This window comes from Ochotona curzoniae, unplaced genomic scaffold (assembly GCF_017591425.1).
Source record: "Ochotona curzoniae isolate NIBS_2020 unplaced genomic scaffold, NIBS_Ocur_1.0 contig_2321, whole genome shotgun sequence".
NCBI classification, from domain to species: domain Eukaryota; kingdom Metazoa; phylum Chordata; class Mammalia; order Lagomorpha; family Ochotonidae; genus Ochotona; species Ochotona curzoniae.
Window position 1 is genome coordinate 5,800,753 of NW_024465421.1, and position 137,623 is coordinate 5,938,375.

The window sequence follows — 137,623 nt, forward strand, 5'->3', positions numbered from 1 at the left end:
GTGGGTGGCCGAGGTTCAAGTCCTGGGCCTGCCATTGACTACTTTCCAGGGTGCAGGGAGCTGGTTTGGAAGTGGAACGCCTGGAATTTGAACTGGTACTCTGATACGGATTCCAGAAGCATCATAATATTGCTCCCCCCCCCACGCTCCTTGCCCTCCCACACACACATCTTAAATACATTAAAAATCATGTGTGACGTGTGAAAATACTTAAGTGAATTGTGGTTTGTAGAACATAGTGCCAACTGTTGAAAATCATGTTTACGTAACATATGTACGTGCCATTACATTAAAATGATAACCTCATACAGAAGATGCAGGGAGGTGTTTGCAGGACCATGGATGCCTGATTGATGACACATGCGGCTGGGAGTTCTTCAAGAAGCCAAGCTGTGGACTGAGCACACCAAGTCCACAGCAGAGAGCAAGTGCAGGCTGGTCCCTTTGAGGTGGCCCAGCCGTAACCTCAGCCTTGGGTGTACTCTCTCAGTTCTGCATGCCTAGCTTGAGGCTTTGCCCTTGGACTTGCATGTTGGCAGCAAGTGCTGAGTACTGCCACACCCTTACCCATAACATCACACTAAGAGAAGGACTGAACTGCTTTATCCTGGCGCTGTCTGGGTCATGCACAGCATTCCCTCTCACACCTGTGCCCCTGTGATACTGCTTAGCCAGGGGGCTTGCCCGCTTGAGTATTTAGTGTTTCTCACCCATGCAGTAGGAAAGGGTTGGTTGACGCCAAGCCAGGGTAGTAGAGCCCTCTCACTTGGCTTTCTGAGCTTGGTGTGGGGCAGTCACAGGCTGCTGGCACAGACTTCGTCCTAGGGTCCCGGGCACTTTTGCCCTGCTCAGCCTCATAGGCACACTGATGGCGCCTCCCTCTTGGTGCAGCTCTGGCTCTGTCACATCCCTCTTGTTTTTTTCTTTTCTAGAAAGAAAAGTGCAAATCAAACAACTCAGCCGCCCGAGAACCTAATGGCTTTCCCTCCGATACCTCTGCCAATTCCTCCCTCCTCCTCGAATTCCAAGGTGAGTTGCCGCCTTCCATTTTCCCTGCAGGAAACAGGTGACATAGCTGAGGGGACCCTGAGTTATGTGTTGTGTGTGTCAGCTGCATGGCTGCTTGCTAGAGTCCAGCTCCACCTGAGTTCGGAACTCGCGAAGGGTGCGTGGATGAGGCGCAAAGAGGAAAGAAAGACGGACCACTAGGATTTCATGATCATAATGGACAATGCATGAAAGCTGTCCGCTTTATTTATACAAAATCAGTCAAACTCTGGCTCAGACTTTTTACGTCATGGTCAAGTGAGTGTTTCTAAGGATAATTCTGCCATTTGTTTTACCTAAAAACAGTAGAAGTTCCTGCTACAATTCTTATCCTACAACTCAATCTTGTATCACAAAGAAAAGGGGAACCTAAAGACTGAGGAAAGAATGAAACCCTAAATAAGGGTCCTTTGATTAGTATAAGGTCAGTGGGGACAGCCAGGACAGTAGGAATAATAGAAGGCCCTTTTGCAAGACATTATTGACATTAACCTCCAAGCTCACATTGAGTAAAGGGCCAACCTCACAGTAGCAAACAATGCCTGGATGGATTAGAGTTCTTCCGCAGGATGGTCCAGTGTCCATGCAAAAGAAGGTGGAGCTGCATTCAGGTGGTTGTAGAAACACTGCCAAATATCGGGAAGTTCCTTGCGGCCCTGCCTGCAATGGAACAATACCCTTCACACCTTCGTGTCCCCCACATCCACTGCACGGACCCCAACAGCTGCTGCTATGTTGGTGTTCCGCTGGGCACTCAGGGCTGTTGGCATGGCACTCCCATGCACCTGCTGTCTGATGGGTCAGGTGCTCGGCTGAGACTCAGAAAGGAGGAGTCCGCTCCAGGGCCAGACTGCTCTGCGTGAGGTCCTGGCTTTCTGGATCCGAAGTGCTTTTCTTCAAACTGAGTATTGGGTAATGATGCCTTAGAGTAGCTGCCCAAGTCCACTGTTTACTTCCTTCTGGGGCCAGGAAGGCAGCTGGAATTGCTGCTCCACCTCCCAGACAGCGGCTGTTCCTGCAGCATGTCACCTGTGCCCTTCTGTCAGCCTGTGCTCATGCACCGGACTGTTACTGCCAGCCATGGGTGAAGACATTGCCCACGCAGCACATGCTGCTTGCTGGACATAGACTGGGTGAGCCCAGCCTGCAGGTCTACCCTCTGCACTGTCCTCCCAGACTGCCAAGGACACTGCCCTGTCAGAGGAGCGTATGAGCGAGTGAGGGCTGCCCTGTAGCCATGTGCAGGGGACAGGTAATCCAGTGATCTTAAAGCCCCAGGAGATGTGAGGCCCTGTTTCCACTGCGTGGTCACCATCCCATCCTCTTTGTTCAGTAATGAACGCAACCTGAATGCGGGTGTGTGTTGTGTGTCACACTGGGCAGTCAAGGAGCATGCCTGCACAGGGTGCGTGAGCAGATGTGTGGAATGATGGGTCAGGTGTGCATGGGGTATGGCAGGTCCGGCAGGTGCTTGGAGGGGCTGAGCCAGAATGTCTCCGGGACCACTGGAATGAGAGAAGGCCCTGCATGCTAGTACACGGATGAGGGGGCAGGTGGAGAGGCCAATGACCAGGACAGACAAGCTTTGTATGTTGTGATGGGGCCCTCGAGCCTGGCCCGAGGGGCAGTGGCATGTGAGGCTTATCGTGGGAAGGGTTTGGGGCGAAGTGGCATGGAGGCAGAGCAGAAAGGAGCCATACAGAAGGCCGACTCCTCAGTGCAGCAGCCTGAGCTAGGGCAGGAGGAGAAGGGGCCGTGAGTGTTGGAGTGTCCTAGCTGCACACTGCACCCCTGGTGGTGACAGGCTGCAGGGGGCAGCGAGGGAGGCGGGGCCTGCTGTGTGCCTAGCTTGGGTGGTGGTGTGAGACCTTCAGACAGAGCTGGCGCACTTGTGGCAGTCTGCATGGAAAAGCCTGAGCCAACTGCCCACAAATCCCACCAGCCAGCCTGCAGTACCCAGAGGAGTGTCAGGCACAGGTGTCATTTTCTGGAAGGAAGCTTGGGAGGTGCTGGCCAGAGGCGTATGCCCTTCCCCTGGGCACTGATAGACACCAAGTCCAGGCTGTAATTGCTAGGTGAGAAAGGAGGGGGTGAAGGGCATACCCCAAGCTTCCTCAAGTATGCACAGTGCAAAAATGTAAAGGTGGCAGCTGCTTCTCTGCCTAGGCAGTGCACTGTGAGATAGAGTTTGGATAAATTGGCTGGGAGCCTGCAGCCCGTCTGCAGGGGGTGGTGCCTTTCTAGGGGGTGGGTGGCAGTGCTGAGGGACCCGTGGGGGTGCAGGCTGTCACTCAAGCCGTGAGGCAGAGACGCACTGCCTTGGCTGTGCTTGGTTTCAGATGAGAACAGCAACCAGAGCTCTGTGTCGGACGTCTACCAGCTCAAGGTGGACAGCAGTACCAACTCGAGCCCCAGCCCCCAGCAGAGCGAGTCCCTGAGCCCAGCACACACCTCCGACTTCCGCACAGATGACTCCCAGCCCCCCACGCTGGGCCAGGAGATACTCGAGGGTGAGTTGTGGGGCCTCTTCACGTTTATCCTCAGAAGAAGAGATTGAGGGGTACACCCCACAGCAGCATCATTGGAGAACAGCTTGGCATAGTTATTTATTTATATATTTTTTAAATTTGAAAAGCAGAGAAGAGCCAGTGTTGTGGCACAGTGGATTAGGCCATTGCTTGTGATGCCAGCATCTCATATTACAATGCCAGTTTGAGTCCTGGCTACTCTACGTCACATCCAGCTCCCTGCTGATGCACTTGGGAAAGCAGCAGAGAACGGCCCAACTGCTTGGGTTCCTGCACCCACATGGGAGACCTGGCAGAAGCTCCTGGCTCCTGGCTTTGTTCTTGCCCAGCCCTGGCCCTTGAGCCTTTATGGGGAGTGAACGAGCAAATGGAAGATCTTTTTTTCTTTTGCCCTCCATGTGTCATTCTTCCTTTCAAATAAATAGAATAAATCCTTACATAAAACAAAGCAAAACAGGCATCTTCCATCCACTGGTTCACCTCCCAAATGCCCACAGAGTACCTGGGGCTGGGCCAGGCAGAAGGCAGGGATCAGGAACTCTGTCGAGGCCTCCCTTGGGCCTGGTGCTGGCAGAGAGCGTTTGTGTTCGCAGAGAGCAGAGCTGGGACTTGAATTCAGGCTCTGTGCCATGGTATGCAGGCACTGTCTTCACCATGGCACCAGGCACCCAGTCCCCACCTGTGGGGTGTCGAGGGAGGAGTGACTTCACCTTTTCATGAAGTAGAGAGGGACCAGGCACAGTGGGCAGAGCTTTGCATATTAGAAGCCTCAGATGATGCTGTCTGAAGCCCCTAGAGACTGTCACTGCCAGCCCCACATTACAGAGGCGGAGGCTGCCAAGGCTTAGCGGCAAGTCCAGGACTCCAACCTGGTACCCAGTGCAGCTGATGTCCCTGTCTGGGTCCCTCAGCCTCAGCAGTCAGCTGATTGCCCAGGTACATGGGCACAGGCATAGGGCATGGTCAGCTGTGGTTCGCTTCCTCCCTGCCTCACTGCATCTACTCTCGTGGCAGCCCTCTCCAAAACTGAGGGGCTCAAGTGACAGTTGTGATGCATGGCCTGGAAAGCAACAAGACAAGCAGCTGTGGCAGATCCAGAGTTTTGCTGACCTGGCTGCCCCCCACCCCAATGTGCAGAGCCTCCTGGAATCTAGCCTTCTTTTCCCCCTAGACTCTGGCCCTGCCAGGCCCACTCCCCCGACCAACCTCTCCACAGAACTTTGAGCAGGGTATCGGAGTGTGAGCCTCCTGCCCAGGCCTGAGCTTGTTGCCTTTCAGAGCCCTCTCTGCCGGCCTCGGAGGTCGCCGATGAGCCGCCCACCCTCACCAAGGAGGAGCCTGTGCCCCTGGAGATACAGGTGAGCAGCTGCCGGGGCATCATGGTTTCTCTGACAGAAAGCAGGGGCTCTGCTTCTGTGGAGCCATGGTTCAGCAACTCCCCATCCCGGTGTGTGCTGTTGGGGGTGCTGGCCGGGAGGTGGAGGGGTGCAGCTGGGGCCTGTCATCCACTGCTGTGACTGCTCCTAGGTGGCTGAGGAGGAGGAAGACGCGAGTGCCCCGCCTCTGAAGCGCTTCTGTGTGGACCAGCCTGCAGTGCCACAGACAGCGTCTGAGAGCTAGCAGCGCCTGGCGCTCTCCATCTGCATCCAGCCCCTGCCTCTATTTATTGCGTTCTGGCTCTAGCCATGCCGTGTTGCTGGGGTCGAGGGCAAGTGTGGGGGTGCAGAGCCTGCACGTAGGGAAGCGTCCAGCCTGAAAGCCAAACAAGGACTCGGGTCACTGCATCACCTTCCTGTTCCTGGCACCTGCTTGCTGGGCCACTGAGCGGAAGAGTGCTCCTGTCCACTTTCCCAGGCTTTCTGTCACCCCCTGGGGCAAGACCTCTGGACAGAGCTGTTGGTGTGTCCGAGAGAGAGAGAGAGAGAGAGAGAGAGAGAGAGAGAGAGACAGAAAGAGAGACGAGAGAGACAGAGACAGAGAGAGAGATGGGAGGGCCCCTGCAGGGGTACTTGAAAGGATAAAGTGGCCAGTGGGACTGTGCCACAGGCTGTGGGCCCTGTAGGCTGCTGTTGGGAGGGACTGCGTGGGGCTGTGGAGGATGGGGAAGATGAAAGGCCATCCCTGCTCTGCTGGGCGTCTCTGCCCCCACTGAGGTGGGTTCCCATTGCTGAGGGTGCCCTGTGCCCTGCCCCTAACAGGCACACATGCCCGCAGCTCCCTGCCCACCTGTACATGCCATTCCTGCCTCCTGCCAGACACTCTGCCTCAGCCAGAATTCAGGGTTCTGACATCAGCACCCATTCTTCCCAGTACTCCTGCTCAGACTTTCTAGAAAGTTCCCTCTTATTTGAAATCTGCATGTCCAGTTGAACTTTGCGATTTATTTTTGGTCTCAAAGAAGTTTAAGAAAATGGAAATGGACAACAGCGAGTGAAGACATATTTTAGCACTGGATAGAATATTTTTAAAATTAAACTATTTGAAATACGTCTCCTTGGTGTCTGAGTGGCTCATTGTAGAAGGCTAAGGGGGTGGGGCTGGGACTGCTGGGGCATAGCCACCCTGCCTGTGGTCTCCCACGACAGGTGCCTTGACGTTATCCTGTGCTTCAAATTCTATTTCTGTCCCTTTGCATTGAAGGCAGCCAGTGCATGTCTCCCACAAGCTGGCTCACTCCCCAAATGGGAGAAGCGGCCGGAGCAGAGCCTAGCCAAAGCCAGGAACCTCGTCTGAGTCTCCCACGTGGGTACAGGTTCCCAAGGCTTTGAGCCATCCTTGACTGCTTTTCCTGGCCATTAGCGAGGAGCAAGATGGGAAGTATAGCAGCCAGGACATGAGCCAGCACCAATATGGGATCCCTGTGCTGCAAAGTGGAGGATTAACTAATTGAACCATCACGTGGGCCCTGAGTGTTTTTTCTTAAAAAAATTGAACACCTTCTATTAAGTGACTGTCACAGATCCTACAGTTATATGTACTGTAAGAGAAATGTACTTTAAACACGGGCAAGTGTTGAAAGCATAGTAAGAGGCCATAAATGAAATTCCTGGGCAGGGGAGGGGTTTGGGGCTGTGGTTAAGTCACTCTTTGGGGCACCTGCATCAAGAATGCCTGGATCAGGTCCTGCTCCTCTGCTCGAGAAGGCCAGCTTCGTGCTGGTGCTCCCTGGAGGCAGCAGATGAAGCTCACGTGCTTGGGTTTCTGTCACCGAACGGGAGACACAGTGGTACTCCTGGCTTTGGCCTGAACCAGCCCTGGCTGTCGCAGGCATTTAAGGAGTGCGCCGACAGCTACAAGGTCTCTCCTCCTGCCGCCGCCTCTGTGTGTCATTCTGCCTTTCAACAAATAAACACAACATTAACATTTTAAGGGAACAATACCAACGAGCTCACATAACTAAATGTACCCGTGGATTGTGGTTGAGCATTCAGGGGAAAGAGCTGAAGGTTCTAGGTGGGATGCGCCTTATCCAGTTGAGCCTTATCCTAGGGCTGGAAGGGTCAGAGAGAGAAGCCAGACTCACACTGAGGAGCATGGTAGTGCAGCACAGGAGGCTGCTGCCCGCGATGCCAGCATCCTGTATGAGTATCAGAGTATTGCTACTTAAGTCCTTGGCTGCTCCGCTATTTTTTTTTTTTTTAAGATTTATTTACTTTATTAGAAAGTGAGATTTACAGAGAGGAGAGAAAGCTCTTCTGTCCACTGGTTCACTCCCCAAATGGCTGCAACGGCCAGAGCTGAGCTAGGTTGAAGCCAGAAGTCTGGAGCATCTTCTGGGTCTCTCACACGGGTGCAGGGTCCCAAGGCTTTGGACTTTCCTCGACTGCTTTCCCGGGCCACAGGCAGGGAGCTGGATGGGAAGTGGGACAGCTGGGACAAGAACTGGCACCTTTATGGGGTCCCGGCACTTACAAGACAAGGATTTAGCCATTAGGCTATTGTGCCAGACTTAGTTGTTCCACTTCGGATCCAGTTCCCTGCTAATGGGTCTGGGAAAGTAGCAGTAGATGGTGCAAGTACCTGGGCCCCTGCCACCACATGGGAGACCTGGTTCTATGGTGGCTAATTGTGTGTGTGTGTTGTGTGTGTATGTGCTGGTTCACTTCCCAAGTAGCTGCAACAGCTAGAGTTGAGCTAATCCAGACCCAGGAGCCAGGAACATCTTCTGGGTCTCTCCCACATAGGTGCAGGGTCCCAAGGTGTTGAACCATCCTGGATTGCTTTCCAGGCTACAAAGCAAGGAGCTGGAAGGGAAGTGGAATAGCTGGGATACGGACCTGTGCCTATATTGGATCGGGGGAGTGCAAGGCAAGCACTTTAGCCACTAGGCTACAGTGTTGGGTCCAGGATGCAACTTTGCATTGTTATTTATTTGAAAGGCAGAGACAGGGGCAAAGATAAAGTGACCATCTGCTTGTTCACTTCTCCAAATGCACACATAGGATGGTGGGGGCTAAACCAGGCTGAAATCAGGAGCCAGGAACTCAATCCAGGTCCCCACTGTGGGAGGGACATGGATAACAGCTGTCCCCACTGCCTTCACTCACAGGAAGTTAGAATTAAGAACTGCTTATCTTTCCTCACTGAAGTCTCCACAAAGCCCAATGCCTATCCAAGCACAAGATTTTGACATCTTGGCCCTGGCTCTCCTTCACTCTGTAAATCTGCCTTTCTAATAAATATAAATAAATCTTAAAAAAAGGGGGGGGGAGGGAGGAGGACAGCATATTTGGACTCTGTGCTTGCGTGGGAGACCTGGAAAAAGCTCCAGGCTCCTGGCTTCGGATTGGCTCAGCTCTGGCTGTCGCGGCTGCTTGGGGAGTGAACCACTGCATAGATCTTCCTCTCTGTGTCACCTACTTTTGGATATCTGCCTTTCCAATAAAAATAAATAAATCTTTTTTAGAAAAGCTACATTCTGTGTTAATTAGCCTCACTGCTAGTGGGGTGTTTTATTCATTTGAACCATGGAAGTGGAGGCCATTTGCCCAGTAAATCATATTCTAGTTTGTTTTTTTCCCCTATTGTAAGACAGAAACTTATTTTTCACAGCTTGATGGGGCTAGTGCTATGGCTTAATTGGCTAATCGTCTACCTGTAGGTGCCAGCATCTCATGCGGCCACTGGCTTGTGTCCCGGTTGCTCCACTTACCATCCAGCTCCCTGCTTGTGACCTGAGAAAGCAATGGAGGATGGTTTAAATCCTTGGGACCCTGAACCCACATGGAAGACCTGGAAGAGTCCTGGCTTTGGATCAACTCAGCTCTGGAGCCATGTAGGGAGGGAATCGGTGCATGGAATATTTCCATTTCTCTCTCTCTGCTAATCTTTCAAATAAAAATAATAGTTTGAAAAAATATGTAGTATTAAAAAACACATCGCTTCTCGGCCTTTTGGCTAAGACCAAGTGTAAAAAACACATGGATTTCATTTTTTTTGCACCGAAATAAATTTTTTAAAGATTTATTTACTTTTGTCAGAAAGTCAGATATACAGAGAGGAGAGACAGAAAAGAAGATCTTCCGTCCAATGGTTCACTCCCCAAGTGGCAGCAGTGATCAGAACTAAGCCAACCCGAAGCCAGGAGCTTCTTCCGGGTCTCCCACACAGGTGCAGGGTGCCAAGGCTTTGGGCTGTCCTCGACTGCTTTCCCAGGCCACAAGCAGGGAGCACCGGATGGGAAGCGGGGCTGCTGGGATTAGAACCAGCACCCATATGGAATCCTGGGTGTGAAACGTGAGGACTTTAGCCACTAGGCTACTGTGCTGGGCCCCCAAAATAATAATAATTGATTTAAAAAGTAATGTTCATTTACTTGAAAGGCAGAGTGCTGGCTCACTCCCCAGATGTCAACAGGCAACGCTGAGCCAGACTGAGGCCAGGAGCCAGGAACATCATGGGTCTTCCATGAGCCTTGCAGAGGCCTAAGCACTTGAGCCATCACCTGGTGCTTCCCCGCATGTGTAAGTGTGGAGCTGGATGGGAAGCAGAACAGCTGGCGCCTGAGCTGCCACTCTGCAGTGGGATGTTGGCATCTCAGGGTGTGGCATTAACACTGTGCTCCCCTTTCCTTCTCCCCCCAGGCTTATCTTTGAAAAAAAAATACAAAAGCTTGCCACTGCTAGAACTCAGCCAGGCTGAAAACTCCCTCAGGGTCTCCCATGTGAGTGGCAGGGCCCCAAGCATCTGGGCCATCTGCTGGCTGCCTTCCCTGAGCATTAGCAGGGAGCAAGATGAGAAGTGGAATAGCTGGGACTCGAACTGGTGTCATGATGGGATGGCCTGTGTCCCAAGTTCCTTATGGTGTCCTGAAGGTAACCACCTGCATCTAGAAAGTTCCTTCCTCATTTTTCCATTTGGGCAACTCTTCCACGGTGACCTCCAATGCCACTTCCCATGAGAGAAGGCTTGTTTCCATTTCTCTCGAAATACCTTCCTTCCTGCAAGGTCTTACCCAGAGGCTTCCTAGAGATGGTATCCATCTTGGAACTTATCGGCCTTTAGGGTGGGAGTGGCCTTTCCCTGAAGGGAGAGGAAGAGGAGACAGGCAGCTGCAGGCTTTATTCAGCAACACCTTACATTGTAGCCCAGGGACCTGAGAAAGGCTAAGGGCCATGGACACGTGGGGTCTCAGTTTTGCAGTGTGGTGTTTTCCGATTCACTAGAGAGAGCGCCCATCTGCTACTTCTTTCTCCTAATGCTCCTTCTTCCATCCTTCCCGCTGCCAGGGGAGTTGGGAGATAGGAACTCCACCCCAGGGCCTTTGGGTGTCGCAAACCCCAGCTTCCTCTCAGACCTGGAGGATGTCGCAGGCACCTCTCCGCACCCGTCCAGGCGCGGATGGCGCTGCTTCCCGACGGCGCACTTTGTAAAGCTCTCCTCATTAACAGCTGAGATGATGTTTAAATTTTTCTTCAGGGCACTGTGTTGTGTCTTACTTTCCCGTTACAGGTCCGTGAGCTGCACCCAGCACGCAGGAACGCCTAGAGGAGGGCGCTTAACAGGATGACCAGATTCACCCTCAATCTCATGCAACCCCCTTAACGTATTTTTCTTTTTCCTTCAAGCAGGTTTTCTGTGCCTGATGCTTTCCAGGAAGCCCTTGGAACGCGCATCCCGAGCAAGTTAACTTTTGGGAAGGGGGTGCGATGGGAAAGGTGGGGCGGGCGGGTAGGAAGCAAGGCTGAAAGGGTTCAAGTTCTCCTTCGGCAGCACGTCCTGGGGTCACTTCTCACCAGCTCCCTCCTGGAAGCCCAGCCCCACTCGCCCGCACCCTTTCATCCCCGTCCCCCCCACCCCGCACGCCGGGCGTGGCCGAGCGCAGCGCCTTTAAGAAGGGGCGGAGCGCCCAGTGGAAAGACAAAGCCCCTGGCCGCGCGCTGCCCCTCCCCCTCCCGCCCGGGCGCCCCACTCGGACAGCGGTGCCCGGATGTCGGTGTCGCCCGTTAGTGACAGATGGCGCAGTTGTGTGTGTGAGGCGCTGCCCCCGGGAGTTCTCGGCCTTTCGGTTCCCAGTCGTCGGCCCGACTTTGCGCTCGGCCCTCTCCCTCCCCGTTCCCCCCCGACGCCCGCCTGTCACCGGCGGCTTACATAACGTGACCTTTCACCTCTTCAGACTGCCCTCCAAGTGCGCCGCAACCCAACTCGACGCGGCCGAGGGGGCGGGCCCCCGGCGGAGAGCGGCAGCCGCGCCGGACCAATAGCAGGCGAGCGCCGCGCAGCTCTCCGCCTATTGGAGCATTCGGCAGCGGCGCCACAGGGGAGCAAGTTAGTGTGCGCGCCGGCTCGGCGGGAGGGGAGGAGGGGAATCTCCCGCCATTTTTCAATAATTTCCTTCCCGGTGCCGCTCAGAGGAAGGGAGTCGTGACTGCCGTCCGCCGCGGTGGTGGGGGAGGTGGAGCCGAAGGGTGCCTGGGAGACGCCGCCGCCGCCGCCGCGGTGTGCGTGAGGGGGAGTGCGGGGAGCTCGTGCGGCCCTTGGCGTGGCGCTCCATGGCTGTCGCGCGGACGCGCCGAGCCCTGAGGGAGCCTTGAGTTCGCGCCGCCCTCTCACCCCTCCCTTCCCCCCTTTCGCCGCCTCCCGGGGACCCAAGCGCTCGTTCCGGGCCGTGCTGGGCCGCTGCGGGCCGGCCGAGAGCCGCGCCATCCCCGTCGCCCGCCTTCCCCGCCGCCGCCGCCGCGATGGCGCCGCTCCTGGGCCGCAAGCCCTTTCCGCTGGTGAAGCCGCTGCCTGGAGAGGAGCCGCTCTTCACCATCCCGCATACTCAGGAGGCCTTCCGCACGCGAGAGTATCCTTCCACAGCCGCACGCCGGCCCAGATCGCTCGTGGGCTGGGGGGTCGGGCGGGGGGCCCGCGCCTGGGGAGGGTGGATGGCTTGGGGTGGGGGTGGAGGGACAGCTGTCAGCGCGTCCGGCCGCCCGCCGAAACGGGGGGCCCGCGCGCCCTCCTCCATCCTTTCCGCCACCCCCACCCCCAAAGCCGCGCACTTTATCGGCGGGGCCTTCGCGGTGGAGGAGCGTGCTTTGCCCCCCATCAGCTCCCCAAGTTGGCCCAGGTTGCCGGGGGAGGAGAGCAGGGATTCTTGGGCTTTTCTCTCTCTCGCTTTTTGATTTAAATTAAACCGGCAAGTTAAGTTTTGGAAATTGGTCTCCCCCCCCCATCCCCCGGCCTCCCGCGCGCGGCCTCGTGATCGCGCCTGCGAACCTCAAGTCCGGGTTTGGCGTTGTCTTGCGGGGCGCGCCTGGGATGGCTTTCTTGCTCCTGAGTGGACTTTAGGCCCCGGGGATGGATGAACTGACAGAGCTGGGAGACTTAGAAAGCCAGAGCTAGCCGAGAAAAGGAGGGAAGAAAAAAAAAAACCAAAAAACCGCCATGCGAGGACCGGGGGGACTTCCTTCCTGGCGCTTACACAGGTTGGAAATTTGAGGGGGGGAGATAAATATACATGTGTATATATTTTTCCAATAGTGAGACGCAGGTACAAGTTGCGGGTTCAGTTTTGGGGAACCTTGAGGCCGATGGCTTTTCTTAGGAAGCATCCTTTCCACTCGTTCTTTGAGATTTGGGGGGCAGGTGCAATCTGTTCGGTTACTTTATTTTAATGGATTGCCAGATGATATTTCATTGATTTTTTTTTTTTTTTTTTTTTTTTGGTGATGCTTGTGTGTGAACGTGCATTTCTGAATCAGGCCTACAGCAAGCCTGGAGAGCCGAGGCTGGGTGTCAGGGGCAGCACAGTGAAAGGACTTGGTTTTTCGCTGTGCTGTGGGCTTGCTGGCCTTACTGTGGCCCATGAGCGATTTGCTTTCCTCTCCTGGGTGGCCAGAATGCACTTGTAGTTGATTTCAACCTTGTGGTCTAAAAGATGGATATTTAGATGTTGCTTTTTCTTGTTGGGTCCGGGGTTTTGGAAGGTTCTAGAGAAGCCTTTAGCGTCACTAAATACAGCCTCCTTCTAAAAGAATCTTTGCTTTTTTTTAAAATCCCAGAACAGAGCAAAAACACACGCGTCCTTTTCAGGTGACGCTGATTCAGTTAGCTATTGTTTTGAGTGGCTGATGGGCCACACATCAGCATGATTAGATGTGAATATGTTTCGGGTCTGGTTGTAGTGGGTGTGAGAAGGGAGACGGGGAGAGGGGACGGGCCCCGAGTCTGGAGTAGACACTAAGCAGGCCGGGAATGGCCCTGGGTCACAGACGCGTCACTGGCATCCCAGGCTGTTCTCTGTCGTTTAATGAAAAGATCACAGTTGGCACCTGAAGCCAGAGGCATTTGAAGTAATACATGTGCAGTAAGTAGTCTTCATTTTTCTTTTCCCATGCCAGCAGTTAAAACCTGTGCAGTCAGGTCATTCTTAAACAGTGTTAGGTACTGGTTTAGAAACTCGGGGGAGATGGGGGAACGGGGCGATTGCACCCTTGGGAATGTGTAAGGGGAAGCACTGGGAGGGTGGTTTCTAAACAATTGCGCTGTCTGGTTGGCATATTTCTTTTATTAGGCTATTAGTGGTTTCATAGAGGAAAACAGGCTGGTAATAGCTGCATGTAAAGTATTACTCTCGGTTCTCATTTATATTTGTAATTATGTCTTAAACAGAATTTGATACTTGAATTTTCTCTGCATACCCACCTTTTGGTTGCACGTGTGCTCTGTGGCAAAGTTGTCTGCTATTTTATTGAATTACATCTGTGAGCTGTTAACCATTCTTGAAGGTGTACTGTACATTTTCATTAAACTTTGGTGCAGTTGGTGAATAACACATTTGATGCCGGGGTTAGAGGGATGGTGATGTGGATTATTCTGGAGCTTTGATTTGTAGCATATTACTCTTGCTAGGCTAGTACCTAGCAAGACACTGGATCTACCTTGCAAAGCATTAACTTGATTAGTCTTTTTTTTAAGCTTGAGTTCTTTATTTGAAGGGGAGAGTGACATAGAAGGGCGAGAGGAAGGGATACCAATATCGCTATCCTCCATTCGCTGCTTCGCTCCCCAAATAGCTGCGACAGCTGGGCACTCCATATGGGTCTTCCACAGAGGTGGCAGGGGCCTAGGTACTTTGGCTGTCCTCCGTTGCTTTCCCAGGCACATATACAGGGAGCTGCATCTGAAGCAGTGCCTGGGACTCGAACCGGTGCTTCCTTAGGGGCTGCTAGCATCACAGGCAGCAGCTCAGCTTGATGTGCTACAGTGCTGGCCGGAGCCTGCCACAGTGAGGTGTACTGTCTGCGTGGGTTAGAGGCGGTGGCTGAAGTTGTAGGCAGTATGTGCTGAGAGTTCCGGGTGCCTCTGCTGTGCTAGTTCCTAAGGCTTAGAAGCTGTAAGTTTTGACCTTGGTAGTGGAATTCCAGGAGGAATGATCGTTGTGGTGATGTGCTCTGTAGCTCTCCTGGCCCCGGACAGGTGTACCTGGATGTGTCCAGCCAGCCACAGATTAAGTTGTGGCTGCCAGGCAGGATTTTATTGGCTGAGATTTACTGTTGACTTGAATAATTTAGTGTCAGTTCAACACATGACACCAGGTTAGATTTACCTTTAACCTAACAACAGGTTCTGGTCCAAAGAGAGAAAATAGGGTGTAAGGCAGCTGCAGGGTTGGCTCAGTTGTCTTCTCTCTTGTCCCTTTTGTAGCTGTCCTGCTCCGGGCCACCGTACCTTTCAGGTTACCAAGGAGTGTACTTAACGTACAGATCCTGTGGGGCTGAAGAGAACCAGTCAGCAGCCTGGTAGGGTAAGAAGGTCGCTCTTGAACTCCGAAAGAAGCGGGTGCATAATGAGGTGGTCCAGGGCTTGACAATATCTTATCACGAATAGGTTACACAACCTTTAGAGAATTGATTTGACATTTTGCCTGCAATTATATGTGCAGCAGTTGCTGGAATGAGAAAACCTCCCTGGCATTTGCTCAGGGTAGTCATTGAGAATGACGGACTTATTTTGGGTAACCTTAAATCTGAAATAGGATTTAGAAGTGGCTGATTTCAATACTTTTTGGACGGGCTGTTTTCCCTCTTTGATTTTTCTCACTTTCTCATAGCATGAGCAGGATCAGCTAAGCTAAGTCAAGACATCCTATTGTGAAGGGTTATTTTAGGAGTTTGTCTTAGGCTCTTGGAATTATCTAATTTGACTAGTAAGCGTAATAATTTGAGTTAGTATTGTCAGGGAATATTCTGAAGTGTTTACACTGCTATCCAATCAAAATGTAAACCATGCAGGATTTATAATTTTCTTGGCCCAGTGCGGTAGCATAATGGTTAAAGTCCTTGCCTTGCATGCTCTGGGATTCCATATGGGTGCTGATTTAATCCCAGTGGCCCCACTTCCCATCCAGCTTCCTGCTTGTGGCCTGGGAAAGCAGTTGAGGACGGCCCATGAGACTCTACACCGTGTGGGGGACCTGGGAGAGGCTCCAGGCTCCTGGCTTGGCATTAGCGTGGTTCCGACCTTTGCAACCCCTGGAGGAGTGAATCAGTGGACAGATCTTTCTCTCTGCCTCTCCTCTCTGTATATCTGCCTTTCCAATAAAAATAAATCTTTAAAAAAATTGTTTTAAATTTTCTAACAGCTACATTGATTGAGAAAAGGCAAGTCGTAGGCACACATTTATTGAGTGGTTAAGATGCTGCTGGATGTACCCGAATGTCTTAGCAAAGTGCCTGGATCTAAGTCCTGCCTCTGCCCCGAGTCCAGCTTCCTGCTGGAGGGGGGCACTCTGGAGGCCCACGGAGGTGGCCGTCTGCAAGGAGGACCTGGGTCAGTCCTCCCGGCTTCAGCCTGTTCGGCCTGTTGCAGCCCTGACAGCTGGTAGGCACCTGAGGTGGGCATGGAAGATCCCGCTCTCATGCTTGCTCTCTCTGTGTTTTTTTCTCATAAAATGTATTAAAAAGAAATTTTAAAAATTACTAGGTGAGGAAGAAACAGTGTATTTTTTTTTTCTTTTTAAAAGATTTATTTATTTTCATTGGAAAGGCGGGTATACAGAGAGAAGGAGAGAGAGGAAGATCTTCTGTCCGATGGTTCACTCCCCAAGCGGCCGCAATGGCTGGAGCTGAGCCATTCTGTAGCCAGGAGCCAGGAGCTCTTCCAGGTCTCCCACATGGGTGCAGGGTCCCAAGGCTTTTAAAGCTTCTTCCTGGAAGCAGCAAATGTCACATTTTGACCCTTGGTCAGAGCAAGCCACAAGGCACGTAGGCAGAGGTGGGAACTCGGTGGAGGAAGCAGGTGGTTGGGAATAGACTCCTCTCCAGGGCCTGTAAGATAGGGGAGGTTGTGAGATGGAGAACAGAGGACTATATTCTCGGCCAACAAGGTGTAATGAGTGTGGCTTGGAAGGCTCAGAGTTGGCAAGAACGTCACAGAGCTGCAGCGAAGACGTGGGAATGGGGATGGCTTTGCCTGGTGGTGAGCGACACCAAGGAAGGAGCCATCAGGCAGGTCCCCATGGCTTAGGCCCACTGGGCTGGTGTGAGGGCTTTTAGCATGCAGATCTACCAGTGAAGTTCATGGCAGTAAGTGAAATGACTCAGCAGAATGGACTTCCAGAGGAGAGGGGCGACCCACCTTGGGGAGGAGGAGGGACTGTTTGAACAGTCATAATCAAGCAATACAGATCGGTACTTTTTTTTTTTTTTTTTAAAGATTTATTTTTATTATTTTTTCATTGGAAAGGCGGATATACAGAGAGGAGAGACAGAGAGGAAGATCTTCCGTCCGATGATTCACTCCCCAAGTGAGCGCAACGGGCCGATACTATGCCGATCCGAAGCCAGGAGCCTCTTCCGGGTCTCCCACGCGGGTGCAGGGTCCCAAAGCTTTGGGCCGTCCTCGACTGCTTTCCCAGGCCACAGGCAGGGAGCTGGAAGGGAAGCGGGGCTGCCGGGATTAGAACCGGCGCCCATATGGGATCCCGGGCGTGCTAGGCGAGGACTTAGCCACTTGCGCCACCGCGCCGGGCCCGATCGGTACTTTTTATAAGGCATATTTAAGATTGATTAATTTGAAAGGCAGGGTGACGGAGAGAGGGAGATGCAGCTGTTCGTTTGCTGGTGTACTCCCCAAGTGCCTGCAGTAGCTGGCCCCGGGCCAGGCTAACGTTGGGACCCTGGGTGACCAAGAGCCAAACACTTGGCTCCTCAGTCAACTGCGTCCCAGGGTGCAGTGGCAGGAGTCACCAGCGCTGCCCTCGGGGCTCCAATCGGGTGACAGTGCCTCCCCTTTAAATGTAGTTGTTGTTTAATAGTTTTTAAATTTTTTTCTTTTTAAAATAATTTTGCATGTCACAGGAAATTAAATTCAAGCAAATGTCTTGGTTGGTGACATTTTGGAAGACAGAGTTGAGAGAGAGAGAGAGAGAACTTGGTTCGCTTCCTAAATGGCTGCAACAGCTGGGACTGGCCCAGTCTGAAGCCAGGGCCAAGAACTTCATCTGGGTCTCCACGGGGTGTGGGGGTCCAAGCACTTGGACCATCTTCTGCTGCTGTCTCAGGCCGCTAGCAGGGAACTGGATGGGAAGTGGAGCAGCTGGGACACAAACTCGCTTCTATAGGGTGCTGACATCACATGCAGTTACTTAACGTTCTACTTAACTGTCACAGTTACAGAGGGAGGGAGAACTTTCATGGTTTGTTTCACTCCCCAAATACTTGCAGCAGCCCAGGACGCAGTCCATGAAGGTGATAGAAAGCCAAATAGGTGAGGCAGCAGCACTGTCCCCCAGAGGGTGCCCTGGCAGGGTACTGGAATCAAGGACGAAGCCCTCTCGAACAGAGAGAGTTAACCACTAAGCTGCCCGCCCATCCCTTCAGTGTCTTAAATATAGCTGAATGATGTTCCCCAGCATTTTGCAAATTGCAGGTCGAGCCACTTACTGATTCTTCCTCTGTTGCTGCTTTACCCTTTTCCTCCTTCTCTGGGGCAGAGGGAGAAAGCAGGTCTCTTGGAGACTGACAGTACCCCTCTGAAAGTCGCACCATACTTCCTTGTCTGAGGGTATAGGGTATGTGAGTTTCAATGACTGGGTTTACAGAACTTTCCATGGAAGTGTAGCTTGTGGATCCTACTGATGGTGATACCTGTTTAGTCACTTGCGTGTTGAGTCATCTCTGGTGAGGGGAAAACAGGGTGGAGGCACTGTGGGGTGCTTGAGCTGCGGCCTGAAGCGTTGTGATTACCATTGGGGTTGCTCCTGTTGTTGCCTTTTTACTGATCATACCTCTGAAAGAGCAATAATCTCCATATTAAAAAATGAATACTTTAAAAAGTTTGTTTCTAGGCTGAGTTACATTACATGGAGGAGACACAGAGAGTCCCAGATGACAATAATGACTGCAGCTAAGCTGTCCAAAGCCAGGAGCTTCTTCCAGATCTCCTTTGTGGGCTGCAGGAGCCCAAGGACCTGGGCCATCCTCTGCTGCTTTCTCAGGCTATATGCAGGGAGCTGGATAGGCAGTGGAGCCACTAGGGCTAGAATCGGTGCCCGTATAGGATGCTGGCACCACAGGTGAGTGTTAGCCTGATAAACCCAGAGCCAGCCCCAACTGAATAGTCGTTGGGAGATAATATTACAGAGGGAGCTGTTTGTTGATTTTTTTGTTTGTTTTTAGGGTTCGTTCATTTGAAAGAGTTTCAGAGAAGGGGAGAGATTTTCAATCCACTGGCTGAATCCCCAGATGGCACAATGACCAGGCCCAATCTTAGGAGTCAGGAGCTTCACCTGTGTCTCTGACAGAGGTCACTGGGGGGCCAAGCACTGGGGCCATTTCCCACTACTTCTCCCAGGCCACTATCAGGGAGTTGGATTGGACATGGAGCAGCTGGGACACAGATAGGTGCCCATATGGGATGCTGGCGCTGCAGGCAGCAGCTTTGCTCACTGCAGCCGCAATGGTGGCTCCAGGGCCTGTTTTAAGTGCGAGTACTTCCTCTATAAAACCTGTCCCTTGGAAAGTGGAGGGATTGGCAGCTGATTCTCTAGCTATAGTGTCAGTTTATCTTGTTGCACAGCATCTGTTGCTATATGCGCGAAAATAAATTGTCATTTGAATTTGAATGTGCCTGGCTGGTAGTGAATTCCAGTTGGGATAGAGTAGACAGTTGCCAAATAACTAGCTTACATGAAGCTCTTTCCCCATGCCTCATGAAAAATGAGCAGCTAGCAGTGATCTGTGAATGGTGATCCTTCTGGAGACAATAGCAAACTAGGCGACACAAGGGCTGGTTGGCTCTGGCTTTCCATTGTTCTCCCTGCCCGCCAAAGATGACCCGGGGAGTTGGGCCCTGTCACCAGGTGGGAAACTAGGATGGAGTTCTGGGCTTCTGACTTTGGTCTGGCTGGGGTCCTCACTGTGCGGGCATTTAGGGGCGAACCAGTAGATGGAAGATTTTCCAATATTTATTTTTATTGGAAAGGCAGAGTTACAGAGGGAAGGAGAGAGATCTTCCATCCACTGGCTCACTCTCCAGGTGACCACAGTGGCTGGAGTTGGGTTGAATCTGAAGCCAGGAGCCTTCTCAGTCTCTCAAGTGCACGTAGGGGCCCAAGTAGTAGAGCCATCCTCTGCTGCTTTTCCCAGGCCATAAGCAGGGAGCTGGATCAGAAGTGGAGCAACTCAGCTTGAACTGCTGCCCATATGGGAATGCCAGCACTGCATGTAGAGACTTAGTGTGCTGTACCACCACACTGCCCTCCCCCCCAATTTTAAACAATCAAACAAAAGCCCAACTGTAAATGCATCAAAAATATCTTTTAATCCTAAAAAGCAACATGTGTTTCCAGACAGGCTGGGAGACTGTAGGTGATCGTTGGTATATGTGTAACGTCATTCAGACTGTCCGTGGGCCTGTGGACATTCATCTCACTGTGTCCTGTGATGATTCAGTTGACCAACTATTTGGGTTGTGTGGCAGTTCCACTGACCTGAAATTTTTATTTCTTATGACTTGTGCTTTGTTTTGCCTTTATTTTTTCCCTACAATGTTTTTGTTCTTTTGTGAAGCAAAACTTTGTGGCGAACTGAGGAAATCACATTTGTACTAAAATAGATACTAGTGTTTTAGCTGTAAAATGTGACAGAATTCTTTTTATTGTTCTTTAATTGGCTTACTTTGCTCTTGCTGTTTGAAAGTCAACTCCATTTTTCTTTTCCTCCTTCATGTTACGAAAGGGCACTGGGCGTTTTTCCCTGATGCTTCGGTTTTTTATGGCTCTGGGTTGGTTGTCGCAGTTGAACGTTGTTTTCCTAAGCCACTGCCCACAGAGAATATGAAGCCCGCCTGGAAAGGTACAGTGAGCGCATCTGGACGTGCAAGAGCACCGGCAGCAGCCAGCTGACGCACAAGGAGGCCTGGGAGGAGGAGCAGGAAGTGGCCGAGCTGTAAGGAACGGCTGCCCATGGGGTTTTACGGGATGCACAGTGCTTTCAGGGTGCTTTGGCCTACAGCAAAGTGTTTGTACTGAGTGTTTAGTTGTGTGTGTGCTTTTTTTTTTTTTTTTTGTTTAGATTTACTTATTTATTTGAAAGGCAGAGTTAGAGAGGGAGAGAGAGACAGGTTGATTTTCCATCCCTTCACTCCCCAAATGGCTGCACCTGTCAGGGCTGAGCCCTACTGAGCCCAAAAGCCTAGAGTTGATTCTCGAATGCAGGTGCAGGGATCCAGGACTTGGGCCATCCTTTGCTGCTTTCCCAGGCCACAAGCAGAGAGCTGGATTGGAGGTGGAGCAGTGAGAAATTTCTCATTTGTTGGTTTACTCCCCATTTGGCTGCAACCACTGGAGCTGAGCCTGTCCGAAGTCAAGAGTTTCTTCCAGGTCTCTCATGTGGGTGCAGAGACCCAAGGACATGAACCTTCCTCTGCTGCTTTCCCAGGCACATTAGCAGGGAGCTGGTTGGAAAGTGGAGCAATCGTAGGATTTGCTTGCTATACCACCATGCCAGCCCTGACTATATAGCTTTTAATCTTTTTTATTTCGTCATTTGTTGCCCTGTAGACATTTGCTAAGGAAAGATTTCTGTTTTGATAGCAGTAGTTCTCTAGAAAGGGAGGTCTGAGAGAGCACCTTTGACCTAGTGATGAAGAGGTTGCTGGGACACCTGCCTCTGCAGAGGACCTGGGGTCAAGTGTGGGCTCTACTGATGGGCCTGCTGCAAGGGCACGCACGAAGGAGACTTGGATTGAGTTCCTGGTTCCCAGCTTCTGCCCAGTCCCACCCCTCTTCTTGTAGGCATTTGGGGAGTGAATTTATTCTCTGCCTCACAAATAAAATAAATTTTTTTTTTTTTTAAAGGTATGTTTGTGCTGACATGAATTAGATCTCTGAATAGCTTTTGCTGTGTTTCCTTGGTAACTGATGATGTGTGTGTTTAGTTTGAAGGAGGAATTCCCTACCTGGTATGAGAAGCTTGTCCTGGAAATGGTTCACCATAACACAGCCTCTTTAGAGAAGCTAGTGGACTCTGCTTGGCTGGAGATCATGACCAAATACGCCGTGGGAGAGGAGTGTGACTTTGAGGTAAGTGCCGGAGGACAGAATGTATCTTTATGTGTGGAAAAGGCTGTTATGTTTGGAGTGTGCTTAAATATTCTAAAACGTACATTTTAGAGCTTCTAATTAATGCGAATGCTAAGTGCCATGAAAACTGCTATACTAGGTACTAGTGGATCCGTACTTTCTCTGAGGTTTTGATAGTTTTATTATCTTGAAAATTTTAAAATTTCCAAATATGTTCAGTCTGTGTCTTCACTCTGTTTGTGAGAGATTTGACAATTTGCTTTTTCTACTTAATTAAAAAAATGTTTTTCCAACCCAAATAGTTAAAAGGCTAGCTATTATAAAAGGGGTCCTCTTGGGGCTGACATTATGGTGTCGCAGGTAAAGCTGCTCCTGTGGGCGCCCGTTCACATCCCTGCTGCTCCATTGCCGATCCAGGGCCCTGCCAACAGCGTGGGGAAAGCAGCGCTTGGGCCTCTGCAGCTCTGTGGGAGACTGGGTGAAGCTCTCCTAGCTGGTGAGGCCATGTATGGAGTGAACCAGCACTCTTAAGTCTGATTTTCAGATAAATGAATGAATGAATACCTACCTAAATATATCTATTTAAGTGATACTTGTATGTTTTGAAACCTGAAAGTCAGATTTAGGCAGCAGGGCTCTGTGTTAGATGTCTCTGGGCTGGCTCCTGGACTTGGTGCAGCATCTGCACAGAAACCTCAGGGGTGGCCGACAGGAGCCAGCCTCTCGCAGCTTGCTGAGGCTCAGCAGCTTGCTGAGGCTCACGTGTATCTGTCAGGTGCTGTTGGCTGTGTGTAGTGGTAGACTGCATAGTGGCCAGCTCTGGTCTGATGTATTTAATGGGAATAAAGTTACTGAGAGAGCTTCTGAAAGCACATCCTTGGGTCATGCCCTGGGAATCCGGGAGCTGTGGGACAGGGCCTGAAACGGCGGCGTTCTAAGAAGTTGCCACTGGTGAGAGTGCCCTTGTGTTGGGGGCTGCACTTGGAGTAGCACTGGCTTAAATAATGTGGTCATTTAGTTCTCTGACGTAATGCATCTTGGAAGTGGGCAGCTCTGTGTTGGAATAGAGCCGAGTGAACAGTCAGGGACCTAGGCTGTCCTGTCCCTCTGGTCCTTTCAGTGTACTGTGTGTCAGGCCTTAGCTTCTCTGCTTCTTGATGGAGGACAGCATCAGACATAAAGCCCACCTTTGGCTTTATGCGTGGCTGGTCAGGCTGTGGCTTACATAGCAACACTGAGCTGCAGAGGTACTGAGAAAGTCAGTGTATTTGCCTTTTCTTCTGAAGAGGCTGGCAGGAGAGATGAGGAAGGGAGGGCAGGCATGACTCAGATAGACTGCTCACCTGTGTGACCTACAGCAGCTGGGAGGTGATGAGACCAGAATCAAGCTTTCAACTCCATGTCTGTCCGGCTCTACTCTTCATTCTTTTTGTTGTTTCACTAATTGACTCTGACTGCCTATTGAGGTAATGTCTGGCATCACCAGTGAGTTTTAACTGTAAACTTCATGCCATTCAGTGTCCTGGCACACTTTTGTGGTATCATTGACTTGAGTGCTGGAAAGGGACTGTTGACAGCAGCCTGATCAGGGTCAAGGAAGACCTTGCAAGGCAGTGTTAGGTGCCTCCTAGCCATCAGTGTTTGGGAGGCTTGGCTGTCCTGAACCTCAAAGCAGCAAGGGGAGGCAGTGAAGAGTGGGCACAGCTGTGGGGCAGTGCTGGGCAAGACCCAACCTGTAAGGGAGGCATTCTGGGAAGTAAGCTGTCCAGATCAGTTCTATGTATGAAGGGTGGAGAGTGGGGATGGAAGGGCTGCAAGGTGGAGGAAGGAATGTTCGAACAAAAGGAAGCAGCCTTTGGGAGGTGGATATCCTTGTAAACAAGAAAAGCTGTCTAAACTCGTGTGCAATCTAGGAAATTGAATGAAAACCATAGTGAAGCAGTCTTGTACCAGTCAGATTAACACATAAGAAAGTGCCACATTTCGATAAAAATGTAGAATTGCTGGTTCAGTGCAATAAATAGCACAATAAACTGCCGAATAGAATGCACGTATCATTTGGCTTAGAATTTTATTTCTGAGAATTTGCCTCTTAAATTTTGCCTCAGGGGAATTGTGTGAGAATATTTGCAGCAATATTGTTCATAGTGATCTAAAAGGAGCATAAGTCAAGTATCCATTGGCAGTTGAGGTTGGATAAAAAATACTTGAGGCATGGGGTACTCTACAACAGGAAAAATAAATTTAGAATAGTAAATTGCAGAACATGGCATAATACTGTTTATAGAAGGATCCTAACAGCAAAACTAAGTAACTGAGAATAGTAGTTTGCCTGGGGGAGAGAGGCTTGCAGGGAAGCCCGTGGAGGTTCCTGGTAGTCAGTATTTTAACTGCATGGTGTGTAGGCAAACCAGGCGAGCACACCAGAGCCAAGTGTGAGGACCTCCATGGTGAGGCTTCTTAGGGGGTTCCCCAGCTAGACCTCTGGGCTCGATCTCTGACCTCAGGATCCGACCCCAAAGCACATGTTTCAGAACTGGACCGCCTTGGTTGCTGACTCCATGCCCGAGTGGAGCGCATACCCAGGAGAACACGAAAGTCAAACAGCCAGCTCATCTAAGCCGGCAGAGGACTTCGAGTACCTCTTCAAATGATGAAAGAAAGGAGGGTTGAATAACACTCCAAACCAGGCTTTCCAGCAAGCACCTGGGCCTGTGAACACTGAGACATGAGCTGCCAGCACGCCTTAGAATTTCTCACCTCTGGTGCGAAAAAGCTAGCAACTTCTCAGAACAATCAAGCTCGTTGGGGTGTTTAAGGTGACAGTTTCCGTCCCAGGCACTAAGTGGTGCATTTTTTTTTTTAATTTTATTTTTTTAATTTTAAGTGGTGCATTCTTCTCCCGTCCTGATCCTCCATCCTAATTGGAGGCCCACATAGGTTTGCAGCCTTTTCACCTTGTAGCACATATTATAATAAGATTAAAAAATTTTAAAAGACTTCAAAAAATTTTGGGGGTAGCACATGCTACCACCTACAAGAGAGCCATTGGCATACTTACTATGCCCCCACAGGACTCTGGGAACTGCTTTGCCTAAGGCTGGTGGAAGGGACAGGAGGAGCTGCACTCTTGCGCTAGTAGTACACACTCAAGAGAAGGAGGCGGGATGGATCTGAAGCAGGGGTCTACAGAGGGCTGATCTAAGTATAGAATGAAGCTGGGGCTTTTACGGGCTAGGCCAACGCACCTCTGGCACATGGAAGTGCCAGAACAGGAGGTTGGTAAGGGTTCTGAGGGGCCCCAGACCGTGGGCAGTGAGTGTAACAAGTGCTGGGACTGGGGCAGCTCTCGTGGGGGCCGCTGTGGGTTTTCTCTACTACGCCACAGCACCCATTGGTACATATAAGAGCCAGGGCAGGGGATGGTCCCAGTAGTGGTTCTTAGGGTTAGGGTTAGGGTTAGGCCACAACACCTGCATTAGAGCTGGGGTTGGGGGGAGATCTGCTAGGGATTGTTAGGGATCTCCCAGCATGCACAAGCCCTCACCAGCATGCATGAAAGCCAGGTCTAGAGGTAGGTTAGGCTGGGCCAGGTTGCAGTACCTGTGGAGGCATATGAGAGCTGGGTTTGGGGGAGGGCCATGTCAAGCTGCAGCACCTGCAGTAGTTGAGAGCTAGGATGGAGGGGAGGACAGGCTTGGTAGAAGCTCCAAGGGGGCTCTAACTAGGCAGCAGCATTTGCTAGTACATGAGACAACTGGGTTTGGGGACAAGGCTGGTGTGGATTCTTAGAGGGGTCTTCCAGATTAGGCTACAGCAGCTGCCCGGCCTGGAGCAGGTCATGCCATTGTACCTGGTAGCGTGCACAAGAGCCAGCTCTGTGGATTGGGCTGGTAGAGGTACTGCATCTGCTGAGACTCACAGGAATTGGGGTTGGGAGCATGCTGCGCCTGCACTTGCTGAAACAGGACTGGGCATTAGTGGGGTCGGGTGCACAAGGCCAAGCTACTACTCACACAGGTACTCATGAAAGCCGTATACGAGGGGGTCTTCCACACTGGGACCAACCCCCAACCTCAGGGAATGTCATGTAGACCAACTTGCTTAGTCCTACGCAAAGGTAAACAACATACTCAAATACCCATTAGAGACAGGGTGGCCAGCTCCTCCAGTCCAGCAGAATGACTAAAAGAGGACAAGGGGTCGGATTAAACACACTGTAGATCAGGTTCTCCAGCAAGTATCTAAGCCAGTAGATGTACTGAGATAGACATGGACAGCCAACAGGTGTTAGAAGTAATTTCTTATCTCTTCAGTGTGAAGCCAAGAACATCTCAGAGCAGTAGAAACCACTCAGTTAACACCCTCAGGACATTCTCCACACATCCTTGGGACAACATCAGGCGCTGTGTTTGTCACCTGGAGCTGATGTAATCTGGCACTTTCCTTCCCGCCCAAAACGCAGCCACAGGAGGGAAAGTGGAGACTTTTCTCTCAGAGACTGCAAGCGTCTCTGATTCCCTCACCTTTGTAAGAAACATGAAAAACGACAATCATAGCAAATACATGCTTTTATAATTAAAAACCAGGGTTTTTTTTTTTTTCTTTTGAATCTTTAAAGTTTTTTATATAGGCTGGATATGTGTTCTTCATCAGATACATGCTTCTGCAGACCAGTCTCTCAGTCTATGACCTGTGTTTCTGAGAGTGATTTCTAAAGAGCAATTTTTAGGTTTTTTGTTTTTAATTTTTGATGCTATTTACATAGTTGACAAAGGATGCAGGCACATGAGGACCACTGATTAGGGTGGGGGTTGAGGCATGGGGGAAGGTGGGTGGGACAAATATTTCCAGTTTTCCTTGTGTCCTATTTGGGGGTCAGTGAGAGAGACAGAAGGGTCTGCTTCCAGCTGCCAGACTATGTCAGTATTTGAGGATGGGGCATGTCTAATTGATGTCATCTTAGAAACCTAAGTGTGGAGAAGAATGTTCTGAGAGTGTTGCCTGAATGGTTTCAATAGTTCCAAGACGCTGTTGTTTTCATTGCTCCAAGGTTGACAAAATCCTGACAGTCTACCCCAGTGCATCCACTCACCGAGACACTGCTGCCAAAGCTCAGCCAGCAGTGTTGTCCAACCTGTTTTTCTCTCCATCGTCTGACATGCCACTCGGCGTCCTCTGCAGACGAATTGGCCATCTTGTCCCCCGAATGTGCCTGGGCATGCCATCCACTGCACAGGTTCAAATTACATGAAACCCAACCCAAAAGAGGACACAGATGACCTCCTCTTCTCAGTAACAAAGAAAAAGTAGCTAGTGAGAATATAGAAAACATGGGCCCAACACAGTTGTCTAGTGGCTAAAGTCCTCACCTTGCGTGCGCGCTGGGATCCCATATGGGCGTTGGTTTGTGCCCTGTGGCCCTGCTTCCAATCCAGCTCCTTGCTTGTGACCCGGGAAAGCAGTGCAGGACAGCCCAAAGTCTTGGGACCCTGCACCCGCTTGTGGGAGACCCAGAAGAGGCTCCTGGCTCCAGATTGACAGCTTTGGCTGTTACAGCCATTTACGGAGTGAATCAAGCAGATGGAAAATCTTCCTCTTTCCCTGTCCTCTTCTTTGTATATCTGACTTTGCAATAAAAATAAATAAATCTTTAAAAAAGGAGTATAGAAAATATGATCTCAGTGCAGTAGTCTAGTTGCCAAAGTCCTTGCCTTGCGTACACTGGGATCCCATATTGGCCCCACTTTGTGTCCTGGCAGCTCCATTTCCCATCCAGTTCCCTGCTGTGGCCTGGGAAAGCAGTGGAGGACAGCCCAAACCTTGGGACTGTTGTGGGGTAGGCAGCCAGTTCAGGTTCATGAGGTTGGAAGCCACACCCCTACTACCACTTAGGTGTTCCCTCACGCTCCCCTATCCTCACCCAGGACCTGAGAGGGGACGATATGGCATTGCTTTGTAACCATTCCCCTTGCAAGCCCCCATAAAGACTCATGATAGGGAGGGGCTCGCTCTCGATCCTGTGCTTCCATTGCTCTGGCACGCTGGCTCTCGGCCACCCCCCCAACCCCCAGTACCTAGTTGCTCTCTGGCTGTCTGCAGACTCCGAGGACAGTATCCCTTGAGCATGGCATCTGTGTGTCTGTATTGCTCACCCTCTGTTCACTGTTTGGGCGGACAGTAAATATAGCAATGCTAAGATGCTTTGTATTTCTAATTTATGTACTTTAAAGAGTTCCAGGGGAGGTGAGGCCTGAATAATGGAATGTGGGCAGAGAAGCCAGGAAAAGGTGACATGTTTGCAGCTTTGTAAGTGTGCTCAGGCTGTCTGCTGTATGTCTGTTAAGATGACTTATGTTGTTGGGGAAGCTGGGACACAGGTCTTCAGCTTAATAGATGGACGACAGGGTAATGACGTTTTGTTCATCTTGGGGTTTTGATTGACTGGATTGCTACATGGACTTGTAATTTGCTGTTTCAAGTGGGCCCTATTATCACAAAGCTTGGTTAATAAAGACAGAGGAGGCTCCTGGCTTCAGATCATCCCTGTTCCAGCCATTACGGCCACTTGAGGAGTGAACCAGCAGATGGAGGACCTTTCTCTCTCTATCTCTTCTATCTGCATACCTGACTTTGCAATATAAACAAATAACTCCAAGGAAAAAAAAAGATGCCCATTGTTTTTTTGGTTTTTTTTCATGGACTCTTAATTGCTTTTCTATTTCAAGGACAGTAGAAATACAGCATAGTCAGATTGATTGATCATAGGAATTTGAGATCAGTTACTTTTCTGAGTCAGTGTTGGTGACTTTATTTTTTTATTATCTCTGATTTTCTCTCACATCCTTTGTAGGTGGGGAAGGAGAAAATGCTCAAGGTGAAGATTGTGAAGATTCATCCTTTGGAGAAAGTGGATGACGAGGCTGCAGAGAAGAAATCTGATGGGGCTTGTGATTCTCCATCAAGTGACAAAGAAAATTCCAGTCAGATTGCTCAGGACCACCCGAAGAAGGAGGCAGTAGTGAAAGAGGATGAAGGAAGGAGAGAGAGTATTAGTATGTATAGCGTTGGCTTTCCTTAGTGAGTCATGGGCTCCTAGTGCGTCGTGCATGGATCTCTTAGCGCTCTGGCAGCTAAATGTGTAATAGACTTGGTTTTTTTCCATTTATGATTCAGAAAAGAACCAAAATATTGACAAAGTGAATCAAGGCTTCAGTTTCCTAAACAATGAAGAACATAGTAAGTTGCTTTATCTAGTTGCTTGGAAATCTGTTCATTCCTACCTACTTGAGATGGCACAGCTTGCTTTCCCTTCACTCTTTCTGTTGATAACACACATGTATGTGGAGGGACGTGGTGAACATCAGGTAGCGAATTTCTGTGACCTCTGCTGCTGGCCTGGCAGCACTTCGGTCCTGTCTTTCCTGACTATAAACCAAGTGTCAAGGTGGGCGCCCCTGGAGATTCTGTCATGATTGCCAGTTGAAGAATTGGGGATATACTCAGTCTCTGAAGCCTTCAAGGTTTTTTTGTTTTGTTTTGTTTTGTTTTTGTTGTTTGTTTTTTTTAATGATTGATTTGGGGCGGGCTGGGATAGAGAGATTCTACAGAGATGAGAAGGGGATGTGGGTCTTCCATGTGTTGGCCCACTTCCTAAATGGCCACTACGGCCTATGCTGAGCCCATCAGGAGCTGAAGCCTTTGATTCTAACAGTTGTGTAATTGAGTGTGGACTGGATTCCTTTGTGGCTATATGAATTGTGTGGTACCTACTGATCACTCTTCCGATCAGTGTTGCAGGGAATCAACTGATTTTACCTTGTTACTGAACTGTTGACAGAATTTGGATATGGATGTTGTATCGTCTTCCTGCCTGCATCCTCTGTTTTGTATCTCTGTAGACACTTTGGGCATGTGCAGGTGGCTTTTGAGTGACTCCGCCTTAGGAGGACATCTCTGGATGGTCATTGTAGCTGACCCCTTGTTGCTAAATTTGAGTTTGTTTTATGGTCTGATTTATGAATCCTGACATCTATATTTTCGCTCTTGTTTTTGTTATTTAGGCTTTATGGGTCTTACTAGTTAATTCTTTGTGGTTGATGAAAGGTTTTTTTTTTTTTTTAAGATTTATTTATTTTTATTGGAAAGTGAGATATACAGAGAGGAGAGTCAGAGAGGAAGAGCTTCCATCCAATGATTCACTCCGCAAGTGGCAGCAGTGGCTAGAGCTGAGCCATTCCGGAGCCAGGAGCCAGGAACTTCTTTCTGGATCTCCCACATGGGTGCAGGGTCCCAAGGCCTTGGGCCATCCTTCACTGCTTTCCCAGGCCACAAACAGGGAGCTGGATGGGACGTGGGGCTGTCAGGGTTAGAACTGGCGCTCATATGGGATCCTGGCACATTCAAGGCAAGACTTCAGCTGCTAGGCCATCACTCTGGGCCCTCCGTGACATATTCTTAATGTTTCCTGGAGAAGAATAAACTGAACCAAGTCTCATTTTCTAAAAAAAAAAAAATAATGTAGAGAGTCCTGCATTGTTTCTCATTCATTCAAATCAAGATTCTTGGGAATACTAATATTTCTCATTGACCATTGTTTTATTGCTTATACTATTGTGGTCTTACTTCAGCATCTTCACTCTGAAATAGTTCCTAATGTAGTTACAGATGATCTCTACATCTTTTTTTTCCTTTTTGTATGCATTTATTTGAAAGAGTAGCAAAGGCCTGGCGCAGTGGCCTAGCGATTCAAATCCTTGTTTTGCACACACTGTGGTTCCATATGGGTGCTAGATTTAATCCTGGCAACCCTGCTTCCCATCCAGCTCCCTGCTTGTGGCCTGAGAAAGCAGTTGAGGACGGCCCAAAGCCTTGGGACCCTGCACCCATGTGGGAGACCTGGATGAGGCCCCTGGCTCCTGGCTTCGGGTTGGCTCAGCTCTGGCTGTTGCGGCCACTTGGGGAGTGAATTACCAGATGGAAGAGCTTTCTGTCTCTCCTCTCTGTATATCTGACTTTGCAAAATAAAATAGTAAATCTTAAAAAAAAAAAGTAGTTTAAACACGAGCCATAAATAAATAAACTAATTAATTTAAAAAAATACTAAAGAAACAAGAGCCCTGCTGTTGCTGACACTTTTTCTGACCAGGTTTCATGTCACTACAGTGGTCACACTTCGTCTCTCAGACTGTAGCTGGAGTTCTGTCACATGTCCACATCTGGCTGGCACCAAGTCCATTTCATAAGCAGTATGCCCCTTGATTCACTGGCATCTCACTTAACCTGTATTGGGAAGTTTGGCCTTGAGTCTTCTGATTTATCTTCAGTCCTCCATGCCATTTTTATTGACCTTCTATTTTCACCTTCCTATTTTATCTTTCAGCTGCTGAGATTGATATTTCTCTTACTACGTTTTTGAAGCTGCACTTTAGTTAGGTCAGCAGTTTTTCTGAGTCCTGGTGTTGGCCAGGCAGTGGGCGGGCTCTTGGAGTGGTAGGAGAGCTCCATGTGTCTGGACCTCAGTGCTCCCTGTCTCTGAGCACGTGGTGCTCTTTCTAGCTCTTTCCTTTCTGCCTCCCAGATGAGCCAGGTGTTCCCTTCCTGTCACGTGTTCTTTGCTCGGTGCTTACTCCCTTGTTTGGGAATTATGGACTTGTTGCTCGCCAGTAGGCTTTACTGCCTTGCGTTAACAGCATTATGGTTCATGTTTATGCCATCTCATCTATTGCCTGGTGTTCAGTCAAATTCTTGTGGATGAATGAAGATAATTTAAAGACCCTTTTTTTTTTCCCCACTAATTTTGACTAGATGATAGAGCTCGGAGATCTCCACGTAAACTTCCTACGTCGTTAAAGAAAGGAGAAAGGAAATGGGCTCCTCCAAAGTTTCTGCCTCATAAATACGACGTGAAACTACAAAATGAAGATAAGGTGTGTTAGCACTATGTGTGAAGCCTCTTATATCTGGTGGATTTATAAAAAAAAAATATCATGGGGTTGGTTTTGTTTTTTTTTCTCTGTTACAAGTTTATTTATTTGAATGACAGAGTCAGAGAGAAAGATTTTTTATTTGCTGGTTCATTCCCCAAATGACCACAGTAGCCAGAGCTGGACCAGTCTGAAGCCAGGAACTTCGTCTGGGTCTGCCACATGGGCACAGGGGCCTGAGCACTTGGGTCATCTTCTGCCGCTTTTCCAGACACATTAACAGGGAGATGAATCACAGTTGGAGCCACTGGAGCTGGCACCCATTAAGGGATGCCAGTGCTGTAGGCGGTCACCAGGCCACAGTGGTTGAGCCCCTCGGGGTTGTTTTTCTTACAGAGAAATGTCAGTATCTTTGGACAGATTGTTTTTCTAGTCTCTGGTTTTGGTAGTTAGGTCTTACGGTTGTATTTTTTCTTTACTAAGTGGTAACATTATGGAGAACTTGAGCTTGCCCAAGTGCCTGCAGTAGCCCGGCGCTCCGTCTGGCAGTAGCCTGGGACTGGACACTTTCCCACCGTGTTTGGAGGGCTGGCGCTCCGGTATGGGATGTCAGTTCCCCAGGTGGTGTCAACTGCTGCTTAAAGTGTCTAACAAGGGTAATCACTGATTCAGGGATATCTGCTCTTCCTTCCTTCTTCCTGTACTCCCCATTCTTACCTTTCTCTCCCTTCCTTCCTCTCTCTCTTTTTTTTTTAATATTTATTTTTATGGGAAAGGCAGATTTACAGAGCGGAGATACAGAGAGAAAGGTGTTCCATCTACTGAGTCGTTCCCCAAATGCCTGTAATGGCTTGAGCTGAGCTGATAACTCTTGGACCTTCGTCCAGGTCTCCCATGCAGGTGCAGGGTCCCAAAGCTTTGGGCCATCCACTACTGCTTTCCCAAGCTCCAAGCAGGGAGCTGGATGGGAAGTGAAGCGACTGGGACATGAACCGCGGTCTGTATGTGATCCTGGCGCTTGGAGTTGGAGGATTAGCAAGTTGAGTTATCACATCAGGCCCGGGGATATATTTATTTTTCGGGCATATTGCTTAGGAATAGATCTGTTCTTAAAATATATATATATTTTTTGGTTTGCTTTGAAGGCAGAATGATAGAGGAAAAGAAGGAAAGATGGCATCTGTCCCCTGGATCACTCCCCAAACACCTGTTCTGGTGAAGGCTGGCCCAGGGTGCATCCAACAGCTTAGAGCTCCATCCGGGGGACGGGAGCTCATGCACTTGGCCGTCATCTACTGCCTCCCAGGATGCATTAGCAGGACGCAGCAGCTTAACCCCTTGTGTGACAGGGATAGCTTTCTTTCTAATTTGCCGCCTTTATTTTTAGAATCGTGATTTTTTTTTTTTCTGGAGGAATGTAAATTTTTTCTATTTGCAATGTTTCCTTCTTTTTCTTCCGGTGGTGAATTATTTATGTGTATGTTCACTTAGATCATCAGCAATGTGCCAGCTGAAAGCTTGATTCGTACAGAGCGCCCACCAAATAAGGAGATACTCCGATACTTCATACGGCATAATGCGTTACGGGCTGGTACTGGTGAAAATGCACCTTGGGTTGTAGAAGACGAATTGGTGAAGAAATATTCTCTGCCTAGCAAATTCAGTGACTTTTTACTTGATCCATATAAGGTAAGAATACAATTAAGTTTTTAATAGTATGAAAAAGCACTGTGAAATGAATGTTTTCTTTAGCAGTTCTGTAAGCATTAATAGCAGATTTTGAGCTCTTTTTCATCTTAGTTGAAAGAGAGACAGAGATACCGGTTTTTCTAGCTGCTGGCTCACTCTGCCGATGCCTGCAGTGTTTGGAACTGACCAGGTTGAAACCCACAGTCTGAAACTCAGTACAGCTCTGTCCTGAGAGCAGCAGGTGCCCTAAGTCCTGAGCCATTACTGCTGCCTCCCCGGTGTGTGTCTGTTACCAGGAAACTGGAGCAGAATTGGTGTTGGGACTTGAACTTAGACATTCCAGTGGAGAATATCAGCATCCCAAGTAGCATTTTAACCATTGTGTCAAAAGAGGAATGTCAAAATTTGCAGATCTAACTAATTAATACAGATTGTGCTGGGCAGGCTTGTGGGTTTGGCAGGAGAGGCCACATTGAATACTTTACCTAATATTTTACTTTGCACTATTAAGTCAAAGTGCACTCTCACACTTGTTAGGCTTCAAACGTTTTTGGAAAGAGGGATAGTACACATACAAGGTGCACTTTGCGGGCCAGTTTGCAAAGATGAAAGCTGTGTTAGGCAGGATAATCAGATCCATGGCAACCTTAAACCTGGAATATGTATTTGTGTGACAGTATAGTAGAAAGCTGGCATTTCTCTCTTGCATGCTTTTCCCCTGTAATTATCACATTTGTTTTTCAGAACATATTCATGATGTTGTAGTATCAGTCATACTTTACAGAAGGGGAATCTGAAGTCTAGTCTAATGGGAATCAACAGAAAGTGATGACAAAAGCCAAGGCATTGGCTTAGCGTTGCTCTGTTTCTAATTTCCTTTTTTCCTATTTCCTTCGAATGTTTGGGTTTTAATTTGTTCATCTGAAAGGTAGACCGACAAGATGTGGGTGGAGGAAGATCTTCCATCGTCAGGTTTACTCCTGGAATTCCCGAAACGGCCATAGCTAGGTCAGGTCGAAGCTGGGAACTCTTATCTGGTCTGCCATGTGGGTGGCAGGGACCCAAATCCTTGAGCTGTCACCTGCTGCCTCTTAGGATGCTGCATTAGCAGGAAGCTAGGCTGGAAACAGAGTGGCTGGGCTGCAGCCAGGCATGTCACAGGGCACATGAGCATCTCATGCAGAGGTGTGACCACTTGGTCACATGCCCATTGTGGATAAGTGATTTTTCTCTTTTTAACTGTGAGCTATCTCCTGCCTTTTAGTAATTCAAAGTGTTATGAGTGAAATATTTTTCAGGTTTATTAAGACAGCTGAGAAACACTTTGTAGGAGGCAGAGGTTAGAATTCTAGTAACTTAATTTTGGAAAGTCAATTTCTAAAGACATCACCTACTCAAAATTCCTAGTAAGGCTTTAAGTTATTACATGTAGTTTGGCTGTACTTCAGCTTGGGCAGTGCGAGCTTGCTTAGACAAAACTGTGATAAGCAGGCGAAGCTTCTCAGATTAGTTGACTCATGGAAAATAGCAGTTCACAGGTGCAAAGTTTGAACAGTGATTTCTGTAAGTTAACAGTAAATACTGTTAGTTCACTGATGATCTCCTGTGCTTTGCATCCAAGTTTGTGTTCCCTTTTTATAAAATGAATTATCTTGAGGATTTTTGACACCTCAGCTTGAGAAGGACATAACCCAGAAGAATCAGATGGTCACGAGACAGTCCTTTGGGTCCTTCCCGTGTTTAAAGGAAGCTTAATGTAATGTGTTAAGGATTCAGGTTAGTCATGTCATCTGCCCATCCATCCCAAAGGCGTGGGTGTTGTCTCTTCAGAGTCTTCTCTGATGTATATTAGGCTGTAGTGTTCTATATGTTAAATATGTGGACTGTGGAGAGAGGTGAGGCTCGGTGGCTGGAACCAGGTTGTGAGTGATAGTTTTAGGAAGGGAGTCAGTTGAGGGAGGCTGGAGAAGCAGGTGGTATGGGAGAGGGAAGATTGCTTAGAGGAATGTTGGAGTTTTGCCTGAGTAGGGCCTGGTATGATGTGTGGTGGGTCCATTTGTATTCTTTAGGCTTATCTGTGGTGGAGGTATATTCAGGTGGCAGGGCCAGGTAACAACTCTTGCTCTGCTCCCCTTCCGTGTGCTTGGACAGTCACGGGCATTTTTCCTTTGTGACAGTCAGAAAGGGCCTTAGCTAGTGCCCATGTCTCCCTCCTCCCCCATGGGGTCTTGTTGATAGCTTGTGCTGAGAAGGGTGTGGGGGAGACCCTTCGTGCATACGTGGTTTTATGCTTTTTCAGATCCCCCTGAGTCCAGCCATGCTGGTTCCCTTTTGGCTGTGACTGCCTAGCATGCCCCGGGCTGAGATGATCCAGTTCCTGGAGGAGTGCTCACGCTGGGAGCTGGCCTATTGGGAGGGGGTTGGGTGAGTTCTTTTCTTTCCTTTCCTTTTTTTTAGATATTTTATTTTTATTAGAAAGTTGGATATACAGAGAGGAAGATCTTCCCAAGTGGCTGCAATGACCTGATCTGTGCCATTCCAAAGCTAGGAGCCCAGATCCTCCTCCGGGTCTCCTACTCAGGTGCAGGGTCCCAATACTTTGATCTGTCTGTGACTGCTTTCCCAGGCCACAAGCAGGGAGCTGGATGGAAAGTGGGGCTGCTAGAATTAGAACTGGTGCCCATATGGGAACCTTGGGCTTGCAAGGCGAGGACTTTAGCCACTGGACTACTGTGCTGGGCCCTTTTTCTTTCCTTTTCAAGAACACAATTAAATGGTGTGGCTTCACAACACACCTCATAGATAAAAATGGGCCGTAGAATCTTTGTGGCTGAGATAGCTGCCTCTTTCGTATATTTTTTCTTTATGATACTATGACTCTAAGTAGAAGTTCAAGAAATTTAAAAAAACACCTTTGAGTCGTTTTTAAGGATAGAAATTGTTAGTAAGTTGGAAAGTATCCCACTTGGGATAGATTCTATTAAAGGATAACCAAAGATGCTACATGCGAAACTTCATCTCACACACTAGTCTTCTTTTTCTTGATGAATTTCATCTTAGGTAGCTCTACATCTACATATTGATATAAACAGTACTCAGATGGTGCTCCAGGACCAGCCAAGAGGACAGTGTATCAAGGTGCTAGATCCGCTTCTGTTATTATCAGCAGAATGGAATCCAAAGCAGTTTTCTTTGCTTATGTGGTTTGGCATTCTAAAATATAGTTCTGGAGAGCTAGAACTGGGGGATCCTCCCCCCAGTCGTGGATGCAATTGACATTTGTGCAGCTGTAAAAATGCCTTCGTGGTAGCCCATCCTGAGGATAAATGGTGAGCAAAACACCCAGTTTTAACCAGGCAGTGAAAATATCCTACAGAACAATAATCTTGATCTATAATTGCCTATGCTCCTGTGAGTTTTCTGTTGATCGTATCTTTCATGTTTCAGTCTTACTCTGTATGGCAGTGCAGTTACCACTACTGCATGCCAGTGTAGATGCTCTTCTGTGTGTGCTTTCACCTCAGCTCTTCCCTGTAGCCTTTCTAGGGGGGCTCATGATTGCATATTATTTGATCACTTGCTGTTTTGTGGCTTCCAACTCTGCCCACGGCCTGCTGACTTTCTGTTGTTCCTTAGAAGTTTGTCTGCATCTCAGTAACTCTGCAGCGTTTCGCACTCTGGTGGTAGAAATCGGGCATCCTCAAGATTACCTCTCTTGCCTTCCATGATCAGAAGCAAAAGATTTTCTGTTGATTGACAATTTAATTTAGTTTCCATTTCTTCATAATTCTTTAAAGCACTAGAGATAGTATTTTATTTTTGTCTTTTAAAAATACACATTTAAACAGAAGCATATTGGCAAATGGACTAACACCTGTACAATGATTCTGTATGATGACATTGAGGCGGGAAGGTTTGAGGAGCCGTAAGTGGGGTGTCTAGGAGACTGGGAGTGACGAGAGGAGATCTCTTTGTGGGAACTGGGCTGAGTCAGGCGCCAGAAGTTTGCAAGAAAATGAGGGGTGAGATTGGGGAAAGTGCAGTGAAACTTCAGGCCTTGGTGAATATGGAAGGATCGTGGAGCAGGAACACTGGAGCGAGAGAACAGGGGGCTGTCCAAAGAGAATTACACAAAATGAGTGGGATAGCTTAGAGAGCTTCTGGTGCCTGGGTTCATGCAGGTGGGTTGCTGATGGGAAGGAGCAGGGGACCACCAGGGTCAGGAGGCCTCCCCTTCTGGGAGCAGTGATGATGCTGTTCCTATACTTCTGGTCATTCAGTGAGGAAATCTACCCATGGCTACTTAGAAGCTGATTTATTTTTATTGAGAAGGCAGATTTGCAAAGAGAAGAAGAGACAAAGATCTTCCTTCCACAGTGGCTGGAGCTGAGTCTCCTTGGGGTCTCCCATGTAGATGCAGGGTCCCAAGGCTTTGGGCATTCCTTCTCTGCTTTCCCAGACCACAGGCAGGGAGCTGGATGGGAAGTGGAGCAGCTGAGAGATGAACCAGAGCCCATATGGGGTTCCAGCGTTTGAAGGGAGAGATTAGGCAATTGAACCATCTCATCAGGCCCCATTTAGACTAGTGTATACATACAAAGAACTAGACACATAGTACAATGTATAACATCCCTAGTAGGGAGAGAATTTTCCATCCATAAGACAGAAACGTTAGTAACACATCTTTGCTTTTTCAGGGTCATGGATTTGTAGCTTTTACTGGACTTTCTGGGAAAGAGGGCTTATATATTGCTGCTTTAAATCACCTTTTCTTAAAAAAAAAAAAATAATTCTGCTTCTGATCTTAAATTCTAGTATATGACTCTCAACCCTTCGGCTAAGAGGAAGAACGCTGGATCCCCAGACAGGAAGCCTTCAAAGAAGTCCAAGACAGACAGCTCTTCGCTCACTTCCCCACTCAATCCCAAGCTGTGGTGTCATGTGCATTTGAAGAAGTCTTTGAATGGCTCTCCACTCAAAGTCAAGAACTCGAAAAATTCCAAGTCTCCAGAAGAACATCTGGAGGAGGTAATGAAGATGATGTCCCCCAACAAGCTGAATGCTAATTTCCACATTCCTAAGAAAGGGCCGCCTGCCAAGAAACAAGGCAAGCTTGGCGACAAACCTTTGAAGGGCAAGGGCAGAAGCAAAGGCATCCTCAATGGACAGAAATCCACAGGAAATGCCAGATCCCCCAAAAAGGGCTTGAAGACTCCCAAAACCAAGATGAAACAGATGACATTGTTGGATATGGCCAAAGGCACCCAGAAGATGACACGAGCCCCCAGAAATTCCGGGGGCGCACCTAGATCCTCTAGTAAACCACATAAGCATCTGCCTCCTGCCGCCCTTCACCTCATTGCCTACTACAAAGAAAACAAAGACAGGGAGGACAAGAAGAGCGCCCTGTCCTGTGTCATCTCCAAGACAGCCCGGCTCCTGTCGAGCGAAGACAGGGCTCGCCTGCCTGAGGAGCTGCGAGGCATCGTTCAGAAACGCTACGAGCTTCTGGAGCACAAGAAGAGGTGGGCCTCCATGTCTGAGGAGCAGCGGAAGGAATATTTGAAAAAGAAACGAGAGGAGCTGAAAGAAAGGTTGAAGGAAAAAGCCAAAGAGCGGAGGGAGAAAGAAATGCTGGAGAAGCTGGAGAAGCAGAAGCGATATGAGGACCAGGAGCTGACTGGCAAGAGCCTTCCGGCCTTCCGATTGGTGGACACCCCGGAAGGCCTGCCCAACACGCTTTTCGGGGACGTGGCCCTGGTTGTGGAGTTCCTGAGTTGTTACTCTGGTCTGCTCCTGCCTGACGCTCAGTACCCTATCACTGCCGTGTCCCTTATGGAAGCTCTGAGCGCCGACAAGGGCGGCTTTCTGTACCTCAACAGGGTGTTGGTCATCCTTCTGCAGACCTTGCTGCAGGACGAGATCGCCGAGGACTATGGGGAGCTGGGCATGAAGCTGTCGGAGATCCCGCTGACGCTGCATTCCGTGTCTGAGCTGGTGCGGCTCTGCCTGCGCCGGTCCGACGTCCAAGAGGAGAGTGAGGGCTCTGACGGAGATGACAACAAGGACTCGGCCCAGTTCGAGGACAATGAGGTGCAGGACGAGTTCCTGGAGAAGCTGGAGACCTCGGAGTTTTTTGAGCTGACGTCTGAAGAGAAGCTGCAGATCCTGACGGCGCTGTGTCACCGCATCCTCATGACGTACTCGGTGCAGGAGCACATGGAGACGAGGCAGCAGATGTCTGCAGAGCTGTGGAAGGAGCGGCTCGCCGTGCTCAAGGAGGAGAACGACAAGAAGAGAGCCGAGAAGCAGAAACGCAAGGAAATGGAAGCCAAAAATAAAGAAAATGGGAAAGACGAAAATGGGCTGAGCAAAACCGAGAGGAAAAAAGAAGTTGTGAAGTTTGAGCCCCAGGTAGACCTGGAAGCTGAGGACATGATCAGCGCTGTGAAGAGCAGAAGGCTGCTTGCCTTGCAGGCCAAGAAGGAGCGGGAGATCCAGGAACGAGAACTGAAAGGTTCGTAGTAGTTTTGGGGGGCAGCGCAGGCAGACTGCTTGGAGGAGGGGAATGGCCTGAGTGAATGGTAGGGTCTCTGGTGGAGCTGGTTACTTCTTTCTGCGTAATAAGCCAGCATTCCTAGGTGTGTCTTGTTTTAATAGGTATATTCAACCTGGCATTCAGCAACTAGTGATAATTTCATGTGATACTGGCATCCTTTTGGGCTCAATAGAGGACCTGATCCACTGGTGGGCATAGTGGAAGTGACACAGGGAGTGACCTGGCACATGATGCCTGACTGAACTGTATTCCTTGGACGAGTTAACCTATCCATGCCTCACGCACTTTGTGAGATTGTTATGGCAACTGAATGACTAGTTATTAAAGACCTAAGCTCAGACCAGTTCAGAATAGTACCCTCCTTTGATAGTATTCTAAAAACTTAAACATTTTGAGCCTTTATGGCAAAGTCAAATTTGAATATTTTCAAAAAGAACTTATTTTGAAATTCATACCATAAATTTTTTATAAAAATTTATCTGAAAGGCAGAGTTACAGAGAGAGAGAGAGCTCTTCTATCCACTGATACAAAGAGCTGAGCCAGGAGCCAGGAGCTTCTTCTGGGTCTCCCACATGGGTGCGGGGGACCCGCAGACTTGAGCCATCCTCGCCACTTTCCCAGGTCATAAGCAGGGACCTAGATTGAAAGTGGAGCAGCCAGTTCAGGAACCAGTGCCCGTATGGAATGCCTGTTCTGCACTCATAGGATTAGCCTGTTGAGCCACTGTGCTGACCCCTTCTCTCTGTGTTTGAAATTTGCTTATTCATTTGGGAGGCAGAACAGCAAAGTGAGAGGAGGAGAGAGATCTTCCATCTGTTGGTTTACTACAACGGCTGCCAAAAACTGTGGCTGGGCCAGAGCAGAGCCAGGAGCTTCTTCTAGGTCTCCCATGTGGGCGCAGGGACCCCATGCACTTGGGCCATTCTCTGTTGCTTTCCCAGACCATTAGCAGAAAGCAGGGTTGAAAATGGAGCAGCCAGGACTCAAATTGGCTCCCGTATGGGGTGTTGGTGCTGCAGGTGTGGTTGAAGCTCTGGCCCTTCTCAGTTGTTCTCTTTGTGACATCAAAGCTGTTCAGCTGAATAGCTGTCCAGTTCCTCAGAACTGAAATACGGCTAATTATGAAATCACTGTTTTATTCATCACCATGTTTTTGGACATCCTTTGATTTTATCTGTTACTGTCATTTGTGAATTGTTAGGAAATTTCTTTGAGATTATTTAAAATATTTAAGTAGGAAGCTAAAATTTGGAGAGACAAAATTTTGCCTTGAGTGGACAGGTGAGACTTCCCCCAGACCGAAGGTGGAGGCCAGGGAGACTGCTGTGTCGTGTGTCATTTGTCACAGCAGACCCTTTTCAAGTGGCATCCGTAAGGAGGGGACAAATTAATTTTTTGTTTTCCTTGACAGAAAAACTAGAAAGGGAAGCAGAAGAAGAACGGATACGGAAGCACAAAGCAGCTGCCGAGAAAGCTTTCCAGGAGGGCATTGCCAAAGCAAAGCTGGTCATGCGCAGGACTCCCATTGGTACAGATCGGAACCACAATCGGTATGTTCTGCATGTCACCTCTCCTGGGGATTAGGTAGTTGTAAGTGATGAAACTGTGTGTAGTGCTAAAATAAAGTCTTGCTGCTCGGCTTCTCAGTTTGGGGACACTAGTGTTGATCACACGTTTATTGGATATTAATTGTAGTGAATGCTAGGGTAGTAAATGACAACCTTTGAAGATGCCACACATACGAAGCTGAGGTTATGGTAATAGGGGCAACACTAATTGGAGGTTTAAGTACAAGTCCTGTCTCCCTAGTTCCAGCTTCCTGCCAGTTCTCTCTCTGGAGAGAGCAGGTGATGGCCACCCATGTGGGAGACCTGGGTAGACATTCCCACTCCTGGCTTTGGCTTTGGTCCACTCCAAGCTATTGTGGGCTTTTGGGGAATAAACTCCTAGATGGGCGATCTCTGTCTATTTTTCAAATAAACATATAATGTCCAAATAGAAATCTTTAATACTGTCCATTTAGTTTAAAGGCATACATTGTGTGGTACCCAAAGGCAGTGCTGTACTGCTGTTGTATGCTTTGTTGTGTCTTGTGGTTGTGATGCTCTGTGGCACTCTACAGTCCTAGTCTGGTGCTGCTTTAATTTGTGACTGTGGTTTGTAGGTACTGGCTCTTCTCAGATGAGGTTCCGGGATTGTTCATTGAAAAGGGCTGGGTGCATGACAGCATTGACTACCGATTCAGCCATCACCGCAAGGATCACCCAGACTCCGCTGAAGAGGATTACTGTCCCCGCAGTAAGTGTGTCCACCACAGGTGCTCCCTTATTTGATAAGGTTATGTCTCAACCCAAGCACAGGTGAGAACAGGAGTTGAAGGTCACCTTCCACACAGTACATTGTGAAGTGTCGCATTTACTGGGCTGCCACAGCCTCATTGCTCCGAGGCAGCTGCCTGGAGCTGTGAAAGCATACCACCCAGCATGTCACCTGCCAGGGGAAGGTCCAGATACTCAGCATAGCTATGACCACACAGGTCACATTCCACCTTCACAGTGTTGGGAAGTTGTTCAGTGGAACCTGGGGCAATAAGGTGCTGCCGGCAATTATCCTACCGGCTCAGAGAGCTAGTGTTAGGGACTGCCTTCCCTCTCTCCTCTGTCATTTGCAAAATTTCTTTTAAAGATTTTTGTTGCTTTGAAAGACAGTCATGCAGAGACTGGGCAGTCTTAGTTACCTTCTTAGCTGGATGGGTGGGTATGAGATGGTGGGTATGACAGTTTGGGCCAGCTCACTCTTTGTTGTGGCAGCTGTCTGGGTGTCACAGAATGTCTGGAAGCCTCCCTGCTCAGACTCCCCCCGACCCCTGCTCAGGTGCCAGTGAGGAAAGCAGACCTGACACCACATAGTGCCACGGTCTCCAGGGCAATCAACACATTTCCTTTCAGCTCTTTGAGTAGCTAAATCGAAGTACCTCTTAAATCATTGTTTGATAGATGTCCTTTTTAAAATTGGTTTATTTGAAAGATAGAGTGACAGTAAAAAGAAGCAGAAAGACCTTCCATCCTCTAGCTTCAACAATAGCTTCCTATTTTGGCTTCAACAGTCAGTGCTGGCAGTGGACCAGGAAGAACACACTACCTGAGCTTCCCGTGTGAGTGGCAGGCACCATGCACACTTGACCTGCTGCTGCTTTCCCAGGCACATCAGCGGGGAGCTGGATTGAAAGTGGGGCAGGTGGGATTGGAGCCAAAGCTACAAAGTGGCAGTTTGTCTGGCTACACTACAATGCCAGCCACTACTGCTTTTTTTTTTTTTTTTTTTTAAGGTTTTTTATTTTATAGAATTTTCTAACCCAAACTTCAAACTCACAAAGTTGTTAATAAGAAAGTTTATTTTTTAATGTAGTTAGAGCCTGTTTTTCATGTTTAATTACATATGCTAAACATAGTTTGTGTCACATCATAGAAAAATCTAGTTTGGTAGACTTTGACAATAACCCAGCTGAGGGCAGGATGAGGATACTAACTGTAGAGTCAGGATCGTCAGGCTGGGGAGATTACTGGGATCCTAAGGGACTTGGATTTGTAGATTTCAACAGTCTAGTGGTATTCCTTGGAAGCCAGCTCTTTCTAGCTTGAGCCCTTTAAGAACACGTTTTCAAGTATCTGCTTCTAGAGCATTCTTGTGGATATTGTTGTTTCATGATTTTACTTCCAGAATGGCAGTATTTTTGTAGTTATGTACTTAGTGCAGCTAAATGAGATTCTGCGTTAGTATTGCAGGTTTAGGAGGAAGGGAAGGAGAGCCACTTGTTATGTTAAGACATCAACTTTTTTTTTTTTTTTAAGATTTATGAATTTTTATTACAAAGTCAGATATACAGAGAGGAGCAGAGACAGAGAGGAAGATCTTCCGTCCGATGATTCACTCCCCATGTGAGCGCAACGGCCAATGCTATGCCGATCCAAAGCCAGGAGCCAGGAACTTCTTCCAGGTCTCCCACACGGGTGCAGGGTCCTAAGGCTTTGGGCCGTCGTCGACTGCTTTCCCAGGCCACAAGCAGGGAGCTGGATGGGAAGTGGAGCTGCTGGGATTAGAACCGGCGCCCATATGGTATCCCAGCACATTCAAGGCGAGGACTTCAGCCTCTAGTCCACCGTGCCAGGCCGCAGGCCTCAACTCTTTGCATGCCCTGTGGTGGGCTTGAGACATAGCTATACGGGGACCTGTGTCATAGTGTAGCCACGTAACAGATAATGCAGACATCCCATATAGGCTGTGTCTCAGCTGTTTCATTTCTGGTCCAACTCCCTACTAATGACCTGGAAAGAACAGTGTGGGAAAAAAAAGCCCAAGTGTTTGGATTCCTACCACTCACATGGGAAACCTGAATGAAGCTTCTGGCTGCTAGCTTCAGTCTGACCCAGTGTTGGCTGCTATAGCCATCTGGGGAGTGACCCAGTGGATGGACAGTCTTGTCTCTTGTGCTCTTTGTAGCTCCGGCTTTTAAGTAAATAAATAAATCTTTTAAAAAGTATCTGTATGAATGTTGTGGATTACAAAAATGTTAATGTGTCCTTTGCTGTTGGCTTGGGAGTATGAGTCCTTGTCAAATGGTGTAGTTGTCTCTGTAGGTGGCACCTTTCCTCAGAGCAGTGCTAGCAGTCTTCATTTGCTTTGGTAGAAAGCTGTCGTTCCCGTTCTGAGTTATTTTGCCATTGAAATGTTGGATTCCACAGTTCTTCAGCTGTGCCTGCACAGGGCGAGTAGTCAGTGCTCTCGGATTTGCTGTGGTGTTATACGTTCACAGATCCTGAGCTGCAGATATCATGGCAGAAATGCACTTAATGTGCCCCGTTAGTGACGTGGGGGAGTAGAGACTGTGTGGCCTGGCCAGCTTTGAGCTGCACTGCTGCCTGGTGTGCAGAGCATGCCCAGGAAAAGTGCAGGAGTCGAAGTGTGCTTTCTGCTGGATGCATATTGCTTTCACACCTTTGCAGAGTCAGAAATCTGAGGTTGAACCATCCTCAGCCAGAAACCATTTGCATCTTAGATAATGTGCTGTGTCTAGGTTTAGAACTAAAAATTGAGTATTTCTTTCATCAGGCCTGTTGTATACTTTTTTTTTTTTAAGGTAAGAAAGCAAACTTGGGCAAAAATGCCGGTTTGAACACCCATGGACCAGCAATAGAAATTGCTGTGGAGACCACCATCCCCAAGCAAGGACAGAACTTATGGTAATGTGAGCGTTCTGGCTGCTACTTTTCCTTTGAAACCTCAAGGAGATGTTTACAGTAGTGACAAGTGATAAGAAGGTGTCTGTTGGAACTTGGTGTCGTAGATGACAGATTTTACGAAACAGTAAAAAGTGCTCTTGAATCTAGGAATGAAAAAACTCAGCATTTTCCTTAATTAAATTAAAATTTGTGCCTTCAGTGACTGAATTATTTCTTGTTTGCAGTTCTGTAATACATAGATTGAGTTAGGATACATTGATACAACTTGCATATATTTAAGAGTTGAAATATAGCTACTCCTCGGTGCGGAGGGTTGCAGGAATTTGGGAGGGTTCCTTCCGGCTGTGGCTGCATTCACTACTGTGACTGTGACGGCCTTTGGTGGAACGGGCTTTGCTCTTTGGGATTTGAATGTAGATTTATATTTTGAAAGTGTGTGACTACATGTTTATAGCAACTTTACGTAAAAGTTTTCTCCTGTTGATGGAAACAGTAAGTTACTATACTTGTGGAGATCAGCCCTGTTTGGAATTCCGTTCTAAACCCTCGGACCAGTCCTAGATCTCTTCCTTCCTTTCTGGGTGTTTCTCCCAGGTGACTATGTCTGTGTTGCCTCTGCAGGTTTTTGTGTGATAGTCAGAAGGAGCTGGACGAGTTACTGAACTGCCTTCATCCTCAGGGAATCAGAGAAAGTCAGCTGAAGGAGAGGCTGGAGAAGAGGTACGGGTGTCCTCTGCCCAGCGCTTCCTATCCTTGAGGCAGATGGTTTGAGGGGTTTTGTTTCTGGTTTTCACTTATCCTTCGAAGGTAGTAAAACAAAGTATGTTATGCTTCCGTGTGATCGCTCGGCTTTTTCTGGGCATGTCATGCTTGGAAAAGACACTCCACCACATCTGATCAGGTGGCAAGAGCATAGGTGGAGTGATGCAAGTGTGACCAGGCTGTTGTCATCAGGCAGTCCTGGGGACACACCGACAATGCCCTCAGTTGGTGGGTGGGTTCACAGGGCATATCTAAGCAGCTGCAGAGGGGGTGACGTGGGGGAGAGCCTTGAACACATGATGTAAGGAGCCGCACCCCAAGCGCACATCGTGATTGCACGTAGACCAGTGCCTAGAAACAAAGTGGATGAGGGCTTGGTAGGGGCTGGGCAAGAGGGACGCACTGGGAGTGACAGGTGCTGAGAGCTGTTAGCCCTGTTGGGGTCATGGGAACGTTTTGGAATTGTGATGATTTCACAGCATGAAAACAAATGAAATGTATGCTTTAAAATGATGAGTTTTGCATTAAATGAATTATATCTTGTTTTAAAAAACAAACTTGTTCTATCTATCAAATAGTATTGACTCCATCTACATTGATAGTATCTTTTCTGTTTAATCAACGTTTCTGTCAAAGCCAAGATTTTGGCTGCAGGGCTCTTCTGAACACATAATTGTTTTCATGGCTGAATTTAGGTTCCAAGAGAGAAAGGAAACACCCTTTAGGACAGACTGCAATAGTGCTGACTCGGGAGCCATAGCAGGCACGTCACTGGTGTGATTCAGACTTGAAGAACGCACGTGCAAGAATGACTTTACCTGCCCCACCTCTTGTAGGTACCAGGACATTATTCACTCTATTCATCTGGCTCGGAAACCGAATCTCGGACTGAAATCCTGTGATGGCAACCAGGAGCTCTTAAATTTTCTCAGGAGTGATCTCATTGAAGTTGCAACAAGGTTACAGAAAGGAGGACTTGGCTATGTGGAGGAAACATCCGAGTTTGAAGCCCGGGTAAGAATAGGAGAGGGTGCTGTTTGGGAGCTGCCACTGCTGGAGGCTCAATTTGGAGTGGGGTCGGATTGTTTCCTGGTGACCGTGGAAATCATGTTTGGGTTTTGTGGAAAGGCATGTATGGAACAAGCAGCCTTCCGTGTGTATGTTTTGCATCATCTTCTCTTGGTATCTAGGAAACATAAGAGTTGGTGTAGAATCTTTGTTCAAGATGAGCTTTTCAGTTAAGTTGAATGGGAAGCTGGTTGTTGCTGTAAGTGTGTTAACAGTATTCGGTGCGTCTGGCCCTGTGGGGTCTGCGCTTTGGCCTGGGTGCTGCACCTGTATGTCCCCCACACCACCAGCACAGGAGAGTCAGCTGATGCTGGCGCCTCGTGCTTTAAGAGAGCCCGTTTACTGCACAGATAGACCCCTGGGCAGTGTTGCAGAGACCCACACTGGACACATTTAGAGACTGGAGAGAAGGCCGGAGAACACTGCCCATCAGTTACCCTCCTAAAGAGTTATTTACTGCTTGGAAAGCTTAAAGTCTGCATCATCCCACACTGTAACATTTATGTCTTTTCATATTAATAATATTAGTCTATATCTATGGGTTCTGCATCCATGATTAGGCCAACTTTAGATTTAAAAAAATTTTGTAGGAAAACCAGCCAGTACTGAAGATGGACAGAATTTTTCTGTGGTGCCGATTCCCTGAACAGTGCACTGTGACGGCTGTTCACACACATCCACACTGTGCACGTGTTAGAAGTCGGCTAGAGGTGATTTCAGTGTTGGCGAGGAGGTGCGTGGGTTTTATGGAAGGGATGTTAGCACCCACAGATATTAGTGTCTGAGACCTGGGCCAGTTGCCTTGTGGACACTGAGGGGCCACGGCGTTCATTGTGGTCTATGTGTTCTCAGAGTTGGTGTGGTCTTTGTGACGTTATGTCCCCCATTTCCCTTAGTTTATAAATGTATTCAATACATTTATACATATATATATACATACACGCATATATATTCTATGTAATCTGTTTCATGAGAACAAATAAATTATGTGCATATTCACCACGTGGCTTTATACACACACACACATTCTCTAGAACAAAAATGATTTCAGTATATTTATGGTTCTTGATGATGTTTTGAAGTTATTTGACCCAAAGGATTCTGTCTCTTTTGTCTTTTCCATGAGTGACTGGCCCTTTTGCCATGTGGATCTAGGTTGACTTGAACTTAGCTTGGGATGGAAGATCCTTACACCTTTCTCTCAGCCTTCCCTGAATCTCTTTTAATTTCATTCCATGTAGGTCATTTCATTAGAAAAATTGAAGGATTTTGGTGAGTGTGTCATTGCCCTTCAGGCCAGTGTCATAAAGAAATTTCTCCAAGGCTTCATGGCTCCCAAGCAAAAAAGAAGAAAAGTGCAAAGTGAAGACTCAGCAAAAACCGAGGAAGTGGACGAAGAGAAGAAAATGGCAGAGGAGGCAAAGGTATTTAGTCCTGCAGCTGTAGTGTGTGATGGTGTTTTACTACAGTCATAACCCTGTGCTTTTTAGCTGCTCTGAGCTCATGTCACAATTTTTCCCTGCTTTATAATTTTCTGTAACATGTGATTTTCAAACTGGTATATGGACAATAGAATGGCTGTATCTCCTAGCCCCATTCTCTAAGCACAACTTAATTCTATTTCTAAAAGATGGTAGTGTTGGCTTTAAAAATCTATAATTTGTGGCAAAATGCACCAAATGTATCATTGACCACTTTCACATGTGCAGTTATGTAGCTGTTGGCACCATCCTTCTCCAGCACCTTTTGTCTTCCCAAAATACTGTGTCTGTTGGGCACTAGCTTGCCACTTGCCCCTCTGCAGCCGCCAGCTCTGCTTTTTCCCACTTTACAACTTGACTGCTCTAGGTCCCTCCTGCAGTGTGTGGCCTTTTGTGGCTGCCTTTTTGCATTCAGCAGGTCTTCAAGATTTGTGTCGTAGCACACATCAGAATTCTTTTGTAAGGCCAGTTAATATACTGTATGTAATAATTGTTGATATATTCACACTTCACTCTGCTGGACACAAGCACAGTGAGGTTTTGGGCAATTCTTGGCCAGTACCACTTGGTCCCATGATTGACCTCCACACTGCTTGAACTGCTTTAGGTCTACCTGGTAAGGGATGTGATCCCACAAGTTGTTTTCAGTTCAGACACTCCTGTAGCCATCTTTCGCTGCTTACAGGATGAAAGTTTGCACAGTCACTCCCCTCTCAGGTTTGATAGTTTGCTGAAATGGCCCTCAGAACTCACGAAGGTGTTTTTTGTAGGCTTACTGTGTTGCCATAAAGGCTGCAGTTCAAAAACAGCCAGACCTAGCATGGCCAACAGAACAGCTATACCCTTTCTGCCCTCTCCGCTCCACCAACACCCAGATGTGTTCATCACCCCGAAACTCGCCCTGCCTTGCCATGCAAGAATCATGGAGCTTGAACCCCAGGGTCCTTGTTTTCTTCTTCCCTGGAGGTCAGGGACAGATCTGCAGAGTTGCAGCTGTCCTTGCCTGGGTCTTTCTGGTGATCAGCCTCATCCTGAGGTTATCACGGGGTGGGGGAGCACCCTAGGTCATCCTGCAACATGAACCCAGGGGCGATCAGAAGGGCCCCTACAAACACCAGAAGTTAGTCCTGGTAGGACGTGCCAGGAGTGTTAAGACCAAGGACAGCAACCTGTATGTTGCTTTCTGTACCATGTAAGCATGTGCTGTGCTTGAGCTCCCGTCTGCTGATGGGGCTACTGCCTTTCAGCTGTTGTGGGCAGTGCTGCTGCATCTCTGAGTGAATCGTTGGGTCATATGATCACTTGGTCTTAATGTTTTGACAGACCACCTGGATATTTCCCTCAGAGGCCAACCGTCACACACACATTAGGGTCCTTGTGTCTCTACATCCTCACGGCACTGATGGGTTCTGAGTGCTTGATGAAGTGGCATGTTGTTGTGGTTTGTTTGGTTGGTTGGTTTTAGGATTTATTTTATTTTTGGGCCTGGCAGCATGGCCTAGTGGCTAAAAGGCCTCACCTTGAATGCACTGGGATCCCATATGGGCACCGGTTCTAATCCCAGCAGCTCCACTTCCCATCCAGCTCCCTGCGTGTGGCCTGGCAAAGCAGTCGACAACAGCCCAAGGCCTTGGGACCCTGCACCCGTGTGGGAGACCTGGAGGAAGTTCCTGGCTCCTGGCTTCAAATCGGTGCAGCACCGGCCGTTGCACTCACTTGGGGAGTGAATCATCGGACGGAAGATCTTCCTCTCTATCTCTCCTCCTCTCTATATATATCTGACTTTGTAATAAAAATAAATCTTTTAAAAATTTTATTTTTATTAGAAAGAATAAAATTTTTAAAAAAGAAAAGACAGGAAAATCTTCCATCCATTGATTCACTCCCCAAGCAGCTGCATCAGCCAGAGCTGAGCTGACCCAAAGCCAGGAGCCAAGAGCTTCTTCCAGGACTTGCGGCACTGATGGATTCTGAGTCCTTGATGAAATGAAGAAAGGATTTAAAAAGGGGGGGGGGGAGATCCTCCACCCAGTGATTCACTCCCCAAGTGGCCGCATTGGCCAGAGCTGAGCTGATCCAAAACCAGGAGCCTGAAGCCTCTTCCAGGTGTCCCACATGAGTGCAAGGTCCCAGGGCTTTGGGCCATCCTTGATTGCTTTCCCAGGCCACAAGCAGGGAAGCAGTGTCGCCAGGATTAGAACCAGTACCTGTATGTGATCCTGGAACATGCAAGGCAAAGACTTTAGCCACCAGGCTACCGTGCTCAGCCCAGATTTATTTATTTATTTATTTATTTATTTATTTATTTATTTATTTATTATTTGAAAATAGAGAGATCAGATCAATCTTCATCTGTTGATCTACTTCCCAGATGGTCACAATGGTTGGATGTGACCCGAGAATCAAGAACTGCCACCCCAAGTGGGTGGCAACGGTATTTGAAAGTAGAGTTACAGAGTAAACGAAGAGACAGAGATTTTCCATCCACTGATAACTCCCCCAAATAGCTGGAACAGCCAGGGCTGGATCAGACTGAATCCAGGAGTCCAAGATCCAACTTGATACTCCCACGAGGGGCAGGGCCCAAGTGTGTCAGCAGCGAGCTGGGTGGGAAGTGGAGCAGCTAGAACTTGAACCAGTGCCCTTGTGGAGTATCAGTGCCAACTGCAAAGCTTTGATTCATTGATGAATTTAAGTAGTTGGTTCCCTGCCACTTCTGTGGGAAACTTGGGTTGAGTTCCCTGCTCCTGGCTTCAAGCTGGCTCGGTCACGGCTATTGCAGATATTCCTGGGATAAACCAACAGATAGAAGATCTGCCTCTTTGCCTTATTAATTAATTAATTAATTAATTAATTAATTATCACCTCCACTTTGTGTCGTATATTAAATTTCAACTAAAGAATACTTAGCACAGGAAAGCATTTGAAGATTCTGCATCATAGGCAAGTCCCAGCCCTCATCTTACGTGGAATGCTTGTCCTTGTTTTAGATTCTCTGTCTCTCCCTTCCTTCTGGCCTGCGGAGGTTGTAGGGAGCTCAGTAGCAAGCCCTGGCTCCTTGCCCTCCAGAAGCTCTGCCTATGTGCGAGGCTGAGGAGCAGGAGAGAGCTACAGCAGACCGACAGGTACTGATGGAGAGAAGCCTCCTCAGGCTGTCCTCAAGGGAGGCACACCCAGGGCAGATGGACCTTTCCAGAGGACAGGGCTTCGAAGGAAAAGGGAGTTGGAAGGGTCAGCACTGACTGGCAGAGGAATGGAGGTGTCACTCACTGAGAGCTGGCACTCACCTTGTTGGCCAATTCACACAGAAAACGTCTGCCCTGCCTCTCTGAGCCCCTAGTCTGGCCTGGTCTGGGGGCCCCTGGGGGTCCGTGGAGAATGAGACGTGAGCAGGTAACGCATTATGCATTGGCTTCCGGGCTCACCTGTCATGTGGCTGCTGGCCTAGCTAAGCAGCTCCACAGAAGGCCAGGCTGTCTAAGTCACTCTGCTCACGAGGCCTGCAAGGTGCTACAGAAACCTCTTCCATGACGGGGCCCTTCCAGGCGACCTCTCCTTGTCTCCTGCGGCAGAGCCCCCAGGCTTGTCAGCAGAGGTTGGCTCTCAGCTCAGCTGCGGCCCTCCCGAGGCCTGGAGGTGCAGATGGAACGCCTGGAAGAGTGTCTCGGAAAATCCGTTAGGCGGCCTACCGAGTCGGGCGCCGTGTTCCACACCAACAGGGCATTGTGCCCTGCCCTTCCCACCCAGAGCCAGAGTCACCACAGCTGTGGAATTTTCCAGTCCTTTGCTTTGAAGGTTTCCACTTAACAAGGGCCAGGAATGTCTCATCCCTGTTGCATAAACTAGTATCAGTCTCTAATCTAGGCTTCAGTTTCCTTATTTGCAAAAGCAAATTATCTCGAATATTTGATGGCTTATTTTTCCTTGAGTAAAGTGGGAAAGACAAAACCTAGTGGGTGGTTTGGCAGAGTCCTGGGCTTTGCTGGGCTCTGTTTGTGTTGATTGCATTTATCTTGATGGCTTTATTGTCTGTTTTTCCATTTTAAGTGGTCTTCTGTGGGAGACCGATGGGAGGCTGCTAGTGTCCCTGCCCGCACAGGCTAGCTGCCCTTCCTAGTCAAGCACAGAGGCTGCTGGGACCGGGCGTGACCACACCTGTGTCTCTTGAAGTACTGCTGAGAACCTGGCTGCCAGCGGGCTTGGGTTTCCCACCCAAAGTGTATCTGGCTCCCAGTATCAAGCACTGCAGCACAGAGAGCTTTCACAGGCTGCCCCTGGCCCTGGGTATTACCTGGCTATTCAACAGTTCTTTTTTTCTAATTCTCTTCATTAAATTTTATTATTATTATTATTTTAATTTGAATGACCTTTCATCTGCTGTATTGCTGGGGAACTTTGGACATAGTTTCTGACCATGACAAACACCAAGTGAAACTTATACAAGCATCTTTACTCTGAATAGCTGAAACATTGGAGCAGTCCAGGTGTCCATCAGCTGATGAGTAAATACAGTGGGCTATTACTCCGCAATAAAATAGGATGAAGTGTTGTGCTGTGTACCTGATCCTAGTGTACCTGACTCGGTAAAAGAAGCCGTTAGCAAATGGCCACCTATTATATGATCGTTCAAAATGCTAAGAAACAAGTCAGGTTAAACAGGTTCATTTCCATAATCTCTTCATGTTTAAAAATAATCTAATGAGGCCAACTGAACTGTTGGGTGCCCACAATTGAAAGCTTGCAGGAAATAATCTGGAAGTGAGAAGCTGTGCTGTGTGAGGCATTAGGACTGTTCCTGGGCACTGGTATGCACTGTGGCTGACTGTCCACTAGAGGACAGCAGAGTCCACGCCTAGCCTATCCATGCCTGTGGACCCAGTTGGCAGAGGTTTGAGTTGTTCTTACACAGTAGAAGCACCTGCAGTGTTCTCTGGCAGCTGAGCACTGACTGCACTGTCCACAGCCCTGAGGAGCTGCCGCTGCAGAGGGAAGAAGCAGGGGCGGAGCTCTCTGTCGGGGAGGTTGGAATAAGGAGTGGAGTGCTGGCCAGGTAGTGAGGGCAACGGGCAGCTGAAAGCACTTGTTCTGACGGACGGAGCTTAAGCGAGAGGACACAGCCTGTCGTGTGCCCTTAAGCTGGCCTTTTCTCCCTGGGAGAACAGCACCCCCTCCTGGCACTGTTGACATGGGCATTGCACTTGGCTGAGTGTATGTTTTATGGAGAAAAGGGGGTGCATTCCTAATTTACTCCTGTAACCCGCCATGCTGTATAAAGCACGCCCCCAAGTCTATCTGCGTTGTTGGATGTGGGCTGGGGACGAGGAGAAGCAGTGCGCATGGGTTAAGGCCAGCATCCAGGGTGGAGTTAGGCTGCTCTGGGACCTCAGAATTTCCGATTAGTTGAAAGTGACACAAAAGGAGCGCTCTCTGTAGGGTTTGTGGATGGCTTCATAGATGTTACCACCTCTGGGCCTGTGCTGGGGACTCTGATGTGGATTGGTGCAGAATCAGGTTTGCCAGTTGCACACTAGCGTGTATAGTACATACAAATTCTTACTTTTACATGATGCCAAGTCTCTTTGTGGAGAGGAGACCCATGCTTTCCCTTTGGCAAGTTTGCACTGTCTCCTGTAGTGACCCACATAGGGCTGGGGAAGCACCTGTTCTCTGCTCACGGCATGTTTCCCAAGTCCATCCTCGCTTGTCTGTGTTCACTGTAGTAACAGTGGCCTGCTGTGTTCTCTGTTCAGGTGGCGTCTGCCCTGGAAAAGTGGAAGACAGCGATCCGGGAAGCCCAGACCTTCTCCAGGATGCACGTTCTGCTCGGGATGTTGGATGCCTGTATCAAGTGGGACATGTCTGCAGAAAATGCTAGATGCAAAGTCTGTCGGAAGAAAGGTAGAGTTAGAATTGTTGATCTGGGTGTGTTGGGGAGGGTCAGGATTTTCTCCCCAACTGTGGTGAGACACATTTGACTTTCTGCTCACATGTCACCTGACTGACTTCCCAGGAGCCAAAGTTGCTTTGTGAGTTGTTAAAGGTTTTAATTTGCAAGGATGAAAACGTCATATAAAGGATGGGGAGTGGAGAAAGCCGTGTCTAGTAGATTTGGTTTATCTTCAAGTAAGAAAGCCAGATGGAAGGCAAGTGGCTGCCTGGGAAGCGGGAAGGTGTTGTGGGGTAGGGGAGGGGGGTGTTAGAAGAGCAGGCCTACTTCCGGTGCTCCAGGCTTTCCAGCTGTGCGCCACTCCCCCCACTCCCTCCAGTGAACCTTAACCGGCCAACCACTTGACGGTGTAAGCTGGAGACCTGAGCCTACGTTCCCTGCTACATTTCTTTTCAGAAAATGGCTACCTGAGAACAGGGCCTGGGTCGGACCTGTTGAAAATGTGTGTTGCTGTGTGGTGGTGGTAGTGGGGATGCCCAGTGATTTTTGCCGTGCCCCTCTTTCTGCAGGGGAGGACGACAAGCTGATCCTCTGTGACGAGTGCAATAAAGCTTTCCACCTGTTCTGCCTACGGCCGGCCCTCTACGAGGTACCCGAGGGCGAGTGGCAGTGCCCAGCATGCCAGCCAGCCACAGCCCGGCGCAACTCCCGCGGAAGGTAAGGAGTCTTTCTTTTTTTAAAGAGGAATCTGTTAGCTGTGAGAGTGGAGCTCCGGTGACTCAGCCCAGATGGCCATGAGGAACTTTAAGTTTAGGGTCTTGGTATAGAAGCCAATCCTTTTAGTCCGGATCCTGAGGGTGGTGGTCTGCCCTCACCTCCGTGGTGATGGGCCAGCTTTTCATTGCCAGCCATGCTTGGCCAGACCATCTCAGTAATAGTACTGCAGGGAACTCCCAGAAAATCATTTTAATACAAAAACTTACAAAATGTGGGCAGAATATATCCATTAATACACATTTCCCATGAACTGTCTGGGTCGCTCTCACAGTGCTCCCTGCATCCCGCTGCATGTTGCCCACATGATGCCTTCATGTGTAGAAACTGGCCGGTGCTCATCACCTCCCCCACATGTATCCCCTTACCTGTCACGACTAGAGCGAGGCTGTGAAGACCTGCCTGGTGTTACGTGGTCATTAGTTTACCGGTGTGATCAGTCCCGTGTCCTGAAGTCTTGGGAACCAGTCTTCTGCCTTCTGTTCTAGGGTCAATTGCCAGGGCCATCTTTCCATTACCTGTCCTAAACTCACTAGCCTAACTTTTTAAAGATTTATTATGAAAGTCGGAGTTTAAGAGAGATCTATTTACCGGTGCACTGTCCACATTGTCACAATAGCCAGGGCTGGGTCAGGCTGAAGCCAGGAGCTTCATCCAGGTGTCCCATGTGGGTGGCAGGGACCCAAACACTCAGACCATTGTCAGTTGCTTTTCCCAGGCCATTATCAGGGAGGTGGATCAGAAAGGGGAGCTCCCAGGACACAAATCAATGTCTATATAGAATCCCAGTATCATAAATGGCTGCTTGACCCACAATGTAACCATGCCAGCTCCTGGCCAGATTTCTTAAAATTTTTATTTCAGGGGCAGAGAGACTGAGTTCTTCTATCCACTGCCTGATTTTACAAATGCCTGTGACTGGGGATCAGGCCAGGCTGAAAACATAGCCTAGGACACCCTCTGCTCTGACACGTAGTTGAATGATGGGCACCCAGAAAGGTTGCTGTCACTGCTGGTTCACTCCCCCAATGGCTGCAACAGCAGGAGCTGAACTGATCCAGAGCCACAAGTTTCCTCCAGGTCTCCCATGTGGGTGCAAGGTCTCTCCCAAGACTTTGGACCGTCGTCTGCTGCTTTCCCAAGCCACAAGCAGGGAGCCTGATGGAAAATGGAGCAGCTGGGATACGAACTAGCACCCAAATGGGATCCCAATGCATGCAAGGCAAGAACTTTAGGCACTAGGCTAGGCTACTGCGCCAGGCGCTGGGTCCCATCCCTCCTCTTTGCCTGAACTTTGAGATTCCTCAGCGCTGACCCGGGTCTTGGTACATCCATTTCCATCGTGTGTGTGTTTTCCCAGCTACTCAGTGTTTACCTTGCTCTCCTCCCTGTTGAGAATCATCTCGCCTGGGTCGAGCACCCCATGGCCTGCCTTAGGGGACTAGGATGGCATCCGTGTGCATCCTGCCTCGCTCAGTCCCATGGCATCAGGCCCGAAGCCCGGAAAGAAGAGGGGTTGCTTTCCTCCCTGAGGTCCCAGGAAGGCCAACGCAGGGCCTCTGAGAGGAGACTTGTAATACTTGTCGAGTTAGCACCACTGTTTCCCATACTGAAGTGGTGGCTCATAGGACCTGTGACTGCGTCTTTTAAAGGGCAGAGCTGTTGGATCTGCCTACACACACAGTCCCTCTGTGCCGTCTCCCTCTGTTCCAGCTACTGGGGAAAGAATGGGGGGGTGGACGGGCCACTCTGAAGTGTTGGGCCTGAGGCCGGCTGCTCCAAGCTGGGATTACCAGCTTTGATCTTGGGGGCATCTGCAAGCTGTTCTTCCTGGAATGGGGCCATCTCGGGATAGCAGCACCTGTCTGGCCGCTGCTTACCCTGCAAGCTACCCGGAGCTGGGGACAGCTCCTACCACCTGACATGCGACGTTATCTGGGTTCCTTTTGTGAGGCAGAGTAAGCAGGTTTTGTGTGGGGACGGTTTGGGTTGCATTTCGATCTTGATTTCTGATGCCGCTGGTTCCTGTCCAAGCCACGTGGGCCTGCTGGAGGCGGGCAGCTGTTGAAACTCAGTTGTTGAACACATGGGGCCACTGGCCTGGCCTAGATTTTGGGTTCTCCCGCCTTACCAGATCTGTCTGTTCAGTCTCCAGCCCTGCTCAGGGCTGTGGCTCAAGCCTTGCCCCCACCCCATGCTTTGTCGTCCTCACAGGAATTATACTGAAGAGTCGGCCTCTGAAGACAGTGAAGATGATGAGAGCGACTCAGAGGAAGAGGAGGAGGAAGAAGAGGAGGAGGAGGAGGAAGACTACGAGGTGGCTGGTTTGCGACGTAAGTCTTGCATTGGCACAGCTCTTCTCTTCCCTGGCTACTCAGGGCAGGGCAGGTGCTACCTCCTTGGTGCCCACTGCCTTGGCTCTCCCTGGAGCCTCCTTTGCTCTCTTTAAAAAGGTTTGTTGAAAAGCAGTGTCAGATCTGTGATCACTGCCCAGATGCCCACACAGCCAGGCTGGAGCAGGCTGAAAGCACAAGCCCAGCTGAGCGTCCTCCACTGCTCTCCCAGGCACAGCAGCAGGGAGCTGCCCTGGAAGTGGAGCAGCTGGGTCTCAGGTTGGTCCTGCAGAGTGAGTTGTCAGTGTTGCAGGTGGCAGCATACCTGGCTGCTCCACAGTATTTTTATTTTCCAATGAGCCTTAAACAACCTCTCTGCGAAAGGTATTCCATATCAATTGGTAGAAAATAGAGGAAGATTTTCCTTTAAAATATCTTAACTTTTGCTTTTTCCCCCTACCTTTTTAATTGTTATCACTCCTGAAGTGGCCACAACAGCCAGGGGCTGGACCAAGCCAGAGGCAGGAACAAGACCTTCGTATTTGAGCCATCACCTGCTGTCACGTGCACGTTGGCAGGAAGCTAGAATAGGGCTGAGGCTTGAACTCAGGTCCTTCCTACAGGCTGAGGCTCAAGGTCAGTTCCAATTGCCCCATCATGGTCAGTGTGTCCAAGAACCTCCTGCACCTCCAGCCACAGTGCACAGGTGCCATGAAGGAGTGACTGCTGGACAGGCTCTGGCAGCTGCTGGGAGCTGCACCTCTTCACCTGCTGCTTCCTCAGTGGAGCAGGCACCACCTGCCAGCGTGGGAAGCCACCACTTCTCTCTGGTGTCTGTCCCTCTGGTGCCTCCATGCCCCAGCCATGCCCGTCCCTGTCCTTCCATTTCCCCCTCCTCTCCGCCCCCGCCCCCCGCCCCCAGTGTTCCGGTCTAAGTCCTCCCTCCTCCTCCTCCTCCTCTCAGTGAGACCCCGCAAGGCGCTCCGGGCCAAGCAGAACGTAGTCACCCCAGCAGCCAGGCCCGGCCGCCGCCCAGGGAAGAAGCCACACCCCGCCCGGCGGGCTCGGCCCAAGGCTCCCGTGGAGGACGCCGAGGTGGATGAGCTGGTGAGTGACTGCCCTCTAACCTCCCCGTCCCTCACTCCCCACCCCGGCTCCAGGAATTTGCCGAGTGACAGGTGGGAACAGAGGCAGCAGCTATGCCCGGCATGCCCTCGGGTGGCCTGCACATGCCGTCTCCTCAAGTTAGCAGTTCGAACTGAACTAAAATAGTTGCCATGTGTCTTCGAGGGCTCTGGGGCCGGGGCTCCACTGTGGGAATGTCCGCAATGCCGGAACCGCACTGGCTGGCGGGGCTCTGCCCACAGTTGTCATGGGAGGGAACGTCCCTTCCCTGCCCCCCAGCTAGTTCTAGACAGCTCGCTTGTGCCTCCCAGAGTCAAAAAAACAAAAGGGATCTTGTTTTCACAGATCCCTTGGGATGGGGCATGAAGCGAGCCACCCGGGACCCGAGGGAGCAGCAAGCTCCTGTTTGCCCAGCTCTGCCCAGGCATCTCTGTGGCTCCTGGGCCTGGGATATCCTGGAGATACCCGACCTCCGCAAGACTGCTTGGGGCACCTGGCTTTGTGTACCTGCAGCACTCCCGTCCTGGGCCCTCCCAGAACCTTCTGATATGCCGCCAGGAGCACCGCAGGCGATAGCCTTGGCGCTGTCAGGTGGTGCTGATGTTGGCCACAGGAGAACTAAGGGCCTAGCTCTGCCTTTGCTCTCACCCATGTGCTGCACCCCCATGCTCTCCCTCTGGACCCTCCCTCAAGACCCCTCTCTCCTGCGCAGGTGCTTCAGAGCAAGCGGAGCTCCCGGCGGCAGAGCCTGGAGCTGCAGAAGTGCGAGGAGATCCTGCATAAGGTAGTCAAGTACCGCTTCAGCTGGCCCTTCAGGTGAGTGCTGCTCGTGAGGGGCAGGGTGGGCTGGCCCTGGCCCTGCAGGGGAGGAAGCCAGCGCATCCAGCTCCATCTGGTTCCCGCCCCCACCCCCAACAGGGAGCCCGTGACAAGGGACGAGGCTGAGGACTACTACGACGTGATCACGAACCCCATGGACTTCCAGACGATGCAGAACAAGTGCTCGTGTGGGCACTACCGCTCTGTGCAGGAGTTCCTCGGTGACATGAAGCAGGTGTTCACCAATGCTGAGCTCTACAACTGCCACGGCAGCCACGTGCTGAGCTGCATGGCCAAGACGGAGCAGTGCCTGGTGGCCCTGCTGCACAAGCACCTGCCCGGCCACCCTTACGTCCGCAGGAAGCGCAGGAAGTTTCCCGATCGGCCTGCGGAGGAGGAAGTGGACAGTGAGCCAGAGCCCGTCGGACAGTCCAGGGGACGAAGACAGAGGAAATAGAGGCGGGGCCCTGCTGAGGGCGGGGGGGTTGGGGGGCAGCAGGAGGCCGCGAGGGAACAGGAAGGGGCAGTGAGACGGTTAAGGGAAGTGGTTGCAGGAGCACCAGCCATGCCCTGGCGCCTCACGCACCCTGGACGACCTGCAGAGTTTTGGGAGAGCCTGACTCTTGGCCGCAGTCATTGCAGGTAGAGCCAGCCTGGGCCCTGCCTTCTGGGTTTCCAAGAAGCGCATGAGTGAGTCCTCTTCCTCTCTTCTCCCTGAAGCCCCTCTGGGCTGCAGGAGGTTAGCTGCATGGCTGGGGAAGGGAGGGTGAGGTTCCAGGCAGCCTTCACCGCTGAAGCCTGCACATCCCACGCCTACTCGCGCCGCACGCAGTCTGTTCACCAGCATCATGGCATGGGGCTCACGGAGTAGAGGGTCCCATCCTGGAGCCGTTCCTGAATACCTCTCCTCTTGGTGGCATGCCTCTCGTTACTGCCACCCACCTCCCCCCTCAACAAAACACAAAAATTAAAAAAAAAAAAAAAAAGACCCAAACAAAGGCACTTCATGGGGACCCGGTGACCTGCTTGTAATCATGCATGCCCCTTTAATCGGCTGGGGCTGCCCGCCGCGGGCGCCGGGCAAGGGGGTGAGGAGAGGCAGGAAGAGCGGAGACGCATACCTTGTTTTTAAATCAACTTTTCTAGTTACTGAAAGTTGCTTGTTTCAGCAGTGACATTGTATAAAGAACATCTTGTAAAATATTTGTCATCTCCCTTCGGCACATGTACAGTATGGTTTATATGATGGCGTGTTTGCTTAACTCCCTGTCCTTGACCCATGTACCACCTGCCCACCAGGAGGCGACACTGGGACTGTCCTGCCTGCCTGCCAGCAACTACAGTGGCTGCTTCCGCCTCTTCCGTCCACATCCCCCTCCTCTGTCCTCAGGGCCAGGAGGGAGGGCCGGGAAAGGCCCCACCAGCCCCCCGGCACTCACTGGTAGTGGGAGGCTAGGCTTGGTGGTCTTCTCTCCTTGATGACAGATTTTACTAGAAATATAGTACAGGGTTTTCTTTGCTTTTCTATCAACCTGGAATCTGGAAGGCTGGAGCCCCTTGACCTTCATGTCTGCACTGCAGTGAAAGGAGCCGGTTCCCTGGTGGGGACTGTGCATGGGGGACTTGGGCGTGAGGCCGCCCAGGGGCAGCCCACATGTCCCCGGGATCCCTTCGCTGGCCCCTGTCCCACAGCCACCGCTGCCTTCCCGCCTCTGTCCTAGATCCAGTCTGTCCTTGTTCGTAGTGCGATTCCTGCGTTCCCACTTAAGTGACACCGGAACCATTTTGTTTTTTTAAGCTGTCCCTAAGGAGGAAGGGCCCCATTAAAGGGTGAACTTGTAATAAATTGGAATTTCAAATAAACATTATGTACTTGTGTTTATAAAGAAACGACTGTGCTGGATTCCTCTCTGTGTTGCCCAGATCTGGTGGCGTGCTGGGAGCCGGGTCCTCCCCAGCAGCTGACCGCACTTGGTTCCTGGCTGGAGGTCAGAGCCATCTGCTGCATTCCTCAACCCCCTGGGAATGAGACATGACCTTCAAGCTCCGCACGCTCCTGTGTCAGGCTCTACCGCAGGGATCTGCATGGGCCTTTATTCTTTCAAAAGATGTGTTTGAAAGAGTGAGTGGGAGAGAACTCTGCTGGTCCATTCCCCAGACAGCCACAGTGGCCACGGTCACAGGAGCCAGGAGCTTCTTCCAATTTTCCCATGTGGATATGGAGACACAGAGCCTTAGGCCATCCTCTACTGCTTTCCCAGGCCATAGCAGGGAGCTGGATGGGAAGTGGAGCAGCCAGGCCTGAATCTGCACCTATACTAGCTATGGCACAATCCCTGCCCCCTGTGTGGTCCTTTCGTACTGAGGGAACTCTTGATTTTGCTTTCAGAGTAAACACTAGCTCATGAGGAAGTCCCCCTGCCATCCAGCTCCTTGCTAACAGCATGGGAGAGCAGCTTGGTTTTCTAGGAAAACTTTCAGAAAAGCAGTGAGTTCTCATATACATGGCATCAATCATGGTGCCCCTGGACTATCCTCACATCCTTGTTTTGAAGTCATGGTAGCTGTGGGCACCAGCCCTGCTTGAGCCCAGGTCCCCAGGAGTGACACATCCAGTCCCTGCACACTAGTACTATGTTGGTCATGGAGGTATGTGTGTTTGGCTCTGGAAGGTTCTCTTGGGCAAGGGGGAGAAGGTGTTTGTCTCCTCTTCCCCACTCCCTGGCACAAACACACACCCTCCCTGCTCTGCCCAGTTTCCCTGGCTGCAGCTTCCCCACTGTGGACAGACCTACCGGAAGCCCCCCTGTAGTTGGGTCACTGCCTGTGAAATGAGGGAGAAGGTCACGGGCAGGGAGTTGGCAGAGTCATGTCCCTTTCCTGCTTGGTTCTCTGCAAGCATCTTCTAGGGCCAGGGAAGCCTTGGCTGGCATAGTCCTGCCCTCCTACGTCTCTTGGCCAGCAGGAACCATCCCAGCTTCCTCTGCCCTGCTGGCCTGGGTGCTCCCCAGCCCATCCCAATTTGCCTTGTGCGTGGCACAGCCAAGCACCAGTGACCCCCCCACACCTCCCCAACTGTGTCCTCAGTGGGCAAGGAGAAGGGGATGAGCAGCTGTGTGGGAAGGCTCGGCTTTCTCCCCACACACACACACACACACACAGCTCCACTGGCCATTCTCCCAGATCTGAAGTTTACCTGTCCCAGCCCCTAATACCTCACCTGCTGAACTGCGGGCCTTCCTTACTACCCCCACTAAGCACCGAGACCCTCCCATGGAGAGTTCCAAAGGACTGTGGTCCCTTGCCTAGGTGGCAGGAAAGGTCACATACGTTTTGGGCTGCCTGCTCTGAAAGTACAGTGCGTCTGCCAGCAAGGGAGCCGGGATCCCTGCTGGACTCTCCGTAGAATCCACTGCCCGATGAGCCTGGTGGCGGATGTGGAGCACAGAATCTGCAGCCTGACAAGCCGTGAGTCTGTGAGCAGTGCAAGGAATGAGCTTCCCCTTCCCTGGAGCCTCCCCTTGGCTGGGAGCAGGGCTGAACCCCGGCCAGGGGCAGGATGGTGGTGGCCTCCCTGGCTCTGACAGTGCTGGTTGTGTGTGAGCAGACACACAGGGACAGCCACCAAAACCCACATGTGGCTGTATGTAGTCTCGGGGGGCCAAGAGGGGCTCTGATCCCAAACAGTCTGGAGTCTCTGGGACAGTCATACCCACTCAGCAGCTGAGCTGCACTGGCACCCAGGTTGGCACATTGCTGTCCCCCACCTCTCCCACTGCTGTCTACTCCCATCTTCCCATGACCATAGCAGTTGGAGACATACCAAGGCCCAAGAGCTGGCTTCCTGTGAATTCAGGTCTGTGCTTCCGGGATGCCCACATCCCAATCCAGCCCCATCTCTGGGACCCACACAGCAAAGGACGAAGGTATAGCAAGGACAGCTGGGTTGGCCCCGGCCCAGTGTCTCAGGTTGGAAACATGGACAGGGCAGGCAAGCAGAGGTTGCCCAAAGGCAAGGTGGCGAGAGGAAGGAGACACCAGGCATTCCGGGACTCCAGTGACACACAGCCTCAAGGTCCCCTGAGAGCCCAGTGACTGCCCCATGCCAGCTCTGTCCCTCCAACCTTCCCTCTTTTCCAGTCCAGAGAGGACTCGGCGGTGCCACACGGGGAACGGGGGCATTTATTCCAGTCACAGCTTCCAGGAAAAAAAATAATAATAAATTACATCATTAAATAAACTTTAAGGTCAGGTCAGGCCCACTTCTGCCCTTCTTTTCTCCCAAGTGCCTGTAGGGGAATCAGGCTGTCCTGCATCCCCCTGCATTAACTGGGGGACACAGACTTGGCACCTCGCTAGATCCTCAGCCCTCCCCCTACCATGTTCCCCTGGCCTGACCTTGACAGCTGGCTGGGGGAGGGGCAGCAGGTGTCACCCCATCCACAGGGAGTGGGGGCATCCAGGCCTATGTCCCTAGAGGTGTGTAGGGTTGTCCAGAGAAGGGTCCGTCTTAGTCATGTGCAATACCACGCTGGGGGCCTTATAGTGGCAGTGAGTGCCCCGCCCATAGCTGCCAGGGGCTCTGCAGGCCTTGGCCCGCGCCCGTCCGGCCGCCATCTTGCGGTGGCATAAGCTTTGCCAAGTCTGAAAAGTCTTAGAGCTCCACACCCAGACACCACTGGTGATGCCTACCACCAGCGACATGAAGATCTTGACCATGAACACAGCCACGGTGGGCACAGAGCCCCCAGGCAAGGAGCAGTCCCGGCGGCCTCCAGGCAGGGTGGCGGCGACACAGGGCTGCTCTGTGGCCCGCAGGCGCCAGAAGTCCATGTTGAGACGCTCATAAACGTAGCAGACAATGACGCAGGTTGCTGGCACGGTGTAGAGGATGGAAAAGACCCCAATCTTGACCATGAGCTTCTCTAGCTTCTCCGTGTTGGTGCCGCCCGTCTTCATGATCTTGCGAATGTGGAAGAGAGCCACGAAACCAGTCAGGAGGAAGCTGGTGCCCAGCACCAGGTAGCAGGACAGAGGTACAAGGACGAAGCCCGTGAGCGCCGCCGTGTCCATGCTGGCCACATAGCACAGCCCCGTCAGCTCGTCCCCGGCCACCTTGCGCAGGGTCAGGATGATAATGGTCTTGAGCGCGGGCAGGCCCCAGGCGGCCAAATGGAAGTAGCTACCATGCGCTTCGATGGCTTCGTGGCCCCACTTCTTGCCGGCTGCCAGGAACCAGGTGAGCGTCAGCACCACCCACCAGAGCGAGCTGGCCATGCCGAAGTAGTAGAGCAACAAGAAGACGAGCGTGCAGCCCGTGCTCTCCAAGCCCTCCTGGATGACATAGAGCGCACCCGCCTCCTGGTCACAGGCCACGCTCTGCGCGCCCGCAACAGCGCGGATGAGAAAGGCAAGGGAATAGACGTTGTAACACATGGAGAGGAAGATGATGGGGCGCTCTGGGTACTGGAAGCGGTGCGGCTCCAGTAGGAAAGTGAGCACCGTGAAGGCGGTGGAGAAGAAGCAGAGCGCCGACCACACGGCCATCCAGACGAGCGCGAAGTCCTTGTCGCGCCGAGACCAGAAGACCTCGACGCCAGGCCCGCAGCGCGGCGCGCACGAGCGGCTTTTCTCTACGTACTGGAACTTCTCCGGGTTCGCACAGGTGCCGCCGCCGCCAGGGCCCGAGTCCGCCGCGCCTGGGCCCACGCCTGCCTCACCCGGGGGTCTGGCGGGCCGTGGCGCCACGGGCAACATGCCCAGCCCCTTGTGCGGCTCAGTGGCCGGGCCGGCCGTGGCGTTCTCCGGCGCCTCCATGCAGAGCGCGTGCGGATCGTTGCGCGTGGGGAGCCGCGCGCAGTCGAGCGAGTCGGGCCAGCCGAAGTTGAACTGTTCCATGATGGGGGCGCAGCGCAGGCGCGCCTGCTCGCACATGGGCCGGCAGGCGGGGATGGGCGCGGACACCTGATCGGTGCACATGGGCGCGTAGAGCGAGCACAGAAAGAAGCGCAGGTGGCCGTGGCAACCGTACTGCACGAGCGGCGCGAATTCGGCCAGCTCGGCGGCCGCCTCGCCCTGCGACGTGTGGCCCAGCAGGTTGGGCATTCGGGTCAGGTTGTAGCCGATGCCGCGGCACATGGGGATCGCCACCGCCTGGCACGGCGCCGGCCCGCGCCCGCGCTCCGGGTCGAAGCGGCCGATTTCCAGCGCCGTGGCCGCCGCCAGCAGCGGCCACAGCAGCAGCGCCGGCAGCGGCAGCGCGGCCATCCCGGGCGGAGCACCTCTCGCCCTCTCCCTACCGGCTCACTCGGGCCGCGCCGTCCCGCGCCCCCGGGCCTGCCCGCCACGTCGCGGCAGCGCGCGGGCCATCGCCGAAGCCACCCACGCACGCACCCACCCACGTGTGTCCGTGCGCCGCCGGGAGAGAGGGGCGTGCGCGTGGGCAGCGCGCGGACTGCCTCCGCCCGAGGGATCGCAGGAGCAGCCGAGCCGCCGCCGCTGTTGCTCCAGCTGCCGCCGCCGCCAGTGCGGGCGCCGTCTGCCCGCGGCCCTGGCTACAACCCCGGGGCGGGGCTCCGGTGTGGGGGGCACGCCCAGGGGGCGGGGGCGCGGCGCCCCAAACACGCCCCCGCCACGGTTTAAAGGCGCAGCATTTTGCAGCACCCTGCGGCACCTTGCTGCACCCGACTAGCGGCGATCTTCACTTTTCAAGTGCCAGCATCCCATATGGACTGCGGTTCGTATCCCGGCTGTTCCACTTCCCATCCGGCTTCCTGCGAGTGATCTGGGAAAGCAGCACAGGACGGCCCAAAAGCCTTTGGAACCCTGCACCCGCGTGGGAGACCTAGAAGAAGCTCCTGGCTTTGGATCAGCTCAGCTCTGGCAATTGTGGCCATTTGGATAGTGAACCAGCAGATGGAAGATCTTTGTCTCTCCTCTCTGTGCATCTGATATGCCTTTCTAGTAAAAAAAAAAAAATTATTTTTTTTCTAATAAAAATTTAAAAGTGGACAGTGGCACACCTACAGATGTCCACACCCCGCCCACTTCCCTTGCCTTCATCCTCTTGGCTATCCCATTTCCTCTTCTCCCCCTCTTCCAGGAGGGTAAACTGAGAGTCAAAATGGCGGGGGTATCCCCTGTCTTCTCCACCTAGGTGATTAGGATCCTAACAAAGTGCCTTGCTCTGAGCCGGGCACTCTGGTGGGGTTCCCAAGAGCGAAGGGCCTAGGGCAGCAGGGGCGGTGCTGGGAAAGGGGCCTGCAGTGTGGTGAGCCCTGGGCCCCTAGCACTCATTACACCAGTCCTACCATGAACTCTGCCCCATTTTATGGATAAGAAATGGAGGCTCCAAAAGTTTGAAATGTCTGTTTAGGGATCCCACAGCTCATAAAGGACACAGTGGGCACTCAAGTTCATCTCTGCCCCGTGGGCCCAGCTCACCAACAACTGCTTGTGATGGAGCCGGAGAGCTATGGGTGAGGACCTGGGATGCAGGCGATGGTGGTAACCGAGGCACAGGCTCCTGAGGATGCTGGGTCCAGTGTACACACTGACCCCTCTGTACCCTTCTCCCCCAAGAGATCTAACACTGGGTCTGTATTAACCACCAGAGGAGCTGCTGTGGGATCCCCCAGGGGTCGGGGGTAAAGGGCAGGGGTGTGGCTTCTTTGGACCCAGCGTTGCCTAGGAGCTGCAGTTCTCCCAGAACAGGTGCTGGGCAGGGCCCCACTTTGCCCCCTCTTCCCTCAGACTCAGAACCCAAGTGCAGGGAGGGACCTGCCTCAGGGCTTCACTACTCCTCTGCTTGGCTTTCGTCCGACACCCCAATCTGAAACATCACCCACATGTCCCTGGACAGGCCGGAAAGTTCTGCAGGTCCCTATGTCCCCTCCATCTGCCCTAGCCACCATGACTGCTCCAGGGCGGCCGTGAGACCGTGAGCTTTCTCTGTTAATCTGGCCCAAGAGGTGCCGGAGATGATTGTAAGATAGTGAAGCTCTGCCCAGCCCCCACGGCCTGGTCTGTGTGTGTTTGGGGGCGGGGTGGAAGCTGTGGAACTGCCCGCCTTTGCTGGGACCAGTGCTGGGGGGGGACTGGCCAGGCAGACAAGCTGTGTGTGTGTGTGTGTGTGTGTGTGTGTGTGTGTGTGTGTGTGCATAGCCACTATGGTGGAGAAGAATTGGGGAGGGGGTGGGAAGGAGCCCTTCCCCTGGCAACTTGGCGGCCAGGAGGGTGCCCCAGAGGCTGTGGGATGCCAGGCCAGTCACCATGGCAACAGCTGCTCCAGGGAAGCCAGGGGTGGGGGTGGGAGGGCCCCGCCCCCACACAGCCACTGCCTGGGAGCAAAGAGGGCCCTGGGGCCGCCTGCCCACCCACCCGGCATTGTCACTGGATCCCCTCTTTACAAAACACAGCAATACCCGTGGAGGCGTTGGCTGAAAGGGAGACCATGAGGACGGGCAGTTCACCCCATTGCTGCCTGCCTGGGCCACCGAGGGGGCCTGAGGCGCTGGCCAGGGCGAGTGCAGCCTCCCTCCCTGGGGTCTTCAGAGGGGTCCCAGGTTCCTTTTACCATCACCTCCTGGACGGCGGCCCTCAGTGCCCCATGGGACACATGCCAGCCCCTCCCCCACTCCCCAGCTCCTCCTCCAGGAACTGCTGCCTGCTCCCCCGCCACACACACAACCCCAGGCTCAGTCCCACAGACCCTGGGGCCCCTGGTAGTGCTGCCAGTCAGACCGCTGCACCTGTGTCTGGCTCCTTGTGAGCCAGGGGCAGGGGGCCTCCCCCTCTGCTTCTGTTCCCCCACCCCTCTTGGCACCTGACCTGGCTTCCAGAAATATCCATTGGTGCCAAGAATGTTGGAGTGAGGGCCCAGTGTTGCAGGCCTAACCTAACGGGAGGTTAAGCTGCTGCTTCCAATGCCAGCATCCCTTGTGGGCGCTGGTTTGAGTCCTACTTGCTCCTTTTCCCATCCAACTCCCTGCTAATGCTCCTGGGAGAGCAGCGGAGAATGGCTCAAGTGCTTGCACTCCCACAGCCATATGGGTGTCCCAGAAGAAACTCCTAGCTCCTGGCTTAGGCCTGGTTCAGCCTTAGCCACTGTGGCAATTTGGAATAATAAACCAGCAGGTAGAATGTCCCGGCCTGCGGTGCCGGTAGCATGGACACGGCAAGGGTCAGGGAATAAGACAGACAGGAGACCAGTAGTGGTGGAAGACGTCTCTCACTATGGCCTCCCTTTATTCAGCCATATATACTTTTCCCCCCAAGCCTCTAGCAGAACAATAGGATGCTAATGAGTCTGACAGACAAGGTGCCACTAGCCTCCAAGCCCATTTCCTGCAGGAGCCAAGCTTAACAAATGCTAATCAACTCCTCAGCCCACAACAGTAGAAGATACCTCCTTTTTCTCTTTAACACTTTCAAATAGGGAAAATAAATAGGGCCAAAAAAAAAAAAAGTCAGAAAAAAAGAGGGGCATAGATCCTTCTAGAAGACACTGAAGAAGAGTAGGGCCTGAGATGGGGGAAGGGCTATTGACTGAACCCTGGAGGTGTGTGTGTGTGAGCGTGTGTGGGGACACACCTTAGGTGTGTGCAGGTGTGCACACACAACCCAGCTGCCCAGCTCTGTGCACAGGGACCCAGAGACAGGGTTGGGCAGGCCGTGGGATGGGGCCAGGGCAATGTTCTCCCGTCCTGCAGCTTGAGCCCTGGTTCTGACTCAGTTCCCCTTTATAGGATGCCAAGGGTTGGACTGCATTGTGTTCAGTGGCTACTAAAGAAGAGTTGCAATTTGAGTATTTTTTTTTTTAAGAGATACATGTTTTGTTTGAGAGGCAGAGTTACAGAGAGAAAAGGAGAGCCAGAGAGCCTGAGGTGGGCCAGTCTGAAGACAGGGGCCAGGAGCTACATCTGTGTCCCCCACACAAGCACAGGTGCCCAAGGCCTTGAGCCATCCTCCGCTGCTTCCCCAGGCACATTAGTAGGAAGCTGGATCAGAAGTAGAATAGCTGGGACTCAAAGCAGCGGGGCCCATTTGGGATGCCAGCGCCACAGGCTGAGGCTTAGCATACTGTGCCACGGTGCCAGCCCAGACTGGACAATTTTCACAAGCTGTTCGACACTGGGAGCCAGCGACCAAGGCTTCCTGGCGGTGCAGCGCTGGTCTTGGGGGTCATCGGTGTGGGGAGTTCGAGGTTGGCATCACAGATACGCCTGCACTGCAGTTCCTCCCCCTCTCTCTCTTACTAGAAAAGTTGTAGCACTGTGCCCATCATGCCCCTTTGGTCTTGCCTAGATGTGTGAAAAAAGCCAAAGGCAATGGTGGGCTCCAGGTGGCGGGCGTTTGTGGGATCACAACACCCAGCGTGCAAATCTTCTTGATATTTTTTCAGTTTTCGTGATGAATTTGAAAATATTTCATCGTGAACATTTTTTCCAAGTCAGTACAAGAGAGGCACAGCTCGTTTAAAAAAAAAAAAAATTGGTTTGTTTATTTGAAAGGCAGAATGGCAGAGAGAACGATGAGAGAGAAGGAGGAGGGAGAGAGAAGCTTCTGTGTGCTGGTTCACTCCCTAACTGGCTACAACAACCAAGGGTGAGCCAGGCTGAATCCGGGACCCTGGAATTCCTTCTGGGTCTCCCACATGGTGCAGGGGCCCAAGCGTTTGGGTCATCTTCTTCTTTCCCAGGTGTTTTAGCAAGCAACTTGCAGGGAACTGGAACACAGTCAGGGCTTGAATCAATGTTTCTATGGGATGCCAGCATTGTAGGTAATAGCTTGGCTCTCTGGCCCAAGATGCAGGCCCCATGACTCATTCTTTCTTTCTTTTTTTTTTTTTTTTAAGATTTATTTATTTGTATTGGAAAGGCAGATATACAGAGAGGAGAAAAGACAGAGAGAAAGATCTTCCATCTGCTGGTTCACCTTCCAAGTAGCTGCAATGGACAGAGCTCAGCTGATCTGAAGCCAGGAGCCAGAAGCTTCTTCCAGGTCTCCCACGTGGATGCAGGGTCCCAAGGCTTTGGCCATCCTCTACTGCCTTCCCTGGCCATGAAGGGAAGTGCAGCAGCTGGGATAGGAACTGGTGCCCATATGGGATCCTGAGGCGTGTAAGGTGAGGACTTTAGCTCCTAGGCTACTGTGCTGGGCCCCAACTCATTCTTTAACAGCTGCATGATCAGGAGTGATTCCGGCAGATCCCCTGTAGGTAGACACGTGGCCTCTGCTGGGTCTCTCGTGGGTCACACAGATAGAAGAATCCATGTTCAGGCTCTGCAAGCTGTGCCCCACTGCTCGTGTTTGTAAATACAGTGTCACTGGTGGATAGCCGTACTCACGGGCTGACTTGGCGTCCATGGTGGTTTTGGAGCTGTGGTGAGTGGCCAGGTTGGGAGCTCAATTTAATAATCTGCTCTGTTTCAGAGAATGTGTGCCGGTCCCTTGGTGGATTTGGGGTCTTAGTGCTGCCGTCTGAGCGTGTGCACGGCTGTGACTTATCACAGCCTTGTGGAAGTGTGTTGCCAGGAGAACTTCCCACCACCCAGCATCCTGAGGTAGCCCACGGGCTGTGTGTAACATGCAAAAAACCACACACGAGGATTTCAGAGTCCTTGCATCAAAACGAGCTTCTCTTTCAATTCTACTTTCTTTTATTTTCACATATGTGGCAGGCAGCGAGAAAGAGAAAGGAGATCGCCCATGGCTGGTTCACTCCCCATGAACATGCATGCAACAACAAAGGTAGGCCAAGTGGAAACCGGGAGCCAGGGGTCTCCCATAGGAGCAGCAGGAACCCGCCTGCTTGGGTCATTATCTGTTGCCTCCCACAACGCGCCTTAGCAGAAAACGGGAGTGAGGAGTCGAACCCAGACCCTCGGAGGAGTGGTTCAGGAGTCTTAGCCGCAAGGCCAAATGCTTGCCTCCCCCTCAACCCCCGTGGAGTTGCATTTATTAATCACGGTGGGTTGCATTTATTTTCTATCATTGGGATATTCCTGCCAGCACCTGCTGAGTTCCCAGGGCACTAGGGGACCCTAGGGGATCCAGGGTAACTGGAAGCCTGGACAGAACAGCGCCCCCTGCAGTGCAGGTTGATGGCTGTGGCCCCACAGGGGAAGCCAGGTGGGTCCCGATGGGCAGAGTGTGGGAGTCCAAACTTGTTGGGGGCTCTGCCCCGGGTGGGAGGGTGTGAAGGAGCATGCAGGGGTCACCGGGGGACCGCAGAGGAGGTGGGCGTGGGCTGGGCCTGGCAGGGACCAGGGCAGCTCAGCTCGCTGCGGGCTGGCGGGAGGCGCCAGGCGCGCTGAACGCCGCTTTTGTGCGGCAGAGCGAGCTCCTGTTTCGTTGACGTTGGAGCCTGCCGCGTATTTATCCAACTTTAGGGGAAATTCAGCAGCCGCCCGGGGAAAGAAAACAACCTGGGCTGCCCGGTGAGTGAGCGAGCGAGCGAGTGAGCGGGCGAGAAAGAGGTCTCTGCTGGCTGTCCCTCCTGCCCTGCCCAGGGGAGCCAGACAGGAGCTGGGCATCTGGGTGCCACCTTCATCCCCCACCCAGGGTTGGACTGTGTGCTTTCTCTCACAGTTGGAATGTCTTCTCGGTCGTCTCCACCAGGGACCTGCCGAGCCCCTGTCTGGTTCCCAGAGCAATCCGAGGACCACTCTGGGTCCTACTTAGGTGGTCCAACCCCAAGCTTCACCACTGTGGCCAGCCAGCCAGCCAGCCGGCCAGTGTAGGAGCCTGGCTCTCGGCCTCACAGGGCCTCTGGAGGTGTGAGAGCCGAATCCAAGCAGGGCCTGGCAGATGTGGCTGTGTGACCTTCAGCCACCACACATCATGTCCTCTTTTCTGGGCCACCGGCTGGCTAGCAGGCGGGTGGACAGGCAGGCGGATGCAGGAAAGCCTGGAGGTGCTGCCAGACCTTGCCAGCTCTGCCCCAGGCCTCTGATGGGGGCTCAGGTCCTGATTGGAGGGGCACACAATCCTTTGCCACACCCCTCACCTTGTCCTGGAGATGGTATTGCCCAGGCAGGACTCAAGACAAAACCCTCCCTCTTCCCACCGCTGCTTCCAGCACCCTGGAGTCAACATGGGGGGGCGGGGCCTGGCCATGGGCAGCCATACCAATTTTCCTTTACCCCACCCCACCCCACCCCAGCTCATCTGCATGGTCTGAGTGTATGACCCCAACAGGTTCAAGTACTGGAAGTTTCATTCCCAAGTTCCTGGGTTACTAGTGTCTGGAGCTGGCTGCTATAGGAGGCATTAGGGTTGGGGTGTGTGTGTGTGTGTGTGTGTGTGTGTGTTGGTGGCAGGGCACAGAATTAGTGGCTTTATTGCAAGAGGAAGAGAGAACCTAGCCAGTGGCTGGCTCTGCCTCCCTCTGCCACAGCCTGGTGGCATCAGTGCAATCTCCCAGGACTGGGGCAGGTTAACAGCTTTTGCAGAAATCCCCTGTGTGAACTTGGCCCCATGACATCCCTAGGTGCCCTTTTTCTGTATCACATCAGGAAGCAGCAACTCACACCTGGCAGGTGCATACTACACACCTTCCTCTATCTCACCCCTGGCCTCCCATCCCCCCAAGCCCACATACTGCACCGCTCTGAGCCATGCTTGCTGACCTGGGGTTTCCTGCCCCCATCTGCCATGCCCTCCCCGGCCCCAGGGTTTCCTACGTGACCTCGGGACTCCTTGCCACCCTGCCATCCACCCCCTGTATCCCCAGCACACTCCCAAGTTCAGGGGCCCAGGAAACACCTGTTGAACAAGGGCAGACCTTGGAAGCCAGCACCCCCTATCAGAGGATGCCCATGCAAGGTCCACCTCTTCCACATCCCATCCAACTCCCTGATAATGTGCATCCTTGGTAGGCGGCAGGTGACGGTTCCAGTATTTGGATCCCTGCCATGCATATGGGAGGCCCGGATGGAGATCTTGGCTCCTGGTTCTGATGTGGCCCAGCCCTGGCTGTGGCAGTCATTTGAAGAGTGAACCAGTAGCCAGATCACACTTTGCTTTTGTTTTTTGAGATAATATGACAGTTAAGGTGAAAACACTGTGAACATGAGCTGAATGAACAGCAGTGCAAACAGAGGAGAGATAGACGCTTGCACCAACATGCACCGGCTGCTTTGGGGTCCTGGGCCTGCCTGGCCTCATGCTCTCCCCTTGTTCGTCTTCCATTCCCCTGGGAGCCGTGGCCCCAGGGCAGGCAGTTGCAGGCCTGGAGTGGGTTCAGGAGGTAGATCCCATGTGACTCCAGAGTCCCCATCATCATGGCAGCAGTTTGGGTGACTCTGCCTCCACGCCATCTCCTGGCCCTTTCCAGACCTGGCTGCTCCACTTCCCATCCTGCCTGTGGCCTGGGAAAGCAGTAGAAGATGGCCCAAAGCCTTGGGACTCTGCAGCCATGTGGGAGACCTGGAGGAAACTCCTGGGTTCCTGGTTTCAGACCAGCTCAGCTCTGGCTGTTGTCATCACTTGGGGAGTGAACCGGTTTGATGGGAAATCTTTCTCTTTGTCTCTCCTTCTTTTTGTGAATCTCCCTATCCAGTAAAAATAAAACAATCATTAAAAAGAAAAGAAAGGAAGAAAGAAAAGAAGGAAGAAAGGGAGGAGGGAGGAAGAGAAAAGTGCTGAGTTCTGAGCACCCCCAACCTGCTGCCTGGGGGCTCCCAGCTCAAGTCTCGCTGGGCCGACCCTGCGGCATTTCATCCTGCCCCAAGGTTCTCGCACCCAGCAGGGAGGTGAGCCTCGCACACCCATGTTTTGCCTGCCCCCACTTCACAGCTGTGAACACTGAGTCAGGGGTGGCTGGGGCTGCTGCAGGCCTTGTCTCAGGGAGCTGCTGGGGGCCCTTCACTCTTGGGGTTCTTCCAAGCGGATGACCATGGTGGGCGAGGCCCATGCAGACATCTCAAGGGAGGATGCCGACCCCTCCCCCTGCCTCAGGTGTCCTTTTGTTTCCCACAGGCTTATTTATTTATTTATTTACTTATTTAAAGATTTGTTTATTTTGTTGTTGTTGTTGCAAAGTCAGACATACAGAGAGGAGGAGAGACAGAGAGGAAGATCTTCTGTCTGATGATTCATTCCCCAAGTGACCGCAACGGCCAGTGCTGCACAGATCCGAAGCCAGGAGCCTAGAGCTTCTTCTGGGTCTCCCACGTGGGTGCAGGGTTCCAAGGCTTTGGGCTGTGCTCAACTGCTTTCCCAGGCCACAAGCAGGGAGCTGAATGGGAAGCAGGGCTGCCAGGATTAGAACCAGTGCTCATATGGGATCCTGGCATGGGTAAAGCAAGGACTTTAGCCACTAGGCTACCGCACCGTGCCCAATTATTACTATTATTAAGGAGTAAAAGCGAAAGTAATGGTGTTTAGGGGATTGGCCAACAGAGCTGTGATTCCAGTGAGGGGCTTGCTGGCATAACCTCAGCAAGTCGCTGAGCTCAGCAAAGCCTTCATCACCCAGCCAAGCCATTTGGGTCTGATCATCTGGATGGTGGGAGCCAGCGAAGGTGGTGCAGCAAGGTAGATGGGACGGGGAGGCACCCCAAGCTCTAGAAAACCAAGGCAGGATGCTGTAGCCAGCAGTGCTGGAGGGCCCCCAAGACCCAGAAGAGGCTCCAGGCTTCACGTTGGCTCAGCTCCAGCCGTTGTGGCCACTTGGGGAGTGAATCATAGGATGGAGGATCTTCTTCTCTGTCTCTCCTCCTCTCTATATATCTGACTTTCCAATAAAATTAAATAAATCTTTAAAAAAGAAGAAGAAAAAGAGAACCAGGGTCTGGAGCAATAGCATAGCAGCTAAAGTCCTCATCTTGCACGCGCCATATGAGTGCCAGTTATAATCCCAGGGTCCTCACTTCCCATCCAGCTCCCTGCCAGGGCCATGGCAGTGTCTTGACTACCACAAGTCAAAATATTTGGGGCAGATGTCCTGTGTGCTCCGAGCATGTGCAGGCGTTCCTCCTGGCGATCACTCACTGAGCAGCACAGGATTGCGATTGTCCAGGTCGGCACTGAAATCGTAAGTAATAGAAGGATTCGCGCAGACTCCAGGCAAACACCATGCCCACAGGTGTGGATTCAGTCTGCCCCCGCTGGACAATGGTATGCTGTTTCTCACCTTGCTCATGCTGAGATCCCATATGGGCGCCAGTTCTAATCCCAGCAGCTCCACTTCCCATCCAGCTCCCTGCTTGTGGCCTGGGAAAGCAGTCAAGGACGGCCCAAAGCCTTGGGACCCTGCACCCACGTGGGAGGCCTGAAGGAAGTTCCTGGCTCCTGGCTTCGGATCTGTGCAGTACCGGCCATTGTGGTCACTTGAGGAGCAAATCATCAGATGGAAGATCTTTCTCTCTGTCTCTCCTCCTCTCTATATATCTGACTTTGCAATAAAAATAAATAAAATCTTTTTTTTTAAGTACTAATAAAAATTTAAAAATTATTTGAGGGACAGAGAGCTGCCATCTGCCAGCTTGCTTCCTAAATACTCACTGCAGCCAGGGCTGGGCTGGGTTGAAGCCAGGAACCCAGAACTCCATCCAGGCCTCTCATGTGGGGAACAAAGACTCGAGAACTTGACCTTCTGCCTCCTGAAAGCTGCGATGTGAACCCAAGTATTCTGGGGTACAGGGTTCCCCACATGCAGCCTACACGCTGAGCTAAATCCTGGCCCCTAAAATGCACAGAGCCTGGGCTCCACTCCACGGATAAGTAACCCAGACACATCACCCCTGTAACCACCCGGGGCACAGAGCTGCTGCACCCTTCACCCCCTAAGGCCTCCCTCCCCACCCTGCTCCTGCCTGGCCACGCCCCAGAGACACGCCCTCACCGCCTCCCTCCTCCGCCAATCACTGCAGCTCCAGGCTGGCTTGGCTGGCTGTGCCACTCCAGAACATTCTGCCATCAGCCAGAATCCCGCGGGCCCCACTGAGCTGTGTCTGGCATCTCTTGCTCTCCGCAGCCTCTGCTTAAGTGAACACCGCTCCCTTGTTGCCCCGACTTGGGTCCATCTTCATTTATTTTGAATGTTAGGTTACTTGAAATGCAAAGAGAGGCAGGCAATGAGCTAGGGCTGAGCCAGGCTGAAGCCAGGAGCTTCAGACTCCACCCAGGTCTCCCACTGGGGTGCCAGGGACCTAGGGAACCTGGGCCAGCTCTTGCTGCCTTCCAGGGTGTGACCCAGCAGACATGAAGCCAGAACTACATGAAGCCGGATGTTACTGTCACATTCAAGCAGGTGTCTTAACTGCTTTATTATTATTATTGAAAAGATTTATTTTTTACTGGAAAGTCAGCTATACATAGAGGAGAGGAGACGAAAAGATCTTCGGTCCACAACGGCCGGAGCTGTGCCAATCCAAAGCCAGGATCCTGGAACCTCTTCCCACGTGGATGCAGGGTCCCAAGGCTTTGGGCTGTCCTCCACCGCTTTCCCAGGCCACAAGCAGGGAGCTGGATGGGAAGCAGGCCATCAGGATCAGAACCAGCTCCCACGTGGGATCCCGGCCCCAGGCGAGAACTTTAGCTGCTAGGCTACCATGCTGGACCTATTATTAGAAAGGTAAAAGCAGAGATTGAGAGAGAGAGAGAGAGAGAGAGAGAGAGAGAGAGAGAGAGAGAGCTCTTCCTTTCCATCAGCTGATTCACTCCCACAAACGCAGCCCAGGGGTGGAGTCCTAGGAGGGTGGAGTCCTGGGAGGGTGGTGGTGAAGCGGTGTGCAGGGGGCGCAGGTGGGAAATGGAGGGGTAAGGGCTGGATCTGGAGAAGTGCAGGAAGTCTCTGGGGACCCATAGAGAAGAGAGTGACATCACCACAGTTGCATTTCACATCCTGGAAGCGAGGGAGGGAAGGGGGAGAGGGAGGGTTGAAGAAGGCTGAGCTTATGGTGGGGGTGGGGAGTGGGGGGTGGGCTGGGAGCCAAGGGGAGGGAGTGTGGTTCAATGGACAGAGCGGGAAGGAATGGAAAGATGAGCCCCGCCAGCCCGTGTGGACAGCCTGTCCTGCCCTGTCCTGCCACAGCCAGCTCCAGGATGACGTCAAGCAGGGCTCTGGCCTCTGGGCAAGGAGTAAGCAGGGCGGCTTGAGGCTGGGCCAGCTGCGGGAAGGGAGCCGGAGAGCACAACCAAGGGGTGGAGTCTGCCCTCGGTGGTGGCAGTGGTGGTGGACAGAGGGGGTGCTCGGTCAGGCAGCTACTGGCTTTCTCTCCCCCAGCCACCTCTGGGTGCCAGATGGGCTCCAGGAGCCACGGCAGGCGAGTGCACGTGGCTCAGCATCCCGCCTTGGCCTTCCCTGTCCTTTGCCCGGTCCCCATTCCAGGCCCTTCACAGAAGCCCCTTCCTGCCCAGGGGGCCCCACGCGGGGCACAGCCCCCCTGGCAGGGAACACAAAGCCGCTGCCTGTTCCCCAAGCCCGGGCTCTGGAATTGGCTCATTTCCTGCCTCGGCCTCGGGGCTCTTTCCAAAGTAAATAAACAAACGTGGAAAGAAGTTGGGGCAGGGTGGAAAGGATGGATACTGGGCTTTCCCTTCCCTGCTGCTCCAGCCCCAAGGCCCCCAGTTTCCCTGACCCCAGACACCTCCCTTTCCGCCCCTCCCACCATGGGGTTCCATCCAGGGACTGCCCCAGGAGAGGAGGTGTTAGAATCGCTCCCCACCCACACGGGGGGGGGGGCGGGGTGGGTGATGGCAGCTGATGAACAGCAGGAGTTGGGCTGTCTCCCCAGCTGTGTGATGTCCACTCCCAGGCTCCTGTCCCAGCTGTGCCATTTGGCTGGGAAGTGATGGTGCAACCAGGACACGGGCTGGGCAGCCAGGACGTGGCCTCGGGCCCCACTGCTTCAGGATGAGGACAAGGGGACAGATGGACCCACTTGGACCTGTTGCATCATGGCCAGGGCTTTCCCAGATCTCTGGCCCTGTTCTCTAGGAGATCCACTGAGGGAAAATGAAACAGGCAAGAGAGACCCCAAGCTCCACCACCACCACTTCTGCCCTGGCCAGTCCAGCCTGCCCTGAGCTGGGGCACTGCTGCGCAAGGAGTGGAGTCCTGGGGTATGAGGCAGAGAAAAGTTCTCACCTCCCTGCCCCTGCCCTCTGAGGAAATCTCACTGTCCACCATCCCCGCCACCCGAGGCCACTTCACCTCCTGCAGCAGGGGTGCCTCACCCTGCAGCGCAAATCTTCCCGTCCCCGCCCACTCACCCCATTCATACTTGCTGTATGTTCGCTCCCTCCTGGCGGGGCAGGTGGCCGGACGGAATAGGTGTATTTGGCAGAGTAGGGATGGGAGGGCAGGCGGGTGGAGGAGTGGGGGGTGGTCGGTGTTGACCCTCCTGGGGAGCTCCTGGTAGAGACTACAGTGACCTCTGACAGGCCCCCCCACTGCTCCAGCACCTGCGGCACTCTGATGCGCTCTGGGGTTCTCCAGCCTCTGGCTCCATGGGCATTGGGAGACTTTTTATGGTTTTAGGCCCTTTCTGTACCTTTCCAGAGTACCCAAGGAAGTTGGCTGGAACAGGGGCAGGGCGGCCATCTCCCCGCTCCCAACCAGCACCCCTCAGCTGTTAGTGTCCTAAGGAGGGGGTTCAAGGACCCCGGGGGGAGGCAGGAGGCCCAGGCTCCTTCATCCTTCAGAATGAAGGTGAATACGCATCTACTGAGCACCTACTGTGTACAGCACCAGGCACTGTTTACTGTTCATTTATTTATTCCATTGTATTTGAAAGGCGGAGAAACAAAGAACTTCAATCTCCCAGTTCACTCCTCAAATAATGCCCAGGACAGACAGGGCCGCGCCAGGTTGAAGCCCGGAGACTGGAATTTCATCCAGGCCTCCCATAGGGGTGTCAGGGACCCAAGTACTAGATCTGCCACCTGCTGTGTCCCCTAGGTGTGCATTAGCAGGGAGCTGGATGGGAATGGAGTAGCCGGGACTCAAGCTGGGTGATCCCATGTAGGATGGAACGTCTATCAGCTGTGAGGATCCCACGGGATCTTCCGGACACTCGTGCTACGTCTATGAGCCTTGGGGTCCTGCACGGGGAGCCTCCCTGCACCCCCCAGGGACTGTGGTTGCTGTCAGCATGTACTCTCCCTCACCCCGCTGCCCCTCTGGCCATGCTCCATGTGGTCAGGGAGTGGGGGACTCAGGGAGTCAGCCCTCAAACCTCCCCTCCTTAGCTAGCACTGCTCCTTTAACTCCTTCCCAAAGCCTCCCCCGATGCACTCACATTCATTCATTCATTCATTCTGTTGGCAGTGATGGGACCCCAAGCAGCAACAGGTACCCCACAATGAGAAAAGGTGTCCAGGTCCCCAGCATCAACCTGCTCACCCAGCTCTGTGGTGTCCCTGCCATCCAGAGGCACTGCCCACAACTGGAAGGCGGCATCCAGCTTGCCCACTCTAGCCCAAGGCCCCGCTGCGTTCTGTACCCTAAGGCTGTCTGGCAAGTGCCCCCAGGCCTTGCTCCCATTTCATCTATCCAGGGCTTCATCTCTGGAGCTCCAGGGACCATGGAGAGCCAATTTCCACGCAGGCGAGCAGCACTAGGTGGGGCTGGTCCCTCCGGTGCCTCACTCCATCCCAGCCGTGCACTCAGTTGCAAGTGTTTGTCTCCCGCCAGCACACAGGGTGCCCAGAAGCCAGCTGCCACTTCCAGGTGTGGGGACTCCTCCCCACTGAGTCAACTGCCCAGAGACAGGGAGGCCTGCAGGGTGGACACCATGCTAGGACAACATCAATCCCCACCCGCAGGAGATGGTTCCAGGTGGGCTTCCTGGCAATGGTGCCTACACAGAAAGTTGATGTGGTCTGCGATTCCCCACCCCCTTGGGGTTGTATCAGTGTCAGGCTCTGATGGGAGGCTGGGGGGGGGGGCAATGGGTGAGGGGAGCCTGTGCCTCACCCACACAGCCCATGTTCTAAGACCCCAGTCCTAATGCCTGTGCCTCGGGTCTACCTGTTGCCTCCCCAGGACACAGTGGAGGCTCCTGCCTGGGGTGGGGGAGGCCCCCCAACAAGCTGCTTCTAATCCCATACCAGGCCTCAGGTTTTAAGAGAAAATGGGAGGCTGTCAGTTACAGTGCTACACCCCTCCCCCAAAGCCCTCTGGCTTCACACCAAAGGCCAGGGGGAGTGGCCGCTCAGCACCCTGGACACCTCAGGGACCCAGAAGCTTCCAGCTTCATTTCTGGCATGTTTGGTTTTGTTTTGCTTTCCCTCTTGGCCCAAGGCGGCAGCTAGAGTCCCAGCCATCACACCCACCTCCCAGGCAGTGGAGGGAAGGATGAAGAAGGGGGCAAAGGTGTAGGTCAGTGTCTTGGAGGAAGGCTTTCAGAGACTGGCAGGTGCTGCAGCTATTTATAAACTGCTGGCCAGGACTGTTTTGCCACTATCCCGAGCTTCAAGGACAACCAAGAAGTCATCCTGGGTGGCCCTCATGGCTGCCTAAAGCGCACGGGTTCAAACACTGTGGAAGGAGGGAGGGTGAGATGTGGAGGACAAGCAAGGCTGGCTGTGAGCAGGGAGGGGACAGCGGGGCTGGAGGGTGACCCTGGTCCCACTACAACTGATACACAAGTGAGTGACTAATCTTTGGGGTCCCTCCAAGTGGCTGGCTCTCGGACTCTCTTCCCCTCCCCGCCATCCCACCAAGTGCTGGCCTGGGTCCCTGAAGCGCAAAGGTTTCACTGTGCCAGCTTTGTACTCACCCAGCACAGGGACTGGCATCCACCTGCCACTATCTTCTACAGAGGCAGCACCTCTCATCTCAGGGACCCCCGCGTTGGCCTTGGCCCTGCTGTGTGTGTATGAGGGAGAGAGAGAGAGAGAGAGAGGAGAGAGTGTGTTACCACCTGCTGCTTCACTTGCTAACATCTGCCATAGCCAGGGCTGGGTCAGCCTCAAGTCAGGAGCTGGGAACCCCAGTGAGCGCAGTGGGCCATGTTTTGTTGCTGTATCCCCAAGCGCATGAGCAGGGATCTGAATCAGAAGTGGAGCAGACGGGACTCAAACCCACACTGGGGTATGCTATGGCAGTGGCGTCACAAGTAGAGGCTTAACTTATTGTGCCATCCCTTCCCTCAGGCTGAATGTCACACTCACCAAGCCCCTGGGGACTTGATGCTCATTTTCAGAACAGAAAAACTGAAGGCCAGAGAAATCAGCCAGGGTGCCCAAGAGCAGGTGGCGGGGACCCCTCCGACCGCCTTCCCCAACTGCCCCCTTGCCCTAGCCTTGCTTGGCTGCTTCCCAGGTGGGAGCTATGGGCAGGATACACCCTGGCTCCCCCATGCCTTTCTGCCATGGTCCCCATCCCCACAGCCTGCTCCAGAAAGAAGCCTAAACCCCAATCCTAACAACTGTCCACTCTCAACTTCCCCAATCCAGAGGCCAGGGGACTGAGTGTAGCTGGGGGTTGGGTGGTGGTGAGGGGCTTTGGGGGAGGCGGGAGGCCGCATACCATTGGGCTCCACTGGGCACTGCAGGCCCCCAAACTTTCCCTCCCTGTTGCGCCGGAGTGTGGGGCCAGGTGTATTTATAACTCGGGCCTGGAGGGGAGCAGGCCTCACATAAATCTCCCTCTTTCCGAGGCAGGATAAAAATAGTCCTGCACAGGCTGTGCGTGAAGCAGGCCTGGCCCCGCCACCACCCGCGCCCCTCCCCTCGCCCCCCCCAGCCGCCCAACCGCCCTCTGTCGCGCCTTGCCTAACCACGAGGACCAAGTTTCCATCGCGTCCCCTCCAGGTCCCAGGCTGGCGGTGGCCGGCTCCTGGGTTCCCGGAAGAGGCACAAGCCAGGGCTGGCCAAGCTGCTGATTCAGGACCCAGGATGCACCCCTGGGGGCTGGAGAGAAGAGGGACAGTAAGGCAGAGGTGGGAACCCCAAACACGTAGCCTGATGGCAGGACCAGACGGCGGCACAATAGGAAAACTCATCTGTGGTGAAGGCAGCAGCTGTGTCTCCTGGTGCTGGGGCTTCCCCACAGGGAAGGTTCTGCACCGTGGGCCACGTTCCCAGAGCTATAACGTTGACACCCCACCCGGCCAGGGGCAGGGTGCTGCCAGGGACCCCACTTCCCTATTGCAGTATCAGAATGTCTGGGTCCCAGTTCTTCTTCCACTTCCGATCCAGCTTCCTGCCAAAGTGCACCCTGGAAGGCAGCAGGTGTCAGCTCAAGTGTTTGGGTCTCCTGTTACCCCCATGGGAGGTCAGGATGGAGTTCCAGGATCCTCCTGGCTTCAGCCCAGCGAAGCCCTTGTGGCCGTGTGGGGAATGATCCAGCAGAAGGAAGACCGCTCCCGCTCTCTCTTTTTTTCCTTTCCGATAACCAGAATGCCACAAGCTCCTGGCAGCTCTGAGAGCCTCCCCAAGGCCTACTGGAATGCGTGCCCTCCCCACCCACCCGCCCAGGACACGGCAGGGGCACTGGGAGGCGGCCGAGGACAAGTCAAGGGGCCAGCCGCTCCCTGCCTGCCCTTGGTCACAGGCCAGCCCGCTTCCCAGCTGTCTCCAGGTCAGCAACTATGGGGAAAAAGTGACCAGCTGGCAAGTAGCTCGTTTGGGGCTTGATCACCCCCTGGCCCCCAGCCCTGGGGTAAAGCCTGCAGGGCACTGCACATTCGTGCGGCAGCCACCACCCCTGTTTTGACCCCCAGCTCACGGGGACACTCCCTGCTTGGCACTGTCATAGAGTGGCCATGATGGCCAGGCCCTTCTGCCCAGGTGGTGTGCCCTAGGTGCCAGGGGAGAGGCTGGTGCCACATAGTAGGCTGTGGACCCCTTCCCCATGTCAGGAGGCTGGTGTGGTGGCCCCATCCCCATGGAGCGTTAGGCCAGGGGTCTCCTTTGAACCTGCCAGGGCCGGGGAAACTGCCACTATCCATGCAGTGCACACTGGGAAGCTCCCAACTCCAAGGTCAGAGGCCAAGAAGGGCAGGCTTGTCCATGTGATGCTTCCTGGGGCCACTGCCGTGCCACAGACAGACTCGAGAAGCCACATGCAAATCCTGTCTTGGACTTAAGGGTTTATTGTATTATTGGAAAGGCAGAGTGACAGAGAGAGAGGGTTCTTCTTCTAGCCATTGCTTCACTCCTCAAATGGGTGCAACAGGGGCTGGGCTAGGCCTAAACCAGGAGTTCAGAACTCCATCCAGACTCTCTCGAGAGGCCCCAGCACTTGGCTCATCTTCTGCTGTTTCCTAGGCACATTAGCAGGAGCTGGATAAGAAGTGGAGCTGCTGGGAACTTGAACTGGCACTCCGCTATACGACGCTAGGAAGGTAAGCAGAAGCTTAACTGGCTGTGCCCCAATGCCAGCCCTTGCCTCTGACTCCTAGCCAGCTATGTGACCCTGGATCAAACACTTAACCACTCCGTTGTGCTTCACTTACCTGCCCCCATCAGTACAGCGATGGTACTGATGGTACCTGTTGGGAGTGTTAAACAAGCTAATGGTGCTTGGCTACTGTGAGTGCCAGAACTCCACCGTGAACGTGGGGCGGATCAGGGAGCAACACCAGGGAACAAGAGTGCGAGTGTAGGGACTCCCCCCTGCAGCCCCCACACTCTGATCTGCTTTTGGCACTGGGCAAGTCCTCTGGGACAGTCATGGGTCACACCCCAATGGCCTCTCGTCCCTGGAATGGGGACAGGGACCCTGCAGCAGGGCAGATTCTCCCCCCACCCACACTGGCTGCGTTTATCTCACTCTTTGTGCCATTCGTTCACTAGACAGGCTGCCCACACCTGGGCGCCTCCCCTTGCTGTCCTTGGGCGTGTCGGCTCATCAGAAGGAAGGCCTGGGACACAGCCCTGATGCCGTGGATCACGAGCCGCAGTCACGAAGCACTGGGGCCTCAGTCGGGAGCCCCAGGGTCAAGAACAAAAAAAAAGGGGGGGCCAGCGCTATGGCCGGTGACCCCAGCATATGGGTGTCAGTGCAAGTCCTGGCAGTTCCACTTCTGATCCCGCTTCCTGTTCATGTAACTAGGAAACCAGCAGAGAATGGCCCAGGTCCATGGAATCCTGTATTCATGTAACAGACCCAGAAGAAGTTCCTGGCTCTTGTCCTGGCCCAGCTCCAGCTGTTGTGGTCATTTGAGGAGCGAATCAGTAGACAGAAGATCTCTGTCTCTCTCTTCCTTGTCTTTTTAATTTTTTTAAGGTTTATTTATTCTACTTGGAAAGGCAGATATACAGAGAGGAGACACAGAAAAAGATCTTCCATCTGCTGGTTCACTCTTAAAATGACAACAATAGCTGGAGCTGGGCCAGGACAAGAACCAGGAACCAGGCACTTCTTCCAGGTCTCCCACGTGGGTGCAGGGGCCCAAGGCTTTGGATTGCTTTCCCAGAACATAATCAGGGAGTTGGATGGAAAGTGGGACAGCTGGGACACAAAACAGTGCCCATAGGGGATGTTGGCATTTGCAGGAATAGGATTAACCAATTGAGCCATCATGCCTGGCCCCATCTCGCCCCCTTTTTTTCTTTATTTGAAAGAATTTACAGAGAGACAAAGAATCTTCTACTCACTGATTCAATCCCCAATGGCCACAGTGACCAGAACTGGGCTAGTTCAAAGCCAGCAGCCAGGAGTTTCTTCTGGATCTCCCTCGCAGTTGTAGGATCCCAAGGCTTTGGGCTGTCCTCAGCTGCTTTCCCATATCACAAGCAGGGAGCTGGATGGGAAGCGAGCACCTGGGATATGAACCAGCGTATGCAAGGTGAGGACTTTAGCCACTAGGCTATTGTACCAGGCCCAATTGCAAATTTTTTAAAAATTTATTTTTGAAGTCTTCTTTCCTGAAATACCCAATATACTTTCCTCATTTGCCCATGGCCATTAAAGGCCTTCCTTCATCTTGTGCATCCTCATGCCCCAAGGCTTGGACAATCCCTGCAGACCCTGCCCAATGCCCTGTGTCCTCCTCCTGTCACAGGATGCACCGTGCCCCTTTTGGTCCACACGCTGTGCCCTCCCGTGTCCCCCAGGATGCATTGCCCACCCTCTCCTGGCAGGTGCAGGAAGCCTTGGCGGCTCCTCATTGGGTTCCAGTGGGCTGGGGCTTGTGGCTGCCAGACCCTTGCGTCTTTCAGACCCAAAGCATGAAACGCCAGGATTTTTATCGCTTCTCAATCAGCTCTGGCAACTGTTTTGGGGGCTTTGAGCGATGCCCTGTTAGGCTCAGCTGTGGTAGAAAAACCCCCAGAGAAAGATAACAGAACATTTCTCTTTTTTCTCTTTTCTTTAGGATTTATTTATTTATTTATTGCGAAGTCAGATATACAGACAGGGAGGAGGAGAGACAGAAGAAGAGCTTCGTCTATTGTTTCACTCCCCAAGTGAGCACAATGGCCAGAGCTGCACCAATCTGAAGCCAGGAGCCAGGAGCTTCTTCTGGGTCTCCCATGCAGGTACAGGATCTCAAGGCTTTGGGCCGTCCTTATACTGCTTTCCAAGGCCTCAAGCAGGGAGCTGGATGGGAAGCGGGGCCCTCAGGATTAGAACTGGTGCCCATATGGGATCCTGGCACGTTCAAGGCCACCACGCTGGGGTCGAGACCATAGTCCTCTTCCTAGCATCCTCTCCCTTCCATGCAGAGCGGGTGTGCTGGGAAACCCTCCTTTTCCAGCAGAGCCTCCTCCTTCTGTCCCCGTTCCAGCGCAGGATTCTGGTGGACAGTGCTGTGCCTGCTGTACTCGGAAGGTGCTTCACTTGCTTTTGGCTTCCGGACAGATTTAGAGTTGGGCCGGCTGCTTCCCTCTGGCTGGTCTCGACTGTGTCTCTTGACTTCTGAGTTTTCCACAATGTGATGCATTTCTTTGGGTTGATCCTGTTTGTGGAGGGCTGCGCTCACTCAACTTGCAGGTGTATCACTCTTTGCCACCGTTTGGGAAGTTGCCATTCCATCTGCCTATGTTCTTTCACTGCCATTTTGAGGACAGATGGGCTGGAGTGTGTCCTTCCTGGAGTTAACTCTTAGGGTAGATTTTTAGTTCCCATTCGTACGGCAACACCACCTCCGTTTGGACTGGAATGTGCGCACAGAGGCCCTCCCTTCCCTGGGTTTCCGGTTCCTATGTATCCTAAGTCCCTGGCTTCTGTCTTACTATTTATTCTCACATGCACTTTTAAGACTGTGAATTGTGTCTGTTTACATTTATTGTAATCAAGTGTGTTTGGATGATGTTCCATACCTCCCTAGTCCTCATTCCTTCCCCTTTCCTCTCCTTCGTTACACTGTCTTTTTGCTCTGCATACTCCAACCTGGTTCTGCGTGGCTTTATATTCTTACTACAGAATCTTAAATGTTTGTGTATTTAGGGTCCAATGTGGTAGCCTAGTGGCTAAAGCCCTCCTCGCCTTGCATATGGTGCTGGGATCTCATATGTGCATTGGTCTGTATCCTGGCTTCTCTGCTTCCCATCCAGCTCCCTGACTGTGGCCTCAGAAACCAGCAGAGGATGGCCTAAAGCCTTGAGACTCTGCACCCTCATAGGAGATGATAAGAAGCCCCTGGCTTCTGATCAGCTCAGCTCTGGCCCCTGTGGCCACTTGAGGAGTGAACCAACGGATGGAAGATCTGCAAATCTGCCTTTCCAGTAAAAACAACAACAACAACAAAAATCTTAAAAAAAAGTTGTGTGTGTGTGTGTGTGTGTGTGTATTTGAACTAAAACTGGCTGTGAGAGATATCAGTCCCTACTGCACAAGGAACTTAGTCATCTATTGGCATCCAATTCTGCACTTGCAGCTTTTCTTTTGCCATTTTAAACATTTATTTTATTTGAAAGGGAGTGGGAGGGAGGGAGGGAGAGAAGGGGAGAGAGGAAGGGGTGGGGTGATCTGCCATCTGCTGATTCACTCCCCAAATGGCTCCAACAGCTGGGGCTGGGCCAGGTTGAAGGCAGGAGTCTGTTGCTTCATCTGGGACCCCAATAAGGCAGGTGGGGACTCACACACGTGGGCCATTTTCTGCTGCCTTCCCAGGCAGATCAGCAGGGACCTGGATCAGAAAAGGAGCAGCTGGCGGCTGGCACCTGTGCTCACGGGTGATGCAGGTATTATTGGAAGCAGCGGCTTAAAGGCTCCGGCCAGGCACATCCCTGCGCTTACCTGTGTCCTCCGATACTGTCCCCGTGAGCTTCTCCCGTGTTTGCTCACACTGTCCGCTGTGTCACTGCTGCTTTCTGCAGGCGGCACAGCGCGCAGGCGCACACACTCACCTTGTCTACTGCTGAGTGGGAAAGCTAAGTTGGAGCACGCCAGCGCACACGCACATCACACACACACGCACATCACACACACACACACACACACACACACACACACACACACACACACACACACTCTGCCCTAAGGTATGGATGAGCACAGTAGGGCTCCCCAGGGCGGCTTCTTTACCAATGCCAGCCAGGCTACGTTGGAGACCCCGGGAGGGGCTCGGCGCGGGAAGAAAGGCGGCTCTGTGTGTCTCACACACGCTCACACGCACGCACGTGTATTCTGGGGAGGAGAAAGGAGTTCTAGGAAGAGCCCTGCCCTGCGCGGTTCAAAACCAAGTGCAGGCGGCGCGGGGGGAGCGGGCTCGGCCGCGGACACAGGCCCCTTTCATGGCGGCCGCGGGCCGCTGCCAACACAAACGCGGGCGGGACCGGGCCGCATCCCCGCCGCGCCGGGGCTGGCGCCGCCCGTGTTTCCGCTCGGCTGAAGCTGGGATTGCCTGCGGGCTGCTACCCCTGGTCCAAGGCCCCCGGGGCTGCTCAGTGACCGCGGGGCCACCTCCTCCACGAAGCCTTCCATGTGCCTTCCTTGGCCGCGGGCCCCTGCAACATCTGTGCATTGCTGGGCGGGGAGGAAAGGTCCAGTGACAGGCAATCCCGTCCCCCATCCCCTTCCCGGAGGCCGTGTGGCTTAGAGGTTTTTTGGGGGTGATCCCTCAGCAGTCACCTGCCCTGGTGGGGGTGGCCCTCTAGGGACCAGGCTCCATCTGAACTCAGTATCCCATTCTGGGCTTTGCCACGCCCCTGTCCCACTCCTGATTGGCTCAGAGGGAAGCATGGCCCAAGCTCAGCCAATCAGAGCCTTCCAGGGGCCTTTCTGGCCACGCCTGCCCTGGCAGGTGTCTGGTCTCCCGGGATGCCCTCCTGGCCTGCTCCTTTTCCCAAGAGGGCAGAGACCTAGTGAGCCAGACCCAGACAAAGCCGTTAGGATGGTCTTGAGTAGTCAGTCTCTGCTGCTTCTGCCCACACCGACCTCGGGAGGCAGTCGTGATGGTTCCAGCACTTGGATTCCTGCCACCCATGGGGGAGACCTGGATCGGGCTGGAGCTCCTGGCATCAGCCGCACCCCTCCCAGCCCTGGCTGTTCTGAGTATCTAGGGAGTTCTTTGCCCGAAGGAATTAATGTCAAAAGCCAGATCAACAGCTTAAATGCTAGACTCTTAGAAGGAAACTCAATGCTGTCTTCAAGACTCTGGACTTGGCAATGGTTTCTTAGCTGTGGCACCAGCAGGACAAGGAGCAACAGAAGGCAAATAAGTAAACACTTAAACCCTGGGGCTGGCAGATGTCTCAACAGGCTATTCATCCGTCTGCAGCATCCCATAGGGGTGCCGGTTTGAAGCCTAGCTGCTCCACTTCCCATGCTGCTCCCTGCTTATGGTCTGGGAAAGCAGATGGTCCCTACACTCCTTGGACCCCTACACTCACGTGGGAGACCTGGAGGAGGTTTGTGGCTCCTGATCGGCTGGCTCAACTCTGGCCATTGCAGCCATTTGGGGAACGAATCAGCGGATGGGAGATCTGTCTCTCCTTCTCTCTCTGTGAATCTACCTTTCAAAAAAAAATTTAAGTGACACAGTATGTGAACCATATCTCAATTTTTGTTTTCATTTTCTTTGAAAAAAAAACCAGATCACCCATCTGCTGGTTCATTCCTCAAAAACTCACCTACAGCCAAGGAGCTGGGCCAGGCCAGGAACCGGGACCTCAGTGCAAATCTCCTATAGGAGCAGCAGGGGCCCTAGCCCTTAGACCGGCACCTGTTGTCTTCAAGGCTGTGCGCTGGCAGGAAGGTGCACTGGAAGTGGAGCTAGGATTTGTACCCTGTGTGGGGGGACTTAGCCACTATCTCAGACAACTTCCTCAACACCTCAGCTGCTTTATATGGGAGACAGAACACATGAGGCCACCTGCTCCCTCTTGGGGTTGCCTAAGCGAGAGCACTAACACAGGGATGGGCAGAATGGCCCTGGGGTCTCCTCATCCATCACAGAGAAGGGGGGCAGAGAGACAGAATCCTCTGGGGAATCTGGGGTCGCGAGGAGACCTGCTAAGGGTGTGGAGGCTGGGACAATGGGCGTGCAGTGAGAGGTGCAGAAGGCCAGGTGCAGCTTGCCATACCTGTGTCTTCCAGCACCAGGTTTGAGGCCTGTCTTTACTTCTGGCTCTCACACACCCTGGAAGGCAGCAGGTGACGGCCTGAGTGTCCGGCCGTGTGGCAACAGCCTAGTTCCTGGCTTTTGTCTGGCCCACCCAGCCTTGCTTGTTACGGACACTGGAAGCTGGACAAGTGGATGAGGGAAGAGAGGAAGTGGGAGGGGAGGAGAGAGAAAAGAAGGTGGGGGAGAGAAGGAGAGAAGAATGGGAACGGGAGGGGAGGGGGAGAAGGACCTTCAAATAAAAACAAAATTGAGGAGCCTGGAGTGGTAGCCTAGCGGTGAAAATCCTCGCCTTGAACGAATATCCTCGCCAGGATCCCATATGGACACCAGTTCTAATCCTGGCAGCCCTGCTTCCCATCCAGCTTCCTGCTTGTGGCCTGGGAAAGCAGTGGAAGACTGCCCAGGGCCTTGAGATCCTGCACCCTAGTGGGAGACCCAGAAGAAGCTCCGGGTTCCTGGCTTTGGATCGGCTCAGTTCTGGCCATTGCAATCACTTGGGGAGTGAATCATTGGATGGAAGATCTTCCTCTCTGTCTCTCCTCCTCTCTATATATCGGACTTTGCAATAAAAATAAATTTTTAAAAAAGTTGAAAAAAAGAGGGGGTAGGAAGTGCCCACACAAAGGAACAGGAGATGAAGGAGGGCACTTTGTGGCTTGGCACCGGGCACCTGTTTGTCCAGGGAGCAGGAGAGAGGAGCTGGGCTGCTGGGAAAGGATGGGGCCCTGAGCGCCTGTGAAGCACCTTGTGGATTCCCCTCATCAGGTCCATGAGGTGTGAGGGCAGCCCTTTGTGGCTAAGGAAACACTGAACTATTGACAGGCTCAGCATGGCTCCGTCACCGCCCACAGGGTAGGCTCCAGGATCAGCAGCAGGACAGCCGGTGAGGGTGCCTGGCCCCTGGGAAGGTTCCCCTCATCCCACAGTGCTTTGGTGACAGGCCATCTCCGTGGCGGGGACTCACATGTGTCAGGGAGGGGTGGTACAGTCCTTGCAGCGCCCCTCTCGCCCTGAGTTCTCCGACAGGTGTGTCTAAGCTTGGTGAAGCCCTGAGTGTGTCTCTAACCAGCTGCTGGTCATGGCACGTGTTGAGCATCCTCAGCTCCAGCTGCTTCCCTTGGCTGGGGACCTATCGGGGAGTCGTGTAGCAGGTGGGTAGCCCACTAGCTTCACTCACCTTGGCAGAATGCTGTGTCTAGCATTGCCTGCTAAACTTCACCTTACTTGGAAAGTGGAAAGACCGCGATATCCCACTCCCAGTCCACTCCACAGATGCCAACAGCCAGGACTGGGCCAGGCCGAAGCCAGGAACCTGGAAGTCCATCTGGGTCTCCCATGGACTTCAGCCCTTGCTGCTGCCTCCCAGGTGCCCATTAGCAAGGAACTGGAATTGGCAGCGAGGCTGGGATGCCAGGCCAGGCACTCCAGTACTGGAAGTGCCCCTAGTGGTTACCCCACTGCCCCTGATGCCCTGTCCCTTCAGGGGAGCTCAGTCTGAGTTCACATCCCACACCGCCTCACCTCCCATCTCCACTTGTCTTGTTCCACCCAGGGTCTTGCCCATATGGATTCCATGACTGTGTGGATGGAAAGCCTCATGGAAATGGATTGATTTCATCGACAAACCAGGGCTCTGGGCTCAGGCTGTGCTGGGCACTTGGTTCAATACTGTCCCCTTGTCAAGGAGCTCACAGCACTAGGTGGCCAGCTGTCCCAGGCCATGTGGAACCTGGGCTGTGCAGGGCAGAGGGCGCTGTGTTAGAGGCAGGAACATCAGGGTGGTCCAGGGAAGGCTGCCTGGATGAGGGGGTGTTGAAGCTGTTTTTTTCCTTCCCCTTTCCAGTCTTACGCATGTATTTTTAACCATTTTATACATGTGGTTTTTGTGTAATGACATTAAAATGCTTAAAAACATGGGAACTATTTTAACACCGTACAGAGAGGAAAGTTCCTGTGGTTTTGTTTGGAGGGGCAGAGGCGCTGAGTCGGGCTGAAGGCCCCTTCCTGCCACGGCCACGGCCACGCCTGGGGCTGGTGAGGCGGGCGGGACTCTGCTTCAACGGCTTTGCTCAGCTTGGCCTGGGGAAGGCCCAGAGCGATGCCCAGGCACCTGAGCAGCACCCAGGAGGATGGTGGGAGTGGCGGGGGGGGCGGTGGGCGGACACAGAGACACGGGGTGGGAATAAGGACACACAGGGACAGAGAGGGAATGGCGGGTGTACTTTGAAGGATGGCTTAACAGGGCTGAAGGCAGGGAGCAGCTGGAGCGGGCCAGGCCCTGTGTGCTAAATTGGGGGCTTTGAACTCCATCTCCAAGGCTACTGGTAGCTACTGGAGGATTTTTGGCAGAGCAGGACAGGGCCAGCAGGTGGGGAGGGCTGCAAGGGGGAGAAGACTGGAAGCATGGTGAGAAGTCTTTAGCTTGGAATCCGGGCTGGGCAGAATGAGGGGGAGGGGCGGGAGCAGGGAGGCTGAGGCACAGAGCAGCAGGTTGGGGGGGAAGGGCAGTCCTCCCTGCTCATGGTGAAGGTTACCCCGCCACCGTCAGTGCTGCCTGCGACAGGTCCCATGTCACAGCAGACAGCTAGGGTACAGGCACCTGTCAGGACAGACTTCCGGAAAGGAAGCCATGTGGCCCCACGTCCAGAATCCACTTTGTCTAAAGTCATTGTCTGTTTGCATCCTTCCTCCTGAGGTCGTTCATGTTCTCTGGGATTACCCCCCCTCAGCAAGAGCAGCTAAAATGCCCAACACCCCCTTGCCCCCCAAGCGGGCATATGAGCAGCTCTCAGCAGGAGGGCAGCAGAAGCAGGGGGAGCAGGGGGAGCAGGGGGAGCAGGCTGTGAGTTCCACCGGAACCTGAGTGGTGTGGGCAGCTCCATGGGGCGGTGGATGTCAAAGGCAGCAGCATAGTCGGGACCAGGACTGGACTCCAGTGCCCCTCCTAATCTGCTGGACTAGAATGACCGGGAATAACACACTGCTAGAACAAATGCCAACACGGCTACACCATTGTCTGCTGGCATCTCATGTGTGGATGCCGCCGATACACAGCCCAGTGTTCCTGCCGAGTGCCTGTGACTGAAGCCAGCCACAAGGGTCAAGGCCAGCTTCTCAATCAGCTCTTCCGGCGGCCAACCCAGTTCTGGAGCCTCGGGTCGGCTGGCACACCTGCTCTCGCCCTCCGCCTCTTTGATCAAATGCCCGCCTGGGATACTCGCTGTTGTTCCTACTCCTTGGCTGGCCTGGGGAAACCTCTCCCAGTAGGGTCCCATCCCCCTCTCCGGAGTTCCTGAGGTGGTGGCAGAGAGGGGCTAGCCACCTTGGAATGCAAGCCCAGGCCAGGGACTGTGCCAAGGTGGGTGTTTCAGTTCCTGGGAGCCCCCAAGCCTGATTCAGAAAGCAAGAAATGGCAAATGTCGCCACCTGTTGCCTGGCAGGCCTGTGCACAGGCTGGGCGGTCATGCCTGGCTGATGTCTGCACACAGCAGGGCTCCATGGGGGTGGGGAGGGCCCAGGGGGAGAAGCGGACAAGTGGCCCCCTGTGAGGGAGAGGCAGCAGAGGCAACCATGAGGGCTGTGCTGGCAAAGAAGGTACCCTTGCCAGGGCAGCCACCACCTTCAGCCCACAGCCAGGTCAGCTGTGGGACAAGATGGCACTGCAACAACAGGTGCTGGAACACAGCTGGCTACAGGGGACCGGTGGGGACAAGAAAGGAAGCAGCGTACAGATGGACTTGTGCAGGCTGGAGGTGACAACACACACGATTGTGCAAATGACAGATCCCCTGAACCCAGCAGGCGAGGGGCGGGTGAATGGCACGGTAGCTAAGATGCCACACACAACCAACACCTCCCACGAGTCCCTAGGTTCGTGTCCCAGCTCCACTTCCGGTCAGCTTCCTACTCACGCACATCCAGGGAGGCAGCAGGTGATGGCTCAAGTTCTTGGGTCCCTGCCACCAGCTAGGATGGCCACAGCGCACCTGGGAAATCTAGACGAAGTTCTGGGCTCCTGGCTTTGGCCTGGCCCCGCGCTGCCCGCGGCAGGGTGCCTGGGGAGTGCATCAGCGGATGAGAAAGCCCTGTCTTTCCAATACTTAAAGCCGCAGAGTAGGAGCAGGCATCTGGCCTGATGGTTTGCATCCGGCTGTGGCTCCCGGAGACCTGGGAGGGACTGGCAGAGTGGGGACCTGTTACCCCCATGGGGACCCGGGACTGAGTTTCTGCGGCGCTTGAACACTTGGGGAGTGAACCAGTGGGTAGGCGCTCTCTGTGAACACAGCAAGAAAAAGGCCAACTGCCCTGTGGTCCTTCCCAAGGGCCCCGCCGATTGCAGTGGGAACTGTACCAGCTAGTGGGTATAAGCCCATGGGTATAAGCATCTTGAGTGACATAGTTCTCTGGGCAGAGCTGCTGGCTGGAAAGGGGTGCAGGGTTCAGTTTCCAGTTTTTTCTAGTCCAGACTGATCTCCGGTGCCTTTCTTGCCATCACAGCCCCCCTGCAGGAAGCAGCTGAAGAACCTAGGAACCTGGGCTAGGTGAGGTAGCCCAGGGGACCAGAGGTGGCACTCTGGGATCCCTCTCTGGATGGCTAGCTACTGGCCTGGTACAGACTGGGTACAAGAAGGTTGAGGGCCTGGTCTGGGTCCCCAGCATCCTGAGAAGTTAAGGGATGCCTGGTGTATGAGAAGCTGGGCCGCAGTCAGGTGGCTTGGCAGGACAGGTCTGGGAGGCATCAACAAACGGAGACCCCTGGGCCCTTCACAGATGTTGGGGCGCGGGCTGGCTTTGCACTTCATAGGCCAGGGAGCATGCTCAGCTCCTGGCAAGACCCATGGACAGATGCAGCCCTTGTTGTCTTTGGCCTCGGAGAGGGGACAAGTCCTAGGGCGTCAAGGCTTGGGCGTGTGCAGGAGAAAGCTCCACTGTTGAGGACAAAGTGACACCTCGGGGGGGTGTGACTACCCAAGCAGGTCAGCAGCAAGATGGTGAGAACATAGCAGTCCAGGAAGGCCGGGCGAGGCTGGCCAGAGGGGCCCCGGGATGGATGCTGTAGGAGCGGCATGGACGGTATGCAATGCACCCTGAGGGTGAGTGCAGCAGCCCAGGTGGCTCTGGCCCAGAAGGATGGGCTCCAGGTCCCAGCGTGGAGCAGACAGCTCCAGGAAGAGCAGGGCCTGAGAGCTGTCAGACTCCCCAGACCCAGAAGGGTCATGCTGGGCTGCAGCCTCGTGAACCCGTGCCCGTTAGCCCCTCCAGAAGGTGCAGGTGTCAGGGAGATCCCAGGCCAAGTGCAGAGTGTCTCAATAGGAGGCAAATCCAACAGTGACAAAGCAGCTGTGACCGCCCCCCCAAGCAGGGGGCCAGCGGCTCCCCTTCCCGCCCCCCACCTGCTGACTTCCGAGGGATTCACGCCGTGGACATAGATTGTGCCAGGACAAGGAAGTGCTTTATTTACTTACAACAAAAACACTAGTAACATAATTCCGTCTTCTAAACAGAGAACTCTGCAGCACACACAAAGCCATCTCTATTTGTGTTTACCCAGGGTTGTGAGCAGCCGGAAAGGGGCTGCGCCTGGGAGAAAAGCCAAGGACTACTTCCATTAAAAAAAAAAAAAAATCCAAGAAACTGCCTTTAAAAAATCAAATAGCAGTTCTCTATATGCCAGTAGCTGCACTTTCCCTAGTAAGTGCGAACAGAACACGGCACCTGTGAAAACACACGGGCGTGGCACGGTGTGGGTGAGTCCAGGTGGTGGGCACTGGGGGCGCTCTCTGCAGGCCCCTCCCCATGGCCTGGAGGACCCCCACAGCAGCCCACTGCTCCGCCAGAAGCAGCTGAAGAACCTAGGAACCAAAAACACAGCAGTCAGCAGCCTTGAACCACAGCCCAGGCCCGGCCAATGACCCCACCGGCCGCCAAGGGACACAGATGATAGACGGGCTCTGGGAAATCGCTGTGGCCAGACCCCTGGCAGCACCAGGGCTCCCCCTGCCCCTGGCCACAGGGTCACCCCTAAGACTTAGCAATGGCAGGGCAAGCTGCACCCAAACCGCCTTCAAACAGGGACACGTGTGCACACGTGAACGGCTCTGAGCTTCATGGGCACAGCCTCAAGTTCATGGCCATGCCAGCGGACTTGCTCTCCATGAGGGCTGCAGGCCAGAGTCACAACAGCGGCTCAAACTACACAACGCAGAGGTGGGGGAGGTGAGCAGGCAGGTGAGAAACACAGCCCCCTCCTTCCTGCTGGGCCTCCAGGACTGCACAGCTTTACCGCCCCTCCCTCTGGACCGACTGGTGAACATGCTGTCTCAGGCCTGCTGGCTCCTGGCTCACTGCGCCTCGGCTCCTTCCCCCAGGCCACGGTAACTGGGCTCCAGACCACACCACTCCACAATGTCCACCTCCTCACAGCCTCCGCCCCGCTCTCCCTGCGTGACACTGGGGATGACGGTGGGTTGACTGAGTCCCCATGACTGAGTCCCCACCGAAAGTGCTGTGCCCACTGGTTGTCAGGGCTGATGGTCACCCACTAGGGGAGGGCTGAATGGAAAAGAGGACTAGTAGACAGCACCCTTACAGGATTCAGGGGTCAGCAGAGCAGGGACAGGGCAGGAATGTCAGCAGAAAGTACATGTGCGCAGCGTCCCCCAGCTCTGACACTGCCCAGTGGCAAATGCCAGCCCTGGGCCAAGCCTTCCACTCCAATCCAGCTTCTGTCTAATTCTGGCCTGCTGGGACATGAGACAGAGACCAGTAAGGTGACGGGGTGGGGGGCAGGGGAGGGCACAGGAACAAGCAAGCTGCGTGGGTTCGTTACTCCACCACTAACAGGCTTGCACGCCGCCACCACTACTGACAGCGACTCTGCATTACACAAACACACATGGGTTATCCCAACTCTGCGGTGCCGAATGAATTCATCCACGTCCCATCCACTCATCCATGTTTGGGGTGTTACGAGTAGTCCAGAAGTCAGTGAGTGGGTGGTTCTGTGAGAACTGCTTCTAGGCAGTTCCATAAAAATAAAGTTAGAACTCTGCTTCAAATTAACTGCCAATAGCTTCAATTTCTAACAAGAAAAATCAAAGTCAGAGGGCATCAGACGGAAGGAGACAGGAAGGTGTTAAGGAGGGTTAAGGGTTAAGGACACACACACACACACACACACACACACACACACACACACACACACACACACACACACACGGTGTTCAATTCCCGGGGCATCAAGGCACCAGCGGTCCCCGCGGTGGCACTGGCGGGCCCTGTGGCTGCACTCTCAGACCTCGGACTCCACAGGGACACACAGCCTGCCGGCAGGTTCACAGACACAGTATGAAAGGCTGGCTGTCTGCGGACACGACTTGAACACCACACACAGCGGTTTCTGCGGGGCACCCGCCTCCCACCCACTGCGGGGAGGCCTCTCCGCTGCCACACCACATCTCATCAGCTTTCCCAAGAGGACAAGCAGCCTCCACTGCGCCCAGGTGACCGGGGCCAGCCAGAGCCAGGACCACAGACTGGCCCACACCTGAGCACCCCACCAGAGCAGCAGGGACACGGTCACGTTAAAGCGAGCACAGTGGCTCCCAGGCGCCCTGGGCTGGGGGCTTCTGCTCCCCTCAGAGGTTGGGGAGGACCAGGTGGCACGGTGGGTTTGGGGGGAGCAACTGAAGCGACCAACAGAGCAGACTGACACAGCCATCAGAACACTGGCCACGAGAGCTTTGCTTACAAACAGGCAACACCCGAGGAGATGCCTGGCCAACTCCCCCAGCCCAGGAGAGGCTCAGGCCCCAAAGCAGACCTTGCTCCAGAGGCCAGGATGCAGTGCCACCCCCTCACCCCAGCCCAGGCTCTAGAGAACGCTCAGGTGCGACTGCTCAGATGTGCCCCAAGGGGCTGCCATCTCCATCTAGCACAGCAATCAGCAAAGCAGTGGTGTGTGCTTGGCCCTGCAAACGTCGGCCACATGACTCCCCTCAAAGCCGACACGGGAAGCTCGGGTGGGGGCTCACAGTGCTCCCTTCTGGGTACCTGCTAACCACTCCCAGAAACACGGCATGCAGGAGGGCCGAACTCCCCCTGCTGAGGGTGTGGTCTTGCTTCGTATGCTTAAAAAACACCCAAAATGCAGGAAAAAAAAATATGGGTACAGAATGTCCAATTGCCTCTGTGATGACGATGACACCCATGACCCTCAGGGAAGGCCGCCCTGAGCCAGCAATGGCCGTGACCTCCACTGAGCAGGCTGGGGACACTGGGCAGCTCTCCCTTTTCCATGAATTCTGATTTGATTGTGCATTTACATGTAAGCATTTGCAGTGAGGTGGAGGAGGGTGGCTAGAAGGACAGGCCAGTGTGAGGCTGGGCACTGGCCAACGTGCCCAGCAGAGAAAAGCAGTACTTCCTCTGGCTAGCCTGCGTTCCATGAGACAATTTCAGACGTGCTGGGTGCACGGACCCAGGCTGGCAGGGACATTTGAGCTAGGAGAGATGGCACCAGGACAAGCTCATTTTCTATTGAGAAAGCCCAGCAGCACCCAGAGCCCACCGAGGTGCAAAGTAAGAGATAAAAGCTCCCAAGCTGGGTGCCCAGGGGCCTCCGAGGACAATGGGAGGCCAGGACCCACAGGCAGTCCCGGCAGAGCATCCTTGCACCACGCACTGAAACCCAAGCTCTGGGGGCTGACAGGATCAGGTGTCCAGGACAATCACACACAATGACGGGCAGTAATCAAAGACGAGTGTGAAAATACAACAGACAAGATCAGAGTTGATGTCATCCTGGGACCAGGCCTGGAGGCTGCAGGGCCTGGGACAGATGGCACGCCTGAGCCGGAAGCTAGAGGACAAAGCGCGGGGGATGGGGCAGGCCAGGCCATGCTATTCCCACGGTTGCCAGCCGTGCTTCCCCACCACAGAAGGCAGGCACAACAGCATCCCAGGGAGAGGCTTCTGGAAGCTCCTAGAGCTCCCATGATTCTTGGGAAGCGCTGAGAAAAGCCAGGGCTCCCTCCTCAAGATGCAGTGCACCTCGAGGTGGGGATTCACAGACCAACTGGCTCCCTTCCTCCAGAGGCATGACTGACTGGTCAGTTCCCAAATACTTGTGTTTCTGCCCCAAGAGGAAGGACTGGATTGAGTCCCAGCTCCCAGTTCTGTCCTGGCCCAACCCTGGCTGCAGCAGGCATCTGGGCAGCAGAGCAGCGGATGGAAACGCCATTTGAGCGCATGTGTATTGCGTGTGTGCGTTTCCCGGTTGACCCTGCATGCGCATATGTAAGTTGTGACAGTAAGTGAAGTCTGTAGCATCCGGGGCCGGTAGCATGGTGTACCCAAAGGCTGCTCATCTGCCCGCCTCCATGGTGAGGTCACAGCAGTGGATGCCTCCGCACCCCATCCCTGCTTGAAGAGGGTTTCTGCTCACAATCCTTCACTCCCTTTGCCCATCAGAAACTTTCCTGTGACTTCCTGACCCTCCCCAGCTCACGCCAGCCCATCTAGGGACCATCCTGGGTCTGTGACTGCCCTGGAGACAGGAGAGCAGCTAAGGTGACAGACCACAGCAGCTGCAGGCTGGCAGAGTCTCCTCCCACACTCTCCGACCTGGTCTGCTAGTCTCCAAATTCCTGGGGAGGATGGCTGGCACAGGCTGGGCAGTGGGGTGTAGCCTCTGAGTCCTCAATTCCAAATGGACCCAGCCAGCGCCCAATGGTCTGCAGGGAGGCTACGCAAAGTCATGAGACTGCTCCACCCACAGGCGTCGCTAGGGCCAGGCCATATTTCCCAGATTCCCCCCGCACACACACACACACACACACCTAGGAACGCCAAAAGACGCCTGCACCCCCACACTCATAGCGCTCATTTTCACGATGGGAGGAGGGGGAATGCCAACTTTCTGGAAGCCAAGTCCACACTAGGCAGCAGGGCCCACTGCCCACAGCTGCCAGGACAGGATGTGGGCAGAGGTGAGGGGGTCACGGAAACCCAGGCCCACAGCAAGTGCTGCCTGCTGGTGTGGGGGGCTATTTATAGTCCACAACAAAGGGGTGACCTCAGCGACACCCGAGCCCCCGGCAAGCTGCTCAGAGGCCCCAGGACACCACAACTCCCAAGGCTCCGGCTTGTGGAACGCCAAAGCGGAGACCCCAAGATCAGGATCAGCATGGAGCCACAGATTGAGGGATGCTGCCTGCCCTGTGGGGGGGGGGGGGTTGGGAAGAGGGGGTTGGCAGAAAGCGGGAGGGAGACACAGTCCAAAGCAGCAAGTGCTCACATGCTCCATTGCCTTACATGGGGAGGCTGCTGTGCCAACACAGCCTGTGGCACAGTGTCACAGCCAAGGGCAGTCTCTGCAGTGCCAGTCAGGCACCGCGAGGGGCGCCCTTTCCCGGATACACGGGGACATAGGACCCACAGGGGGGCTTCCACTGCCTGTGGTGCTGACAGCTGCCTTCAAACTAGTGGCAGGCCACCAGGGGCTCCCTCCCTGGGCCTCCGGCTTCTCTCCAGCATGGAAGGGAGAGAAGAGGGGAAAGAAAGGTAAGAAGACATGCCTCCTCGGATACAACGTAACACGCAATGCAGAGGGAACTGCATCGTGCCCTGTGGCATCGTGGCACCAGACAGGTAGGTAAGGGCTGCACGTGCGCACTCCTGCCTGGTTTGTACTGTCTCGCGCAGTTGAGGTGCAAACCAAAACAAAAACCCGGGCAGCTGCAACGAGCACAGGGACTGGCGCACATCCTCCTACAAACACCAATCCGGTGAAAGCTGGCAGAAGACGCGGGCACCTTGGTGATGACCATCTCACCAGCATCCTTCATGGCCAAGGTGCTCTCATGATAACGGACACACAATAAGCCATTTCTGCCAGCTGCTGGCTCACTCCCCACATGCCTGCAGCTGCTGGGGCTGGAACAGGCCAAAGCCAGAGAGCCACCGCACGACCCAGGTCCTCCACCCAGGCAGCAGGGGGAGACCCACAGACTCAGGCTGTCCCCAGGGCACACAGGGAGGCAGCTGGAACCGGAGCTGGGAAGTTGGGCTACGCTGGTGCTCCCGGGGCTACATGCACCCTGTTGGGTGGAGTTGTGCCTGGAGGAATGGATGAGGGCAGTTTCCGGCCATCCCAACGGTCCAGGGACAGAGGAACACACACAGCAGGGGTGACTGTCCAACAGATGGGGAGAGGCTGGTGGGCAGGCAGGGCCTCACGTGAGTCCCTCTGTTCTCCTGGTGGGCCTGGTTCACCTCATTGCCCCTGTCACCCACAAAGGACTCCCAAGACCAGTGCTGGAAGCGGCAAGAACCTGACTGTGCTTCCAGAGCTGGTGGGAGTCCAGGACTTTCCTTAAGCCACAGGCGGGGAGGAGATTAAGATGAACACCCCAAGGAAGGGGACCCAGTCTTGGGATCACACACCTGCTTGCTGGGACAGCAACAGCAGTGGGAAGATGGCTGCTCCCCGGGGAGTAGGGGAGGGAGGGCAGCGAGGACACTTGAAGGCCACAGGAAAACAGAGAGGACACTGGGGATGCTGATGTGCAGCTCAGGGCAAGAACAGGTGGCAGATAGGCGCGGCTGGACAAACAGCACCAGGAATCTACAGGTGCCGGGCTGCCTCAAGGGCCTGGGCCCTGGGCGTGCCTGGACGCGGGCGGGGCAGGGAGCTTTAGATGAACCAAGATCAAAGAGATGCTCAAAGGTTCCAGATAGAAAACAACCTTTGTCCGGAACTATCTCCCTGCCGACTCTGCCCTCAGCCTTGGACCCACACGTGCAGGTGCGGACAAGGGGGCCGACGGGGTGGACTGGCGGCTTCGGCCTGGGGGGCACTGGGGCCAGCCAGATACTGAGCAGGGGAAGGGCGGTGGGAGGGACATTCCACAGAGGGGAGAGAACCGAAGGAGGGGTGCGGGCGGATTACCCACCTCTGCAGGGGCAGTTTCTTCTCATTCCAAATCTACTCCCAGGAATACAGTCATTATGTATTTGAAAGACAGAGTTACAAAAAGAGAGGGGGGCGAGACAGGGATCTTCTATCTGCTGCAACAGGGGCTGCTGTGGGAGCTCCACAGGCTGAGGCCTCCCGCTGAGTGCAGGTTCACGTCCCAGTCTCTCCACTTCCCTCCCAGCTCCCTGCTTGTGGCCTGGCAAAGTGTCAGAGGACGTCCCAAAGCCTTGGGACCCTGCATCCACATAGGAGACCCGGAAGGAGCTCCTGGCTCCTGGCTTTGGATCAGATCAGCTCTGACTGATTCAGACACTTGGGGAGTGAATTCGAGGATACAAGATCATTGTCTGTCTCTCCTCTGTAAATCTGGCTTGCCAATAAAAATAGCTACAACAGCTGGAGCTGGGACTGGTCCAGGCCAGGACAGGCTGAAACTCCATCGTGGTCTTCCACACGGCCACAGGGGACCCAAGGATGTGGGCCATCTTCTGCTGCCTCCCCAAACATGCAAACAGGGACCTGGGGCCAAAGTAGAGCAGCTGGGATTTGAACCAGTACCTGTACGGGTATATGGGATGCCGACACTGCAAGCAGCAGCTTACCACAGTGCTGGCCCTTCAGGCCTAGCCTTTGAATCCAATGTGAAGCCTTAATAAGTGTCACTTATGAACATGTAAAGGACTCAAATCATGTATGTCCTGTAAATCAGCTTTTGGACATCACTTGAAAAATATCAGAATGAGGAAGTAAATCAAGAAAAGGTGACTAGGAAGCAGGAGATCCACCCAAGAGCACAGGCAGGCCAGCAGCTGGCCCGGGGAGCTCCACGGGGAGCCGGGCAGCAAGAGGGGGCACTGCAGACCCTACAGTACCACAGGGTGCAAAACTCAACAAGGTTGCAACCAGGGCAAATGGTTCAAGGAACAAAAAAGTTAACTGGAAATTTCTAGAAAAACCCAAGTGTGGCAGGCACCAAGTGTGGGTTATGGGGCAGGAACACGAGCTGGTCACTCCAGGGGTGTGAGGGAGAGAAGCAGGGTTGCGTCTCAGCACAGCAGCAGGTCAGCCAGCAGCCGAGGTTCCAGAGTGGCAGCAGCCAGCAGCGTCCACACACTGTCCAGGCACACGGGAGCCTCTCAGAGCAGCCAGCAGCTACACTCGCTTTTCTGCTGTCCTCTGCCTTTTACGTGGGGGCTGCCGGCCGACTGGCGGTTCTGAGCCCCAGCCTTGTCACTGTGCAGCCATGTTACCCAGGGCAAGGTGCAACCCATGGGCCACGCATCTGTGAAAAGGAGATGCGACTGACAGTGACTGTGGGTAGCTGGCAGCATAAGGACGTTTGACCCCACAAAGCCATTCAAAACCACCTGGCACATGAAATGCTCATGGCTTAAGCATCTCCCTGCTCCCTCACCAGGCACCTCGGGTCATTTCCACACTCAGGGGCCACCTAGGTATGTCTTGGTTTGTCACTAGGATGCTCGGGCCAGCAGCAGGAATGTGACTACCAAGGCCATTGTGGACCCCAAGGCTGTCACCGCTCATAGACAGCCAGGAGCCATACAGATCAATGGGGAAAGACTAAAAGTCACCAACTTTCACAGCTCCAGGCACAGAAAGGGCAGGAAGTTTGGCAGACCCAGAAGAGGCCTGTGGCCCCAGACCTGGAGAGAGCTGTACTGCACCTCACCCAGCAGGCCTTGCGGCCCCACCCCGTTCCCTCTGGGACAGCACCACAAGCCCAGCAGAGAGCCCTTGGCTAACAAATGAGTTGCTCTGGAAACAAACACTGATGGGTTGTGCACCTGACAGGCAGATGGGCTGCGCGAACATGGGGATCAACAGACTTGGCCTGGCTGCCGCCTGCAGTCCCCTTGGCACAGGAGACACAGAAGATGCAGGCCACGGCAAAGGAGAGGCCGCTCGCCCGCCCCGCTCCACAGCTGTTGGCTTGGTCCTCCTTACCTGCCCCGCTAGGCAGGTGTCTGAGACAGGTGCTTTAGCACATCAGAGCCGCTCTCACACACGTCCCAGGTGCTGCCCTCTGCTGGCCCAGCCCTACCGGGGACTCTGGATGAAGGAAAGCCAGACTTCACCTCCACACGGTCACACAGCCACACCGTCACGGCAAAGCCCACAAGTGGGGTTCTCACATTCCAAGCTACACGAGCAGAGTTCATAGTCAAGCACCCATAAAATCGCTTATGGTGTTTTCCAAGTGCAAAGCCCAAGTCCCCAAACCCATGAACGTAACCACCAAGCCTGCGTGTTGTTTCCAAAGGGGGGCCTCTGGCCAGCGTGCGCACCTGCCACCTCCCCTTCTGCCTTGAGGGCCCGGGGCTCCACCCTCAATGCGTGCAAAGCCCCCACCCACTCCAGTTTCTACCTTCACAAGTCGGAGTCACAAGACGAGAACATCCGGTGACACATTTCTCGCTCTCTATCCGTGTAGTCCTTGTAGTGGCTGCGGACAGAAGCACACCCATCAGGGAAGGGCCGTGTGAGGGAGGTGACACCTGGTGACGAGGCAGTGACATTGAGGGGAGAGGGACAGGGACAAAAAGCCCGTCTGAAGTTGGCGGCAATGTCAAGGCCGAGCCCGTGTGCGCCCCACGCTTGCTTGGTGGCTTCCGCCTCTCTTGGGATTGTCTTACTAAGCAATGGTCAAATCTCCAAATGTAGGCTTCCGAGGAAATAAACTGCTGGAAAACTACAGAAGACACGGAGTAGGGCAGGAGATCCAAACACCTTGGCCCAGACCACCACGCCGGCTTTCCCCGCACTCAAGTTCTCAGCCACCAGGAAAAGAAATTGACTGAAACGTCCCTGAATGCCGCGGCTCAGCCTGCAAGGGCCGGGCTTGTGGGAGACTCCGACTTGGCCTCAAGCCATTTTCAAAGCCTTCCCTATGATAACACTGAACTTGGAACCATCGCAAAACGACAAGACATAGCACCTTGCCACATGTGTGACAGTCACCTACAGGCAGGAATGCCACCTGGAAGGCCCGTGCCATGCTGGGAGGCCCCCTGAAGAACAAGCTCCTGTTGACGGCGGGTTCTGCCCACCCCTCTGGGGACACGTCCCCGCAGGGCTGGGGAGGGAGGACAGTGGGCGGGGAGCCTCACGGCCACCCTCTCACCTGGCCAGCTTCTTCAGCTCATTGTTGATGTCGTGGTTGAAGGGCTGCTCCTTCTGGGCTCGCACCAGAAAGTCCCGGGCCTTCTCGTATTCGGTCATGAGGAGGCAGGCCTGTCATGGGAGGCTGATGCTGAGAGCACCCTCGCAGGGCCTGCCGCCACCCCTCTAGCCCACGCTCAGCCGTCTGCACACTCTAGACCTTGCCTTGGTCTTGGGGAGTCCCCAGCACCCAGAAAAGCTCAGGGATAGAAGCACTCCCGGGAGAGGCGACCTCCGGTGCCCTCCTTTGGCTCACCTGTCCACACCTGAAGAGGGCCTTGGGGTTCCTCTGGTCGATGACCAGTGCCTGCTTGCCGTAGCACAGGGCCGGGGCCGGCCGCTCCAGCTTCAGGTATGTAAAGCACAGGTTGAGGAGGACGAGGAGCTTGGCGGCCTCCACCAGGGGGCGTTCCTCCGGGGTGGTGGCCCGGCGGTGCAGGAGCAGCAGGGCCTGGGGGTGCGGGGAGTGGAGAAGACACGGGGCCTGCAGGGGACACACCTCACATGTCCCAACAGCCAGCCCGTGGACCCACACCACTGAAGAAACACCCGCAGGAGGACTGCAGCTTGTGAACGCTGTTCTAGTTCAGTGCTCTAGTGATGAGCAACCCCAAAAGGAAACAACACCTCTATTAAACAGACCATCCAAAAATAATGACACACACACACACACACAAAATTAATAAAGCAACACACGTCACAGAATCACAATATTGTACATGGCAAATTATACACTGCTGCTGAAAGCACACAGCCGAGGAAAGCACGGACAGCGCGGGGACTGCCGGCAGAAAGAACAGCCCTCCTGAGCACACATCTGGCCCCGGCATCCTCATCCACAACACAAGGGGGCTCCCAGGTTCAACCCAAAAGGACCAGATTCAAAACACGGGGCTAGGGTGGTGGTGTCGTGCAGATAGCCGCCACCTGCTATGCTGGCATCCCACATGGGTTTCCAGTTCAAGTCCCGGCTGTTCCACTTCCAATTCAGCCCCCTGTTAAGGAACCTGGGACAGCAGCAGAGACTGCCCCAAGTGTTTGGGTCACTGCGACCATGCGGGAGACTTAGAAGAAGTTCCTGGCTTCAGTCTGGCCCCACCCTGGCCACTGTGATCGCGTGGGGAGTGAACTGACACACAGAAGATCTCTCTCTCTCTTCCCCTCCTTTTTCTCTTCAATAATTTTAAAAATATTTTATTTATTAAAAATGAAAAAAATTTAACAAAAGATCTTATTTACTTTTATTGGAAAGGCAGATTTACAGAGAGGAGATAGAGAAAGATCTTCCATCTTTCCACCCAGGATTTAGCCATTAGGCTATCACGGTAGGCGCTGGATGGAAGATTTTTCTCCCTCTCTCTCCTTCTTTCTGTAAGTCTGCCTTTCCAATAAAAATACATTTTTAAAAAAAAGACACAAAGAGAAGAAAACCTAGAAATTACAATCACAGATAACCAAAAAAAAAAAAAAAAAGCAAACAGGAAATATGGGGGAAAAAAGGAAAAAAAACAAACAGCCTTGGAAAACACTGTAATGAAACATCCATTAGATGGGATGGTTTAAAAACAAGCCAAGGAAAGCTCCCGGACAGTGGGACAACGAGCAGGAAACGGGCAGGGTGCAGCTCCACCCACCAGGTCTGATGGTCAAGTTAGAGAGACAAACAGGAAAAAGTAACAAGAACCCAGGACAGCTCCCAGAGCTGAGGAGAAAAGGAGCAGACACCTTGAAGACTCAAGAGAACACAGTCTCTCTCACACACACCAGGGTACCACCTAACACTAGTGGGAAAGGAACTGAACTCCTGGCTTCTCTGCAGAGCAAGGTCACATGTAAGGAACAGCAAAGCCCAGCCGCCGTCCTTTAGGGCCGCCGAGAGCCACAAAGGCATGGGGCGCCGTCAGAGGCAGGAAAGCCCTGGCCAGCACCTCGGGACAGCCGCAGGGCAGGAGCCCCACCCAGGGCCCATCACTCAAAGGGGGTACTAGTGCTCAAACGGACACCTGGCACCGTGGGGAAAGCCAGGCAGGAAGTGGACCTCAAGAGCCGAGGCGGCTGGGCCGAGCAGCAGCCTCACCTCGTTCAGTGACAGCCCCGAACGCCGACCCCAGGCTAGGGGGCCACCCTCTGCCAGCGCCAGCCTGAGTGAACAGCAGACATCACCACAAAGTGACTGCCTCTGGGGGCCAGGCTGGGCGCAAGGACGCAGGATGTGGGGAATCTGTGTGGCATTTCCTGTGGGACACACCTTCTTCCAGGAAGCAAATGACAAGTCACAGAGACGTGATGGAAACCCTTACCGTCCTGGCCTGCGCTGGCTCGGGGTGGACACCACCCACAGTACACAACTCCCTTCCTCCCCACGCCCTGCCCACTGTCACACGCAGCTACTGGCATGTGGCATGTAGACATAGAGAAAGTTTCTCTCGGGGAAGTGAAGTAACTGTGAGGTGGGAACTTCTGGAATGTTCCGAATCGAGACGCAGCAAGCTTCTCTCCCTTTCGGGCAGCCTGAAGGGTGACTCACAGCAGGTCAGAAGGGCGCTGGTGCCACACTCTGCCAGCCTCGGTGCTGTCCACACTCCTCTCCCCCCAGGAAGGAGCCGAGTTACAAGCAGCAATGGGGTGGCCTAGGCGGCAGCTCAGACACCCTGGGGACCCCAGCCTGGAGTGACCACACTCCTCATTGCTAAACTTCACTTTCCAGAGCAACAAGTTGGCAGGCTGACTAAGGCACACACATGGCCACCAGCGACGCCCCAGCGCACACTCAGCACATGCCACAACGAGCATACCCGCGGGCCAGCCTTCAGAAGGAAGCACGTGCCAGTTCTCACTGCCTCCCTTCCCTGGTCCCCTCTCCACAAAACGTTTTTCTTTTCTTAAGATTTACTTGGGCCTGGCACAGTGGCCTAGTGGCTAAAATCCTCGCCTTGAACGCACCGGGATCCCATATGGGCACCGGTTCTAATCCCGGCTGCTCCACTTCCCATCCAGCTCCCTGCTTGTGGCCTGGGAAAGCAGTGGAGGACGGCCCAAAGTCCTTGGTTCCTGCTCCCGCGTGGGAGACCCTGAAGAAACTCCTGGCTTCAGACTGACTCAGCTCTGGCTGTTGTGGCCACTTGGGGAGTGAAGCAACAGACAGAAGATCTTTGTTTCTCCTCTCTGTAAATCTACCTTTCCAATAAAGATAAATGTATCTTTAAGAATAATAGCCCCCGTGCCTTCTGTTTTTAGATTTTGCGGTTCTGAAGGTCTTCCATGTACGTTCCTGAGCATGCACTAGTTACAGCTCCAGGCACAGCTAGGCCACTGGCAAGCATGAGGTGTAACTCCAACAGGTGCACTGGGTACTAGAGTGCAACCTGGCTCAGACCCTGCAGGGGGCGCTCTCCTCCATCTCCTCTCCAACGACACACCACATCGCATTGCCAGTTTTCACCCAAATCCACTAGAGCAGTTGTGGGTTTGGGTTTTGCTTTTTGAAGGCATGGCAAGAGAGAGTGAGGTGGACCCACCACAACAGCAGAGAAAAGAAAATGTGTTCTCGCGTTGTTTCCACTTAATACACCAACACCCAACTTACCCGTTTATAGCGCGATTTGGCATCACAGAAGCGATTCTGGCGGAAAAGGTGGTTGCCAAACTCACGCTCGGTGGCTGCCACCTTGAGGACCTTCTGAAGTGGAAACTGGTCTTGCTGCTCCTGGGGATCACAAAGGTGAAGACTGGCTACCCAGGGACCCTGAAAACAGACTAGCCAGCCAGGGACCCCGAAAGCAGGCTGGCCCACAGGCGTGTGTGCGGGCTCTGCCAGGCGACACTGCAGCCACACACACTCAGGGCAACTGACCCCCACAAGGTTTCCTGCAGCAGAAACTGGGCCAACCCGGTGGGCACAGCCATCGGGGGGCCCCCAGCAAGCACTAACCAGGTCTGTGTGGTCAGGCAGCTCAGCCCTGGCTGCCAATTAGTCCCCCACAGGGCTTCTGGTCCTGGTGCCATTGCAGACATGAGCTGTGGGACCAAAGCATGTGTGCTACTCTGGGGGTACCACCCTCCAAGCAGTGTCCACAACTGTTCCTGGCATCACCAAGCCTGGGGCCAGGGCACAAGGCCACCGAGACAAGGCCAGACCTACGCTTGAAGGATAGTGACCACAAATCCTGGTTGGCCTGAGGCTGTCCCAGCTTCCCCCTGGGGTCCTGGGTGCGGCACCAATGTCCCAGACTGGGATGGCCTGTCATAGGTACCCCAGTCAGCAGCTACCCACGTTCCACCTGCTAGAAACCAAACCCAGTTGTAGAAAGCCAAAGCTCGCCCTCTAGTGAGAAGGACAAAGCAAAGCGGGCCTGTGAGCTCCCACTGCCCGCATGGCTTGGCACCCCCTGCCAGGAGACCCCAGGCGTGGCCTGGCACTTACAGCAGACAAGGCACAGAACTTGTCAGACTCGGCGGAGTCCAGGAAGTCCAGCAGCTCGATCTCAAACAGCACGGTGCTGTTGGGGGGGATCAGCGGCGGGCAGCCCAGCGCCCCATAGGCATAGTTTGGGGTGAACAGGAAGCGGGCCAGCTCACCGCGGCGCATGCTCAGCAGGCCCAGCTCCATGCCCCACAGCGTGATGTCTGTGGGGAGATGGAGAAAGCGGTTCCAGTGCCCCACCTCAAGCTCCGTTCTCCCTGACACACGGCAAGCCTCCTGAGCCAGTGATGGTGTCCCCAACGGACCCTGCTGGCATCAGCGTCCCCAAGCACAGCCCACCATCCAGCCTCCACCACCTCCTTGCCCCGGGGCTTCACATCAATCTTCATGGCTCACTGCCAATGCCTCTTCTTCCAGGAGCCTCCCCTGATCCTCTCAGTTGAAATTATTTTAGGAATGGGGACTATCCAGCCCCCGAGTTCTATAAGACCTACAAGGTCATTTGGTGTGGCCCTGCCAAGGCAACTGCAGGTGGGACTGGTGGCATGGCATACTAAGCTATGCCTCTGCCTGCAGTGCAGGCATCCCCCATATGGGCACCAGTTCAAATCCCAGCTGCTCCACTTCCCATCCAGCTCCCTGCCTGTGGCCAGGAGAGCAGTGGTGGATGGTCCAAAGCCTTGGGACCCTGCACCCACATAGGAGACCTAGAAGAAGCTCCTGGCTCCAGTTTTGGGGAATGACTCAACAGATGGAGGATCTTTCTCTCTCTCTCTTTCTCCTTCTCTCTGTAATAAATAAATCTTTAAAATAAGTAAGTAAGTGAATATGCCAATGGGCAGAAAAAGTTTCCCAGCTGACCCAGGCCTTCCTCAAGCACAGCTGCTGCTAACTACCAGCCCACCTGACTCTCGCCTGACCCCACCCCGTGGGCTGCCTGAGGGTGGGGGCAGGGCATGTCGCTGGCCACCACCACAGCTGTGACCTCCACACCACCACAACACTATCTTCTCAAGATTTCCTTCATCAGCCAGGCCTCAGATCCCGAGATAAACTGGCCAGGGCTGTGCCCCAAAACCCCCAAGTCTCGGGGAGGTGGGTGCAAACATGAGTGAGGAGGTGACCGCCTGATCGACCCCCAGTCTCAGGGAAGGAACAAATAAAAACAACTCCAAGAACACGGCATTGGGACTCCTGCCCCGTCCTCCACACGACGACACCCCAAGAAAGCCACACGCACCCCTCCTTCCCACCCCTGACTAGCAGATATACCCTCTCCAAGTTTCATGAGTCGCGGTGTTTTCCGGAAGCAATTCGAGTCAAAGGGTTTGTCCATGTGCTCCAGGTAGCCTGAATATTTGACTACGACCCAACAGAGACAATAAATTATAATACAGATAAAATCGACAGAGGGGCCTCTCCCCTCTTTCTCCCTCACCAATAGTGGCTCCCATACCTGGCCTTGGGTTTGGGGATGCATTGTTGCTGCTGGCACTGGGCAAAGAGGAGGAAAAAGGGGCCCCTGTGTTTCCTCTTAAATCCAACTGTGGGTGGCCGGAGGGAGTCAATGGGTAGGGGGGTGGCTTCTCTCTGCCCTGCCCCCCAGCAATGCAATCGCACCTGTTTCGGGGGTCCCAGCCCTCACCTAGCACCGAGGCGTCCGGCGTCACCAGCTCTCCGACACCTTCTCGGATGACGTCCTTCAGCACGCCACGGTCCCCGGAAATGTCCAGCATCCTCTGACTTAACCGCTGGTACACAGACTGGGGGGATGGAGAAGAGTGGGTACCACAAGCCAGGCCTCAGGGCCTGGGGGTGTACTCGGCTTGGGGCATGCCTCTTCCCCGCTTTTCCCAGCCCCCCAACAGCAGCGTGTCCTCGCCTGGCCAGGAGCACCGGCCCCTCCGAGGCCCAGCCCTCCCCTGCACACACCATGTCCACGCCACGCGGCCCTGGAGAGCCCACGGTGGCTGCAGGTGGAGGGGGAGCCCGGCCATACCACGCAGTCCTCTCCCGACGGGGCCATCCCGTCCCGGGGCCGCGTGAAGACACTCATGGCGTCGCCCAACCGACACCGAAAGCTCCGGAACCGTGGACGCCGCGGACACGTGTGGGCGGGCCGCGGGGGGGGGGGGAAGGGCGCGGTCACGTGAGCGAGCGTGATGACGCACACGGAGGCCATCATGGCGCCGCCCTGGTGCACGCGCTGGGACCACGCAGTCGCTCACGGGGCTCGTGGGGACCGGGACGAGGCCGGGACGTCCCGCCGCATGGAGAGCAGCACCTGCGGAGGGCCTGGAGCCGCGGATGCGAGGGAGGCAGGCGGCTGCAGCAGGCCTGCAGGGTGGTGGCCTCTTCCCCGCGCCTGGAGAGCCTGAGGCCACGAGGGCAATGTCCAGTCGCCAGATCCTGAGAGGACTTCGTACGTTCTTAAACATTTATTCATTTTTATTGGAAAGAGAGGAGGAGAGACAGAGAGGAAGATCTTCCATCCGATGATTCACTCCCCAGTGGCCACCATGGAGCTGCCCCATCCGAAGCCAGGAACCAGGCGTCTCCTCCAGGTCTCCCATGTGGGTGCAGGGTCCCTCCCAAGGCTTTGGGCCATCCTCGACTGCTTTCCCAGGACACAAACAGGGGGCTGGATGGGAAGCAGGACTGCTGGGATTAGAATCGGTACCCATATGGTATCCCAGTGCGTGCAAGGTGAGGACTTTAACTGCTAAGCTGCCACAATGAGCCCAACTTCTTTTGTTTCTTAAAGATTATTTATTAACTTGGCGTGAAGTACTATGTTGAATCTACAGAAAAACTTGCACCTGCCCCCTGGGGGTTAAGGTCGAGGCTGTTGGTTTCCCAGGTCTCTCTTGCCCACTGCAGGGCCCAGCTGTTCTTGGTATCCCCTCCTTCGATGGTCCCAAGGTTTGGGACCGTCCTCCCGGGCACCAACCACCTTGCTGGGTTTCCTCTGTCCCTGCCGGCTGTCCCTTCTAGTTACCCCCTAGAGCCCTCTGCTGTTTGTTTTCCTTCTTTTTAAAGGTTTGTTTACTTTGGAAGCATTAACCTAGAGGCAGAGAGAGATCTTCCATCTGCTGGTTCACTCCCCAGATGCCTGCAATGGCCAGCTCTGGCCAGACCAAAGCCAAAAGCTTCCTCCAGGTCTCCCACATGGCTACAGGGGGCACAAGGCTTTGGGCTATCTCCTGCTGCTTTCCCAAGTGCTAAGCAGGGAGCTGGAAGGGAAATGGAGCAGCCCAGGATACAAACTGGCATCCATATGGGATCCTGGCACATGCAAGGTAAGGACTTTAGCCACTAGGCTACCGGGCCGGGCCCATTGTAAGGCCTAGGTGAGGTGGGTAAGGGGCAGCCCAGGAGGAGGCTCAGAAAGGTGGTGATCAGGCCGCACCTGGACAATGCAGCCGCTCCTCAGCCGAGCAGTGATGCTTGGACTCACCAAGGCCGAAAGGAACCTGTAGCACTCTGTAGCACCATATAAGGCACATTGCTTTGTCAGCCGAACCCCACCTTTACAGCCCCCTAATAAAAACAACCCCTCACGTTCGCCAGGTGCAGACTCCCTGCTGTCTGTACTGGACCAGTGAACCTTGCCTGGGAGTGCTCCCGATAAAGCTTGTTATTTTTTTTTTAAAGATTTATTTATTTTTATTGGAAAGACAGATATACAGAGAAGAGAGAGAGAGAAAGATGTCGCGTCTGATGGTTCACTCCCCAAACAGCCACAATCGCTGGAGCTGAGCCAGTCCGAAGCCAGGAGCCAGGAACTTCATCCAGGTCTCCCATACGGGTGTAGGATCCCAAGGCTTTTGGCCATTCTCCACTGCTTTCCCAGGCCACGAGCAGGGAGCTGAATGGGAAGCAGGGTCCTCGGGATTAGAACCAGTGCCCATATGGGAACCCGGCACGTTCAAGATGTGCCACTATGCTATTGCACTGGGCCCCCAGTAAAGCTTGTTATAAGCTGAACTTCACATGGTGTAAATTCTGAAGCCAGGTGCCAGGAACTCCCCCCAGGGCTCCCAGGCGAGAAGCAGGGATCCAACGGTTGAGACGTCCCCACGGCTGGCTCCCAGAGGCTGTGTTAGCCGGAGGCTGGTGCTGGGATTTGAACCCAGGCACTCCACCTTGGGTGCAGGCGCCGCACCTGCTCCAGTGAGAACTCTCCTCTTTCCAGCCTCAGGGCCTGGGCACCTGCAGCATCTCCCAAGTCTGGCTCCACATTTACCTTTAGGTGTCAGCTCAACCTGCCGCTCCTCAAAGATTTCGCTCCGCCCCTGCCTAAAGCGGTGCCTCGCACACCTGTCTCCCCACTCCTTCCTTGCTCCCTACCCTGCTTACTTCCTGCAAAACATTTATGTCGATCCTGAGGCCTGACAGCAGCGCTGACCCTTCCCCTACGTTCTAAACTCCTGGAGGACGGGGCCCTTGCCAGCCCTCTGTCTGACGCACTGCAGCGGCTCGGTGCATGTAGTTGAGTTAAACAGCCTCCCACCCGCCTACCCCAGGCTTTGAACTGGCCTGTGCCCGGGGTTCAGAGAATAGCTCACTGACTGCCAGGGCCTGTGGGTCCATGGTCTGGTGTTCTAGAACTCTCTGTCTCTGATCACTCCTGGAACCTGTCCCCCGCCAGTCCTTTCCCGTCAGTGAGTTCTGGCACCCTTACTGGTGAGAGTTGATAACCCTGTAACAGATTGCCATGGAATTTCTATTTAAAAATATACAGATACATTGATTTGTTTTCATTTGAAAGGCAAAGTTACAACAGAGAGATAAGGTGAGACAGGGAGCTCTTCCACCTGCTTATTCACTCTTCAAGTGGCTACAGTGGTCAGAGCTGGGTCAGCCCCGAGGAGAGGAGCTCCTGTCTCCCACAGGGGTGCAGGGTCCCAAGGCTTTGGGCCGTCTTCTGCTGCTTTCCCAGGCCACAAGCAAAGAGCTGGATGGGAAGTGGAGCAGCAAGGGAACTTTTTTTTTATAAAGATTTATTTATTTTTATTGGAAAGTCAGATGTATATATATATATATATATATATATGGAGAGAGAGAGAGAGAGGAGGAAAGACAGAGAGAAATAGCTTCTGTCCGATGATTCACTCCCCAAGTGACCGCAGTGGTCGGTACTGCTCCGATCTGAATCCAGGAGCCAGGAACTTCTTTCTGGGTCTCCCACGCAGGTGCAGGGTCCCAAGGCTTTGGGCTGTCTTCCACTGCTTTCCCAGGCCACAAGCAGGGAGCTGGATGGGAAGTGGAGCTGCCAGGATTAGAACCGGCGTCCATATGGGATCCTGGTACATTCAAGGTGAGGATTTTAGCCACTAGACCACTGCGCCAGGCCCAGCAGGGGAACTTGGACCAGCATCCTTACGGGATGCTGGTACTGCACACGCACACTTACTGTGTCCTGGCAGTCCTGGCATTGAACTTCCCAGCCTTGAAAGACATTACCAAGAAGAAGTTCATGCCTGGAAACACCCTGGAGGCTGGGTGTCTGCTGGGAGCACTTCAGGGGGATTGTGTTCAAATTCATGTACAAATTGGAAGCAGGCCTCTGAGTGGCCAGAGGCTGAATGGGGTGATGGGCATGCTCACTGGAGGCTGTGCCTAGGGGAAGGCACCCAGGGAGCCTAGCGGGCGCTGAAGTGGAGACCAATATATCCACATGGGGCGGGGGGGGGCAGCAAATTGGATGGGAGGGTGGCACTTTTTGCAAGTTCTATCTGCATTAAACAAATTGAAATAGGTACCTAGGGGCCAATGCATTGGCTCAATTGGCTAATCCTCCACCTCTGAGCCTGGTTAGGTCCTGACTGCTCTGCTTCCCATCCAGCTCCCTGCTTGTGGCCCAAAGTAGAGGATGGCCCAAAGTCTTGGGACCCTGCTTTCACATAGGAGACCCAGAAGAAGCTCCTGGCTCCTGGCTTCGGATCAGCTCAGCTCTTAGACGTTATAGCTACTTGGGTAGTGAACCAGCAGATGGAAGATCTTTCTGTCTCTCCTCTCTTTAAATCTGCTTTTCCAATAGAAAAAAAAATTTTTTTTAAGGATTAGGTTAATAAAAGCACCTTTAAAACATTCAAAACAAAGCAAAAACAAGAGCAAGCAGGTCTCAGCAGTGTGCACTCCCACTTGGGTCTGTCAGGTGTGGCCGTGGGGGAGGCCCCCACCTCCCCCTCCATCCCCCACCCCCACCCTGGCCAAGGCCGACACCGGAATGTCGCTGTTATCAGAGCGGACCCAGCAGAGGCTGCCTCCCCAGTCCCGTGACGTGACGTGACCCACTTTCCACCTGAGTCTGGGTGACCTTGAGCAGGGGTGGAAGCGAGGGGCGGAGACCCGGTACCTGCCAGCTCCCGGTCTGCCCTGCCGTCCCAGGGGGAGGACGACAAGACCCGGCAGCCGCGTCGGTGATGCTGTCCTGAGGCCCCACGGGTTCTGAGGAGCCAGGCAGTGCGGTGGGTGTCGGGGTCCTGCCCTGGTCTGCCCCTGACCTTGGCCTGGGTGTTTTGCCTCTCTCAGCTGCCGGTCAGTTTGCATGGTGCGGCGTGGGAGGGGGAGGTATGGGCGGTGAGGACAAATTTCCCTTAGGTCCTGGAGACTGGGGGACAGAGGGACTTGTACTGGGACAGAACTCCTTGTGGTGGTGTGGCAGCGGATCTAGGGTCAAGGCAAACTCTTGAGACCCCCCCCCCGGAGGTGGCACTTGGGAAGCTGTATCCCAGCTGGGGTGACTCAGAAGTGGCAGCAGGTGGAAAGGACTTGGTCACTTTGGCTTGGCCAGTACCAGCTCTGCACACTGCTGGGGTGGAACTGGCAACATTAAAGTCCACCCAAGTCCAGATGACCACTTTCTCCCTGAAGCCTTCTGTTTCCCAGGTGGGGGAAAGAGGCCCCCTTCTTGGGGGTGGGGGGAGTGGGTTAGTGCAGAAATGGGGGGGAGGTTGGCCCCTGGGGTTGGGGGACTCCTGGAGAAGGGGCAGAACAAGCTGAGGTTTGGCCACGGACCTGCCCATGTTGCAGCCCGCAGCGTGGATGGCTTGGCAGGTGAACGTGCCCCGGCTGGAGGACCGGCTGCAGTGCCCCATCTGCCTCGAGGTCTTCCGGGAGCCCCTCATGCTGCAGTGCGGCCACTCGTACTGCAAGGACTGCCTGTTGTCCCTGTCTCGCCACCTGGACGCCGAGCTGCGCTGTCCCGTGTGCCGCCAGGCGGTGGACTGCAGCAGCTCATCGCCCAACGTCTCCCTGGCCCGGGTCATCGAGGCCCTGCAGCAGCACGGGGAGCCAGAACCCAGCGTCTGCACACACCACCACAACCCGCTCAGCCTCTTCTGCGAGAAGGACCAGGAGCTCATCTGCGGCCTCTGTGGCCTGCTGGGCTCCCATCAGCAGCACCGGGTCACACCCGTCTCCACCGTCTACAGCCGCATGAAGGTGAGTGGGCAGGTGGCTGCCCGGGGCGGGGGCAGCCGGCGCGTGTGCTCTGTAGCGCCACCGCGTGGCAAAATGAAGGATGTCACGGCCACCGGCCTGGAGCCCACCTTGAGGAGAGCGCCCTGGCGCCACCTGCTGGTGCTGCTCCCTCCACTGCACCCTGGTGTGGAAGTAAAAGGCATTAAAGGATGAGTTTACTTCCACACCCATGCCACTAGGAGGGGGTCCTCCGAAGTTCATGGAAAATCTGTTTTAGGAAGAAGGAGACGTACAGTACCGAAATTTCAGAATCCTTTCGTACAAAAGGATAAGCTTGTCTTTTGCTTCCATTTTCTACACATTTGCTGGCACGCATATACTGCCTTGTGCTGCCATGCCTGGCACGTGGGGAGTGCCCAGTGAACCTTGCACTTGTGGGCCAGGACCCCAGATCTAGCAAATCATTCTTTTAAAAAAAAAGATTTATTTTTATTGGGAAGTCAGATATACAGATAGTTGGAGAGACAGAGAGGAAGAGCTTCCATCCATTGATTCACTCTCCAAGTGGCCGCAATGGTTGCAGCTGTACCTATCCGAAGCCAGGAGCCTGGAGCCTCTTCTGGGTCTCCCATGGCTCTGGCCCCTTGCCATCTCTCTTGTGCGTGGGAATCTCCTGAGACCAAGATGGTGGTACCCTAGTAGCTCTAGCCAGCCAGGCCCATGGGGCCCGACAACAACGCAAGTGGTCCCATCGGCACCTGTGTGGTCAGGTCAAATGGGGACCAGGGTAGCCTGCAGGGGCCTCCAGTCCAGGTTGAACTTGAGGGGGCCTGGGGACAGATTCCAGAACCATTCCCCCTCAGAGACAGTCCCTTGGGGATCACCCTGCACCCAGTATCAGCTCCCACCATCATGGACCCACTGGTGACTAGCTGAACACGGTGCAGGTGCCACTGGCTTCAGCTGGGCAGTCACTGCCTTGGCTACTCGATAGTGACCAACAATGGCCGTGACACCCAGTGTGGAACATTCTCAAAGGATCTTGGCAGTGCTGAGGCAGAGGAGGGGCTGGGCATCCCTGGGAAGCTCTCCTCCCTTCCCCATTCGCATGGGGCAGTAGGTCCTCGTGGCCATTGGATGCATCCAAACAGCCTTGCGCGTGGTGGAGCCGGGACTGCTCATGGGGCCATGGCCACCTCCCGCAGGAGGAGCTCGCAGCCCTGCTCTCAGATCTGAAGCAGGAACAGAAGAAGGTGGAGGAGCATGTCGCCAAGCTGGTCAACAATCGCACCCGTATCGTGGTGAGTGCCCGCCCCGCCCCTGCCCTGCCCCACAGAGCCCCGGCCTGGCCCAACAGGATACAGGCAGAATTCCCAGCATTCCAGGGCGGGTGCTGCATCCAACCCAGTGGTCACCCTGGCTCCAAGCTCGCCCTTGTCCTCCACGTCCTTGGGCCTGCTGATAACCCAGAACTGGAACCCTAGAAGTAAACAGCCCGGCGTACAAACGTGACTCCCCCACCACACACACACACACACACACACACACACACACACACACCGCCCTGCGCCCGCCTGACCTTGGCAGCCCGTGGCTGCTTTACCTGGAGGTAGTAAGCCCGGGCTGCCCTCTCCTGCCAACACCTACTCCCCCAGGACCTTTTGGAGTTTTTGGCAGCCATGGAGCTCCATGCCATGAACCCCATCATGGGCACACATGGGGATGTGATGGTCTCACCGCCAGCCATCTCTAGGGCTTGCCCGGCAGGTGACTGTCCATGTGGTCTACCCCGCATTCCACAGTCAGGAAGGCCCCCCACAGCGTTTGGGATGGACACAGGCCAGCCCTAGCTGGGCACAGCCGGGAGGCACTGTGACCAGGGACCCCCTCCACCTCCCCATCATAGAACGAGTCGGATGTCTTCAGCTGGGTGATCCGCCGCGAGTTCCAGGAGCTGCACCACCTGGTGGATGAGGAGAAGGCTCGCTGCCTGGGGGGAGTGGAGGCGCACACCCGTGGCCTGCTGGCCTCTCTGGACATACAGCTGGAGCAGGCGCAGGGCACGCAGGAGCGGCTGGTGCAGGCCGAGCGCCTGCTGGAGCAGCTAGGCAATCAGAGCCATCATGACTTCATCCGGGTGAGTGGGCGGCAAGGCCCCCCCCCAACCCCTCTCCACAGCCCTGGATGGCCTTGGCCCTGACCCGCTCTCTCCTGTCTGTCTTCCAGAACTACCACTCCGTGGCCTCCAGGTAACCCACCGTGGGAGGGGCGCCACCTGCTGGCAGATCTCATCTTGGGGTTCCCTCTGCTGCTCCGTGTGCTAAGCCCTAAGGAGGCGTGCCAAGTCCCTAACTTCAGGGGCCTCACAGACTGGCAGGAGGCAGATGGTGACCCGCAGCCCTTCGCATTCTCATCTCCACCCTACAAGACCACATCCCCACAGCAGGGAGGGGGTGGGGGATGGGCGGGGAGCGCTGTCTGCAGAGATGGCCGGAGTGTGGGGATGCTGGCTGAGAGCCTGGGTGGTTGACCAGCTGGCCAGCAGGCAGGACCAGGGCAAGATCAGGCATAGGTGGCTTCTGGGGTGCCATGAGACACCCTTGTCACTGGGACATACGGTATGAGACTGGGAGATAAGGGGCACAAGGCAGGAGGGCCAGGGGAAGGCAGCAGGGCTGTGGGGCTTGATTGGGGAACATTAGGGCTCGTGGCTCCAGTAACCTGATGGGTGGGGCCCAGGAACCTGCATTTCAGACAAGTTGCCAGGCCATGGCCACGCCTCTAGGAGGTCCCAGACCTACACTCCCACAAACGTGGCTATGGGACACTCTCCTTAAAAGGAGGTGGCGGGTGGGGAGTGGGGAGCAGTGTCTGTCTGGTGGGCTGCAGGGTGAGGCAGGGCGGGGCTGTGGGGGTCTGGAACGCCTCTCCCCCACCACCACCACGGGGTGACCTGTTCCTCACAGGACAGAGCTGCAGCAGGCCCGGCCCATAGACGGTGCCTTCAGCCCCATCTCCTTTAAGCCCGGCCTCCACCAGGCCGACATCAAACTGACTGTCTGGAAAAGGCTGTTCCGGAAAGTTCTGCCAGGTGAGATGCCCCTCCCCCCTCACTCCCACCCTGGACTCCAGTAGTTCCTCTCTGCATTGCAGGGAGAAGAGGGAAGGAGGTGAGTGTGGGGCTCTGGTGCGAACATGGGGCCGGGGTCCAGCTTAGCCTCGCCACGAGCTGGTCGGGACCCGGACAAGCTGTGCAATGTCTGAACCTGTGAGAGAAGCTCCTGGCACACGCCTGGCTGGGCTATGCAACTTCTAGTTTTGCATGTGCGGTTGGGATCAGGGCAGGATGTGAAGGGTGCGTGTTCGGATGCTGCCCAGGACACCTGTCAGATTCCTGGGTTCAAGTCCCAGCTCTGCATCCACTCTGGCTCCCTGGGAGGCAGCAGGTGGTGACTCAAGTACTTGGGTTCCTGCCGCCCACCCTGGAGCTCCAGGTGCAATGAGGCATGCTGGTGAGGTCTGCTGGCTTGCCTGTGGCTTCGCTTCAGGCCGTTCTCTGACCTCTGACCTCTCTCCCAGCCCCTGAGTCACTCAAGCTGGACCCAGCTACAGCACACCCACTGCTGGAACTCTCCAAGGGCAACACGGTGGTGCAGTGCGGCCTCCTGGCCCAGCGGCGTGCCAGCCAGCCTGACGGTTTCGACTGCAGCCCCTGCGTGCTGGCCAGCCGGGGCTTCTCCTGCGGCCGACACTACTGGGAGGTGGTGGTGGGCAGCAAGAGCGACTGGCGCCTGGGCGTCATCAAGGGCACGGCCAGCCGCAAGGGCAAGCTGGGCAAGTCGCCGGAGCATGGCGTGTGGCTGATTGGCTTGAAGGAGGGTAGGCTGTATGAGGCATTTGCCTGCCCACGGGTGCCGCTGCCCGTGTCGGGCCACCCGCACCGCATCGGGCTCTACCTCCACTACGAGCAAGGGGAGCTCACCTTCTTTGACGCCGACCGCCCTGACGACCTGCGGCCACTCTACACGTTCCAGGCCGACTTTCAGGGCAAGCTCTACCCCATCCTGGACACATGCTGGCATGAGCGGAGCAGCAACTCACTGCCCATGGTCCTGCCACCACCCCCAGGGCCCGGCCACCTGGCCCTCCCACAGCCCACCAAGCTGTAGGGCCATAGCCCAGCCTGGCCCAGCCTGGCCACCCCTCGGACAGGGCCCCAAAGCAATGCCTTCCCTGTCTGGACAGATCTCAGCTCTGTGTCCCTAGAACAGAAGGGACAAGGACCATGATCTCATTCCTGTCAGCCAGTGGTATTTCTCTTGGCCTCTGCCAGGGTCAGCAGTGCCAGGCCTGAGCATCTGCATTCCCTCGGGCGCCCTTGGCCCTGTCCAGCCACACCTCCCCATCTGATCCATCTTCCCAGCGAGGGCAGAAGTGTCCCCACACACATCAATACTTCTTTCTCATCTCTTCCAAGGGTAGTCAGTCGAGGACATTTCCCTAAGAGACATGCAAATTTCAGGTGCCCCCCCCCCACACTGCTTTATACCCGAGACCACAGAGCTGTCCCCTGCCAAGACCACCACGTACCCCCCCACCCCCAAGTCCATGGCGAGTCTGCTGTGTCTGGCCTTAGGCAGGCAATCCTGAAGCAGGGAGGAGCCGGGCAGGGGCTGTGACCCCGTGCAACCCGCCAGGCAGGCAGGCAGGAGTGAGCTGGCTGGCAGGTGCCCACCATGCAGCGTGGCTGGGGCAAAGGAACTGTTGCCGTGTGAGTTTGAAGTCAAGGCAGGCACCCTGCAGGGAGCATCTGTGGCCAGCTCCTGTCCACCCAGCCCCGTGGGGCCAGATGAGACCATGTCCACACCCTTCCTCCTCTCCCGAGCCGAGCTGGGATGGGAGGTTTTCTGCATGTATGCACGTACGTGGCTCAGCTGCAGCCGGAGCAGACTCCTCCACTTGCGCTGCGGATCCCAGCCCTGGTTTCCTGACTTGTTTTAACGACCATGATGAGCTGGCCCCTTTGGCTCCTCCTCCTCTGTGCAATAAAAACAATCTGAATCCAAAAGCCACTCATGCTATCCCTCACCTCATTGTATCTCTTGACTGAGCCCGCCAGACCTTGGCCTTGGCCGCTGTGCACTTGGACCTGGTGGGCCTGGTTCCGGCTTCCCTTCCTTCAAGCCTGGCACTGAAACTTTCAGACTTGCCCTTCGCCCTCTCTACCCATCTGCGTCCTGGGAGGCCGCTGACAGAATGCAGGCTCTTCGGACTCCCTGCTGGGCTGGGCGGGAGGTTGGGGGAGATGGCTGGGGAGAACCAGCCTGGGGCCTTGTTTGACTGATTTCCCACCTGCTGGTCCTTGGCTGGCAGCTGCGTGCACCCATGTCTCCCAGCCAGGGGCCCTCTCCTTTTTCAGCCTTTCCCCCTTAATCCTTTGGACCTGGGAGCGCAATGGCACCCCTATCCACCCACACCACTGCGCCATCTCTATGCGTCCCCTCAACCCTGACTGTTTTTTCAAAGATGATCCTAGTGGTGGAGCTGCTGGCAGGGGCAGGGGGTGGGTGGCAAGCTGGCCTGGTGGCTCAACTGGCTAATCCTCCATCTGCAGTGCTGGCATCCTATATAGTCACTGATTCGAGTCCCAGCTGCTCCACTTCTAGCTCCCTGTTAATGCAACTGGAAAAGCAGCAGAGAGACCACGGGAAACCTGGAAGAAGCTCCTGGCTCCTGGCTTTGGATCAGTTCAGCTCCAGCCATTGTGGCTACTTGGGGAGTGAGTCAGCGGATGGAAGATCTTTCCCTCTGTGTCTCCTTCTCTCTGCAAATCTGTCTTTCCAGTAAAAATAAGTAAAAAGGAAGGAAGGGAGAGAGGGAGAGAGAGGGAGTCCAGCCTTCGCCCCGGCGGCGCAGTGACCAACTCCGGCCTCTAGGGGGCGAGGAGGCGTGACCCCGCGCTGCTCTTTCCGGTTCCGCCAGTGGGGGCGTCTACGTCTCCCGGAAGTCCGGGCGCGGCGCGCCGGCTCGGAGCAGCATGGGGCTGTACGCGGCCGCGGCGTCCGTGCTGGCCGGGGTGGACAGCCGCCAGGGTTCCGCCAAGGGGCTGGTGTACGCCAGTGGCTTCCAGGTACCGGGGCCCGGGGGCGGTTTGGGCGGCGGGCGGGAGGCGCAAATCCACGGGCCCCCGGTCTCAGCGACGTCTCCTCCCCGGTGATGGCGGCAGAACGTGAAGCAGCTGTACGCACTGGTGTGCGAGACGCAGCGCTACTCCGCCGTGCTGGACGCCGTGATCGCCAGCGCCGGCCTGCTCCGCGCCGAGAAGAAGCTGCGGCCGCACCTGGCCAAGGTGAGGGAGGAGTAGGCAGGCCGGGGACGGGGTGGTGGGGTGCCAGGGACGGGAGTGGCGGGGGGCAGGGGTGCCAGGAACCGAGGTGGCAGGGGGCACGTGGGCCAGGGAACGTGGTGCCAGGGGCCAGGGATGGGGGTGGCGGGATGCCAGGTGTCAGGTTGGCCAGGAACGGGGATGGTGGAGCAGGTGGGCCAGGGATGGGAGTGGTGGGGTGCCAGGGAGCAGGTGGGCCAGGGACTGTGGGTAGCAGGGGGCCAGGTGGGCCAGGGACTGTGGGTAGCGGGGGGCCAGGTGGGCCAGGGATGGGGTGGCGGGGGCAGGTGGGCCGATGAGCTAGGCATAGGGGTGGTAGAGCAAGTAGGCCAGAGACTGGGTGGCAGATGGGCCGGTGGGCCGGGGATTGGGGTGGTGGAGCAGCTGGGCAGGTGGGCCAGGGACGCGGGTGGCGGGAGGCCGGGGAGCAGCCAGGGCACCTGCCAAACCTGTGTGACTTGTAGGGGAGCAGCAGCCGCTTGCAGGGTCGTGGGTTGAAGATGGGATGGCAGCAGGTGTCACTTTGGGGGACGGAGCTCACGAATGAGAATGGGGAAGTGAGACCCCTGTGTTTGTGCGTGCCCTGTTTCTCGTGTGGACTTGGAGCCCCCCCACCCCGGCCAGTACCAGGACAGCTGTGGCTCTCTACTGAGGTGTTTTGCTCCTCACCTCACTCCCTTGTTCTCCCCAGGTGCTGGTGTATGAGTTGTTACTGGGCAAGGGTTTCCGCGGGGGTGGCGGCCGATGGAAGTCCCTGCTGCGGAGGCACCAGGCACGGCTCAAGGCCGAGCTGGCCAGGCTGAAGGTCCGGCGGGGTGTGAGCAGGAATGAGGACCTAGTGGCCGCTGAGGGGTCCCAGTCCGGAGCAGGTGAGCCAGGGAAGCGGAAGGTGGCGGCTGGGGGAGGGGCTGTGTATTTGCATGCTCACTCCACCCACGGCCCCCCACCCTGCCCGCCCGCGGCTTCCCAGCCTCGCAGGTGCCGCGATTTGTGCGCGTGAACACGCTCAAGACCCACACTGAGGATGCGGTGGACTACTTCAAAAGACAAGGCTTCTCCTACCAGGGTCGGGCCTCTGGGTGAGAGCTGGTATCCTCAGCCGGGGAGGCGAGGGGGCCTGCGAAGAGAGGCTAGGGGTGTGTGTGTGTGTGTGACTGCATTGCGTATCTTCCCAGCCGTTTCTCTCCTCCCGAGGCTGTCTTCAACTGACACTTACACATGATACTCCCTGGAATCCCATGCTCCATTCTTTTGTTTAAAGCAACAACAAAGAGGTGGGGGCTGGTGCAATGATTCAACAGGCCGATTCTTACTTGCAAGTGCTGGGATCCTATGTGGCTGCCAGCTTGTATCCTGGCTGTCCCACTTCCCATCCAGCTCCCTGCTTGTGGCCTGGGAAAGCAGCAGAGAACGGCTCAATTCCTGGGGACCCTGCACAGCTGTGGGAGACTCAGAAGAAGCTCCTGGCATTGGATCAGCTCAACTCTAGGCTTTGTGGTCATTTGGGGAGTGAGCCAGAGGATGGAGTGTCTCACTCTGTCTCTCCTCCCCATAAATCAGAACAGCTGCCTTTTCAATAAAAATAAGTCTTTTAAAATTTTGTTTGAAAAGGCAGAGTGACAGAGACAGAAGGAGAGAGAACTTTGCCACCCGCTAATCTTTCACCTGCAAGTGCTGGCATCCCATATGGGCACCAGTTCGTATCTCTGCTGCTTCACTTCCCATCCAGCTCCCCACTTGTGGCCTGGGAAAGCAGTCGAGGACGGCCCAAGGGCTTAGGACCCTAGTCCTGCATGGGAGACCCAGAAGAGGCTTGAGGTTTCTCGCTTTAGATGGGCTCAGCAACTGTTTGGGGAATGAACAAGGGGATGAAAGAGCTCTCTGTCTCTCCTCTCTGTAAAATCTGCCCTTCTGATAAGTAAATAAGAAGTGGCCTGGCGTCACTGCTGCCATGTGGGGTGGCAGGTCAGGACAGCTGCCCCACAGCATCCTTCCCAACCCCCTCATTCCTCTGTGAGCCCCTGGGTTTTGTTTTGGTTTTCCCTCTTCCTTCCTCCCACGTGGCAGTTCCTGAGTGCCCATCCTAGCTCTGCCCGACATTCCGGCCCCCTCGAGTAACTGTGACAGTTCCAGCCCCATGCTATTGGTTGCACTGCCGTCCTTGGAGGCCGCACCAGCTGCCCAGGATGGCACTGGGGGAGCTTCTGGCTCCAGTGGGTGGACAGCACCACCCTAGGCATGCTACCCCAGTGTTGGCATGCACCCTGCTGCTCGGCCAGCCCCCTCCTCGTGGCTGGCAAATTTATATTCCCTTCATTGCTGTCACTTCCCTACCTTTGCTGTGCTTTCCCAGGGTCGCTGGTCCCGAGGGCCTCTCCGCCCCTCACCCCAGCTGGTTTTGCCCCTGCTAGGTGTTCCTTCAATTTTGATTGGAAAGACATATTTACAGAGAGGAGAGATGGAAACATTTTTCATCTGCTGGTTCACTCCCCAAGATTGCCAGAGATGAGCCAGTCAGAAGGTGGCAGGAGCCTAAGCACTCAGGGCATCTTTGCTACCTTCGCAGGTGCCTTAGCAGGAAGTGGAGCAGCTGGGAGTTGAACTGGTGCTGCTATGGGATGCTGGCGGCGTTACCAGCTGCACCTGCCCTGAGGGGAGAGGGCCGGGCTCTCTGCAGGCAGTACACGAGCTTCAGTCTCAGCCAGCCCAGCCCAGCGTGGCTGCCTATGACCTCCCAGTAATGGCTCCCTTTGCTGGGTGCCTAGTTTGCGACTCCTAGCACCTGCCATTTTCCAGGCATACGAATTGAGGCTTAACAATCACCTGCTTGCCTGTGTTCCCACGGCTGATGGATGGGATCCTGAACCCAGCCAGTTTGGCTTGAGAAGTATTCTCTCATTTACCTGAAAGGCAGAATGACTGGGATGGAGTAGAGCGGTGGGTGGGCAGGGAGAGAAACAGAACAAGCAACAGAGCTGGCCTGCATCTGCTAGCTTACTCCTCAAATGGCTGCAATAACCAGGGCTGGGCGAAGCCCAAACTGGAATCGGGAACTTCCTCCTGCCACCTTCCCAGGTGCATTAATAGGGAGCTTGATTGGAAGCAGAACAGCCAGGAATACCTCCAAGCTGGTGCACCAATAGGGGATGCCAGGCAGTGCAAGTAGCCCGGATAACTGTTTTAAGATTTCTTTTTATTGGATCCAGTGCGGTGGCGTAATGGCTAAAGTCCTTACCTCGACTGGTATCCCAAATGGGTGCCAGTTTGTATCCTAACTGTTCCACTTCCCATCCAGCTCCCTGCTTGTGGCCTGGGAAAGCAGCCGAGGACGGTCCAAGGCCCTGGGACCCTGCACAGGGGTGGGAGACCAGGAAAACTTAAGCGTTGATTCTGCCCTTGTCTCCATCCTGTGTCTTCCGCTGTTTCACCCATCTGCTGTCTGAATGAGTTGTTTGAGTGTGGCTGGACAGGGAGGGACTGTGGAGCCACTAAGCTGTTGTGCTTTTCTGGCAGCCTTGACGACTTGAGGACCCTGCAGGGGAAATGCTTCCTCCTGGACGCCCTGCTGCCTGAGCTGCTGGTGTTCCCTGCCCACACAGACATGCACCAGCACCCGCTCTACCAGGCTGGCCACCTCATCCTCCAGGACAAGGTGGGGCCGCCGGGAGGTGGGCGTAGCCTGGCAGAGCTGGGTGGGCAGGGCGCTCTCTGTTGCCCCAAGCTGCAGCCGCTCTGCTCTTGTCCTGCCAGGCCAGCTGCCTCCCAGCCACGCTACTAGCTCCCCCGCCGGGGTCCCACGTCATCGACGCCTGTGCCGCCCCCGGCAATAAGACCAGTCACTTGGCAGCTCTTATGAAGAACCAAGGGTGAGGGGCTGTGGTATGGGGAGCGATGGGGGTGTCTGTTCTCTGTGGTCCGGTGGGGGGTTGCACAGGTGGGACTGGGTCCCTCTGAACCCAAAGTGCCCAGGGCTCGCCTGTCATCCTGCTTGCAGCACTGCTGCCGTGTTTGCCTTACGTCCTGGCCCAAGTTCATGTCGCTGATCTGTTGTGCATGTTGGAACCAGGGCGCTCTGGGGGTGCTGTGTGAACTCTGCTCACCCCAATTCTACTCTGGCCCAGGAAGATCTTTGCTTTCGACCATGATGCCAAGCGGCTGGCATCCATGGGCACGTTGCTGGCCCGGGCTGGTGTGTCCTGCTGCGAGCTAGCTGAGAAGGACTTCCTGACGGTCTCACCCTCCGACGAGCGCTACCGGAAGGTCCAGTACATCCTGCTGGACCCCTCTTGCAGTGGCTCTGGTGAGACAGGGGACCCCCACACATGGAGTGGATGCTATTGACCTTGGTCTTGGTTTCATTCCCTCATAGCCCAGGGACCATTGGCTCGTGTGCTTCAGCTGCAGTGGGAATGCGGCATCTTGGGGGGATGGTCTGTGAAGCTGTGTGGTGGGTGCTTCTCCCCAGGCATGGTAACCCGACAGTTGGAGCAGCCCGGGGAAGGACCCCCCAGCAAGGAGCGCCTGCAGGCACTGGCAGGTTTCCAGCTGCGTGCCCTGTGCCACGCACTTGCCTTCCCTGCCCTGCAACGTCTTGTCTACTCCACATGCTCGCTGTGCCAGGAGGAAAATGAGGATGTGGTACAGGCTGCCCTGGAGCAGAGTGCAGGCACCTTCAGGTACGGAGCACTCGCGGGGCCAAGGTGGGAGGAGTCACTCTCCCCAGTCCTTCCCTGGGGTTGGATTGTCATCTTCATCTCTGTGCAGGCTGGCTCCCGCACTGCCTGCCTGGCCCCAGCGGGGCCTCAGCACGTTCCCAGAGGCCCACCATTGCCTCCGCGCCTGCCCTGAGAGTACGCTCACCGGGGGCTTCTTCGTTGCTGTGTTCGAACGGGAGGAAATGCCCAGGTGAGGGTGGGGTGCTGGGCAGGTGGGTGTGCAGATCCTGGGGTTAGGGGGACACCCGTAACCCAGCTGCTTCTTACAGCTCAGCCCCTGAAGCCAGCGCAGCAGCCCCTGAACCGCCCAGCCCAGGTCCCAAGAGGAAGAGGCGGCGGCGGAAGGCAGCAGGTGACCTGTGCACTGCCCCTGGTCCATAGCAGCTGCTGCAGGCCAGCCCTGGGCCAAGTCCTCGCCTGGCCACTGTGCTGTTTGCTCTCCAGCGGTCATCTTTGGGCCACCCCCACAAAGAAGAGGCAGGGCAGGCTCTAAGATAGATCACAGTTTTTTATTCTTAATGACATAAGCAAGGAGAAAAATCTCACATTCATACTAAAAATTCCAACTAGACCCAACAGGAATGCAGTCTGTCGGCCCACGGGGTCCCTGGCCCACACGCGCCGTGCTCGGGCAGGCTCCTGGCCAGGCCCTGCTGCCCGTGCAGCTGAGGTAACAGGCTGGCGGCACGCTGCCAGCATGAACAGGCTTCTCAGGCTGCCCTGCGCGTGGGCACTTGGTCCTGGAGGCAACCCTACACGCACAGGGGTGTGTGTGGGGGTCCCCCTGCCACGGAAGGACAGCCTGTGGGGGGGGGTACATCTACGTCACCATCCCTAGAGTACAACGCGTCCTCTCACACAGGCATAACTTAACTACAGCTAATTCCTACTCAAAGCATTTATCCTTAACCACCTCAGTGAACCAAGCTTGAAGGAATTTAAAAGGCAATTTAGCTTAAATACAAAAATAAATTTTTATTTTGTTAAAAAATGTTTAAATATTTTTTCTTTTTTAATTTAGACACACGCATTCATACTTCTCCCAGTGGCTGGGTATGGCAGCAAAGGCTCTTGGGCCCCGGGGTGGGGCTCTGAACAGGGAGGAGGGGGCGGGGTGGAGAACCCTGTGTGGGAAAGGAACCAAGATGCCGCTGTGGAGGGTAGGGAAGGTTAGGGCAGTCAGGTGAGGGAGGGAGGCTGTCTTTGCTCTCCCCGGGCCCCATCCTTTTGGGCTGCCAGCCCTTAACGTCAAAACACCACTGGGAAACTCAGAGTCAGCACGTGTAGCCGTCAAGTGGTGCTACTGCCACATTCAATTAGGCCCCAGAAACGTCGAGAAACAAGTCCGGCACTACCAACATGCCGCCACTCATACGATTCAGTTCTTCCTCCAAACTCGATTCAAAGAGCGATAGACAAGCGTCAGACCAAGTAACACAAGACAAGGCTTAGAACACACAACCCCAGGAGGCACGCACAGTCCCCCAGACCCCGGGGGCCGGCGGGGACAGGCAGCCCTCCTGCCCTGGATCGGCCAGGCTCACAGTCCCCACTTGCAGGGGGAAGGCTGGTGACACCGACTTGGCAGGTGGGGATGGTTGCCAGGTGCAGCACCCCCCAGGGTCTCCAAGGCAAAGCGAGATTCGAGATCATTCCAGAGGGAAGAAGCCTGCAAGGACCAGGCAAGGGGCAAAGCAGCAAGAAATGGGGAGACAGCCCCCTCAGGGAGCAGCGCGAGAGCCACTTCTCACAGCCCGGTCAAGCGGGGACAGGCATCAGGGGCCGGCCATTTCCCCAGGGCCCAGCCAGGGCGCATGGGGCCAACCAGCCAGGACAGCTCTCTAGGGACAGCAGGGGTGGGGAGGAGGGCCTGCTGAGGGTGAGGGCGACGTGCGAGCCGCAGAGGGGGTATGTACAGCTGTCCCCTGGCTCCCAGCCTCACCAGTGCAACTGTTCAAGTAAAGGCATCGGGCCTCTGCCCAGGGGCAGCCACGGCCAGAGATCAGGGCAGAGGTTTACTTCTGGAACTCCAAGGGGCAGGGGGCAGGCTCTTCTGAGCAGGTGCCGAGGTCCGAAATGGGGTGAGGGGCAAGACATAGGGCGCAGGGTGAGACTATTTCTTGCGCGTGTGCTGCCTCCGAGCCTGCAGGCGCTGTCGGGCCCCTGGGGTCTTGGACCCTGCACCAATGGAGAAGGAAGGGGCCGCCGACCCTGCAAGACCCAATAGGAGCTTCTCAGGAGGTGGCAGTGGGTTGGGCATGGGGCACTAGGGGCTTCACTCATGGGCCATGGTGAGAGGAGCAACCCACAAGACCACCCCTGGCTGCCCAGGCATGCATAGAAGACTTGTCCTGGATCAGGACATCCAACTCCCAGGCTGATGACACCTCACCCCCACGAGCAAGGCACCTGCTGTCCAACCCTGTCCCCACCTCCCCTAGGAAGCAAAGACTGCTGCTTACCAAAAGGTCCCATGCCGACAAAACCCTGGGTGGGGGTTGAGGACACCCCGAAGGACAAGCTGCTGCCCGCTGTGACGGCTCCAGGGGTAGAGGCGTTCTGCCCAAAGGTGGGTGTGGAGGTACCTAGAATGAGACAGCAGGGCGCTGTGTAGGGTGCACGACAGACAGACAACAGTACTGCCCCAGGGTAGCAGCTGCCAGGATCCTTGGATCTGCCTTTCTCCTTTGGGAGGCTCCACCCTGGGTGTCAGGCCCCGACTCTGCCCGTCACCCCACCTGTGCGCCAGGGCCAAGGTACGTGTGGGTGCCTGCTTGGCACCAGCTCCTCCACTAGATTTCATGCTCAAGTCCCTGTCCCTTCACCCAACAGCCATCAGGTGGCTCTGCAGCCCACCTGGCACCCTCCCTGTGGCCAATGCGCTGGCTGCATCATCTGGTCCCTAACCCCTCTGCCTCTCCCCACCTGTGCCACCCACGTCCACTCTGATTCAAGGCCCCACGGGTGTGCAAGCAGTACTCCCTTCTGCACACTCCTCTGTTTGCTGTGATCAGGTGGGCTACTGCCAGCTTCTAGCCAAGACAATGCTGGAGACTGCAACGTCGAAGGGCCTTCCATCTCACAGCCACAACTCAGCCCACAGTGAGCCGGGCCGCTGTGTCCTTTTCCATTCCGTTCCTTGTCCCACTCACACACCTTGCAGCCCTGTGGCCCCAAGCTCCTTACAGAGGATGCAGAGAATAAGCCAGGTGGCCTGATGCCCACAATCTACATGGCTAACGCCATCCCCTTGTCCTCATGCTGTGAGTCCTATGGTCCCCTCAGCAAACACTGCCCTGACCCCAGCTGGCACACAACCTGACTTTTCCCTCTGCATGTACCCTGCCCGCCTTTCCAAGCTCGTGAATGAGCTTGCCCTACCTTGAGCGGCAACAGTGGCTGTTGCCAGCCCCATGACCTCTCATGACACACTGGCCACTTCCCAGCTGAGGTCCCCCTGTAGCCATGGGCTACACGTTGCTTCCAAACACTCTTTCACCCATGCTCCCATGTGGGATGGTGTGCGCGCAATCCCCCATCTTACCTCCAAACACGGGCTTGCTCTCGGGCGTGCTAGCCATGTTGAAGGCAAAAGGGGTGGTCTGGTTGGGGGTCCCCAGGCTGTTCTGACTCAAGGCCCCCCCAAACGGGGTGGCAGTGCCTGTGGTCCCACTCTGTCCAGCCCCGAAGCTGAAGCCTCCCGAGGTGGAGCTGGCACCTGGGGTGCCCACACTGAGCCCAAAGCCACTGCCGGCAGCCGGGGCGGATGGGCTCCCGAACGTGAAGAGCGATGGAGTTGTGCTGCCAAACACCGTGCTGCTGGTCCCGCTGCTGGTGGTCGGGGTGGACACCCCGAAGCCTGTGGTGGTGGATGCCCCAAAGGAGAACACCGTGCTGCTGCTGCCAAAGGCTGGCTGGGTGCTGGCGGGGGTGCCGAAGGCGGTGGCTGTGTTTTTCAGGCCACCGAAGGAGGACTGCACGGTGCTGCCGAAAGCTGGCTGGGCCGGGGCCAGCCCGGGTGCGGTGCTCGGGGTTGGGGCTGGGGTCGGGGTGCCGAAGGAGAATGAGCTGCCGAAGCTTGGGGCCAGGGTTGGCTTTGCAGCTCCCTGTTGCTGCTGGCCATCAGTGGCCCCAAACGCAGGCTGGGGGTTGGTTCCCGGGAACGACGGGAGAGAGGGCTTGGCGGCCGAGCCGAAGGGAATGTTGAAGGCCTGGCTGGTGGTGCTGAAGGTCAGTGTGGGCTGGCTGGGGGCAGCGGAGGCTGAGGTGGTGAGCGAGCCAAAGCCACTGAACCCAGCCGTGCTGCTGGTGGCCGTGGGGGCAGTACTAGCAAGGGACTGGCCAAAGGTGGTGGTGACTGCGGTGGAGGTGGGCACAGCAGGCTTGCCAAACTGGAATGTGGAGCCCCCAGAGGGGGTCAAGCTGGCACCCGAGGCAGGGGGAGCCCCAAACAGGAAAGGGAAAGGCTGCGCCGTGGTGGTGGAAGCTGTGGTGGTGCTGCTGGCCATGCTGCTAGGAGCGCTCGTCACGGCGCTGAGGCCAAAGCCAAACACAGGCTTGGCCGAGTCTGCAGATGAACTGACTACGGTGGCAGAGGCCACAGTGGAGGTGGCAGCGGCCAGGCCAGAGAAGAGAGGGGCAGTAGAGGCTGGGGTGGTGGCTGCCGTGGTGGTCTGCTTAAAGAAGGGAGAGGCCAAGGGCGTGGGAGCAGACAGCCCCATGCTGCTGAAGATGGGCTTGAGGGTGGGGCTGGAGGCGCTGCTTGTGGCAGTGGGGGCAGCGGTGCTGGCAGGTGCTATGGCTGTGACCACCGGGCTCTCACTCTCACTTTTCGGTGCAGCCGAGAAGATGGGCTTGAACATGGAAGAGGGCGCATCTCTGGCAGGAGCCTCAGGCGACGCAGGCTGAGCAGGTGAGGAGCCCAGCATGCCCAGCAATGTGCTGGGTGTAGGCGATGGGGCTTTGGCAGGTGGCTCGGCCTGAGGGGCCACAGAAGGGGACTTGGTGGCATCAGCGACAGGAGTCGTGGCAGAAGCAGGGCTCAGCATCAGGAGAGGGGCTGCGGGCTTAGAGTCCGAGGACGTGTCTGCCAGGGGCTCTGGCTGCGCACAGGTGGCAGGGGCCAGGAGACTGGGCACCTTTGGAGGTGAAGGGGTTAGAGCGGTGGCCGCAGCAGCAGGTTCTGAAAAGAACAACAGGATAATGAGCTCTGCAGGCACTCAGTGTGGTTGGACCCAGCCTCTGGTGCCTGCCACAGAGCTCGGGCCAAGAGTCAGTCGACAGATCCAACTCAGGGCCATAGGACTGTGAAGCATTCTCAGGGCATGCTGAGGGGACAGAGCCTGGTCTAACAGGTGGTGAAGTAGGCGGCCCGCAGGACACATCCACCCACAGGAGCTGACGCATGCAACCATAGCTGCCTCACCTGCCAGAGGGCCAGTGCTCAAGAGCAGGTGCACCCAAGCACACAGCGAATAAGGGGCCCTGGGAGGGACCAGACCTTCCCTGCCACCTGACCATGTGCACCACGGCAGCCCGTGTGTATGCCGGCCCAAGAAGCAGCCACAGGGAAAGGAGCCGCTGGATACCCAGCTGCACTGACCCCACACAGACACCACAGGGGCTGGCAGCCTTGCTACATGAAGACAAGGACTCAGGGCAGACAGGGAATTGGATTTCAAATCAGAGCCACACCACTGAGCTGCCTTCCCGGGCGTCAGCCTTTAAAGCAACTCCAAGGGCAAGTGCTGTGGTGCAGTGGGTTAAATCACTATCTGTGGCACCAACATCCTGTATGGGTGCTGGTTCATGTCCTGGCTGCTCCACTTCAATCCAGCTCCCCACCAACAGTCGGGAAAGCAGTAGAGGATGGCCCAAGTGCTTGGGTCCCTGCACCCATGTGGGAGGTCCGGAAGCATCTCCAGGCTCCTAGCTTTAGTCTGGTCACACAGCAGGTATTGTGACTACTTGGGCAGTAAATCAGCAATGTAAGAGCTCTCCCTGTCTCTTTGTAACTGTCTTTCAAACACATAAATCAATCTTTAAATAAAGTTAGGGCCAGCAGCCAACAGTAAAGGGCCTGCCGCCCCGATGCAAGCTCACCTGTTGCGGCCGGCGGCCCGGGGGTGCCCTGCATCTTCTTCAGGCTCTCCAGCAGCGGGTTGGTGCTAGGGCCAGTGGTGAGGCTGGCCGGGGAGGCCGAGGTGCTGACGGCAGGCAGGGAGAAGGTAAGAGGTGCCTGGGTGGTGGGCGGGTTTTCAGCTGCCGTGTCAGAGGTGGTGTCTAGGAAAGCAAGATGAGACTCAGCGGCCGCCCCACCTGGGATGTGCCAGGTCAACGCTGCCAAACATAAAGCTCACAAACCCAGCCACCAAACACATGTGGCTTTCAAGGGGTGCGTTACCGGTCTTGTCCTCCAGCGCCTTGTTGAACCACTGCAAGGAAGCTTTCTTCTCCATGTCGAAGTCCTCGGCAGTGACAGAGTAACCCAGCTGTGGCGGAGGAGGCTATCAGAGAGAAGGGAGAGTCAAGGCCGTCGGCAGAGGCATGCCCGTGTTCTGGGGGAGCCCGGGGGAGGGAGGATGGTATACCAGGGTCAGCTGCTCCCCGCGCCGGGAGGGCAGCAACTGGATCCTGCGCTTCCGCTGGCCAGTGCTGCCATGCGCCAAGGGAGAGCTCTCCGAGTTCTGCTTCTTCCATGGGGTTGCATCTGAGGCTGAAGACAGAGATGCAGGCTGGCAGGAGGGCAGGAGTGTGGCCCCTGAGGGCTCCTGTGCTGTACGCATGGGGTCCCGTGTGCCAAGGCGGGCAGGTGGGGGTGCGGTAAGCAAGTCACCAGAGAGGCCAGATCCCTGGGACCACCTCCCCGGATATGTGAGCTAGACAAAGCTCCCACCCTCGGCTCTGCTGTTACAGCGACCAGAAGGGGATTGACATGACTTGCTCTTCCAGAAAGGGGCAGCTGAGGCTACAGATGCGGCTAACACCAAGCTTTCAGACTTGCTCTGCAATGATTCTAGCTGCCAGTTTGGACACCGGCACGATGCTTGGGCAAGAGGATATACACAGAGTTGAGGCATGGAGATAAACACAGATACAGGATCCACACGCATGTGTGGCAAGCACTTGCCATAGAAGATTACCTGCAGGGTTCACTGACACTCCCTAGTAGCACCCGCCTCTTCCCTGCCGGTCTCAGCCCCCACCCCCACCCCCCAAAGCACCTGCCTCTCCCCTGCAGGGACAGATGTTTCTCCCTGCCCAGACTGGAAGCCTCTGAAGGACAAGGACTAGCTCGCCCAGACCGTATCCTGTCTTCAGGCTTTCCCCTAAGGGCTCATCCTCATGCCAGCTCCTTCCCCCACAACTACCTACCCCCTTCACCCTGGGACTCCTTGTCCGTCACCAGCGGGGGTGACGAGCTGGAATGCTGAGGCGGTTCTTCCTCCCTGCAGGCAAAGGTAGAACTGTCTTCAGAAGGAACAACTGACCACAGGGCCGGTCACTTCCCAGCGCCCCCAACCACCACATGGCCAAAGCCCAGCACAACTGCCACTTACAACCCAAACAATGGAAGTGGAAAAAAAAAAAAAAGCCAGGAGAAAACCCCCAGACCTGTGGGCAGAACCACTGTTAGTTCTGTCTGTAAAGCAAGCCTCATCCAAGACCTCCCCACCTCCCGGGAGTTCTGGACATGGGTGTGGGGACCGCCAAGGGGGCAGCTGCCTGCCACCCTGCTCCACACCCATCCCGCACAGCACAGCAGTCTTCCAGCCGGCCCACACAGGCCTCCTCCTGCAACCCATGCACCTGCACAGCTCAGGAGCCAAGGGCCTGCTGCTCGCTCCTAGCCCACACATGCGGCCACACTGTACACGGCAACAGCAAACCAACACACATCACCTGGTCTTCTTGGCTGGCCTCTCAGGCGTCTGGGAGCGGGAGGAAGCCGGGCTAGAGAAGGGGGATGCCGTAGGACCGCTCTTCTTCCACGGCTGAAAGGCAAATGGAACGACCCTGCTGAGCCCGTGTGACAGTGGGACCCTGTGGCTCCATTCACCACTTCATGAAATGTCTACACTACTGCAAAGGCACCAATCAGAAACTGGCTGGGGCCTCCCCCGGGGAGAGGGATGGTGCAGGAGTCCAATTGCTGAGTGGTACACAGCTGCCTCCCAGGGTCTCCGTTGGCATGGAGCTGGAACGCCCAGATGGGCATTAAACCGGCTCCTCCAATATGGGAGGCAGCCAGCTTAACTGCTGTGCCAAACACAAGCCCCCAAAAGCAGGTGCCCGGCCTTGCACTTTTTTATTCCCGTCTTTGAGCTATTTATTGCAGTGGCAGGCCTGCCTAGCAGTTACATAGTATTTCAACAGTCAGGAACACTGTAAGTCAAGATCCCTTTTAAAGGCATTTACATTGTTTCCAAGCTTCCCCTAGCAAAGTAACTTTGTAACCAAAATCCTCATATGTGTGAGAGACAAGTTCCTAAAACTTATAAGGAAAAATGACCAGGAACCTTTCAGAATAACAGGCCAAAGAATGAATGAACAGTAATGAGAGAACTAAAAACAGAACCGGAGAAGATTGTCCAACTCAGACATGCGCGAAAAACCTGATCTATTCATCACCTGTGAACCTGGTAAACCCTCAGAGCACCTGCCCTGCTGGGAGGTGCAGCCCCTCCACACCCCCACCCTGCTCGCGCCCTGCTCCCTGTGCTCCCCGTGCTCCCCGCTGAGGGAGCAGGAACACTGACAAGCAACACGCTATTGAGAGGCATTCAACTGCACTGGGCAAAGCCAAGTGCACCTGACGGGGGAACCTGATTTTAAAAAAAATTATTATTATTATTGCAAAGTCAGATATACAGAGAGGAAGATCTTCCACCCAATGATTCACTCCATAAGCGGCTGCACAACTAGAACTGAGCCAATCTGAAACCAGGAGTCCAGAGCCTCTTCAGGGTCTCCCACTTGGGTGCAGGGTCCCAAGGCTTTGGGGCCATCCTTGACTGCTTTCCCAGGCCACAAACAAGGAGCTGGATGGGAAGCAGGGCTGCTGGGATTGGAACCGGCACCCATGTAGGATCCCAGCGTGGGTAAGGCAAAGACTTTAGCCATTAGGCTACTGCACCGGGTCCAAATCTGATGTTTTAAAGGGTTACTTATTTATTTATTTTTACAGATTTTTTTAGGGCCCAGTGCTGTAGCCTAGTGGCCTGGATCACATATGGGCACAGGGGCTTACTCCCCAAGTGCCTGGAGTTGAGTTATTGCAAAGCCAGGAGTCAGGAGCCTCTTCCAGTCTCTCAAGGCTTTGCAGGGTCCTAAGGCTCTGGGTTCTCCTTGACTGCTTTTGCAGACTACAAGCAGGGAGCTGGGTAGGAAGTGGAGCAGGCAGGGTATGAACCAGCACCCATATAGGATCCCAACAGTTGCAAGTTAAAGATTTAGCCAATAGGATTTTACACTGGGCCCTAAATCAATCTTACAAACAAAAACTGCCAGCATCAAAATGCAAGGATCCAAAGGGTTGTGTCAGCCAAAGGTAGGAAAGCTGCCACAACCAACAAGGAACAACTGAAAATGGTCTCAAGATTCAGAAGTTTCCAAATAAAATGGCCAAAACCTCCCTGGCCACCTTGGTGTCAGCTACTGTATGGATGCCTACCTATGATGTTACTCAACAAGCAGACAGTGACAGAACTGGACCATCACCTGACGCAGGTAAGCAGGAAACGCAAACGGATGGATCAGAGCGACGACACCTGCGCTCAGACACCAGCATCCC

At 54.3% G+C, this 137,623-nt stretch overlaps 7 protein-coding genes across 14 annotated transcripts in view; 4 read left to right on the plus strand and 3 right to left on the minus strand.

Annotated features, from left to right (window-relative positions):
• Window positions 1–6,066, plus strand: part of LOC121151441 (B-cell CLL/lymphoma 7 protein family member B) — a 21,901-nt gene extending 15,835 nt beyond the window's left edge. Inside the window, exons 3-6 of one of the 2 annotated variants that reach the window (XM_040972810.1) lie at window positions 933–1,029; window positions 3,387–3,557; window positions 4,854–4,933; window positions 5,103–6,066. In XM_040972810.1, coding sequence (XP_040828744.1) covers window positions 933–1,029; window positions 3,387–3,557; window positions 4,854–4,933; window positions 5,103–5,195 — 441 coding nt within the window. In that variant the 3' untranslated portion in view covers window positions 5,196–6,066. The remainder of the gene's footprint in view (window positions 1–932; window positions 1,030–3,386; window positions 3,558–4,853; window positions 4,934–5,102) is intronic. The other variant, XM_040972811.1, reaches the window with a different exon arrangement.
• A 5,339-nt stretch (window positions 6,067–11,405) lies between these two features.
• Window positions 11,406–61,138, plus strand: LOC121151442 (tyrosine-protein kinase BAZ1B). Of its 3 annotated transcripts, XM_040972813.1 has the most exons (20): window positions 11,406–11,862; window positions 20,336–20,452; window positions 21,444–21,588; window positions 28,442–28,643; window positions 28,765–28,827; window positions 31,396–31,517; window positions 33,006–33,203; window positions 38,019–39,720; window positions 41,175–41,313; window positions 41,928–42,061; window positions 44,901–45,003; window positions 45,625–45,723; window positions 46,602–46,779; window positions 48,075–48,257; window positions 54,065–54,212; window positions 54,771–54,918; window positions 57,190–57,308; window positions 58,273–58,415; window positions 59,146–59,249; window positions 59,352–61,138. In XM_040972813.1, the coding sequence occupies exons 1-20, from the start codon at window positions 11,756–11,758 to the stop codon at window positions 59,707–59,709; spliced, it is 4,512 nt and encodes a 1,503-aa protein (XP_040828747.1). In that variant the 5' UTR covers window positions 11,406–11,755; the 3' UTR covers window positions 59,710–61,138. The 3 variants fall into 3 exon arrangements, with proteins under 3 accessions (XP_040828747.1, XP_040828748.1, XP_040828749.1); XM_040972814.1 differs by lacking the exon at window positions 28,765–28,827; XM_040972815.1 differs by lacking the exon at window positions 11,406–11,862 and having other exon boundaries at window positions 20,194–20,359.
• Window positions 61,139–63,720: 2,582 nt separating this feature from the next.
• LOC121151939 (frizzled-9) lies at window positions 63,721–65,519 on the minus strand. Its single transcript, XM_040973798.1, has one exon. It carries the CDS (start codon window positions 65,517–65,519, stop codon window positions 63,726–63,728), a length of 1,794 nt encoding a protein of 597 aa, XP_040829732.1. The 3' UTR covers window positions 63,721–63,725.
• A 38,568-nt stretch (window positions 65,520–104,087) lies between these two features.
• Window positions 104,088–111,358, minus strand: LOC121151840 (inactive peptidyl-prolyl cis-trans isomerase FKBP6-like). Its single transcript, XM_040973692.1, has 8 exons — window positions 111,302–111,358; window positions 110,948–111,065; window positions 110,575–110,664; window positions 109,303–109,505; window positions 108,466–108,585; window positions 105,136–105,330; window positions 104,842–104,951; window positions 104,088–104,163 (listed from the first exon to the last, which is right to left on the minus strand). Exons 1-8 carry the CDS (start codon window positions 111,356–111,358, stop codon window positions 104,088–104,090), a joined length of 969 nt encoding a protein of 322 aa, XP_040829626.1.
• Window positions 111,359–116,352: 4,994 nt separating this feature from the next.
• Window positions 116,353–120,899, plus strand: LOC121151940 (E3 ubiquitin-protein ligase TRIM50). The gene is made up of 6 exons (XM_040973799.1): window positions 116,353–116,751; window positions 117,936–118,031; window positions 118,637–118,867; window positions 118,957–118,979; window positions 119,697–119,821; window positions 120,310–120,899. The coding sequence occupies exons 1-6, from the start codon at window positions 116,353–116,355 to the stop codon at window positions 120,897–120,899; spliced, it is 1,464 nt and encodes a 487-aa protein (XP_040829733.1).
• Window positions 120,900–122,742: 1,843 nt separating this feature from the next.
• LOC121151446 (28S rRNA (cytosine-C(5))-methyltransferase-like) lies at window positions 122,743–128,350 on the plus strand. 3 transcript variants are annotated; one of them, XM_040972824.1, is made up of 10 exons: window positions 122,743–122,860; window positions 122,957–123,079; window positions 123,807–123,984; window positions 124,086–124,194; window positions 126,629–126,767; window positions 126,866–126,981; window positions 127,237–127,415; window positions 127,581–127,791; window positions 127,880–128,020; window positions 128,100–128,350. In XM_040972824.1, the coding sequence occupies exons 1-10, from the start codon at window positions 122,768–122,770 to the stop codon at window positions 128,209–128,211; spliced, it is 1,401 nt and encodes a 466-aa protein (XP_040828758.1). In that variant the 5' UTR covers window positions 122,743–122,767; the 3' UTR covers window positions 128,212–128,350. The 3 variants fall into 3 exon arrangements, with proteins under 3 accessions (XP_040828758.1, XP_040828759.1, XP_040828760.1); XM_040972825.1 differs by lacking the exon at window positions 127,880–128,020; XM_040972826.1 differs by lacking the exon at window positions 128,100–128,350 and having other exon boundaries at window positions 123,921–123,984; window positions 127,880–128,024.
• The window catches only part of LOC121151443 (nuclear envelope pore membrane protein POM 121C-like), a 14,960-nt gene continuing 5,662 nt past the window's right edge, over window positions 128,326–137,623 (minus strand). Inside the window, exons 6-13 of one of the 3 annotated variants that reach the window (XM_040972816.1) lie at window positions 135,733–135,824; window positions 135,205–135,278; window positions 134,421–134,545; window positions 134,234–134,336; window positions 133,933–134,112; window positions 131,375–133,012; window positions 130,293–130,415; window positions 128,326–130,041 (exon numbers count right to left, since the gene is read on the minus strand). In XM_040972816.1, coding sequence (XP_040828750.1) covers window positions 129,944–130,041; window positions 130,293–130,415; window positions 131,375–133,012; window positions 133,933–134,112; window positions 134,234–134,336; window positions 134,421–134,545; window positions 135,205–135,278; window positions 135,733–135,824 — 2,433 coding nt within the window. In that variant the 3' untranslated portion in view covers window positions 128,326–129,943. The remainder of the gene's footprint in view (window positions 130,042–130,292; window positions 130,416–131,374; window positions 133,013–133,932; window positions 134,113–134,233; window positions 134,337–134,420; window positions 134,546–135,204; window positions 135,279–135,732; window positions 135,825–137,623) is intronic. The other 2 variants (XM_040972817.1, XM_040972818.1) reach the window with 2 other exon arrangements.

Coding starts and splice junctions, on each gene's coding strand:
- LOC121151442 (XM_040972813.1), top strand. CDS start 11,756: ATGGCGCCGCTCCTGGGCCGCAAGCCCTTTCCGCTGGTGAAGCCGCTG. Junction 28,644..28,764: donor AGGAAGGAGAGAGAGTATTA/GTATGTATAGCG, acceptor TTTATGATTCAG/AAAAGAACCAAAATATTGAC. Junction 45,724..46,601: donor AAGGAGAGGCTGGAGAAGAG/GTACGGGTGTCC, acceptor CACCTCTTGTAG/GTACCAGGACATTATTCACT.
- LOC121151939 (XM_040973798.1), bottom strand. CDS start 65,519: ATGGCCGCGCTGCCGCTGCCGGCGCTGCTGCTGTGGCCGCTGCTGGCG.
- LOC121151840 (XM_040973692.1), bottom strand. CDS start 111,358: ATGAGTGTCTTCACGCGGCCCCGGGACGGGATGGCCCCGTCGGGAGAG. Junction 111,066..111,301: donor CGTCGGGAGAGGACTGCGTG/GTATGGCCGGGC, acceptor CCATCCCCCCAG/TCTGTGTACCAGCGGTTAAG. Junction 104,952..105,135: donor CCCTCTTCAGGTGTGGACAG/GTGAGCCAAAGG, acceptor CTCCCATGACAG/GCCTGCCTCCTCATGACCGA.
- LOC121151940 (XM_040973799.1), top strand. CDS start 116,353: ATGGCTTGGCAGGTGAACGTGCCCCGGCTGGAGGACCGGCTGCAGTGC. Junction 116,752..117,935: donor CCGTCTACAGCCGCATGAAG/GTGAGTGGGCAG, acceptor CACCTCCCGCAG/GAGGAGCTCGCAGCCCTGCT. Junction 119,822..120,309: donor GTTCCGGAAAGTTCTGCCAG/GTGAGATGCCCC, acceptor CCTCTCTCCCAG/CCCCTGAGTCACTCAAGCTG.
- LOC121151446 (XM_040972824.1), top strand. CDS start 122,768: ATGGGGCTGTACGCGGCCGCGGCGTCCGTGCTGGCCGGGGTGGACAGC. Junction 123,080..123,806: donor TGCGGCCGCACCTGGCCAAG/GTGAGGGAGGAG, acceptor TGTTCTCCCCAG/GTGCTGGTGTATGAGTTGTT. Junction 124,195..126,628: donor TACCAGGGTCGGGCCTCTGG/GTGAGAGCTGGT, acceptor CTTTTCTGGCAG/CCTTGACGACTTGAGGACCC.